The sequence below is a fragment of the Amphiura filiformis genome, chromosome 5 (assembly GCF_039555335.1).
Source record: "Amphiura filiformis chromosome 5, Afil_fr2py, whole genome shotgun sequence".
Classification (NCBI taxonomy): domain Eukaryota; kingdom Metazoa; phylum Echinodermata; class Ophiuroidea; order Amphilepidida; family Amphiuridae; genus Amphiura; species Amphiura filiformis.
The window spans coordinates 44,834,501-44,978,679 of record NC_092632.1 but is presented as its reverse complement, the minus strand read 5'-3'; the positions used below and the strand labels follow the sequence as shown (position 1 = coordinate 44,978,679).

Genomic DNA, 144,179 nt, shown 5'->3' with positions numbered 1-144,179 from the left:
TTCATCCCGACGATCGTAAAATTCATCAAAATTCAGATTTTGGATACTAGACTGCGGAACTCGGTCTTCAATGATAGTCAGTAATTTTTATATTTTGGACATTACTATGACTATCATTTGAGGACTGAGTTCTTATGATCCGAGGAGCAGTTTCAGACAATTGCTTGGGATTATTGGGGCAGAGGTTATCTTTTGAATTCTTTCATGACCACTGAAGCATAGTCAAACCTGTCAAGGACACTCGGCGTGAATTGAAAGACCATGTCACTCGCCACAAAAGAATGTCAAGGTCATAAAACACCAATTTGGTCATTTGGTGTCTTCTGCTATCTAAAGGCCTTATATGGCTGATTTTGTACCTTTCGTCATTGTCATAGATGTGCTAACAAAGCTTGCTAGTGCAGTGGTTCAGCCGAAAGCCGTGTGTCTAAGGCAAAAAAATAATGAATTTACGTGAGTCTGTAATTTATATACCGGTACTGACAGTATATAAATTAGCTACATGTATTTGAATGGGGCTTCAACTTCGTCAATACTGTCGTTTTCCTGTTTTTTTGCCATTTGTTTTCATTAAAAAATTTATAAACGTAACAATTTGATTTGTTTTCCACTTTCGCTGGGATCACTGAATGGGACTTTGTAGCGCGGATTATTCAAAACTTGTTTTTACCTACTGCTATATATATATAGTATTAATCCGATTATTACATAACTTTGCCAGCGTATTCAAGACATAGGTTATGTAAGGGATAAACTGTACATGGGTATAGAGGCCCTGCATGCTTTTATTGATTGATTGGCTCCAAACAAAGGATTTGAAAAGTGTCCTTCACCGTAATCACGGCGCAGTAGCCTACAGTCCATTCAATCAAATGTTGTCAGTGTGCGAGACGAACGATGTATAAATCTGGAGGTCACATCATCACTTATCATGCTTATTGTAAAAAGTTTGTCCAATGCATATACTGTGTGTAGGCCTATTGTTCCCGGGTATTGTCAATGCAATCAAGCAAACAGGTATTATATTTTGAAAAGGCCGCTATAGTATATTCACATGGATGTCTTGACCCAGCAAACATTATACAATCGGCCCGATACTGGCTCTATAAAAGCTGCTATAAAGGACCAAGAATGGCAGCCTGTATTGGTCCGACACGGTCGTGCACATGGGCATTCGACTGGCCCAATAGATATTGCCAGCACTGGGCCAAAATGGGTTGAAATTGGCCCAGTAGAGGTCCAATTTATTCAATACTGTACTGGGCCAATATAATATTGCCAATATATTCCCATTATGCAACCGTAAGCAAACGGTAATGGTCCAATTTTGGTCCTTTTTATTTTATTTCATTTTGGTCCACGTCTAGCTGTGGAATATTCTTCTATTCATTCCTCGATTATCCGGTTGGTTCAGGCATTATTGGTCAGTTTCACTTGTTGAACCAGATCTCCTTCTTTAGAAAGGAGACCTACAGGTTACTTGCACTCAGCACAATTGAATTTGTGTTAACTGATGTGCAAAGTATTAAAGGTCGATAACAAACCAAGCTCACAAAACTGAGCCATTGATAAATGAAATATATATTCTATGGTGTCATCAGATAATAATTATGCCTTGCTCACGTAGATTTTTTACAAGAAATGAAATATTCGGAACAAGCGCAAACTCACTGCCTCTTCTTTATAATAATAATAACATGTGGCCCTTCAAAATGAAGATGATAATGATCAAATATTGTATTTTGATAGTAGAAAATGTCAGGGTTTCAAAACCACGCCCACATTAATGCACCATTGGGCCAATACAGGGCCGGCACTCGGGGGCCTACAAGCCCGGCCCTCGGGGGCCTACAAGCCCGGCCTACAAGTGTCTGCCGCAACTGGACCAGTATGTATGTGCCGGCTCGATGCCATATTCGGTTAGTCTTCAATTGGCCCAATAATGGACCAAGTACGGCACAGCTTATCCTGGTAAGAAAACGGCGGCCAAACATTGACCAGTATCGGATTTGTACTGGGGTTATACCGTCAGCCGTGTCCGGTATTGCCAGAAGTAGACCGGTTTAAGCCATTACTGGGCCAATATTATAATGTTTGCTGGGGAATGGCCAATCATATGGGACATAATCAAATTGCAGTGACTGCTTCCTTTGTTACCACATGTCAGTCATCTTGTGATTATTGGACCATGTAAACCTGCAAAAAACGAGCCAAAGTGCAGGCCCTATGATTAATTTTTGATACAAAAAAATAACAAAATTACTAAATTGCATATAATGCCGCCAACAAGCTCAAAAATTAAATTAATACTGAAAACGCCTATTGAATGACTTGATTATTGATTTTGTGTCTGAAAATCGCAAATCGTGGGTGTTTTTTTTGGGTTTGTCACGTAGTGATTAGACTTCACCATACCGGCCAGTGAACAAAAGCAGGGTGTCCTGGAACCTGTACTATTTCTTGTTTTCTTTGGTTGGAAACAGAGTTCACAAGTGTGAAGGGCGCAAGAAAGGTGTCTTGTATGTACATTTTTATACGGCCACTGGACAAGCGGAGAAGGAAAACTCTGTTAACAAAGCTAGCTGTAGGAGTTGCGACCACAGCTATAACAGCAATCAAAAAACTATGATGGCGAACCAAGGGTTCAAAGTCCCTAATTCAATCTTAACATCTCCTGGTGCAGACATCAATTTGCAAAGATCACACGACGCCTTGCCTCGAAATCCTGATGGAAGGGACTGTCAAGTATGGGAAGATACCCGTTGATCTCGGATATCATTCATACAAGTAAATAAAACACATTAATCATAAGATTTGGTAGCGTGTTAACATGTTTAATATTTTATTTCTCTTCAGCTTGATGTTAACTAGCCCATGGCTAGAATAAGAGTGTTGATCCTGTGTGTGTGTGTGGGCCTAACTCTCCTCTTTTGCCTATGTGGCACTACGAATATATGCATATTCATATGTGATGCATGGTTAGGCCTACACATCACAACAGGCATCCTCACATGCCCCCTCTTATAAAAATGAAGCTGTGTCTTCATTGAAAATTTTAAATTTGGAAGCCAAACAATAGGGGTAAAAGAATTTGGTCTGAACAAAATAAATTTAATGTTGAATATCAGCTGTTCAGGCATTTGCATAATCTGAACATAAAAACAAAATGTCCGTCAATTCAGCCAAGTCTCCATCACCACACAAGATGTTAGTAGTCTCATCCTCTTGGATAATGTTAGTGTCCAGCTGATCTTCTTAAAATACTCTTCTGCTCCATTAGATAGAATAACATATGCTCATGCATAAATTAGTACTGGTGATCCATCCATTCTGCACCATAACCAAGTAGTAACCATGGAAGTCAGCAATAATCATGATAATGGAAGTCCATGTTGTGTTAGTAGTAACAATAATAGGCTTATCCTATTCAAAATCATATAGTTGTTAATCCATTCATGGTCCATTCAGCCAGTCTTCTCAACTCAGCATAAATGATAAAGGAAAGTTCTTCCAGATGAACAGTTCTGCATATTGTTAGTAGACATAAATAGAACTACTTAAGTATGAAGCAACTGTAAGTAGTTTCAAGTAGCTTCAAATAATTTAAGCCCCAGCTTAAACATGTTAGATGGACAGTTATATAGCAAACTCCTCTGGTAGCATATTATTGTAAAATTATGTACAGTCACAGTCACACTCCACTGGTTCCAGTTCAAAACAATATACATGAAGAAGGTGAAGAAACGCTGTTTTCTCAGCAATCATCAGTTGAAAAATGCCTCAAACCTAGCATTTGAAGTATGTTCATGTTTTCTCAGCAACTTGAGAGTTCACTAATTCATGTGCATTTGTAAAACAGGATCATCCAATATGTGTGCAAGAACACAGTATGCTTGAAGGCATGCTGAATCTATATAGCTACACAACTATTCCACATCGGGATTCGTCCATCCTCTAATACAATTAGTAACCAACCACAACTAGATTACTAAAATGAAATAAAATAAATAATCAAACTAATGTCATTTTCCCGACATATACGATATTTTGACAATATGCCCACTTATTGGCAAGTATTTATACCTAAATTTTGATCAACACATCCGAAATAATAAGAAAATGTGCTGCCATATTTAAACATGACAACTATGTCGTATGTAGGCACTCTCATATAACACTACACACTTCTCTACTCACATAAATACAGGTCATGTCAAAGTCTACTTTATCAACGTCTGTCACATTTGTCAGTAAAATTTATACACGTGATAGACAGTCAGCATTTGTATTTTCTGATCCCTTCTTATATCTTATTTTGAAACTATATGGCTGAAGTGCCAAACTCCATCTGGTCAGTTTGCTATTTGTGGTTTTTGCCTTTTTCAGCCATTGCAAAGACCGGTGGTCTGTCTCCAGTAAAAATGGCTTACCATACAGATATGGGTATAGTTTCTTGGTAACTGCCCAAAACACTGCAAGACATTCCTTTTCAGTAACTGCATAGTTCTCTTCATGTGGTTTTAATTTTCTACTCAGATACTTGATTGGAAACTCATCGCCATTTTTGTCGACTTGGCACAATACTGCACCAAGTCCGCGGTCTGATGCATCAGTTTGAAGAATAAAATCCTTCTCAAAGTCAGGACTACGGAGTACTGGGTATGTGGTCAGATGTCGCTTCAACGACTGGAATGCATTTTCAGCTTCCTCTGTCCATTCCAGTATATTTGGCTGTTTCTTACGGATGAGGTCTGTCAATGGAAGAGCTAACTTAGCATAGTCAGGGATAAATTTAGCATAATATCCGCTCAGACCAATGAAAGCTCGGAGGTCCTTCTTTGTGATAGGGCGTGGAAATTCAGCCACAGCCTTCACCTTGTCAGGATCAGGTGCGATATTCCCACTCCCAATCACATGACCTAAATAACAGACACTTGAGTTTGCCAAAGTACATTTAACTGGTTTTGCTGTTAGTCCAGCTTTCAACAACTTCTCGAGCACAATTTGAACATGTTTAACATGATCTTCCCATGTGTCACTAAATATGACCAAATCATCGATATAACCTCTGGCGAATTCTTCACACCCAGTAAGAACCATATCGATGAGTCTCTGAAAAGAGGACCCACTGTTTACCATACCAAATGGCATCACTGTGTATTGAAATAAGCCAAATGGGGTGACTATCGCTGATTTCTCTTTCCCTTCCTCAGTTAAAGGGACTTGGTAATATCCACGGGTGAGATCAAGAGTAGAGATATACTTCCCGTGTGAAACTTCATCAGTTATTTCTTCAACCCGGGGCATAGGATAATTGTCCACCCTGGAAAATTCATTAATTTTCCGGAAATCTCCACAAACCCTCACTTCTCCATTCTTCTTCGGCACAACTACAATTGGAGATGCATAGGCACTCATAGATGGTTCAAGTATACCCATTTCTAACAGCTTATCAATTTCTTCCTTTACTGCAGCCTTCTTAGCATAAGGTAACCGGTATGGTTTCTGTCTAATGGGTAACTCGTTAGTAGTTTTAACATCATGTTTGATCAAATTTGTCTTCCGGGGACATCAGAAAATACTTTAGAATACTTCTGAAGTATTTCTGTCATTTGACCCTGTTGGGAGTCTGTGATATCTTTCGAGACATCAACATCTTCCCAGTTCTGTGTTTGTGATACCGTCACAACACCAACTTCTGTATCACTTTCTTCTTCTACATCATCTTGTTGATCATCTAAGTCATTGAGTACATATTCATAACTATAAAGATCTTCTTCATGTCCTGGATCGGGTCCCTCATAGCTTGTCACCTTGTAACATGCTGCTTTACGCTCATGGTATGGAGCTAGAAGGTTAACATGTAAGATCTTGTTCTTTTTACCCATGGTAATTTCATAGTTATGATCGCTAATTTTCTTTGTAACAACATACGGTCCTTGCCACTCAGCAGCTACTTTGCTAGCTTCTGATGGTAATAATACAAGTACTTGTTGACCTGACTCAAATGTCCTAAGTCTTGCCTTTTGGTCGTACCAAGTCTTTTGTTTTACCTGAGCATCATTCATATTGGAATGGACAGATAACATCATATCGGCAAGTCTGCTCCTCATGTCAGCCACATATTTGACTATTCCCATCTCGTCAGGATCTTGATTTGTCCATGCTTGTTTGACAATCTCAAGAGGTCCACGGACAGGATAGGGATATAGAAGTTCGAATGGAGAGAATCCAGTCGAACTCTGTGGCACTTCACGATATGCAAAGCAGAAATAAGGGACATATTTATCCCAAGTCTTGAACTGGTCAGGAGTCAAAGTTTTCAACATTGACTTGAGCGTGCCGTTGAATCGCTCAACTAATCCATTTGTCTCTGGATGGTAAGGAGTTGAGAAAAGGTGGGTAATACTCATAAGTTCACACACCTGTTCTATTAACTTTGACTTGAAATCAGATGCCTGATCCGATATCAGTTCATCTGGAATTCCTACAAAACAAAAGAGATTTGATAACTCTTCTGCAATGGTACTTGATCGTATGTTAGACAGTGGTACTGCTACTGGGAAGCGAGTAGCATAGTCAACAATGACTAAAATATACCTCTTTTTACTTGTTGTCATTTGTAATGGACCAAGAATGTCCATACCAATGCGTTTGAAAGGTTTTGTAATTATCGGCATTGGTTGCAGAGGTGCTTTGTTCGTAGGCCTGATCTGTGCAGTTTTCTGGCAAATATTGCAAGTTTTGCAGTAATCTGCAATATCTTTGAAAACACCAGGCCAGAAAAAGGAAGCCAGAATTCTCTCTCTGGTCTTATTGATCCCCATATGTCCCGCAATCGGAACATCATGCCCTAACTGCATGATATCTTTTCTACATTGTTTGGGAACTAGTACTTGGTGAAACTCAGAAGCATTTTTCTGAGATGTCCATTTTCTGTACATAATATTTTTCTTCATATAATAACATGTACTTTCAGTAGCTACATTTTTCTCTGAGACCAATCTGTCTTTAATACCAGCTAAGCTGGGATCAGCTTGCTGTAATTGTGCTAGTTTCTCAGGGTCTATGTTCAGCCATCCTGAAAATCTAGCTTGGGTCCCAGGTTGGTCATTACCATAATTAGGTATGCTTGATTTAGGCCTAGCCCCATTTGTTGCATCCTGATTGGCCAACTCAGCGTCATCCAATTTCTTTTGTGCTCTAGTTGTTACCAGGGAAGGTATAGGAATAGGTTTGGCAGGGCTATGTAAAGCATCCTGCTTAGTTGGCTCTAGTTCCTCAGCTATTGTTTGATCTTTACTTGTTACCATAGCTGGAGAACTGGGTGGCAGGGCTACCTTGCATCTCTATGTTAGGTAGATCAATCAGGGGCCAACCAAGTCTTTTAATGTCATTGCCTAAAAGTACATCCTGTTCATGACCCTCAAAATCAAGTACAGCGACTGTAAACTGAGCTTCGCCATACTTACCATTGCTCTGAATTGTGGCTAGGGGCAAAATCAGCTCACCTTTTAATTGCTGTAAGGATGTAGTACCCCCTGTATAGGCAGCAGGGCTGACAAATTTCTTGTCCACTATTGTTTTATCACAACCGCTGTCTCGCCAAATTGTGACATCTATGCCATTGATTTGTCCAGGCATGAGGAACATACTATGGTCCACATGTTGGAATTTAGCAGCAGTGTTATGCTGTCCCATTTTTGCCGGTACAAATTCCCGTACCTTGTTTGGGCATTTTGTGGCAAAATGCCCAAACTGATGGCAAACATAGCATTTAATCATGCTTACATCTTTGTCTCTTCTGGACCCTCTGTCTTTTTCTTTTCTCTTGTCTGTGTCTCGGTCTGGGACATATTTAGGTTTATTGGAGGATGCTGTCTTCTTTGCAATGGCACCTAAGTACCATCGTTTGCCGCCCATTCTTTCAATGTAGGCATCCGCCCATTTACCAAAATCTCCCGTAGTTTTAGGTTCTTTTTCCTTAAGATAAATTACTAATTCTCGCGGCAGTTTCCCATAGGCCTGATCTATGATCATCTGATCACGTACTGCCTTTGCTTCTTTAGCCTGCAGAGGCACACCCGTCAGCTCCATCCACTTTGAAAAATTATATGATAATTTTGAGAGCCACTCCTTAACTGATTGGTTTTCACCCTTCTCAGAATTTCGGAATTTTCGGCGGTATGCCTCCGCATTTAACTCATACTTATGGAGGAGAGCCTCCTTCAGGCGATCGTAGTTCGCCTCATACCCAGGCTCCAGCTGGTTGTACGCATCACGGGCCAATCCAGTGAGTTTTGGAGCGAGCCGCAAAACCCAGGATTCTTTGTCCCATTTGCACAATCGTGCAATTTTCTCAAATTGTTCAAGGTACGTGTCAATTTTATCCCCTTCTGAAAACGTAGGAACTTTTACCTTTGCGTCTTGAACCTTAGGCTTAGAGGGCACGCCTTGCGCAAACATAAAAGGTGACCCCTGAATCTGTGCCATCTTTTCTTCATGGGCACGTCTCTGGGCTGCCTCTTCTCTGTCCCTCTCCCTGTCCAAAGCCATTTGTTCAATACGTAGTTTCTCTAATTGAATTTCCTCGAGCTTGATCTGGTATGCCTGTTCAGCCGTCATACGCTTACTTGAAAGCGTACGACGCTGTCTAGGCCTAAGAAAACTAACTTCGTCGTCATTTGAACTACTAGGGGGGTTAGACTCATCGTTGTTATTTACCTGAGGTCTATGGTCCTTGTCATCATGGTCATGGTCACTTTTAAGTTCCAAGTCTACCTTACTCACAATTTCTTGCTCAGCACTCTCCTCATGTCCCTCACTCACACGCTCGTTTTCTCTTTCTTCATCCGACATATTTGCTATCTTCAAATATGGCAGCCCAATTCACTCATTGAATATTTTCTCAGAAAGCTAAACAAAACTCTAGTGTGGTGGCTACTAATGCATCATTAGACAGACTTACCGAGCTTCATAGAGTATAACTTGTCAAAACAGCATGCCCATTAATGTCCATAGTCCTCACAACAAATAGCAACTTTCATGGCGTGTTAAAAGTAAATCCCGGCGTATGCCACCATGTCAAGTATGGGAAGATACCCGTTGATCTCGGATATCATTCATACAAGTAAATAAAACACATTAATCATAAGATTTGGTAGCGTGTTAACATGTTTAATATTTTATTTCTCTTCAGCTTGATGTTAACTAGCCCATGGCTAGAATAAGAGTGTTGATCCTGTGTGTGTGTGGGCCTAACTCTCCTCTTTTGCCTATGTGGCACTACGAATATATGCATATTCATATGTGATGCATGGTTAGGCCTACACATCACAACAGGCATCCTCACAGGGACAAGTCTGATGAAGGTGCCTGCAGGAGGAGAAACCTTGTAAATTGCAAGAAAGTCATTTCAATCTCCACCATGAATGTACGGACAATAAGAGAACAGCAGTGTAGAGAGGAGCTAGTTTCTAATCTCATTGAGTACAATGTGGACGTATTGGGAATACAAGAGCATCGTATTATTCACGATGAACCAATTAAATGCGAAAACATACTGGGCAGGACATTGATTACAACATCAGCAACTAAGAACGATGCGGGAGCTGCACAACAACAGAATTCTTACTGCAAACTTCCATGGTAACCCAGTAACAACTGTCATCGTTACATATTGCCCAACCAACGTAGCTGATGAAGACATAGTAGAAAATCACTACGATAGTATGAGGAGAGCCATTGAATCCATCCCAGCTCGTAACTACCTCTTGATAGTAATGGGTGATTTCAATGCTAGAGTTGGACTGGAAGACACTAAATTTACATACCATGACACCACTAACAGAAATGGAAAGTACCTTGTGGAACTAGCAACAGAGAAGAATCTCATCATTGCGAACACACAGTTCCGCAATAAAGCTGAAAATTATGGACATTTACAAACCCAGGAGGGAATAAATACCAACTAGACTATATACTCATACGAAGAAAATGGAGGAACAGTCTGCAGAACGCTGAGGCATACAACACCTTTGCTAGTGTGGGCTCCGATCACAGAATAGTGTCGGCAAGAATAAGACTAAGCCTCAGAAAGAGCAAGACTTTACCAAGGAAGAACCAGTTCGATTGGAAATCCCTGAGCACTGATAGAAATATCCAAAAGATGTACACCATAGAAGTGCACAACAGGTTTGAAATCCTTGAAGACATGGAGGAAACAGCTACGGCTAAGTACAGCCGATTTATCGCTGCCAACAAAGAAGCAGCTGAGAAGATCATCCCTGCAAAGAAGCGATCTCGAAGGGCAAACTTTTCTCGTGATCCAAGAGTCGTAAAAGCAAGAGACCACAATGGAGACGTATATGAGGTGTATCAACTGGACACTACTGATTGTAAAAGAGAGGAGTACAAGAAGGCGAAGAAACACCTTGATGATGCATACAACGAAGTTCTCGAGGCAGATCTAAATGGCAAGTTCCCAGGGGGGGCACTCAACACAAATGACCATACGGGTATGCTCCCCCCGAAAGACCCCCCTTTTTGGGTTTCGCAGCTCCGAAAGACCCCCTATATTTGACCAAAATAAAGCTCCGAAAGACCCTTGATTTTGATAATTTCAGCTCTAAAAGACCCAAAAATTGCTCATTCCTCATATTTCTTGTTTTTTCAGGTGATTTTCAACCAAAAAGCCATGAAAGACCCTTGATTTTGACTTTTCGCAGCTCCAAAAGACCCCATTTTACTTGCTCACAGCCCGGTTCGCAGCTCCGAAAGACCCTCTTTTACCGGTACGCCGTCAGCTCCCAAAGACCCACCACCTCAAAATTCCGGGGGAGCATACCCACCAAAAATTTTCGATGTGCCCCCCCCGGGGGCAAGTTGCAAGAGGTTGAAAGATCGCATGTCAACTCCAAACATGGTGAAAGTTGGAAACTGATCAACGACATCACTGGTAGAAAGGCATGCAGTACAGGTCAGTTGAAGGGAAACACACAAAGTGAAAGGGTGACCAATTGGTACAACCACTTCAAAGGCCTTCTTGGAAGCCCTCCTGACATTGATGATGAGGAAGAAGAAATAACACTAATTTTAGACGAGCTTGATATTAAAGTGGGACCATTTGACAAAGAAGAATATCAAGAAGCTAAAGCATCTTTGGTTGAGGGAAAGAGCTGTGGAGAGGACAACATACCTCCAGAAGTGCTGAAGAGATGCAACCTAGATGACATTATGCATTGTGTTAGGGTTCTGCACTTAAAGAAGAATCCGTGGAGATTTAATTGAGACATTCAAAATCCTCACAGGTCTAGAAAATACAGACAAGGATAGATTCTTTCAAGTTGTAGATGAGAGCAACACAAGAGGGCACAGTATGAAAATATTCAAGCCAAGATTAACCAAATCACTCGAGTGTAGACGTAAGACAGGACTTTTTCTCCCAGAGAACTGTAAACGGATGGAACAATCTCCCACAGCAAGTCATAAGTGCAGATATGTGAACTCCTTCAAAAATGCACTTGATAGTCATTGGAAGAGATATGGGGTTATAAAGGCACTTTAGCCTATCCACCTCCCATTAAACCGTAAGTGTAAGTGTAAAGGGAAGAAACCGGATCAATGGTCCATACTCAATATTGTTCCTATCCCTAAAACAGGAGATCTTAGTTCCGGAAACAACTATCGCGGTATCAGTTTAAGCTCCATCGTAGCCAAAACCTACAACAGAATGATACTTAAATTATAGGATTAGACCTGAAATTGACAAGCATCTGAGAACAAATCAAAATGGATTTAGAGTTGGTAGAACGACTGTTGGACACATCCTGGCACTACGTAAGCTGATTGCAGAGGTAAAGGCGCATAACCTGCCAGCGATAATAACATTCATCGACTTCAAGAAAGCTTTCGACACCATCCATAGAGACAAGATGTTGAAGATATGCCTACGGTATTCCGGAACTCATTCTTGAAGCTATTGGCAAAATGTACCAAAACACAAAAGCCAAAGTAATATCACCAGATGGCGAGACAGAATTGATGTTGCTGACGACATTGCACTGTTGTCTGAGGAAATACACCAAGCACAAGAACTGCTTCATAGAGTTGAGACTTCAGCTGCTAAAGTGGGCCTGAAGATGAATGGAAGTAAAACAAAGTATGATGTCCTACAATAACAGGAGACAAAGCATCACAACAAATGAGGGTGTAGAACTATTTACTAGATGAGAGGTAGATGACTTCAAATACCTAGACGCTTGGATGAGGGATATAAAGTTACGTAAAGCAGCAGCATGGATGGAGGGCGCGCAGTAAACTAAAGAAAATCTGGAGGTCAACTCTTACCAGGAGTTTCAAACTTCGAATTTTTGCTGCAACAGTGGAGTCGGTGCTGCTTTACGGATGCGAAGCATGGACCATCACCCCTAAACTTGCAAAGGGTCTGGATGGCTGTTACACCGCGCGCATGCTAAGAACTGTTCTAAATGTGCATTGGAAGGAACATATGTCAAATGCAGACCTATATGGAGATCTTCCCAAATTTATAGCCACAAGATCAGGGAAAGAAGAACCCGGTTTGCTGGCCACTGTTCCAGAAGTGATGAGCCCGCATCAAAAATGGTTCATTGGACACCCAAGCATGGGAGGCGGAAACCTGGAAGACCTGCTCTGACCTATATACATTGACATTCTGAAAGATGACACTGGACTGCATGGAGGCAGCAGACTTCAAGACAGCAATGGAGGACAGGAAGTTGTGGAAAGCCATCACAGTTCGAGGACACGTACCACTCGAATTAAGCAGTGGCGTAACTTTGTGCCAGGGTGCCCGGGGGCGAAAGTAGATTGGGTGCCCATGACCAAGGGTGTGCATAATCGTGTATATAGGACAGTGGCGTAGCTAGGGGTTGTGCCGCCCCGTCCAGGGCTAAGGATACATAATGGCACCCTCCCCAATCCTTGAAACAAGTGCGCGCGGAGTGAAAATTTGCACAAATATGACCAATCAAGCATTAATTTTGGTCATAATGAAGTTGAATATCGGTCTTAAATTGATCTTTCAAATGATTTTGTGCTGAAATGCTTAAAAATTTGACTTTCATCGCTGGAGGGGGCGCAGAATCGACACTGAATTGGTTATTTCGGCGCCCCCTAAAGGTGGCGCCCAGGGCACGTTCCCCCTTCTGCCCCCCTCCGGTCGCTACGCCACTGGTGTAGGACCTATTTTCTAATAGTTAATAATCTTTCTTGAGCGATCAGAGTCTTGAGTATATAGTTGCCAACTAAGAAAAAAACAGGTCGGGCCCTACTCGTTGGACTATGTGTGCATGATACAGAGCAGAGCTAATCAATTTTGGTATTGAAAGCCATTATAGACCTACTGTATAACTTACAAATAGTCTCTCAGATCAATTTATTTCATGTTTCAATGAACTTCATGTTAATAAAAAAAAAGTTTTCATCTTCTCCAATGTCTTTACTTTTGAGGATTCTTCACTAGCTGTAGTGACGTAGCTATGGGTTGTGGCGCCCAGAGGAAAGAATACACAATACCAGTGCATGGTGTGGGCGCGCAAAAATGTGCATACAAACTTGGTATACTAGTAATCAAGTTGAGTTTTGGTCTTTCAAATCTTAATTTATATGCAATGCGCGCGAAGCGCGGGAAAATTTTGTGTTGAAGGGGGCACCCAAATGAAAAGTATAATTCTATGCATGGTGGGTTAAGGTTTCCACTTCTTTCCTATAACAAAGTATTATCGTGTCGAAAGGGTATCCAGGTCTGATGGGTGCCCCTTAGCCCGGGTGCCCGGGGGCGCGGCCCCCAGAGCCCATAGGAGTTACGCCACTGGAATTAAGCAAGTAAGCAAGTCACCAAAAACCAAGAAAAATATCTGCCTCATGTATTCAGATGAAATTAATAAACATAAATATGATAGTAGCCTATAGTATAGTATTACTATTTTTTGGTTTTGGTATAATTATGTTAATTATGCCCAAATGCTCCAATATAAATATGTAGGCCTATTGCTGTAAAATATGTTCTTTTAATGTAATAATATCATAAATATATTATGTCAAATTTACCCCTACCCTAATATGTGTCCCACTTTATAGTGGGCGGACAGAGTCATTCCCGACATTAATTGGAGTACGGTGCCCCAAAACTAAGACCAGACATTGTCCTACTCGTAGGATTGTACTTGAATTATAAAAACATAAGTCCAATCTTTATGATTCACTTACCCCATCTTATACCCTAGGCCTATAATAACATCATAGGGGCACGTACCCCGCGGCCCGGCCTCCCAGTCTTATTAAAATCAGTTAGAATCAAAAAATGGCTCCTTCCCCCACCCCCAATCAGGCCCGGTCCCCCCCCCCCCACACCCATCATGGTCGGTGCCCCCAATCCCGGGGGAGGATGATCTGAAATGGCAGAGATCATGCCTTGGCCATGTTAAAAGTAGGGGGCATTCAGGTCAAATGTACAATATTACAAAAATATGGGGTAATTCAGTACACAACCTGAATAAAAATGGGGTCATTCGGTATGAAACTTTGAAAAAAGGATGGTCATTGGGGTAACAAAAAGTAAAAAGGGGGAGTCATTAAGTACAGGATTGCCAATCATAGGGCCTGCACTTTGGCTCGACATTTGAAAGGGGCGTGAATTCATTTTTGGATACGCCCCTATTATAATTAGGTAATACTCGACTCGCACATATTCCCTATACGGTTATACATGTACCACATGTAGTAAATCTGTCTGCTTTATCTGTATTGTGCCGTTCTTAAGCAAATAGTTAAACACGATTTCATCAAACATTATAACAATAGCTCTTTTACAGTGTGCAATCATCCCGGGCAATAATTGGGCAATAATAGAGGATGTGCGTGAAATTATTGATTGGCTCCATACAAAGGATTTGAACCGGTGTCCTTCACCGTAATCATGGCGCAATGCAGTGCATTCAATCAAACGTTGTCGTCAACCTATTTGATCGTATAATAGTGCATTTGTTATGTGTGTGAGACGAGCTGTCGCGGTAGATTGCAATAGCTTCTAATCATGCTTTTGTTGAATGAATTTGAGTACTCCGCCATATTTACGGTATGCTACGTCATAATCTAGGTGATTATTTGCATTGGATGTCTTGAATACGCTGGTGAAGTTGTGTAATAATCGGATTAATGCTATAACAGTAGGTGAATACAAGTTTTGAATATATCGCGTTACAAAGCCCCATTCAGTAATACGTCATAATCTATGGTGATTATTTGCATTGGATGTCTTGAATACGCTGGCGAAGTTGTGTAATAATCGGACTAATGCTATAACAGTAGGTGAATACAAGTTTTGAATATATCGCGTTGCAAAGCCCCATTCAGTGATCCCAGCGAAAGTGAAAAAAAAATCAAATTGTTACTTTTATAAATTTTTTTTAATGAAAAAAATTGGCAAAAAACCCAAGAAAACGGCAGTATCGACGAAGTTGAAGCCCCATTCAAATAGGCCTACAAGTAGCTAATTTATATATACTGTCAGTATATAAATTACAGATACACGTAAATGCATTATTTTTGTCTTAAATAGGCCTACACGGCTTTCGGCTGAACCACTAACAGAAGACACCAAATTGATGTTTTATGACCTTTGACATTCTTTTGTGGCGAGTGACATGGTCAGTTCAATTCACGCCGAGTGTCCTTGACAGGTTTGACTCTGCTTCAGTGGTCATGAAAGAATTCAAAAGATAACCTCTGCCCCAACAATCCCAAGCAATTGTCTGAAACTGCTCTTCGGATGATGTATCATAAGAACTCAGTCGTCAAATGATAATTACTGACTATATGTGACGTGTCATGTCAAAAGGAGACACTTTTGGGCAGGTTATCAATTTCGAGGTTTTTAAATATCTTAAATATACAGATATTTTGCTCCACAACGCCCTTTTTCCCAATGAAATCGGACATTCAAAAGCGAAGATATTGAGTTCGTAAGTTATGGTATTATAAAATTCAAAATTGAAATATCGGCCTTTAAAGATATTATTGATCATGGTGAGAATAGGAATTACCTTGAAAAATGCCTCCAAAAATACAAGATGCCAGTTATATTCCGGTCTGAAACTATCAGACAATATTTCTAACATTAATAATATCACAAATTCGCAACAAACCCAAATTGTGAAAAAATCATCCCCGGGCAGATTTTTGGCTATTTCTCCATTCATGATCCTGCCCAAAAGTGTCTCCTTTTGACATGACACGTCACATATCATTGAAGACTGAGTTCCGCAGTCTAGTACACAATCTGAATTTTGATGATTTTTACGATCGTCCGGATGAAAAAATCACTGAATGGGCCGTTAGTTCCCTCCTCTCCTTACCCTGGCAATATGAATCAAAGAAAAATAAAGAAAAAATTAAATAAAACAAGAAAAAAACAAAAACAAAAAAAGAAACAACAAAAGAAAAACAAATATGAAAAGTTCGAACAATATTTGGTTTATAAAATTAATGTGACCGTGATGAGGCTCGAACTCACCACCTTCCGATTTAAAGTTCGAAGCGCTCGTGTACCAAATTCCGATGCCTTACCAAGTGAGCTATGCTCCTGAAATACGAAATAAAAATAAAATAATACACTGTATACCTGCTTGTGTCGGTAATTGATTTGCTCATATTCCATAATGGTACAGTGCAACAGAGCAAAAATGCCCATAATTTAAAAGCTATATAATTTATGAACAATATACACTACACATAAAAATACTAATAGGCCTACAAGGGCATTTCAACATAAGAATCCAAACAATTAAGTACCAACATGCACAGCTTTGTCCTTATATCACATTTGGGTTTTAACAAAATGTTATCAAACCTCTACTGTGATTGGCAGCTGCACAAGGCATCTCTTTGATAGCTGATAATGGCCATCCATTCAGCAAGTGGCTACTAACTGACCTTGACAGGCTTGAATGAGCACTGTCATCTGCTACAAAACTACACCACATTTCGCCATACTGCATTTTAGAAACGCTTGCTGTTAGAATAAGAAAAATTTTAATTGTAATTATTGCACAGGTCACGGCAATCCTGTGACCTTTCCGGAAAAAGCCGAGTGGCAGGTTTTTCAAATAAATATTTTCTGTGTAAAAACTGTACCATCAGATAGGTAATGGAATATATGAATATTAACTGTACATCTATCATAACAATTTTTGATAACAATTTGCGTCACAGTTGATCTAGTATAGAAGGTAGAGAATTTATTTCAATCATATATACGCCATTTTTTTTTTTGGAATTAAGTGAAAATTAATTCTGTAAAAACTGTAATTTTTTATGTAATTTCACATTAGACCCAACAAAAGATTACCGTTTTGTTGTTATGATAATCTAATCTTTTGATTTCGTAAATAAAATTATGCGTCTAATATGGATTTAGGATGCAAACTGGAACAATCCAATGCCTTGTCAAAAGCATTTGCTTCAAAATGGAGTTCGGATGCACTTCGTAATACAACTTCCGCTATTTGCGGGAAACCACATGCACAGCAGAGCACGTGGCCGCCATATCAAAATCGATTTTATGTATTGTATATGTAGGCCTATTCATAGGACCGTCTATGCGCTTGAGAATTCAACAATATAAATAATGGTAGCTTTATTATAATACACATTAATGTTTTAAGCAGATAAAATTCCAAAATATGATGTAGTAATGAAGTTGCGATCTATTAATATTATATATGTTTCAATTTTCACGATGAGACTATCAAGTCCTTCGTGGTCGAGCGGTCTAAGGCGCTGGTTATATGGTATACGTGATAGTGGCGCAGTGCAGCGTGGGTTCGAGCCCCGCCTCTGCCTAATTAAATTTCATTCTTTTTTTAAATGTCATATTATGTTAGGGAAATGTGTCACACTCTAGGTTTGACAATGGAGTGAAAGACTATTATTATTGATTAGGCGCGGATTTTAAAAGTACAGCTCCTGTGCGTGTATAGCAAAAAATTGGAATAGAATGTTTGGAGTCATGTAACTAAAATACTAAATGCATTCTGCAAAATGTGCTCTATCTGACCAATTTATAAAGCATTTCATTAGCTTTAATTTGACACATTGTTTGACATGTTTGGAATTATGGTAAATCATTAAATAAAATATTTATTAATTAATCAATTATGTCAATTAATTAAAAGTTTAATGCAAATATGCATATTTTCTCTGACAGAATTGTAGGATTTGACAAGAGCCATTTTTCTTGTAAGTTTGATTCTTATAACATACCGGTATCGTATTGCGTCCCATTATAGTTACAGAAAAAAATACGCGTGCAGGACACACATACGTACACCTACACACACACACACCCAAAGGATCGTACCGTTTTACAATCGTATAACATTCTTTGGCGCTAGTAGTAGTAGTAGTAGTAGTAAGTTCCAATTTTCTTTGCTTTACCTCACTTGTTCTGCTCAAAATTAAAAGGGGACATATCTTACAGTAAAAGCTTACATTTTATGGAAATTATGTTTAACTATTTGTTTAAACAGCACAAAACAGATAAAGCAAAATTACTATACATAGGACTATACATGTATGGTATGCCAGAGACTGTTTAAGAATATATCATTAGATTTATGATATTTACTTCGAGGACTGTTATATATCAAAAATGTGAAAAATATCAAATTTTAATAATTTGTCATAAAATTTGTATTATATCATAAACTTCTTTGATATCAGAAAGACATTCTTCGTATTCAGAATGCAATTCGATATGTCTGATGTGCTCTCATGTCCCACAAAAAATACTATCGAAACGCTCAAAACGCTCATTCCAGATCCTTTAAAGTTATAATGTACGATCTTATAATATGAATTTGGTTAATTTTTTTCAAACCTGATTTTTTAGCATATTTGTAATGTTTACAACTTGCACCTAAATGGAATCAGCCAAATTGCTTGTGTTTGTAGGTAAATAGAGCAAAGTTCGACATAAAGTCATAATGTCCTCCCATAGAACTGCGTGTTAAACGGCCAAAATAACAAGCAGTGTTTCTTTCACTTTACCTTATTATTTCAGCTCAAAATTAACAGAAACCATTCCCGATAATTATTACTAGTATTATTTCAGCATTTTGAGTATATAATGACAAATTTAAAATTTGAAGGAAATCGTACATTAAGTCTTTAATTTGGTTAATTTTCTTTTTCTTTTTTTTTCTTTTCTTGTTTTATTTATTTTTCTTTGATTTATATTGCCAGGGTAAGGAGAGGAGGGAACTAAAGGAATATTCAGTGATTTTTTGATTTTTTTTCATCCCGACGATCGTAAAAATCATCAAAATTCAGATTTTGAATACTACACTGCGGAACTCGGTCTTCAATGATAGTCAGTAATTTTTATATTTTGGACATTACTATGACTATCATTTGAGGACGTCCTGCGTTCTTATGATCCGAGGAGCAGTTTCAGACAATTGCTTGGGATTATTGGGGCAGAGGTTATCTTTTGAATTCTTTCATGACCACTGAAGCATAGTCAAACCTGTCAAGGACACTCGGCGTGAATTGAAAGACCATGTCACTCGCCACAAAAGAATGTCAAACTGAGGTCATAAAACACCAATTTGGTCATTTGGTGTCTTCTGCTATCTAAAGGCCTTATATGGCTTCAATTAGGTCTTCATTTTGCATAAGTTTCTTACTTCTCAGGGGGGCACAACCCCCCTCAGACACCCCCCCCCCCTCTGCGTAGTGCATAAACAAAGTAGCCATAATAGCTTCTGCTTTCAACATTTGCCAATTTATGTTTAAAACAATTTTCAGGCCTACAACAATTACAGGGAAAACTTGTCCACGAAAAGGCTTCATGCCCCGTCATTTCACAAATTTCGGCTTTTTCAAACTAATATTTTACACACTAATAGTGACAAAATGGTCCACCAAATCGCTTCAATTAGGTCTTCATTTTGCATAAGTTTCTTACTTCTCAGGGGGGCACATCCCCCTCAGACACCCCCCTCTGCGTAGTGCATAAACAAAGTAGCCATAATAGCTTCTGCTTTCAACATTTGCCAATTTATGTTTAAAACAATAAGGCCTACAACAATTACAGGGAAAACTTGTCCACGAAAAGGCTTCATGCCCCGTCATTTCACAAATTTCGGCTTTTTCAAACTAAAATTTTACACACTAATAGTGACAAAATGGTCCACCAAATCGCTTCAAGTAGGTCTTCATTTTGCAAAGGTTTCTTACTTCTGAGGGGGCCACATCCCCCCTCAGACACCCCCCTGCGTCGCGCAAGCGCGACGCGATGCCCGCTTCGCGCACATTTTTTACATTTCAGATTTTTTAGAGCACCCCGGGGGGAAGCAGTCCTGGATCCGCCCTTGTTTTTACCTACTGCTATATAGTATTAATCCGATTATTACATAACTTTGCCAGCGTATTCAAGACATAGGTTATGTAAGGGATAAACTGTACATGGGTATACGCTGTAGAAGTGACGTCATAATCGGATTAACTACCATAGCAATAGATGAATACAATTTTTGAATATACCGCGCTGCGCTGCAGCAGGTTGCACTCATCACCTGTCTTCAATCAAATAATAGATTGAATACAATACCGCTCTTTTCAAAGAGACTAATCTTACAGGTGCAAGTGATTAGCATTTCTTTGAAATCTATGGTTCAATGCATCGGTACCGCATGAACGTTGTAGTGCAGGGCGATATTGCCAAAATTGTATTCATCTATTGCTATGGTAGTTAATCCGATTAACTACGTCACTTCTACGGCGTATAGACAACGCACTGAATGGTCTATTGTTCTATTGTGTCCGATTTGAGCGCTGACATATTGGAAAATGTTGCCAATCAATATTCATGAGAGTGTACATTCAACGTCCAATTTTCGAAATTGGGTGACTTGTACTTGGCAGGTGTAAAATACATCTGACTGGGCGTTTTAAATACGTAACGCATAAAGGCATTGACAACATCGAATGGCTGCCTATAGTGCTGTTAGCGTTAGATAGGCCTATGTGGGGGGGGGGGGCTGTGTTTAGTTTCTACAATAATTATTATAATGCCTACATTTTGTCATTTCTTTTTCTTTTCTCTGTACTTATTCTTTCCTTGAAGTATCACTCCCTCTTCTTATCTCCCTTCCTTCTCCATCCCCTCTTACTTTTTGTCCCCTCTCATTCCTATCATTTTTCTTACCTTACCTTTCTATTTATTTACTTCTATTTATTTATTTCTCTTCATTTCTTCCTCTTTCTCTCTTTCTCCAACCCCCCTCTCGTTCTTCATATCCCCTCTTTCACCTCTTCCTCCCTCATCCCTTCCCAAGACCTCTCACAGAAGAGCTGCCCCCCTTCAGTACGCCACTGTTTATGACATTCTCCTTCTTAAGGGGGTACTACACCCATTGATTTTTTTTTGCATTTTTTGCATTTTGTGAAGAAATTACAAAAAAAATTGGACAAAGTGGTATGCAAAATGAAGGGGCAAATCTTCTCGTTTTATTGGTGGTATCGGTATCAATGTAGCTTACATGCTTTTACAGATAGAAGCCAAAAGGAGGTACATCACTGATGATTTAAATTCACTTCATTTTGGAAAGCTTACTATCAACGGATTTCGTTAAAATTTTGGATATGTGTTGCTAACACATTAGGGAAATAAAGTTGATATGTAAAATGGGAATAAGTGGTTCCTGATTTCTTTTATGACTTCATGAACTTGGTGCTCCACAACTATCAAAAAGGAACTGGTTAAAATGCTTCTATTTTCAATGTTGAGCTATATTTTGCATTTTTAACTTGCGACATTATTGCACTGAAACTTAATTAAGCCATAGGTAACAGGTTACAACAACCATACTACAGCAATGATGAAAAAATTGTATTTCTTGTCACCTATACAACCATATTGGGTAGTTTTCCGTAAGCTTAAGTTTTGTGATTTTGGTAACTATTTTATATTTATTTGTGAAATCCGTCTCAACTAGGCATTCTAAATTGTACTCACCATTTACATCCCAAGGTATATTAGTATATCCACCATGCACTTCTCGATATATATCCAGTTAAAGACAGAATATCAAAATTATGCCTCATATGATATCACAGACTCTCACATGTGTATTCAAAATTGATGCTTAAATTTGACCTGAACCAATTGACCTATAACCTGACATACGGTGACCTAATAGCCTTTTCTTCTCCTAACAACTAATGACTATACATCCATTGTATAAGTGTTTATTTAATTTATTCAGTGTTATATCATGGTAGGTATTTTGCATGCACCACTATAGATTTTCTATAGAGAGTATAACAAAGGATTTAATGTATTCTATCCATGTACCCTACTTGAACATTTTCAAAAGAATAAATTATGGTTTGTTATGAAACACAGATCTGAGTTACTAGGTTACAGTAAACAAAAAAATATATAGGGCTAAAATGATTTTCTAAAATTGTTGAAATTCACTTTATATGTAGATATATTTTATAAGTTCAGGACATGAGGTGATAAACATATATATGTACTTAATAAATTTGCAAGAAAAAAAGAAGAGGGTACTGATGAAAATCGGGGTATTATATCGCCTTAAATAAAATAAAATGTCAATTTGTGAAACAACTTTTATATAGGCCTATACCGGTATACTTATTATTTGTTACATGTATACGTATAGCTATTACCATTAATCCATTATACAGTTACTATAGACATAAATGGCAGCCTTGAATGCTTGATGTGTAATCATTCAGCAAGCGCATTCAATTTATTTAAATGAAGCACCTGAAGTCAGTGGGGTGATCACGAACTGTACTCAGCGGCTAATGTGTGCTTTTTGTGCTTACGGCTACTCAATGACATCCTTGTGTGTTATTATAACAAAAGGTACTTTTCGTTCCAGACGTCGCTTTCACGCGCCTTTCGTTTGATCACTTATTGACAGTAGCCTGCTAGGTAAAGCGTTAATACACTGTCGGGTCAGCTTACCGATTTAATGGCGGAAGCCCTTTGTCCCAAACAAAAGGTACCTTTCGATGAAAAGCTTGTCAGATTTCAAATCGGCACACGGTTTCAATGCGTTACGTAATCTATTTCTTCTCCATCTATTTAATAGCTCCATGGGTATAGAGGCCCTGCATGCTTTTATTGATTGGCTCCAAACAAAGGATTTGAAAAGTGTCCTTCACCGTAATCACCTACAGTCCATTCAATCAAATGTTGTCAGTGTGCGAGACGAACGATGTATAAATCTGGAGGTCACGTCATCACTTATCATGCTTATTGTAAAAAGTTTGTCCAATGCATATACTGTGTGTAGGCCTATTGTTCCCGGTCATTGTCAATGCAATCAAGCAAACAGGTATTATATTTTGAAAAGGCCGCTATAGTATATTCACATGGGTGTCTTGAATGGCCAATCATATGGGACATAATCAAATTGCAGTGACTGCTTCCTTTGTTACCACATGTCAGTCATCTTGTGATTATTGGACCATGTAAACCTGCAAAAAAACGAGCCAAAGTGCAGGCCCTATGCATAGAGTATCATTAAGTACACCCCCGCAAGTGCCAAACTGCGTAAAAACAACTTGGCCACCTTGGAAATGTGAAAAATCTCATTAATTCTGGAGGCCAGAACACAAATACCACCTAAATTTGGGAATTAAAAGGGGGTCATTGGGTATAGCAGGAAATAGAAAAAGGGGGTCTTTCAGTGAGTACATGAATTTTTTTAAAGTGGGTCATTGGGTAATAGGTAGGACCATAACACAAAAAAGGGGGTCTGGGGGTCATTGGGTACAAGCCGGTTTGAAAAAGGGGGTCTATCCCGAGGCACATGATGCATATCTGTCATGGAAGTGCCTCCCGGGCCCCCAATACGAAAAAAATATTGCCAGTCGCCCCGGAATCTCGCCGCGAAGTCTGACAGCCATTATGGCTTGCTGGTGCAGTGGTGCTGCACGTTTAAAAGGAAATCATCCATAATTGCCGTACACGATTTCATGGTAGAATACACAGCCGTAGAAATTTCTACAAGTCTGTGTAAACGTCGTGATTTAAACCTAACGTTTATAGCTATTGTGGGTCCACAAGTATTTTATAATTGCTAAGATTGTATTTGAAAGGTGAGTTGTATAAATAAATACATATTCTTACATTTAAACCACTAAAACGGTGAAATATTTCGCACATAAAACAAGGTAGTCGAATTTGGAACCCTTTCCATGTTTGTCCATGGACTGTAGAAATTTTCTACAGTCCATGGTTTGTCCATGGTATTTTAGCTACGAGCTAAGATAAGGGGCTGCCCGGCTGTGCAATAATTATTAGCCCTAGTGGGAGGGTAAAATTGTGGGGGGGGGGTAGTCTAGACCTTAAACATCATATTCCGAGGAGCGGAAAGACACCAAATTGGTGTTTTATGACCTTTGACATTCTTTTGTGGCGAGTGACATGGTCTTTCAATTCACACCAAGTGTCCTTGACAGGCATGACTGCTTCAATGCAATGCCAATGGTCATGAAAGAATTCAAAAGATAACCTCGCCTAGCTCTGCCCCAATAATCCCGAGCTATTGTCTGAAACTGCTCCTCGGAAGATGTATCATAAGAACTCTTCAAATGATAGTCATATAACGACCAATAGATAAATGACTGACTATCATTGAAGACTGAGTCCCGCAGTCTGGGGGGAGGGGGGGCAAGAAATTGGTGAGTCCAAAGCAAAGCCTAAGTTAAGGCCAGAGTACATGAGTAATGGAAGACATATTCGTCCATGCCCGAATTTGAGATTTCTTGATATATCATATCAACACTAAGATGTATTCTTTCACTTGAAACTGATAAAATACAACTTGTAAATATTTACACATATTTTTGCTTGATTTATTTCACTCTTTTCAACTCTAAAAAGTCACATGGCTCAAGACAGCTTAGTAAATTGGCGGAAATAATGAGTCAGAAATGCGCGAATGCGAAATATTGTGATTACAAGACACGATTCAAGCGTCGGCGTGATTTAAGCGTTAACTCTCTGGCGTATGTCCAACGCAGTCAAAGCGATTCGGTATGTTTTTAACACCGCCAATGCGGTGTAAACAAAACACAAATTTGCAGTCAAAATGGCGCACTAAAAGCAGACATAAATTCATTGTTGCAAAAAGATGCATATTAAGACCATGCACCAGGTACAGCTTTTACAAGCGTGAAAGTCTTGCCGTTTTAAAATATAAGGACATTTTGTGCATAATTTTGACATTTTTTTACTAAAACATCGATTTCTCCTAGTTCACTTTTGACAATATTGCACGATTTTTGTGACAAGATAACTCGAAAAATATGCAAGCAAAAGGTAAACTTTTTGCACTTATCGTTTAGAGTACATCAAAGTCTAGGGAAGGTTTTCTCATTTTTTCAAAATATTTGTTTTAAACAAAAATATACACCATTATGTGCAATTTTAGCTGAATAGAATGACAAAATTGCTTTTTTCACATGTTTTTTCAATATTTGAAAAAAGAGGCAATTTCAAAAAATAAAAAACCTTCCCTAAGTTCATGTCTAAAAGCTAACTGATTTTTTTTTTACTCCGAACTGATTTTTTTTTAAGTTGTCACAAAAATATTGGGGTAAAAAAGTGATTTTTTGTGATTTTATCAAAAACTCGAGATTTTTGAAAAAATCTGACATCACCATGGGATTCCTTGACTCATTTCCTTTCCAAAAATGTATAGTTTTATATACTTTGGAGATACAATTCAGAAATAATGATGCTCGAAAAGGTCCATGTTCTCTCCCATTAAGCCCGATCCTGACTCCACTTCGCGGCGCGATGCGATGCTGCGATGCTATAAAAACTGTAATCTGAGCCAGGTTTTTACGAGGTCAGCAGTGAAAATTCTCATCTCGCGGTGGAAATTTGGGTCCGCGAAAAAGTTGAACAATGTTCAACTTTTTCGCTTCGCGCTGCGATATCGCAGCCGTGCACGTTTGTGATTGGCTGCTGGAAAATCAAGGTTGGTAGAATGACCTTAAAAGGAGATGCAGACCCCACGTGCTTTTAAAATATCGCAACATCGCGCGATGAAATTAAAATGTACATTTTAATTTCATCGCGCGATACTGAGATGTTTGAAAAGCATCGCAGCATCGCATCGCGCTGCGAAGTGGAGTCAGGATCGGGCTTTACTCTGCCCTTAACTAAGCTAAGGCAAGCTTGCAACTGGTTGTGGAACCACGTTTAAATTCATGTTTATTTTATTCAAAAATAGTTTCACATTTTAAATATTACCATCGGCTAAAAGATACATGTACAAAGGTGAGTTACCATACCGAATCAGTATTTTTGGTTGTCCGGCGACTTTTTTAGTTGTCCCGGCCCAGGTACGGACAACCAAAATTTTCTAACGCTGCTCGCAACATATATGTCTTGATGATTGATCATTTAAAATATTGCAAACTGGAATCCAAAAATTGTTACTAGTGCAAGGGGGGCAACTCAAGTTTTTTAGCAGGCCAAGGGGGGGCAGAGGATTTTTGGCAGGCTGGGGGAAGGAAGCAATTTTTGGCATGCCATTTGGACATTACACCCCCCCCTCCTCCTGTTCAAACCTGGCTTACCACTTTTGAGGTGATTAAATATTGGTCGCATGTCATAAGCTGGGTACCCAAAAAACTCAAAGGTGGAGCGATTACATTTTCCCAAAAGTTACCGTATAATTTTGATTCCCGCTAGCCTTCAAAAACTCTGCGTCCGATCGGACGCACAACTGTAACCAGGTCGTGAAATGTGCGTCCCACAAAATTTGTGTGCGTCCGTACATGTATGTTAATGTGTTGGGCAACAGGGAATACAATTTTACAAAGCCCCCGATTGCCGGTATTACATCGCAGTTTGATGCAAATATTTGACTATTTCCTTTCAGATTCCTGATGAGATTTTAAAGATTTATGTAAATATTATTGTCAATAACAAATTCATGCAAACTTGCTGACAATGTACGATAGTTTAGAAAGTTGTATTTTTGCTCTTGTGTGAGCAAAAGCTTATCACGTCTCGCTGCCGTAAGAATTTTCATTCATTGACTGATGACCCGGAAGTGTTGCAAAATGGGAGTGGTTAAATGTGAAAGGTCAATAACTTGTTTACTGATTGGTCCATTGGTTATGAATAAAGCTTTATTAATAGGAGAATTAGCAGTGATCAGTCAACGTAATTTTCGCGATTTTTATGATGATGAAGTTGGTAAGCTTATAATCACTCATTTTTGGGCTGAATCAACTTGCGTCCGACTGGACGCAAAGGGTTGATGAAATTTGTTGAACATTGTGTCCAGCAATACAAAAATGCGTCTGGACGCAAGAATTCACGTCCAGCGGGAGCCTTGATTTTGATTGGCATTTCGCACCCCTTATCCTGCTGGACTGGTTGATGCCTCATTTTAAGCCTAATTTTATATTCTTTCAGTGTACTAAAACTTAGAACAATGGAGTTTTCAATATAAAAACAGCATGATTGTTTGTGAAAAATGCCAGGGGTGGAGGAGCAGGCGGATGCGGTAATGATGCTTTTTGCAAAATTTTTCAGCGTATCTTCATAACTATATGGCATTTGGCTCAGTGTTTGATTTACCACCTGCACGCCTGCACATATGCAGGTAATTTTGATTCTGTGCTGGTAACTTTTCAAATGTACCTGCACAAGTGCATGTAGAATTTTAGTCATAAATTACACATCCCTTACGAAATGACACCAATTTCTACTTTTCATCTGTAAAAAAGATGATTAGTTTCACAGCACAAACTTCTTATTTTATATGGTTAAATTGTGTGCAAGGCTGCAAGTTACTTTCACTTTGTGCAGGTAGATTTTCTATCATTACCTGCACAAATGCAAGTAACCTTTTTCGAACACTGATTGGGCTGGTTTATGTATAATATTGTCAATATTATGCCTGGGTATAATTTGAGAACAAATAAACTATTTCCAACATGGTATGGTCATGTCTTTTGGCACCGGTTGTACCACTCTTTCTTACACAATGTATGTATCTTATTATAATATTTTGAGTCAAAGTTACAGTATACCGTGAAACATTAAATAATGATCCTACCACAAGAAAAGTATACATTTTCTGAATCTGAATATTGCATTCACAAAGTCTGGTACATACATAACAAATATTTGGCTTTGACTCCAATTACAATTTACATAGCAAGTTGGAAAATGTGCAAACATGACACCAAAAATTTTGGTTTACAAAAATCAAAGGAATTTGAACTTGGCACAATGAAGTTGTTCTTAAATTAAAATGCAATTTATTTAATATTTCATTTGGTTCTTATTGTTAATATTAAGCTTGACTCTCCATTTTATTTCATGACAGGTTGTAGTCTCCAAGATAGCAGAGTGTTACCAACAGCAACTGGACAATGTCAAAGGCCACAGTGTGCCCCAATTGTGGGGGCAGTGATATTGATAATGATCAAGCTAGAGGAAATGCTGTGTGTGTCAATTGTGGATCAGTTATTGAAGACAACTTTATTGTCTCAGAGGTCAACTTTGCTGAGAATAGTTTAGGAGGAACATCAGTTATTGGACAGTTTGTCCCTTCTGAAGGTAAGATGTTGTGCAATGTATTGTTTGTTACTCTGTTTGCTTGTTACTGTTATGTCGTCATATTTGAGACCAAGTTGCAATATATGCATGTAAATCAATGTTTTTTCCAATGAGAAATGGTATGTTGACAATGGCCAAGTATAGAGGGTATTCATTACTACGTCATTGGTGTGATTGCTCATGCATAAAATTCCTCCATGTAGGCTGTTTAGCTTAATCAGGAAAGTGACCTCTTGAAATGATATCACAGTGATCTTTATGTTATTAATGTGAGGCCCACATACAATGTTCATTGTTCAACACAAAGTGAACGATGCTGTAACTTGGAGGGTAAACAAATGAAATCAACACCGCCAAATTCGACTGACGTGTGTACAAGGTGGGAAGCTACGGGGAAATTGAACGCTCTTTGTCTGATCATGCCTGTGTTTATGGTTCGGGTAGCAGTTACTTAGCAACTCCCGTTCCGCTTGGGTTTATTGAATGTACACTCTATATGAGCTACACATATCCAGTGTGAGTAATGTACTAGTTTATTTTACATATGTGAGTGTACATGTATGTTGCATTCAACAGTTGCACCAAGTTGTTATCAATATTATATCTCACACAGTTTCAAGGTCTCTGGTGGCCGTCTGAGGGGTCAGATCCGGGGGTCATATTAGCCAAGATTGTTTTCCACTTTCTAATATTTTATTATGCATAATTGCAGTATAAAAGGCCATTTCAAAGTCATCTAGGGTTAAATTTTATTTGTTAGATTTTCAATAGTCCTAGATCCTTTTATGCTAAAATATGAGCTGAATATGCCAGTTATGCCTCACACAATATGAAGGTCATTTGACGATCATACGTGGGTCATCAGAGGTCACATAAATATTGAACAGATTTTAATCTTTCCACAGAGCAGCCAGTGTACATGCCACATACAATGTAAACGTTGATAGAAAGTGCATCATCCGGATTTAAACTGGTAACCTTTGTGTTACTAGCACAACACTGTAGCCAACTGAGCCACAGTGCAGAGGCATATTGTAGGAGAATGGAAAATTCAAATCTATAGGCCTACTGTAGAAGAAAATGGCCTTTAAATGGTGTGAAGTTGCATACTAATATATTTTTGTTAATGTAACAACCAGTGATAGGTATATATTCAGAATCCGCTGGATGCCAAGAAGGCACCTTTTTTGCAAATTGAGTTATTGAGGTCAAAGCACTCAAAGGTCACACATTAAATTTTAGAATGAAATATCACAAGTTCTTTCTTTAGTCCTAGAGATTAAAAAAGTCAATGTTCTTATCTCTAGAATACCTAATTAATGAGGTATAGGTCAAAATAGGTCAAAGGGTAAAATCAAAATTGTATTATTAGGGGTCAAATTTTCAAAATGCTCCAATTGCAAAAGGAGCCTCAAATTATTCATCTTGACAAAGGTAAACAAAAATAGTTTACTATGTCTATGGAGTTTAGATTTTAATGTTATGACATGTGACCCGATCCAGTCCACTCAGGCAAAAGTCTTTTTTTTTTAATGGAGTAATTTAATATCAGGTTTATATGAAGTAAACATTCTCTTTCTACCTTGACCTATTTCTGGCTGAAGTATGTTGAAATTTTCCCTCTAAGGCCCAAAAAAAAGGTTTGTCTCAAAGCTCGCACGCGCATTTGTAAAGTTGTGCAATTTGAAAAAAAAAAAAAAGAAATGCGGATTTCTTTTTATATTAAAAAATTTAATTTTTTGAAAAATATTTTCTGAAAAATTCGGCGAAAATCTCGAAATACCATAAAAATACCAAGTCGGGAATAAAAAACAATCGCATTTCGCATTTGTTTTCAAGCCACTCTGTTTGTTGGGGCAATTTGACCATTTATTGAGATTTTTGGGCCCCCGCCCAAATCTCAATAAATGGACAAATTGGTCTGAAAACCTCTTTCCCCCTTTTTTCTGCCTGAAGTGAAAGGCTGTGTGCCTTAGTGTAGGCCTGCCAAAAATACACAATTTAATTTTGGAAGCCAAAATATGCACCTCGATTTTTCAAAACACACAAAAATGATTTCTGGTCAAATATGCACAAAAAAATTTAAAAAGAAAAGAAAGAAAGCCAACGTAAAAGCTAAACAAAATCCAAAAAACTGAAAGCCAATCTTGGTTGATTTTAAACACAATTGGTAAAAACCAAAAATTACCAAAAAATTAAAATTTTGTATCCAAAAGGGTCAGATTTGTAACTTGAGTTCACTTCATAATCTAGTAACAGGGATGTAAGTTTTAAGATTAATCCTGAATTCCAGATTTTTTTTGTGTCCAAATGTCTGCACTTTTATTTATTATCAGCCTGTTTTGGGTTTTTTAGCCCAAATTCACACATTTTTCCAGATTTTCAGGATTTTTTCTTCGGGCTTACTTACATCCCTGTATTAAAGATCTAAAAATGTATTGGTTTTGTACATATTTCTATATCTCTAATAGAATCTGAAGTGATTACAAGATAAAAATCTGCCCCTTTTGGATACAAAGTTGTAATTTTGGGGTTCATTTTTTCTATTTAAAAAAAAATCAACAACAAATAATTGCAGCACTTGGCTCAAGGTCAAGTAGGTTAAGGGACTATTTAAATCTAAAAAAAAGTACACTGTAATCATTCATGGTTCAATTTTAAACACAATTGGGAAAAAATCACCAAGAAATTAAAAGTTTTGTATCCAAAAGGGTCAGATTTGTAACTTGTGTTCACTTCATAATCTAGTAACAGGGATGTAAGTTTTTAAGATTAATCCTGAATTCCAGATTTTTTTTGTGTCCAAATTTCCGCACTTTTATTTATTTTCAGCCTGTTTTGGGGCTTTTTAGCCCAAATTCACACAGTTTTTCAGGATTTTTTCTTCAGGTTTACTTACATCCCTGTATTAAAGATCTAAAAATGTATTGGTTTTGTACAGATTTCTGTATCTCTAATAGAATCTGAAGTGATTACAAGATACAAATCTGCCCCTTTTGGATACAAAGTTGTAATTTTGGGGTTAATTTTTTCTATTTAAAAAAAAATCTGAAACTTATGATCATATATATGAATTTTAGGTTTTATTTTTGCCTTTTTGTTAAAAAAAAATAAAAAGACATAAAAAAATTTCTTGATTTTCAAAGAGGACTACGCGCACGATTTAAATAATGCGCGCGGCAGCTTTGAGACATAGGATTTACCGGGTAATTAAGATGGCCTTAAGTAGGTTTGACTGTTTAAATCTAGTTAAACTAGTTAAAAAGTTAAACCACAAAAAGAAAAAAAAGAGAAAAAAAAGAATGCATTATACCCAGCACTATTATAATAGAACATTGAAAGTGGAATTTATTGGCCCCTATTTTCAAGTTGATTCAAAGGTAGATTTTTATATGCAAATAACAGTCTTGTTAAATTAAGAACTATAATTTAAATCAATCACATTTTCTTGGTTGCCTCTATTTCAAGAGCAATATTGAACATTGGGCGTCTCTCGTGTATCAGGAATAAGCCCTATTAACCTAATAATCTCATAACTTCATTATCGATTTTCCATATTAGATAAAATATTGAGTTGGTGCCAAGATTTTCAGTTTTTAATCACAGGGGTTTTCCCCAGTTTACAATTACTATTACTATGGCCTCATCCCAATGGCATAGTTCAATAACCTCAATTAAACAATCATAGTGCAAATTTTGACCTCAAGTTATAGAGTATGAGTTTTTTTACTCACATTTTCAAAGGTCATTCAATGAACATACAAATGTATTGGGATTAAAGAACTGTGCCCTGATAGATGAACATGATGTGGATCCTAGTGTATTTGTGAAAATGGGAGCATGATTAGGATTTTGTGTTTGTGTTTAATATCCACGTATCAAACAATTTCCTAGTGGGAGGGGGACTGGGGAACGTTGATGGTGACAACTTAATGAATCTGTGGCACTTAACAATTTTCCCCATGATGATTTCCTCCCCCTTTCACAGATTGGTTATGTGTACCTAAACATTGAAACCAATTTTTTGTGTCCCGGTTAAAAGATAATTGGTCAACATGATCACTTGATCATTGTGTGTTGGCTTGCTTCCTTGACAATCCTTAATTGATTGAAGTTCCCATTTTGGGCAGGGTGACTTCCTAAATGTGCACCTTTTTCTGGACTTTTTGTTCTTTTTTGATTATTTTCACTCAAAATAGTGCAGCAAATGTTTAAATTTATCTTTCAAATTGAGAATATTTTAAGGCACATGTATTCTAATGATTCTCATGTACATGTACAAAAAAAGTGGACCTTCTGTTTGATTTGGGTGAGTCCAATCCCTGCACCTCCTGGACATGGGCCTGCTTACACCTGTATGTCAATTTTAAAGGATAGGTCTGACTTTGTAGTCTGTATTTGACCCTTTGCACAATCATCTCATTAGGTTCTACCCAAAAGGTGTGTGTTGCCTATCAAACACAATTACTAAAGCCTTTTTGTACAAATGTACATTGCTAAAAATGTTCGATATAAAACAAAAATGTATTCTTTGCACATGGTGTTTGCAGGGAGGACCTCAATGTAGCAAGATGGTGAATCCGTGCAAAGGGTCAATGAAGTTGTGATCCTTGTCAATAAATTCTTTTTCATTACACTTTTTTTTTCTCTGTTGTCTAGGTGGTAAGACCCATTCGCTAGGCAGTAGTTTCCGCCATGGATTTGGCAAGGAATCTAGAGCAATTACCCTACAAACTGGTAAGTATATTATTACTAATCCACAAGCATTTAATAACTGTGTTATGCCAAATGGGATTCTGCTTTAAATGTTCAATATGAATACTATGAGGTTTGACATCATTAAATTCTGGAGTTGGTTTATAAAAATGGCTGCCACTATGGATGCCAGGTTGGATTGAATTGCAATGAATGTTCAATAAATGCAATAAATGTTCAAATCCCAGGGGGGTTTTGATTTTGGATTGTGTGGAGATATATACAGAGCTGGGTTTTAGAGAATCCCCCCCCCAAAAAAAAAGAAATGCCAAACTCAATGAAAAATATACCAATTTTCTCAAATTTCAGATTAAAAAGTAAATTTCACAAGTATTTTTACAAATTGTGCTAAAAAGTTAAAAATAAGTGCCTTTTCCAGATTTTTGGATCCCTTAACATTTTACAAAAACACCCCTTCTCTAACTAGTTTTCTGAAATTTGCAACTCAAATATAAACTTAAAAGCCAATTGACACATCTTGTTGGTCGTACTCCAAATATTCAAACATTACCAAAATGGCAGCTATTGACACATGTTTGGTGCTCCAATTCAAATGTACCATGTAGGTTATTTAGAGCATACTATGCCAGTTGGGGTTTGACAGATTTTATGAGAATTGAACTTCCATGATAATTGTCACAAACTTCAGCTGGAATGTGTAACATTTACCTGAACTTGAGCAGGGCTTCATTCTTCATGATGTAGAGGAAATGAACTTGAACCTGTCTTCAGCACATTTCATAAGACAGACCACAACAATGCCTGAAGCAATACTCCCACACAATGATCTAACGCTTTGTATTTAAAAACATCGGCGAGTTAAACCGACTTGCTGCAGAGGTTATAAACTATGCTGTTCCTTTCTAGATAACAATGGGAATCTCAAGAATATTGAGTGAGCATGTTTGGACTTATATGCATTATCATTCAAATTTTTAAATATGTGTCATAACAAGTTCATAGAATTGTGTGAAACATTGTAAAAATTGCGATGTAATCAGCAGATGATGTTTTTGTGAGAAGGGTTAAGTTGGATGGATGTGGTTTGTCTAGGTACACAGTCCAAAATAGATTGAAGTGAGGGGATATGAAAGCATCTATATAAAAGCATTTTTACATTGAAATTTTGATAGATGGTAAGTTTTACCTTTCATAAAACACCCCTATGGGTATTACTATCATACAAAAACAGGAGTAGAGTTAATTTCGGAGTTTGGTCGATGGATAGACGTCATTTCTGACTTCGCTGATCAACACCTGAAAAGGTTTGGTCTGCCGGACTATTTTGATTTGATTTCTTTTTACGGAAGTACAAATATAATGTTTCAATTTTGTAAACATTGGAATTTTGACAGGTGGTAAGTTTAACCTTAAAATGTTTCAAACCCTTTGGCTGTTATTACCACACAAACTAAGATTGAAGAGAAGTCTCATTATTGGAAAACAATGTTTCAAGTTTCCAGCGTGGGTGTGGCATTTTGTATTTTCTATGTGTGTTGTCTATTCACTGTCGTAGTGCATGTTAGATCGTAGAGCATGTTAGAATATGACCGTTGCTAGGTCAACTGGATCACGCTTGCTTTGTTACGAACCACTGATTGAAATGATCACAACACAAAGCCTATGGCATATCAAAATTCGGAACAGGTTTATGAGCCCAGATTTGAAGCAGTAACCATTGGTTACTAATGTGCACTACGACAGCGAATTACTCTTTTTCAAACTATATTTTTGAAATTGGTGTCCAGGTTTGAGGGCAGGTCCTATATTGCAAAAAAATGTGTTTGTCACGTATGGTCCAGAGTCCAGACAAAGTACATGTAATGTACTTGCTCTGAAAATGAATTGTAAATTTTGACTAAATACATGTACATATGTACGAGGGTCAGTCAGTAATCAGTATCAAGGATTCGCGAGGAGTAATATACTATTAAGGATAAGCCACACACTCGCACAAATGAAGTCAGTCACATACTCAATGTACAATCAAGCGTGTGGTGGTACAGTGGAAACTCGTTAATACGAGATCGCTTAATGCGAGGAACCGCTTACTACGAACAGAAACTCGTGGTCCCGATTTCCCCTATTATTTACTGTACAAAATAAACTGTTTAATACGAGGTAAATAATACGAAATCCGCATAATACGAGCACTTGCTGTCAGTCACAGCTTTTGTTTTCTATTGTTTTTATGATGGATAAAACAAGCTAATATCCCAAGGTAAATTTATGATTTAAATCATGTGAGAAGTTGAAAAAATACTCGCTCGAGACATCACTTTAGCGGCAAATGAGGATTCCCTTTCCTATTTTTAGATGTTATAAATCAAGTCATGACGAAATTTGCCATATAAGGCCAATTATTGCTGACGACATATCAAACTAGCTAATCGCAAACGCGAAGTCCGCCCTTGGATCGAAAGTGGGAAACCCTTCAAGGCATGTTTACTAGCTGCTGGAAGTAGGGAAATCGATATCGCCGTGAGGTAATTGTTTTATTTGTTTACGATAATCAGCTTGAGAAAAATCATCTGAATTTCATCAGAAAGCTGTGAGAAAAATGCCTCTTACCGAAAAATCAAAAACAATTATTAGCCTATCATACCGATTGAGGGAATTTTGAACTGTGACATTGCTCGGAGGCTGCAAATCTAATATAAAATAATGAAGACGGCTATGCAGACTCGACCAGTGCAGTGAAGTTTTGCTTGTACAGCCCATCGCCCACTGAGCCGACTTTAATAGGCTTTCATGCAGTCTTTCGACACATATTTTGTACCTGACTTTTAAAACGAACTCCGCTTAATACGAGCTAAACATGCCGACCCTGGCGATCTCGTATTAACGAGTTTCCACTGTATATAATATCTTATGTAAGATTAAAACAAATAAAAGTACTTTCAAATTGTCTTACAATCGTAACTTTACTTGCATCAAAATATGGATATGTCAATCAAATATGGGATAGTCCATTTCATGAATGAAGCATTATGAGCATCATAGCATTGATTTATTGACCATTGATGTTATACTAATAATACTATTATTTAATCATGTTGCCAGCATATTGTTGGTTTATCAAAGTACATGTCCTTTTTAAAAACGATTGAAAGGGAAAATATGATTTAGAGTGGAGACAGGGCAGGTGAGAAGCAAACCTGTAATGTTTGCATAGTCCAGAGAAGTATTTTTTCTGTGTCTTCCAATAAACCCTTTGAGACCTTCCGGAATTACTGGAAATACACAAATTGTGGTTTGTGATTAGTCCCTTACTGTGCAGCCAGCAATCAAACCTTGGACTGGAGATGGGATGGCCGATGGTCTAGAATTAACGTTAGAAATTTGTGTTTATACACCGGTTCACTGAACTGATACTAGGCTGGAAATGATTACACAGATCCCAATGGCATGTAGGCATTGAAATTGTGAATGAATGGTCTTGAAGATGCATTTTCCTGTTTGTGTCTGGCTTTGGTTCTCTCCATGGACGACACAATCTAGTTGACCAATGTCCATTGGGAAAATCATTACACAGATCCCAATGGCAGAGACATTGAAATTGTGAATGAATAGCTGGTCTTGAAGATGCATTTTCCTGTTTGTGTCATTACAATAAGTTGCCATAGACCGAGTGACAAACTCTAATGAGCTGTGACATCATCACTCAATTTACATCTCGCCGTCCATAGCCAATTCAATTGGAGCACCAATGGCCTGTTTCCCAAATATGGGCATTATATTCATGCAGCGGTCACGCGGTGACCTAATTTGACCTCTCAATACACTGCCACGAGGGGATGATCATATGTAAATGAGAATGTACACAATGACCTGGCATATTTATGAATATTGCATGGTACATCAAGGGAAAAATATCTGGATGGTGTCCAAATGGGGCTCAAATATACCTTATGGTCGATACTACCGTGTTAGTTTGATATTTTTATGAATGAACTGTAGTATGAATGGTAGCTCGTTGCCATCCACAGCTTTCTGTACATGTCAGTGCTGCCTGCGTGGTACATGTATTGTTAATGGCATTATCGGGCCTTGATTCACTATGAAACAGTGAAATGCTTGTTGAAATTACATCGGTACCTGAGGCGTATTTTTTTTAGTTAAAAAATTTTTTTTTGCATGAAATAAAAAAGAATATGCCCTTTATATTCCACCACATGGGAAGAGGAAACCAGGACTGCCACGTACACTGTACTTACAGTATGTCCAGCACCTCCTGGGAGATACTATGAAGGGATGCTGCAGCCAAACAAAATTGTTTCGCTTGTCCAAGATTGCAATAGTTGGAGAAAGCTTGTAGTCGCCTGCTCCGCAACCGACTGATGATGATGATGATTATTACGTAGTCAATTCACCACACACGGGTGAATGGGAGATGTCCTCCAACTTTTTCTAATGTCTGGCTTTGGTTCTCTCGATGGACAACACAATCTAAACATCATTACACAGACCCCAATGGCATAGACATTGAAATTGTGAATGAATAGCTGATCTTGAAGATGCATTTTCCTGTTTGTGTCTGCCTTTTGTTCTCTCCATGGACGACGCAATCTAGTTGGTCAGTGTCCATTGGGAATGTATTCCTGGAATGAATGAATGAATAAGACTACGATAACAAAGTAATTTAGCCCTGCATATATATTAGCCATTTCATAGTGGGGTTTGATTCTTCAATGATTAGTTGATTTCCGATCACAGTTTTTTTTATATCGTCGTTGGGCAGGAAAAACCTCTTATGTGTCATTGGCCCCTGAACATGTTTAAAGCAAAACATCCCATGTAACCTGTTGGCAGTTTTGTTTTAAACATGTTCAGGGGCCATAAGCACATAGGAGATTTTTTCTTGCCCATTGACGATATATCAAGGCACCCTTTACACTGGAGCTTGTCATTACACACTCTTTTTGGAAATAATATCGATCATGCGTTATCTTGGTCGACCACACACAAATTGTAATCAAGTATGCCGAATTCTGCTACTAATTGGATTCCTTGCATCATTTCCTTTGTGAAAATGTATATGTTTAGATACTTATCATTATTACGTTTAGAGATACAATGAAAAACAATATCTGAAATTACTGCCTCGAGGAAGACATACATTCATACAGTCTATAAATAATAAAAATTTTAATTTATAACTGTTCTTATTTGGCATACAAATTTTGTTTTTGTCATGCAATATCTCAACCAGTCATTTCAAAATGTAACCGACTCAAGGCAAAAATATTGGCATTACTTGTTGTTGATTTGCAGATCTATCTGAAATCAAAGAAAGTGTCATAAAAGTGGACCAGTCTGACATTGAAATCTAAAATTTAAATGTTGCTCTGCTACACCTGGTAAATTAAACGCTAGCTAAGATATCACTTGCCAATGAATTTGGTGGTATGTTCCTTCATTTGATTCATTCTCCGACAGTCCTGTATGTTTCGCTCACATACCTTGCTGCAATCACTGGTAAACAATGCTCCAATTGTCTTAAACTCCGAGTTTGTTTGTAGGTGCAATAAGCATGTGCTGAAGAGTTTGATGTGGTTTAAGTCTGAGGAGATGCTATAATTACTAAACACATTCATTAATGTATCATTGTTTTTATGGCAGCTGAAACTTAGTTTGGTAACTTTGTCATGACTTATTGGACTTTAAAATGTAACCTACCTATAAAGCAAACACCAAAAGTTGCAAGCAGCCCCATAATAAGATGACACCATTCCTGACACACTTTTACACTGATTGCAACCTATATTTAATGTCAATGCGCTGTTTGATATCTACTCTAAGCCTGACAAAGTTTGTTATTTGAGAACACTAAAATGAGCACTAGTAATAACATGTATGCCTACGATGTTCAGACGAAATAATAGCTAAAAGTCAGTCAACATTTTGCTTTTCTTTTGCATTGCTTTTACTGCCATGTTTAGATAGAATGTTGTAAGAAATTTGTTTCCTGACTACTAGCGAATTGGATGATTGCCTGTGGATGTAGTAATACTAATCAATGTGGGATCAAATAATGAGGAACGAGTGCTGGTATCTATGTCAGCGTCTATGTCATCTTTATGTGATGCGATAAAGCAAAAACTAGTCACCAAAATCAATTTTGAGATGAAAGGCAAAACGAGCATGCACATTTCTGTTGTTTCCTACTGTTTAGCAATAATATTATAGGCTTTAAAAATATTCAGGTCTCAGAAACACATGGTGCAATTGAAAAGATATTTGATCAGTAGATTTATTAGTTATAATGTGTAATTTATCAGTATATTGTAGGCAAAGTCAAAATTGGATATGGCCGACATGTGTCTTGTATTGAAGACACGTAAAGCTTGATTTTTCATTACTGATATCTCATTGAAATTTAGAGAAATGAGGCTTGACAGATTTAGAATGAGATAGCTTGTCATGGATACAAATGATGCTGCTCAATATGAGTATGCTCACAATAAATGACTAGCTCTAGTTCCTAAAGTATTAATATCACTAATAGTGGGACAACGGAGGAATGATTGGAAATAATATGTTGTAACTAATCTAGTTTGAGAAGTTGCAGATACCCTGATTTCAGGATTATTTGTTTGTAGTCTTACTTGTGCGATTTTTTTAAAGCTCTGTGTAACATTTTTGTGGATATACTTTGAGGGTTAAAAATACAATTTATACTTGTAAAGTAAGATTGTTCCATCTGTTTGTTGCTTAAAATGTACACTCTAGATTCTTGTGAAAATAATTTCATCTAAATCAATATTGGCTTGCAGAAAGACTGGAAGGTACATACTGGCAATGTTGTTTAAACCTTTATTTAGGTTATAGGGGTACAGATTTGGAACATTAGCACATAAATATATAGGTTGACGACTTCAAGTGTGTCCATAAAGTCATCAGTAATTGTGAGTCATTTAACATTATCGAAGACAGGCCTATTGATCTGAAGATATTTTTGGCCATAAAGTGTAGTATGTCTTGAAAGCTTAAATTGTGAATTTAGCGTAAATATGATTCAGTGTATGTGCAATTTATAAAGAAAAGATGATGCTCAAGACAGGCTGATATTGGTCATTTGGTACACAATGTTTTAAAAGATCTTTAGGTGTGGTAACAAAAACCAAAACAGAATCATATCAAATTCAAATTTAATTATTGCTTTTTGTGCACAACATAGAGGTAATTATTTTGTAAAAAAAGCCCTAGAAGCATTTGTATGGTTTTTTTTCCACATTGGAATAATGCCTTAGTAATAGTATTTCGTTTATTTGAAGCTATTATGCCTGTGGGGATTAAAGGTATTTTGATATGTCTTGGTTTCACTATGGATTTGATTCAATTTTGCTTATAAACCAACCTAATTAGATCCCCTTAAATTGATTATAAATGAGATGAATCATAACATGTGCCAATTTGCTGCAAAAACACAATCTTTTGAGACTGAAATCCTCTTTGTGTGTGAAATAAAATTCACAAGAGGATAAATGAAAGATTAGTAGGCAAATAGGGAAATGTGCAACAAATGTGTTGCACTATACTTCATTTATTTATTATTTAAAGTCCATCCCAGCTTTAAAGTAAAAAAAACTCACAATTTAATATTTCCAAGTTCCGACTGATTTTGCTTGATCGCATCACATATTTGAAACTCATACTCCCACCCCACCGTGGAAGACTTTTAGCTAAATCTTCCACATGAGTAGTGTGGATTTTAAATGGAATATGATGATGATTCCCTTGTTCATTATACAAACTTAGTAGTAGAACTAATGATTCTTGTACATAGTATCCTTGAATTTGTAAATGAGAGAAACAGGGACAATGTGACATTGAACTTACACACCTGAAGATCCATTATGTCGAAACCAAATTTAGCATCAATTCAAGTAAGTAATCTTTGTGTGAATAATTCAGTGCGACACATGGTTAAGGGATAGGGTAGTAATTTGTTTGCATGCTAGTCGTGAATATCAATTATCAGCTGCATCACTAGTCTCTTCCGCAGCGGCCAGCCGGTTTAGTTTGGCTCGGATAATGCCGTTCATGATTGGCTATGAGATATGACATGAGAGATGCATCTAGGAATTTGAGTTTGATACTAAAGAATAGCATGAATAGGGCTCTATGGCAGATCACTCCATGTGACTATGGTCACAACTCATGAATTTAGGCAGCGGAAGGGGGGGGGGACTTAATAAAGCAATAATTGCCCTGTGCATCTTCCTTCAAGCACAAAAGCACCATGTTTTTGGCCCAAATAAGGTAAAATTGCACAATTTTGTCCGCTTTCAGTTTCACACATGCACTGGCCCAACAAATAGCAAAACACACCAATATTTGGGTAAAATAGTCTGAAATTGAAATTTTTTACATGCCTCATGCACACAAAACAAGTGCCAGTAACACCGGAACAAAATATGCTCGTCCCCCGACCCTCCCTAAATTTTAATGCTTCCGCCACCATTTCTCATGAATATTAAAGAGCCGATTAACATATTGAGAGCCTTGTTTCAAGTCGTATGAGTTGTGAGAAAAAAATCAGCCTATCAAAAAGTGGTTGTGGTGTCATCTTAGGCAGATGGTTTGTATGACGTATCAAACTGGCAGTGGAGGAGACTACTGCATCACTGGCCTCCACAGTTTATACCATCAGATGAATTGTCCATCTGATGGATGGTTCCGATTTGATGTACTATTAACCCTGTGTCCTATAGTCATTCCAATTTAATAGGTTATATTACATGATCTAGATTGCAGTCATCCTTCTCACTTATAGTCTCATTTCTCATTTTACAAGTACATTTGGGGTCAAAGAACTTGTCCTCACTGTCCTGACAAAGTGGGTTGTTCAAGGGGGGGGGGACTCACATACTTGTGTTGTCATCCTCAAGTAGGCCCTCAAATTTCACACCCTAAATGGTGATCTGGAGCATGTGAAAATACCAACCCTAATCACTGACCTTCTTGTAAAAAAGGACCGCTTTTCACTAACCAATAATATTTAGGCACCCTTTTCACTGACCCCCATAAAAAAGGTACCCTTTTCACTGACCAACCATAAATAAAAATTCTTTTAAAAAAGGAATGGGACGTCCAATGGGAGCTTTGATGTGATATGCTGAAATGTAACAGTTTGGATAATTTTAATTTTTTTCCTTAAAACAATAATGTAACATTAGCATAGTAAGCAAAGAAAGATTAGGAAATGTAAAATGCACTGACCTACATTTTGTATCACCCATTAATTGCCATAACTAACACAATTACATTTTAACATTGATAAATCTATGATAGGCAGCTATAGGCCTACATTCTCTTGGTCGGGCTGACGTCACAAAGGGACTTGCTACATGAAGACATGGATGTATGACAGTTTGTTGTCCTCTAAATCCATACCCTAATTGCCGATCTCATGTCCGTCAAATCCATACCTTTATAATGCTGATGTGTTCTGTAATGTATAGGGCCTACCCTTTTCCCAAAATAGCATGAAATTACTACTTTAAACGCGGTCCGGGCGGACTTCGGTGATGTGTAAATAAAGCACCCTTTCCCACAGATTTCTGCTTGAGGATGACAACACATTTATTCTGAGTGTCCCCCACCCATTCAGCATGTTGAGGAAGCGGTAATTTTGGTTTTGATTCTCCCTGGTTAGTGGGACAGGTGGGTTATTTATCTGATGTAAAGATACTAGTGTAATTTGGTGTACCACATGTACTATCCTAGTGTCCTGGACAAATCATTTCTGGTTAGTGTTAGTTGTATTGACACAGACCATGGATGTCTAATATCTACTCAACTTGTGCTTGTTGTAGATTTGTGATGCATTTAACATGGTTGTTCCTCCCTGTTCAGTTTCATTGATGATCAATCCATCTGATAGTTGGTTTAGGTTAATGTACTATCATGGAAGATAGAAATTATCTTCCATAGAAATTATCTTCCCTCATGGGTATTATGATAGAAAACAATTTTCTGGTTACAGGGATATGTTGCTTTGTTTTATCCTTTCCAGGATCATTATCATGATTAGTTTTTGTTCCATTTAATTTTTTGATTTCAACATAGACCTGCAAACAGATATATGTAACTAACCTTTGCATTTCCGCAGTGAAAAAAGCTGGTCAATTGGAGGGGAAAACAGAATGTAAAAAGGGCTTATAAAAACAATTACTTTTTCATTCATTGCCCGGATTTGAACGGGATTTCACTCAATTTTTTTTTTCTGAGGGGGCAGTGTGTCTCCCTGCCACCTCCTACACCCTTGCCTTTGATTGATGTTTTACATTCTGAATGAGCGTTAACTTGCGTCACTTTTTCTTACGAACATTCTTGCATAGCCAGGTACACCTGCATGTAATATGTTACCACAATACCTGAGCCAGCGCAGTGGCCAATCCCAAATAACGAGATGACACATTGAAATGTAGCAATCACTGGACTGGCCAGCTATTATGTATGCCAGGCAAGATCAGGTAGACGCCAGGCTCAGCTTAAGGTCACTTTAGCCCTGCGGTGTTAATTTCTTGGGTTCCCTAGCATGCTTTACCTCTTTATTATCCAACCTATTTGATGTAATCAATTTAGGTTGAAAACAATATCACTGGTAGTACACAGAATAATATATTGTTTTTTGTGCATGTATTTTGTTTAGCATATCATGCAAGTGAAATGTATTAAGCTTAGAAGAAAACTGGAATTGTATAATCAATTCGGGTTGTAATTGAAAATAAAATTGCACAACAGAATTTCCACATAGCTTACTAACAGATAAAGCTAGAAATGTAAGGCCCTATGTTTTTGTATAAGTGGCTTGGTATATGTTTTTGCGACTTTATGGTCACACATGATACCCCCCCCCCCTGTCAATGACCATTTATCCCTCCTTGGTACATCCTAGAATTGATGGTATAGAATCAAAAGGTCATAATTATTCAGAATTTGGAACTTTGGAAGGAAATTTTTGGCAAGCTTCACATGCATTTCAATAAAAATTTTATTATGAGACCATTTAAGACCAAAACTTACTTTGATTAGGACCAAATTGTTAATATTTGTACACATTTTGCGCACTCGCACTTAATGTGCAATTTGTACAGGAAGAGTCATTATGGGAGCAGGCTGTTTTCCCCATTGTCTTCTAAGCCGGGGGTGGGGGGACCTGAAACTTTTTAGCTTATAAGGAGATTTTACCTTTTTTGTTACTCAAATTTACATGTTTTCTTTTATTTTCAGCCCAATTTGAGCTATTTTAGTTACCTTCAATTTCATGATGTTTTCAGCTTCTTCACTGTTAAAGGTCGTAACTTTCAGATCTGTGTCTTACCTAGGGTGCCAAAAGCAAAAATCCCTCAAACTGACCTTACATGCAAGAAATACATAGGAAATTATGGGCAAGTTTATTATCTTGCAGTGAAATTTGGCTTATCTTCCCAGGAAATAAAAAAACTATTTCCATCTCTGTAATAACTAAATGATATCACATATTTTTGTGTTTGTTTCAGGTAAGCGACGGATCCAGGCTCTTGGTGCACAGCTCAAATTAAACCAGCACTGCATTGACACAGCATACAATTTCTTCAAGATGGCTGTGTCCAAAAGACTTACAAGAGGAAGAAAAACAACACATATAGTTGCTGCATGCCTCTATCTTATGTGTCGTCTAGAAGGCACACCTCGTATCCTTTTTGTTAATATCACATATAGTTGCTGCATGCCTCTATCTTATGTGTCGCCTAGAAGGCACACCTCGTATCCTTTTGTTAATATCACATATAGTTGCTGCATGCCTCTATCTTATGTGTCGTCTAGAAGACACACCTCGTATCCTTTTTGGTAATATCACAAAATTTATGAATGTTATGTATCTAGACAATCATACAAAGTTCTCATTATGATTATGTTGTTCATATTGTCAGAACCGCTCATTCATAAAGGCAATTGTCAATGTTAAGCGGATTGAGCGCTCTAAATAAGGTATTAATTAAAAGTGCTGTAACTTTATAATGTATGTAAATGTATACATTTTTGGAAAGGAATTTTGGTGTAAAAACATCAATATTGGAGAAAAAGGAATTTTTTGGATTTAAATTTTGGTAAACACACTATAGAAAAAGTATACACTATAGAAAAAGTAAAAAGTCAACATTTGGCTTATTTTGTGTTTTTTGTAAGCTAGGTTTTTTATTTTTTGGATTTTGGCTTATTTGTTTAATTATTGACTAAATAAGGCCAAAAATATGACCTTTTACCATTTGTAGTCCACAATTGGCCTTATTTGATCAATAATTCAGGCATTATGTTATAAATGTTATAATATGGCTTTAACTTTAGGCAATGGTGTAATCCACTTGAGATAAAATAGATGTCTTTCCCCCGTTCTCATATATTTACCAGCCTGTATTCCTCACACACACACCCCCCCACCCCCACACACCCACCCCAAGGAGGAGTGGGTGGAGTACCAGAATCAGTTTAATGTTGATCAAATATTTTTGTTTATTTGGTTGGTTATCCCTATATACGTTGAAATAAACAACATAATTCTATTTTGCTCCATTCTGATCACATTTTTACTTTTCTTCCCCCTTATTTTGAAAGAATTCAATTCCCACCTATCCTCATTTCCCCCAGGATATAAAGATGACCGGTTCTTCAGAAATAGGACACTGAACTCTTGCCCCCTTTTTTTTAAAAAGCAATTGCTGTAATACCATACTCCATCATAATGTTAATACCAGGACATTGGACTTGCCAAGTTGCTGTCAGTATTCTCAAATTAATGAAGCTTTGAGACCTAATTTCATTAACCTGGTTAAGCACTGGTGCATTGTTATTGTTGACATGGAGTAAACATATGAATGAAGTACTATATTGTAGACATGAATACCCCAGCGGGAGTCGGGAGTATTACTAGTCAGTGATTACATGCTCTGGATAATTCCTATTTAAAAGACTACCCACTAATTTATCTAGAACACAGGAAAAAATGGAGTTGAAATGGGAGACCAGGGTATGTAATTACAATATATTTAGGATTAAGATTTTGATCTAGACTTGTCAGTTGTAATTTACATGTTAAAGTTACGAAAACCAGATGATAGAATGCTTGTTTCTTTGTGCGAGTGCCAATGAAGTTAAAAACAAAAAGTATATTGAGTATTTTTTTCCAAAAAAGGAAAGTTACAGTAAAATAAATTAATAATCAATCAATCAATTGATTGAACAATTGAGCGATCCATCCATTCATTGATGCATTTTAAGTGAACTCATCCATGTAGTCAATGCCTTATGGACCATACAAGACACATGTCTAATTCAGTGGTGTATCCAACCTCCCTCTTGTCTTGGCACCCACCACCGGTGTGTCCAGGATCTTTTCCTGCGGGGGGCTCAGAGGGGCTTTCAGATTTATGCGGGGGGGGGCCTAATGGCTATAATCGCCAAAAACAGCGTATTTTACATGTTTTTAACAAAGTGCGGGGGCTTCATCACCCAAAGCCCCCCTGGACACGCCACTGCCCACTGCTGTGTTTAGTCTGAAAGGAAACGCTAGCGCCACCGGGTAAACGTGGTGGGAAAAAAGACAGCCTAACCTTCCCAAAAATGTTACCTCTCAATTACCAACAGTATTTATGACTAACGCTCAATCTATAGTTAATAAGATGGATGAAGTTGATATTATCTGGCGCCAAGAACAGATTGATATTGGTATCATTAGTGAATCCTGGTTCACCCCTGAACTATCCCCATGTCAAGTAAACATCTCGGGTTACTCCTTGTACTCCCAAAGTAGAGAAGCTTGCCGGGGTGGTGGTGTGGCCATCTATGTTAAGAACGAGATCCCTCAAAAATGCTTGACATTCAGGTACCGGACGAGCTGGAATGTTTGTGGGTTGAAGTTAGGCCTCACCGATTACCAAGAGGAATATCTGCTATAACTTTCTGTTGCGTTTACATAGTAACTGATTCCCTTTCCAACCTGTTCTCGAGAAGCACCTTATTGAAACGACTGACCATCTTCGCACTCGTTATCCTGAAATGGGGTTCTGTATTTCTGGTGATTTCAACCGAATGAACATTAATGCTATAACTCGTGGCAATGATCTTAATCAGATAATTACATTTCCTACTCGAGGCCAGGCAACCCTGGATCTCATTCTAACTAATATCCAAACCCATTATTTACCACCATCTGCTCTCTCATCAATTGGTAAAGTGACCATGCATGTGTTCTATGGAAGCCTAAAAACACCACTGCTAAGAACACAGTTAAGTCCAGGATTACACGGCCTTTTCGTGATGATAATATCAGAGCATTTGGTAGATGGATTCAGGATCAGAGTTGGAGTGAGGTCCACTAATGCAATGGTACTCAAAATAAAATGGATGCTATGTATTCTGTGTTAAACAAGGGTATGGAACTTTACTTTCCTACTAAATTACTCAAAATTCATCAGACTGATAAACCGTGGATCACTCCACGATAAAGAAACTCATATCAAAACGCCAAGCAGCATTTGAAGCTCATGAAACCTCAAAATGGCGCCAGTTGCGTAATGAGGTGAAGAGAGAAATTGAGAAAGCTAAAGTGAATTATAATGCAAACAGAGTGAGAAAGTTGCAAAAGACTGAACCTCGTAAATGGTATCAACAAATCAAGTGTATGCTTAATTCCAGCAATTCTGATCTTGACATGCACATCCCAGGAGTGGATAGGGCTAACCACAAGGCAATGGCTAATGCCATTAATTCCAAGTTTGTGAGCGTGTCCTCCCATGTTAATCCCTTGGATCATTCTGAGCTTCCAATCTTCTTGCCCGCTGTGAAACCTGCCCTCGTTCTTTATCCATGGGATGTGTATAGCGAGCTTAAGAGAGTTAAAACTTCTAAATCAAGTGGCCCGGATGGAATTCCTCCCAAAATCATAAAGGAATTTGCTTATGAACTGAGTGGCCCTTTAACAGATGTGTTGAATTGTTCTTTTGAGGAGGGAATTGTGCCACACCAGTGGAAATCTGCCATTGTTGTCCCCATTCCAAAGCAGCACCCGCCCAGCATTGATAAAATGAGGCCTATATCACTTACTGATATTTTTGCCAAGGTTGCCGAAGGGTTTGTGGCAAAATGGATTGTGTATGATATTGAACCATACATAGATATTAATCAATTTGGGAATGTCAGTGGTATATCAACATCCCATTACCTGATCAATCTTGTGCACACACTTTTCCAAGGTTCAGACAAACGCAACAATGTAGGAACGGTAGTCCTCACGGACTTCTCCAAGGCATTTGACCTGGTAAACCACAATATAGCTGTTGAAAAGTTGATTGCTTTGGGGGTCCGGGGCTATCGCTCCTTGGGTTTGCAGTTTCTCAATAATCGCACTCAGTGTGTGAGATATAACCAAACCTTATCTGAGTATGCCCCCTTGTGTGCTGGTGTCCCGCAAGGTACCAAACTTGGTCCCATCATTTTCCAGGCTGTCATCAACGACGCTGCTGAAGGTTGCAGTTCTCACTACTGAAATATGTCGACGATCTCACATTCGTTGAGAACCGTATGCGTGTAGTGAGAAAGGCAACCTTCAGTCTGATCTTGATGACTTCCTGGACTGGTCTGTAAGTAACCACCTGAAACTCAACCCTGACAAATGTCAAGCCATTCAAATCTGTTTCATGAGAAACCCACCTTCTCATCCCATTCTGAAGATAGGCCATTCATTGCTTTCTTTTGTTTCATCTGCCAAAGTCCTGGGCATCTTCATACAGCAAGATCTTAAATGGGATGCCCAGGTGGATCACATGTGCAAGTGTGCTAACAAACGCCTCTTCATGATCCGTTCTCTGAAACGCTTTGGTTTCAACGTTTCGGAGCTGACCACAGTTTACGTTGGTTACATACGTCCCCTGTTGGAATACTCTGATGCCATTTGGCATTCATCGCTCACTGTGAAACAATCAAATACACTTGAGCGAGTCCAAAAAAAGGGCATGTAGAATAATTTTGGGTGTTAATTATATTTCAGTATGATAATGCAGTTAGTGTATGTAAGCTAGACTCTCTCTCTGCCAGGAGGGAACAACACTCGCTTAAGTTCGCAAGTAATCGCTGCTAAATCAGAGCGCATCAACATGTTGCTCCCTCCTAGTAGAAGTGAAGTCCATGGAAGACAGCTGAGAAATGCAGCCCATATCTCCAAATTGCGTGCACGCACAAGCAGATTTGCTGAAAGCCCCATTCCCTACTACATTAATCTGTTGAATAAGCAGTAGTAGCTTGTGTGCTGGTGGCTTCCCATTGTGCCCTTTTGCATCTCTCTGCTGTTTTTCCATGCCAAGTTGCTTTTTTTTTGCTTTATAATTATGTGTATTTGATTTCTTTCATAATATTTGTTTATTGTCTCTTGTATAATGCAATTTGGCCGTTTGGCCGCGATGTTGTGCAGGTTAATAAAATCATATCATATCATATCATAGATACTGTACTTTTACACATCAGTGTGTGCCAAGACAAGAGGGAGAGTGGCATTTGGGCGCTTCAGCCCAGGGCTGCATTTTCTGCAAAATCAACCTAGTTTTGGGCTTTTGGCACATCATCTACTCCCCCCACACACACCAGCTGACACTTACGATTGAAAGTAAAGTTTCTGATCACACCGCTGCACAGGTTTATAATGTTGTCACTATGTGTGAGAATCAATATTAATTCTTACAAAGATATTTTGCAGGAATCATTTGATTCTTGTGTAAACTTTAAACATGTATGCGAATCAACTTTGATTCAGGCACATTTTTTTACAAGAATATTTGTAAAATCCATTCATGGATTCTTGCTGAGCAGCATGTCAGTCCAGATGGTTAAATGTTGGATTGCCCTTGAAGTACCAATCATAAGAATCTTGGCAAGAATCAATAATGGATTCTGAGTGATACAGATGGCCACATTGATTTGCTGTTGAAGTGACCCAAAAAGTATCACTGTTTGATAAAAGGAATTGCGGGTTTGTAAGTTGTGAGGAGTAGTGTGACGCATTAGTAGATTGGGACAGAATTGTAACAAATCCCCATGTTTTGCTCACAATCTCAAGTTGTTTTTCTGTTTTGAAGTTTGATACCATCGAGATATTGGTATAGAATCGACTTAATTACAACGAGTTTGTACTGGATTGAGTAGGAAATGGTTTAAGACCTGTTACAAACATCTTAGACACGATGCTGGAATTAAAGGGTAGAAATTGAATCAAAGTCAAATTTGTCTCATCTGCTTACGTAGGCTGTGCAGGCAAAAGCAAGTCCTCTTGCTGTTTGTTCTATGCCAAGTGAGGTCATCTGTGGATAAAGAAGAGGAAGAATATGTGTGCACTTATTAGCAAAATGTGTCTTCTTGTCAAGTACAATATGTTGACCAAACATGCAGCAAGAGTAGTTACAGGAAATGAGGGATTTGGATAATATAGCATAGAGATTTGCAAAAACGTAATTTGCAAAAAGTTCACCAATTAGAAGTTACTTCTGTCAAGATAGTTGAACAAAGTTATTGGTCCAGTGCAGTAGTTATTAGATAAATTATGCTTGCAGGCATGTGGCCTCATTACATGTTGCATGCGATTCATGACAAGTTGGCGTCATGTTAAAAGCAACGTCATTCCTTGTGGCAATACACGGACGGACCCTTTTTAACCTTCAGAATTAAAAGCAAATCGAATACCTGGAGGATGCCAATGAAATTAGCGTAGACTGTAAATGAAATACGGTCAACAAACATAGAAATTAATTATGTTGCTGTGAATTGTTTCATCTGCCGGATGGATTTGTACGGAAATGCACATGACATGAATAGAATACGGCCCAAAGACGTTTGGCAACTTGTACGGCTAGTAGTTATACAACAGCATGCCTGATTGCCTTGGTTACAACCATTGAACCATCTTGCGTCTTTGCTCCCTCCCTAATGCTGACCTTCCTTGAGGTTGTTAGGCAGAAGAACTTTGTTGTTGCGCCTTTATTTTGAGTTAATGTTAAAGACATTCTTGAGCATGAGTGAACAAAGTGATGCCGCTAAGTCGTTTACATGGATGTCCAATGTTGAATCAATATTAAAGCCCTGGCTCTGTCACCTGCTCACCTACACTAATGTTCTATGCCAAGTCTCCCCATTGGCTATAATTATTCTTACTAATTGAAAAGGAAATGTGCCATGAACAATGTAGGCATCCAGTGAAAGCATGATCAAAGCGGCTCAATTGGCTCTATGTAGCTACTGAAAATGTTGGGTTGGTTTCTTTCAAGATGTGTAATAATGCTTTTGGCACTAGACTCCATTTGAAGATGTCATTGAAGAGTTTGGCTTACACATACATTATGGTTAAAACTCATTTTCGGTGCTCTCCAGTGAGTCTTCAAAAATCAGAAAAACTTTGTTTTAATCATATGCCAATGTGCTACATCAGCGATGAATTAATACATTAAATAGCAATTCAGATTACAACAAATAATATGCATAAGAAAAATTAAGTTAAGATTAGATTAGTACAATTAGATCTAATTTTAAAATAAGTTTATAAAATTAAACATTAATTTTAGGGTTTCTATGTCCGGTGTTTCAATGCGTATTGTGTATCCTAAATAACAAATCCCAGAGTGTATGGAACTGGCAAGCATAACTTATATTTCATTTGACAGAGTTTATTGTTGTTCTCTACTGTTTCCTAACAATAGAGTACACAACAAAGTAGGTTATTTATAAGGGGCTGTGCAATAATCATGGGAACCCGGGGTGGTCAATTCTCAAAATGGTCTGCCAAAATCACCCCCCCCATTTGGCTGTGCCAATAAACCTCTGCCAACCCTTTTGACATGCCAAAAAATCTTTGCCCCCCCCCTAAGTGCATGTGCAGGAAATGTTGCAAATTTGAACATGTTCCTAACAGTTTCATACACCTTTTTAGGGCGTAATATAGAAACGGTGCCCAAAACATATGTGTCAGAAATTGCTTCCCCCCCCCCCCTTTGACCTGCCAAAAATCTTTGCCCCCCTCCCCCTATAATTGACCACCCAGGGGTACAAAAGATTATTGCACCACCCATAAATTGGAGCAGCAACAAGGGTCAATGTATGTTTGGATGTCAGACGTCCATTGAACTCAATTCCCAGTCCGACATCAACATTTTAATTACCAAAGGGTAAAATTGTGTACTGGCAATTTGGCCAGGGCTTTGTTTGACATTTTTGGTAGTTAGAGCATTGTCAAAATGTTTGGTTAGAGTGGTTACTGTTTGTGGAATTGCATTGGTGAAGTTTCATTAAAAAAAGTGTTAAGGTTTGGTGGATTTGAGCAGAGCAATGCAAAATATTTGAGCCAAATAAAAAATGGAGCGTGTCCAGCCTCAGGCAGGTCCTGTCATGGTACAGTGTAAATACCAAAGAATCATTGTGTTGAATTCTGCTTGCCATGCCAAACTTTGGCTTGAAGAACAGTATCAATGAATTGCTTAAAAAAATAGTTGAGAGAATGATTATTAAGTGCAACCCTTTAATAAGGAATTAATGTGGCGTAAAATGGAGGTCGGTCTGTTTCACTTATTCCATATGATGAAGTCTTTTTTGTTCGGATATCATTATATTGTTAGGATTTGACAAACCTAAAATCTACTATTTAACATGTAACAATAACAAAAGTAGGTCTCTAACTTGCCAAATTGATGTTGAATTTTATCACTCCATCAATTTTGTAATTAGTTCTGCATGAATTGTTGAGTTAGCATAGTTGTAGTCATTTAATTACACTTTTGATATTTTAACCCTGCAGTTATTTTGTTACCATTTTCATATTCTATACCTTATTTTGTCAATTTACCTTAAATGACACTGACATAATAGCACAAAGTTTCTCTTTTATCAAATTGGAATTTGCAAATATTTCCTTCATTGTATTCATACAAAAGTTGAATAAATAGTTCCACAAACACACACCCTAAGCACCGGGAAACACAATCACGGTTTTTGTGGCCGCAATTGCGTTTTTTGGGTGCAATTCCGTTTTTATCGGAAAAAAAAGAAGAAGATATAGACCCTAAATTACCTGTTATTGAAGGTTGGAACCAGAGAAATACTGCTACTTAAAAATTCTGAGATTTTTTTTCAAAGTTGGATAAAGTTGTACATTTTAATTACTGTTGCTTCTATTGAACAGCCAGGGACATATTGAATTAACATGCATTGCTAGCTGTTCAATAGAAGCAAAAGTAATTAAAATGTACAACTTTATCCAGCTTTGAAAAAAAAAAAATCTCAGAACATTTTTTTTCTTTTTTAAGTAGCAGTATTTCTCAGGTTCCAACCTGAAAAAAGAAAGAAAATCATGCGTTTTTTGGCTTCCAAAATCATGTTTTTATCCGGTGCCTACATACACCCCCTCGTCAAAGAAAATGCAACCTGGGGTTCTTAGTGGAAAGTTTGTACCATATGGATCTGCAACAGATTTGTCATGCTTTTTAAGAATAATTATTAGTTTCAGGGTGTAAATTTCAAAAAGGATGGCTTAGAGATACACGTAGGGGTGCTTTTGCAAAATTTTCTCCCCAAATCTTGAAAAGGTGCGAATTTTCCATTGTTTTTTGTCTTCTTCTCTCATCCTCGTCTGCATGTGCTGTGTCACAATTTTGACCTACAGTTTGGACCTGACCCTTTGTGTTGTATTAAAAGTTAAATATTAATTTGTAAATAAATTATGCGAGGGAATGTTTTCTTTTCAATAGTTAAGTAATATTAGATACAAGAAGGTGTGCCTCAAGCTACAAGTGACATGATTAGCCAATCTGATTGTCTGTAATTGTTGTAATAAGTAGTTTGGTATCAATGACCAGATGGTGGTATCAAATAGCATAATTTTCCTCAAGTTCAAAGTTGGACTAAACCTAGCTATCATATTCTCTCCAATTAATGCCACAGGCATTGCATTTTTAGGGCGTCCGAAGGAAAACACCTTACGGCATCACAAGTTGGGTGTTCGTCCGTCCTTCCGTCAGTCAGCCAGTCAGTGCAGTGTGTCCGTCAACAATTACTTTTGGTCTCATGAACAATTTAAATCCTATTGTAACCCAACTTGGGTCATAGCCGCACTACCGGAACCCTCATCTATTTGTGGTGTTCAAGGTCATATACTGAGGTCAAAGGTCATTTGAGGTCAACTTGTAAATAGGCTAAAAATACAAAATCTGGTCTCACATGAACAGTTTGGAGCGATTGCTGAATACCGGTGCAACTCTACTAGTCTTATTACAAGACTGCCCTACCCCACCCCAACCATAACCCTAAACTCCGTAAACGAGGACTGGACACAAGTCTAGCATGTTGCACCCTATTTGGTAATCATACCAAACAGTTTACTAGTACATCCAATTGCAACCAAAGTTAAGCCAAAGCTGCATTATAGGAGCTTCCATGTAATGGTGGTGTTCAAGGTTACATACTGAGGTCAAAGGTCATCTGAGGTCAACTTGAAAATAGGCTGAAAATACAAAATCTGGTCTCACACAAACAGTTCACATCCAATTGCAACCAAAGTTAAGCCAAAGCTGCATTATAGGAGCTTCCATGGTGGTGTTCAAGGTCATAAACTGAGGTCAAAGGTCATTTGAGGTCAACTTGTCAAATTGGCTGAAAATGAAAAAGGGTTTTACAAAAATGCAAAAATAATATTTCACATTATTTACTATGTGTAGTGTTCACTACCCATATATTTGGATGACCTATATTAGACCGCTGTCCCAGTCTATTTTTCAAAAGTGGGTGTTAATTAAAGGGCTTTGTTTACAGTGATAATTCCCATTTAAAACATTGCTAGTACTGTCTGGCAGTACTCCACAAACAATAAGGAATCTGAAAGTTTATACTTCTTAACACCTTTTTGTTCTCAGATATGCTCTTAGATTTGAGTGATCTTCTACAGGTAAGTCTACAGGCTTTAATTTATTATATTCAAAATCATGGTTTTTACGATTTTCTAATTTCACTACCAAGCGTACAAAACCATGTAACACCTAGATCAAATGTCATTTTGATTCTACATGTATAAACAAAATCAAAATTATAATTTATTACATTGATATTCGGCACATCCTTATTTGAGTAAAATGCAAACAAGTCATCTTGTATAAGAGAAAATGTCTTACTTTAGGATGCTGTACATCTGCATCATAATTGAATCAATTTCAGAAAACATTATGAATATATAGTGATTTGAGAAATTGAGACCTGAAGGGATAAAAAACCGTGGAAGTATTTTGTCATAATTTGTTAGTGAAATAAAAATCCCTTGTTCGTTAAAATACAGATAACAGATGTTATCTAGTGCTGAGAGACACAAGCTGCAAGGAATTAATCTACTTGAAAAAAGTAGAATTTTAACCAGTAACCACCATATTATTATTATTCCAACAAAAGCTTGAAAGTGTTATTCCCTCTATGCTTGACTTTCAGGTGTAAAGTTTAGATCAAATTCAAATTCCTCACATAATTTTAGTGTTACTTTTCTTTCCCTGTTTGTTCTTTTTCTTGATCATTCAGTGATTGTCAACCCAAATGGTACCTCCTGAGGTGACTTTGGAGCTGCTGTCATGACATGACAAGCTCCCTTTGATCCTGAAAACTGGGACATGTCCTGCGGGTGTACAAATGGTGTAAACCTTTCTCAAAATAATGTTAGGAACATGTTCAATGTGATGTGGGCCCTACCTATTTTAAAGTTGTATAAGGGCTCATATTGAAATACCCTACCACGTTTTCACACAGAAAGAAGGCAGGATTCCCCTCGCTAAGCGCGCGCCTCAGGAAAGCTCGGTCTTAAAACGGATGGATTATATGCATCAGTGATACACCCTGCCCAGGATTTTAACAAAAGAAAGCTAGCACAGGAAAGCTGCAGGATGGCGCACACCTTCCTGTGTAAGGGAATTTCAATATGAGCCCTAAAGCTTGCTGCTTGGATAGCCCAAAGTTTTTGAAGATAGGAAGTGAAGAAAAGTTTAATATTGTAGAACACTGTATGCATGTGTGTGATGTTGTGTAGAGTTATAAATGAATGTTCAACATTTTGTATTTTCAACATTTACGAGGTAACTCAGATTTTTGATCACATCAAGTGTGACCTAATTCATAACGAGGCTGACAATGCAATTTACTCAATTCAGTTGCCATAAAGCTCAAGTCTCTCCGTCAGTCCTAAACACTGTCAATCCGAACCTGTCAGTCTGAAAATCTGTTAGGGTTACCCTAACCCTAACATGTTTTCGGACTGATGGGGATTCGGATTGACGGTGTTTCGGACTGATGGGGTTTCCCCAAAAGCTAGTACCACAGATAAAAAATATTAAGGTAAAAAAAACCCAAACAAACACATTCCGCATCAGGTTTTTAACTTGGGAAGGGCTTTTAGACAACTGAAGAGCTTAGTTGCAAAACCCCTTACATCCACTTGAGCAATTTTGAGAACATATCAAAAAATCATCAAAAAAATTACTGATATAAGGGGTTTTCAACAAAAGCAGTTTTTAGCGGGATGCTCATCCTACCCAAGCATCCCGCCAAAAACTGCTTTTGTTGAAAACCCCCTTATATCAGTGATTTTTTTGATGATTTTTTGATGTGTTCTTAAAATTGCTAAAGTGGATGTAAGGGGTTTTGAAACTAAGCTCTTCAACTGTCAAATTTTAAGATTGCCTTAAGAATAATACAAGTTTTTCTTTCTATCACAGGTGAATGTGTACACTCTGGGCAAGACATACCTAAAACTATCGCAGGAACTCCATATTAATGTACCAGCTATAGGTGAGGAACAACAAGATGAAAATTGTATTATATCCAGGTGGAGGGATGTCATGTTTTGAAAAGATCCTAGCTTTTCTTTTTCCCACTTCTTTAGTTTTCTTTCATTCCATTTTTATCAAGGATTCAGTTTTGAGGTGCTAAAATGTGATCTGATGCAATGTCACACCCCTCAAAGCCATGTGTGATTTGCTCACAGTGACGCCCTCAATATTTTTGGAATTTTACTTAAGTACCCTGTGAAACGCTATAAATCTGAAATGCTTTAGGGCTGTGCAATAATTATGAGCCCTGGGGGAGGGTAAAATTGGGGGCAAATTTTTTTTGGCAAGCCGAAAGGGGGGGGGCAAGCAATTTTTGGCCACCAGAGACAGGGGGGGGCAAGCGATTTTTGGCACACATTCATGGGGCACCTTTTAAATAAAACGCTCTAAAAAGGCGTAGGAAAACAGTACGGAAACGTTTTAATATGCAAATTTTCCTGCTCGCTGCGCTCGCAACATATATCTAGACCATTTAAGGTTTGCAAATTGGGATACCAAAAATTTGGCATGTGTAAGGGGAGGGGGCAAAGAATTTTTGGCAGGCCGAGGGGCAAGCAATTTTTGGCAGGCCGAGAGGGGGGAAGCGATTTTTGGCGAGCCGTTCGAAAATTTTAACCCCCCCCGGGCTCATAATTATTGCACAGCCCCTTAAGGTGGGATACAAGGCATTATCTGGAAACTAGAAAATACTCTAAGCATGTTTTAAACAAATTAACAGAGTAGGGCAAAGTATATCTCCAAGGGGCCCTGAATATGTATTGGATGATGTAGGTACCGTACTGGAAATAGCAACTTCATATGTTACCTCATTTGAGCACATATCTGACAGTAAGTCCAAGTCAAGTCACAAATCATTTGGTCCATGGAAGTACTTGGAGAGCCCCGGTAGAGAGTACTTCCATGTTTGGTCCAAGTCAAGTCATTTAGTCCAGTCACAAGTCATATTTGGTCACAAGTCAAATTACAAGTCATTTGGTCCCAGCACAAGTCAAGTCACAAGTCTCTTTGTCCAAGTTTAAGGTCAAAGGTCATTTGAGTGCAACTTGCAAAATAAGTTGAAAATGAAAAAGAAAATTGTCCCTAATGAATATGTACTTTGCATGTTGTTCACTTCCAATGTCTTTGACTTTCTGTACCCATCCCGTACTCCGTTCCCACCCCATAGCTAGGGTTGCTAGTCAAAGGGTCCAACTGAATTCACTTTTCTTACAAGTGTTTTAGTTGTGCTCCAAGCCCATTTCCAGTAAATTTTAGAGACAAAAACTTTTTTGCTCCCTGTGTATTGTACTCATCTAACACATGGCAACTATTTCATCTTACCCACTTCTGGCACTATTAAAGCAGTAGAAGAAGTGGGCAAGTGCAAATAGCTGCCCTGTGAACATTCGGCAATTTCCCCTGGTGTATTGTTAACTAAATAACTAACATGGCAGCTATTTTACTTACCCACTTCTGGTACTAAGCAGACCTCAGTTATTTGATTCTTCCCAATGTAGCAAATATAGGGTCAACTTCAAAATGGGTCATCTTTATTGTAAACACCCACACATTCTAAATGCTTTTCATGTAATCATCATTTTAATGTTTGGGAACTGAAGCTGTGGGTGTCAACCAGGGGTGTTGTATTTATTTTTATGGCCTATATAGCTTAAATATTGCACTTCCATATGGGAATAACATTGTGGAAAAGGTGTTGAACCTATAAACCTAACACTGGTATGAGGAAGTTCACTGAGAGCCAACCTGCTTTTCTACCATCCAGTGATTAAAGGAACATGTTCCAAATGCCAGACTGATCCTTACTCTTTCCCCAAGTATTTTCTTTTTTATTATTTGAAAAATTGTCACTTGAGATAAGTTTCCTTTTCATTTTGAGAGCAGAAATCCTGGGAGGACGTGCTGCAAATATTCTTTGATTTGGTCGGAGTTTTTCATATTTTATATCGGGGACATGCTGCAAATATGGGTAGCATTTTCAGCCTTTTGGTATATCAATGACCCCCTTTTTAAAGCCTATTTTGGTATATGAATGGGTCCTTTTTTCAAAATTTTCTCAATTTTTTTGGAAAATAGCCCAATTTTCCCCTAATCTAGGCAAAATTTTGGGAAAATTTGTAAAAACTAAGGCAATTTGGGTTAAATTCGGCCGAAAATTTTGACTTTTGGTATATCAATGGGTCCAAATTTCTTGAAAAATTTGGATATTTATGGGTCCACTTTCAAATTCTCAGCGGCACGTCCCTACCAAAACCAAACTTGAGTACCCCCGGGGCAGAAATACACAACCCAAGATTAAATGTACTGCAAATTATAAATAATTCTAATGAAGAGGCGGTAACTAATCGGCATCAAATTCCATCGGTTGGAAGGGTAGCTGTGTTGTATGAAAGTAGACCAACCCATCTTTGAACTTGAATGACCAGCCAGTGTGTTGCTCCATCATGTGTGGGTGGCCAAAGTACTTGATTGCAAAAATATTACATATTACCACAACAATTTCCTCTTTGGAATTCTGCACGCAACAATCCACCTATCGATTCCTTCCTGTTATCATTGGGCAGAATTCTGAAATGCAGATAGTGTCATAAATAGACCAGGAAATACAATGACACACCAGTTGCTGTACCAGGGTAATTAAATGGTTCTTCTTGCAAACTACTCCTTGCATTGTCAAGAAACCAAGGCTATTCAAACTATTGCTTTACATTAATCTGTAATTTGAAACATTGTAGATCAAAATAAAACAAGAATTACGTAACCACTGGTGATACCATAATAATATTATAATCAACATCCAATAATATAAGCATAGGGAAAAGTCGCTGTTTTAGAGCGTAAAATATGCGGATTGCGCGCACCATTTTTAGAAAATGCGTGATTTTTCTCCCCAAAAAGTTCAAAATATGCAATGTTAAATTTTTTTTTACTGATTCTTCTATATTTTCTTGCAAATTTTTGCGACGGCCTATTTTCTATACTTTTTTAAAACACGGATTACGTTGCAGATCATTATGGATTCTTTGATTTTAGTGAAAACTTCGGTTTTTGTAAAATGAGTACTTGAAAAATGGTTATTTTGGGCAAATCTTAACATTTGCGGTCAGACCGTAAATGCGCAATAATATTTACAATAATAGCATACATACTTTCAGTTTCCTGTTGTGTAATGGAAGTCGCCAAACTGTACTTTCATTTGGGTATGAAAGAAGACACAGCACAAAAAGTTAATGATAAAATCTGTACATTATTTGTTTTATTAAGGATATGATGTCAAGAAAAAAAATCTATATTGTATTTGATTACCAGTATACACTGGCAATTCACAAGATTTGAAAATTTCACATCTGTCATGGTATTAATACCTTTATACATAGCGGCCACCACTTTGCATGGAAGCCAAGAATTTATTTGAACATGTACATGTATGGTGATGGTGTCACATGATGTTTAAGTTCAACAGCAGGTAACTAGTTGCCAAACTTGTGACAATTTACAATACATTGTTTTCCTTATATTTTCATACTCCCTCGTGATAACCCATATTATTTCATGTACATGTATAGGGTGGCCCAAAATTATTCATTTTGTTGCCGATTATGTGAATGTGATACAAATTTTATTTTGGTTTTAAATGAAATCTAAATTTGTAATGCTTGGGTTGGGAATTTTGTTCCATGCCACATTTGTTGCAATTCAATCTCTCCAATCACACTTTGGAATAAACTGTCAGTGACCTAAGTTAGTGTTATTGAAATGCAACGGTGGAGCAGTGGCGTGCGCAGCACATTGAAAGTGGGGAGGGGGCAGGTTGTTCAGTTCCCCCGAATGGAGTCTGATTAGGAGTGTAAACGAGCGGAATGACTGATTTCCCCCGAATTACCAACAAAAGTGCCCCCCTGCCCCCCCCCCTTTGCGCACGCCACTGCGGTGGAGTATCTTTTCCATACTTCAAAAATATTATTAAGCTTTATTCAAGACTAAAAATTAAGTTTGAGCCACATCTACCGGTACATCAAATATCATCAAAAATGTCAAAGATGTGGACCCCTTTCCCTATAATAAATTGTATGGCTTCACTATCATCAAAATTATCTCACCAAGAAAAAAAAAAGCCCACAATGTGTAGTGTACATACAATATAATGTATTCATGCATGAATCAAATTCTCTCCAAAAATGCCCCGGGGGCATTCAGAGACAGTAGAGAGAGACTCTACTGAGTCTACTCTATTGCTAATTAAAGGTCTACAATGTACATGTATGGTTTAAGGTCTTTTTTTTTTTTTAATTCAAAGGTCTTTTTTGTAATACGTCCCATTAAAAACATTGTTAGTACCATATGCAGAGGTGTAAGTGAGGTACATATAATGATCCACTCCCTGAAAAACATGCGAGCCTAAGGCGAGCACCTCGCCAAATTTCAGAAATTCCGGGGGTGCAAGGGGGCTTGTCCGGGCAACAGGAAATAGGCTGCAGGGTACCGTATCACCCTGCTCTTTTATGACATTTGTTTTTTCTTCTGCATATGGAACACCCTGGTTGAAGAAAATGGCAGGGGGCATTTTATATATTAGGCTTTAATAAGAGAATATAGTATATTATGTTCATTCAAAGTACTATATAATATTCACTTTGAGTTGTATCCCTTTTTCCTGGTACACACTTTTACATAATTTGGGCATGCTTATTTATTGTTCAATGGAAAAAATATGCATATATTTTACAAACTTGCATGCATTTTCTTCCTCATTGTCAAGAAAATCATGGGTATGTAGCCTACTGTATTACCCATAGGGAGATAAACTACTGGGAACCATACACTCTTAAAACCATAGTGGACACACACTCGCTGCTCGCTATTCATAGGGCATCGCGGTTTACGACTCGTGGCTTGTGTCCCCCTATATCACAAGTGGTCTTTGACAAAGACTAAAAGACTAGGGTATGTATGAATTATGGGTATCAAAGTGTGCCCTTTCCAGATTATGAAGAATTATGAGATCATGATGTTTTAACAGTTTGAGACCTATTCTCTCAAAATGAGCAGAAAGTTGCCAGGGAAAAAAAGTGTTCATTGAACATGTCAGAAAATTACTGAAAACAAAAGAATTCGTCATTGAAATGCTGACTTTCGAGTTTAAGTTTTAAAGACCCAAGTGAAGGAGTACTAACCCTAACAAATTATTATGTTAACGTACATGTATATGATCCAGAAAATATGACATAACTCAAATTCCAACTGTCCAACTCATTTTGTGGGAACAGGTCTCATTTGTTGTCACCAATCAAATCAAAATAAATCTTATTTACCTCTTGACCATCGTTTGTACGGTACATTTTTAGTAAACAATGGCGGAGGCAAGATTGTAGATCATAAATTAGAGTTTAACCTTTTTTTTCTCCCAAGGTTTAAAAAAAACTAGAGCGGTTCTCGACTTGCGCGGTTCTCGACGCAAAGCGTCGGCCACAATGCCTCCACCTTGACGCGTATCATTTTAACTGGTGCAATTTCACTAGGAACTGGCCATCTCTAGATGATAGTGTAGGTTTTTAGAAAAAGTGTAACGAATGAAAGATCCTTGACCCATTTTGTCTTCATCAAAATGGTTTGATTTTGATTTTTACCTGAAGCAAGGAAGTATTTTGACTATTATCCGAGTGGAATGTAAGGCCAAAAATGACCTTCCAAAAATGTAACTTTATATGTTGACTGTACCCACCAAGTTTCATGCCCATACAACAGTTTTAAGTTATTTGACCTCAGATGACCCCTGGGTGACCCCAAAATAACCGACAAAACATTTGACGCAAAATGTTGATTGTATCCACCCAGTTCCATGCCCATACAACAGTTTTAAGTTATTTAACCTCAGATGACCCCTGGGTGACCCCTGATGACCCATGTTGATTGTATTCACCCAGTTCCATGCCCATACAACAGTTTTAAGTTATTTAACCTCAGATGACCCCTGGGTGACCCCTGATGACCCAAAAAAGCCTGTCCAAAAATTTGTCTCTAAATGTTGACTGTACCCACCAAGTTTCATGCCCATATGACAGTTTTAAGTTATTTGACCTCAGATGACCCCTGAGTGACCCCGGATGACCCCCAAAAGACTGTCCAAAAATTTGACTCTAAATGTTGACTGTACCCACCAAGTTTCATGCCCATACGACAGTTTTAAGTTATTTGACCCGGATGACCCCGAAATGACCCTCAAAAATTTGGTTCTAAATGTTTACAGTACCCACCAAGGTTCATGCCCATACAACGTTTTTGCTAATTTGACCTCAGATGACCCCTAGATGACCTTGGGTGACCTTGACCCACTAACCAAACCTACTGGAATTTGAAGACCGCCAATGACCATCCCTCCACCAAATTGTATCACTGTACATCCTATCAGTTCCGAGATATTGCACCCGCAATCTCGGACGGACGGACAGATGGACGGATGGACGGACAACCAGGAAACATAATACCTCCGGTGGAGGCATAAAAAGAAGTGGGCCAATTTTTCACCATTTTCTTCTAAGACAAAGCTTTTGAATTTAACAATGCAACAGAGCATATTGTTGTTGCATTCATTCATTCAGCCAATGAATTATGTACAATATGTTGTAATATCTATCTGTGTACACAAACCCATATGATTCTCTGAAATTATTCTACAAATTTACACTACATTGTACAGTGTACTAACATTTCACAATCTAAAGCACCATAAAACTGATCACTTGTGGTGTATTTCACATTAGGGAGCAACTGAGGAGGTACAATGTTGGATGTTTGTCTTATCTAATATTTTAACTACACAATGTATGTGGTCATAAAAGAGGTTCTTTTCATTTTTTTTTTTTTTTTCAGGCGTACACTGTAGCCCTTTTTGTTGTTGCAGTAGAATTGGGAAGACAACATAAGTTACAATAGGTTTATATCCATTTAAACATCTTATTGCTTCACATATCAATACCATCTTTACTGTACATTTGATGCAAACTGTCCAAATTAAATTATAATTACAATATTTTATTTCAAATGCTGTTAAACAGCCTTAAGCCTGTTTGTGCTTTTTATATTCACTGTTTTAAATAACTTCCATTCCATCAATCAAAAATCCTGTGATTTGTAATATTTGAAAGGGTGTAAAAAGATCATTAAAAATTGATTGACGTATCATCATGTACGGGCATGATGTACCGTATACAAAAATAATTGGAAAGTAGACAATTTTTCAGGGCAAAATTTAGAATCTTAATTAGTTCAGAAAAGTTCAGCTGTAAGTGATAATAATATTAGTATTGTTATAGAACTTGGTAGATTAAGTATTTTTTATAATGGAATGCTGCGATGATTTTATAAAAATCATGCATAAAATATAAGTTCTGGTATCTGCCCACCTTGTACACCTGTCCCATTGGTACTCTCAGGTGAACATTGAAACTGAAATGTGATACCACTGTTAGTGATTTCAGTCACACCTTCCTGACCGAAATAGCTTAGTTCACTACCACACAATACGACACTGGCTGTGTAGTACACACGTGGTTCAACTTGGACTGGATGACTGAACATTACTGGGAACGTGCTACTAGAACCATCAGAAAAGAACTTGGTTTGAGCGTCCCCAAGAACTTTGCCATTTCGCTTGAGCTCAATCTTCGCAGCATAATCAGCAGCTCCTGAACTAGACCCATAGAGCCCAAAGCCAGCAATGAAAACACGCCTATCAACAGCAAACTGAATACTGTCACAACGCCCTCGGTATCGCCACTGATTACTTCTATATGCTGACGATTGGAAACGATGTACTCTACAAGTCCGTAATCCTTTTCTGGGCGTTACAGAGAAGTCAAGTTTGGGTTTGTCATCTGCTGTGAAATAAAGAAAAACATCAGTTGTTTCATGGAGAGTTAGAATACCAGATGTGGCTACCGAGTTGGCAAACTCTTTGACAGGCATGGTAGGGACTCGAATCATATACAATGCCTTGCCAAGTACCGAGCGTTTCTTATCTGGAGTCGGAACAAGATCCCTCCGTGCACATTCAGCTTCGGCCCATTTCGATGCAGCCTGAAAAAGAACAAGTTCTTTAACATTCAGAGTCTCTCTCTTCAAGATGTTCTCAAGTGTTTTGTAATCAACATCAACAAAGCTGTCAGATGCAAGAGCCTCTTCTGCTTGGGCATCAATAACTTCCCAACATCGTTGCATCAGGTCTGGCTCTTCAAAAAGATGGCTTTGACTGAGCAGAACACATGCATTCCTTGCACTCAAGCTCCTCTCCAGAAAGTCCACACAGGAGCGAGCTAGATGTGGCACAATATACTTCTTGGCAGCATACAGTGTTGCAAGCACATTGTCTGGAGTTAGGTCTATTTCATCACAGTAGAGGTATCTGTTGTAAAAGAAACATGGAAAAAATGTAAAAAACATTGAATCACTGTAATAATTGTGCATTGAGAAATATCAATGGAAATATCTGTAATGAATGATCATATCGCTCATTCTACAAAATCCGGTGCCAATCCACTAAAAAAATTGAAAAAATAAAAGTTGTTCAAAAAGACCTGCTTTTTGTGTTTTTTAAAAGTAAATGTATCACTACTTTCAGATGTAAAAAATTGCCAACACCACTTGCATATTTTTCTTTCAGGAAGTCATATGTTTTTTAACACTAAAACTCAATGTAATGTGAGCTACGTTACCGACTATAAAATGGGCTGTTTTTACTCAATCCAAGGTCATAAAAAGCAAATTAAAGATCACTTGAGTGAAATGTAAAACAAATTTCACCATTTCATAGACGTTTTGAAGATGCGTAAATGAGTGTGTAACGTAGCTCACAGTAACGTAGTTCACTGGTTTTTAATGTTTTTAATGTGATTTGCGAACGTTAGAACGTTATGTCGTTTAATTCTAATATAAATGGGGTTCGACCACTGGTAGCTTTCACATATTATTAGGAAGTACATGTAAAACAAGTGCATACTATAGAATCCTGGTAACGTAGCTCACCAATCTTAACATGGTCGGTCGAAATTTCAATGTTTACAACATTTCTATGCCAAAAATGTTACAGCATCACGATTTTTACTGTGATTTTTAAAAACCTATGAGTGTTTCCTTTCAAAAACCGCAAATTACATTGATACCTCTGTTTTACTTCTTTCCAATAACGTGTGTTAAAAAGGGTAACGTAGCTCACAGCGCTGGCGTTTTGGTGGAAAGTGCAATTTATTTTAGAATTACACAAAGACATTTTAATCACTAAAAATAATGTTGATAAACAATATGATGGTGCGTTATCTAATTAAAAAACAACAAATATGTAAAGAAATCGCATTTATTCAAAGAAAATATTTAGGGTTAGATGTGACACTTGAGCTGTGGAAACGCATTTTTAGCGATTTTGAGCCTTTGCAAGGGTTAATCAGGCTGAAGAAAGCATTTAAAGTATGGAAAACTATATATGTCCGTGTAGATCTCGTTGAGTTCTACCAGAAAAACAACATATTTGATGCCCTAAATGCTCGACAAAGTTTTTGTGGACCAAAGAATGGAAAAAAGGCTATTGGCACCGGATTTTGTAGAATGAGCGATATCATCCTGCATGTAATTTCTTCCTGTTTCTTTTTCTATCAGTTTGCATCATATGTACATTTTGTACTCGTAATCTCAGGTGAAAAGTAGGCATATTTGGGCAGTGGAAGCCAAAGTAAACAGAAGCAGTCAAAATGAGAAAAGTTCAAATAAAGTACAAATGTAGTCACATATTTGGTGGTTGTACAATGTACAATGAAAGCTGAAGAGAATAACATCCGAATTGAGTGGTCAAACTGTAATATTAAAATACCGCTACCTGGTACCAATATTCTCTAATTAATGCCCCCTGCAATAAACTCCCTGGTGGTTTGTGTGATGAAAAGAACCCTTGATAAACGCCACCCTGACAAATTTTATTGAAATTTCTACGGCCAAAATTCAATACACTTCTTGTTCAGCCTACATGTATTGTAAGGTTAAGAACATGAACATTCTGAAACAATGAGGGTCAAGAAAATTGATAATGCCCCCCCCCCCCGGCTTTGCCACAACCCCAAGTTTGCCACCAAATTCTGTTTTCATCATTTTGTTTACCTTAAGAGTGTCAGAAATGCAGCTGGCTCAACATCAGGAATTACAATTTCTTCAGCATTCTCTGCCAGATCACCAAAGAACATTGCATAGAATACTGAACTTCCAGTAGCTAGGACATACTTATGGGCAGGTATCGTTGTAGCGCTGTTTTTGGGCCCACCAGAAAAGTCACATCACTCATTAGGTCATTATTGTACATAAGTGCATTTCGTTCTCGTACCGTCGCACCATGTGACTGCCAACCATGTTCTGTACTAAGTTGTGCAGGAACAACAGGGCTGCTTGGTTGAATAACTTCATGGAATGATTCTGACAAAAGCGGAATATTATTCACATGTGGAGTGTTTACCGCTGCTGCGGCAGCTGCCATATTTGTGCTAGAAATCGACTGTTTAATAATACGTTGTTGCTGGTCCACTTCCCTGTTGACAGGACCTCCGACTCCAATTCCATTTCCAACAATTGGGTTTTGTAAGTTTGTCTCAGTTTCCATTGTGAAATTCAGTTCGGTAAGCTTATTTTCCAGCTGCGATAGTAAAATAATATACTCAAATTATTGCTCAATTTTGATGTCTTATGAAATCCGTGATTGACCCTTACGTACAATTCAGAGTGATGGACCTGGTTGAACAGCTATTGTCATCACTGATTATTGTCAACAATGGTCAATAATCAATATTGGTTTATGTTATTGTTCTGAACTGAACTTGGACCGCGACCTTGTACACGTATAAATTCTCGATAAGATCCTACCTAGCCCCGGATCCAAACCAGGAATAAACGTCGATATTAGTGCAAATTTGGTTTATATTTAACACCGCAGTCAAAATGTTTGAATGAACAATATGTAGCTCCACCAAATGCGACCTGAAATATACACAGGAAATAATTATACGATGGAGAAATTCGCCGATGAAATCCGATACTAAAATCAAAACAACGACATTAAATTCGACAGTCGGAAAATCAGTCGACGATAGAAGTACAACGCATATTTACTGAAAACTTCGGCATGTAAGTAAGCCAAAATTGGTTGCTGAGATGACCCGATTGTTAAATATCACAGTCAAAGGCAAACAAGGCGAATTTAATCATCGGTTAAGTTAAAAACTCCGATAATTTTCCACTGAAATTTAGCCTTTTTGTCCGAAAGTCGGCGGCCATCTTTAACTCCCAGAATGCTTTGCGTCCTGTAGGAATGTTCTATTTATTGAACAGGTGAAATTTTTATCATAACTCCAATCACAGAATCTGAGAATCATGATCTTGTGGCAAATGAACCAAATAGAAATCTCGTATAGGTTCGGGTCCCGGGGGGGGCACTCAAAACATTTTTTGGTAGGGGTGTGCCACCGCCAGTTTCGAACTTGAGGTCTAAGGAACTGATCGGCCGGCCAAAAAGGAGGGTCTAGGGAACTGATCGGCCGGTCAAAAAGGGGGGTCTTGGGAACTGATTGACCGGCCAAAAGGGGGGTCTTGGGAACTGATCGGCCGCCAAAATCTGAAAAATCTCGGAAACTAAACCCGCAGGCCAAACCAGGTTTCAATGTTGTTGCGTTTTTGCCACAGATTTTTGAAGGAATCGATTTCACTTTGAATTGTGCATTAAATTATTAATCAGGAAAATCATTAATGCAAAATAGGTCTGGTTTGACCCATTACGATGGAAACCTCAACAAAGCAAAACAGCATTCAAATCAAAATTACTAGACCCTGTAGACCTACAATCTATGCTATTAGCCTACTGATAATTATAGCAGCATTACAAAAGCCTACCATAAAAACAAACCCACAAGAATTATTTTTTTCAGTGCCGAAAAGAAAAAAATTTAGACTACATTGAACTGCCATGCTTATACATGAGATGATTGAGTGAAGTGTGCAGAATTTGACAGCCATTCCACTCCCGATTTCACTAGACCAGTAGATCGTAAATTACCTTTTAATTCATTGTTTATGGAGAGCTGCAAGGATGTGTACATAATTATTTAAGGTACTTTTCAATGGGGAAGAAATTAATGGAAAATTCCCTTTGAAGTTTTTGGGCTCGCAAAAGTAGCTTTTGGGTCTGCTTTTGGGCTTGAAATAGTAGGACAGAAAACACGCCTCTCAAGATGCCGATGAGAGCGGAAATCGATCATCTGAGGGTCTATGGAACGGCTAGAAAAATTTTGGGGCTTCAGAGCGGGCAAACAATGAATTCAGAGGGTCTAAGGAACGGCCAGTGGCTCTGAAAAAGGGGGTCAATGCCTTGGCACATACCCGTGATAGCTGGGAATGGGAGTGCCCCCGGGGTTGGTGGGCGGTGGGTGGGTAGGAGTGATGAGGGTATGAGAAGGGCAAGGGGGTTGGGTTAGGGTTGGAACCTGGGATGGGGTAGGGGCAGGGTGTGATGATGAGGGTAGGCAGGGAGGGTACCGTATACCGGTAGGTTATTGTTCAGTGAGGTGTGGGATATGCTTGGGGAAGGGTTAAGGGTAAGGGTGTGGTGGAAGGTTTGACCAGGTTGTGTAAGGTTAGGGATGGGTGGGTATAGGCGTGTTAGGGTAGAGATGGATGGGTCAAAGGGTTGGTATATGGCGAGGGGTAGGAGAAGGGCAAGGGGGCAGGGTTGGAACCTGGGATAGGGTAGACCCTGGGTAAGGGGCATGGTGTGATGATGAGGGTAGGTTATTGTTCAGTGAGGTGTGGGATGCATGGGGAGGGGGAGGGTTAAGGGTAAGGGTGTGGTTGAAGGTTTGAGGTTGTGTAAGGTTAGGGATGTGTGGGTAGGGCATATTATAGGTGTGTTAGGGTAGAGATGGGTGGGTCAAAGGGTTGGTATATATTGCGAGGGGTTGGGTTGGGGTGCAGTAGAAGGTCAAGAGGTGGATTGGTAGGGTAGGTGTGTGGTTAGGGTTTGGTATTGAAGTTATGGATGGGAAAGGAGTGTTGGGGGTAGCGGAGGTAGGGAGGGGAGAGTTATGGGGGGGGTACTGGTGGGGTAGGTTAGAGAGGGAGGATAGGGGTGAAGTTGAGGATTGATGACATGAGTAGGGTTGGGTGGGGTAGGGGTGTGGTGGGAGGGAAGGTATAGGGGTTGGATATGAGGGGTAAGTATGAGTATGGGTCACGTTCGGTATTGGTGGGGTAAGGGGGTTAGGATATGAGTAGGGTGGGTCGATTTGAGTGTTGGGTGGGATGGGACAGGGTGTGGAGAGGTTTGGTGGGTGGGTTGGGGTGTGATGGGAGGTTTGAGGGATGGGGGGGTACGGATAAGAATTAAGTTGGGGATGGGTAGGGTAAGGGGTAGGAGTGTTGGGGGGGATAGAATGATAGTAGAGTGGGGTAAGGGTTGGGTGGGTACAGGCAGGGTTGGGGTAGGGTGGGTGTGGTGGAAGAGTAGGGTTATGTGGAGTACATGTTGGGATTTAAGGGATGGGTTGTGGTTTAAGGGCTCAGGTTGGAGTAAAGGTTTAATGGTATCACTTGTGATTTAAGGGCATGAGACAGGGTTCAAGAGTAGGTCCTATAGGTTGGGGTTTAAAGAAACATGTTGGGGTTTAAGGGTAGGGTTGGGGTTTAAGGTTAGGTTGGGGTTTAAGGGCAGGGTTGGGGTTTAGGGTATGGGTTGGGGTTTAAGGGTAGGGTTGGGGGTTAAGGTATGGGTTGGGGTTTAAGGGTAGGATTTGGGTTTAAGGGTTTGGGGTTTAAGGGTAGGGTTGGGGGTTAAGTGTATGGGTTGGGTTTTAAGGGTATGGGTTGGGGTTTATGGTTAGGGTTTGGGTTTAAGGGTATGGGTTGGGGTTGGGGTTGGGGTTTAAGGGTATGGGTTGGGGTTTAAGGTATAGATTAGGGTTTAAGTGTAGGGTTGGGGTTTAAGGGTAGGGTTGGGGTTTAAGGGTATGGTTTGGGGTTTAAGGTATAGGTTAGGGTTTAAGGGTAGGGTTGGGGTTTAAGGTTAGGGTTGGGTTTAAGGGTATGGGTTTGGGTTTAAGGGTATGGGTTGGGGTTTAAGGGTATGGGTTGGGGTTTAAGGTATAGGGGGGTTACGGTTTAAAGGTAGGGTTGGGGTTTAAGGGTAGGGTTGGGGTTTAAGTGTATGGGTTGGGGTTTAAGGGTTTGGGGTTTAAGGGTAGGGTTGGGGGTTAAGTGTATGGGTTGGGGTTTAAGGGTATGGGTTGGGGTTTATGGTTAGGGTTTGGGTTTAAGGGTATGGGTTGGGGTTGGGGTTTAAGGGTATGGGTTGGGGTTTAAGGTATAGATTAGGGTTTAAGGGTAGGGTTGGGGTTTAAGGGTAGGGTTGGGGTTTAAGGGTATGGTTTGGGGTTTAAGGTATAGGTTAGGGTTTAAGGGTAGGGTTGGGGTTTAAGGTTAGGGTTGGGTTTAAGGGTATGGGTTTGGGTTTAAGGGTATGGGTTGGGGTTTAAGGGTATGGGTTGGGGTTTAAGGGTAGGGTTGGGGTTTAAAGGGGTTGGGGTTTAAGGGTAGGGTTGGGGTTTAAGGGTATGGTTGGGGTTTAAGGTACAGGTTAGGGTTTAAGGTGGGGTTGGGGTTGGGGTTTAAGGGTAGGGTTGGGGTTTAAGGGTATGGTTGGGATTTAAGGTATAGGTTAGGGTTTAAGGGTAGGGTTGGGGTTTAAGGGTAGGGTTGGGGTTTAAGGGTATGGTTGGGGTTTAAGGTATAGGTTAGGGTTTAAGGTGTAGGGTTGGGGTTTAGGGGTAGGGTTGGGGTTTAAGGGTATGGGTTGGGGTTTAAGGTATAGGTTAGGGTTTAAGGGTAGGGTTGGGGTTTAAGGGTATGGTTGGGGTTTAAGGTATAGGTTAGGGTTTAAGGGTAGGGGTAGGGTTGGGGTTTAAGGGTATGGGTTGGGGTTTAAGGTATAGGTTAGGGTTTAAAGGTAGGGTTGGGGTTTAAGGGTAGGGTTGGGGTTTAAGGGTATGGTTGGGGTTTAAGGGTAGGGTTGGGATTTAAGGGTATGGTTTGGGGTTTAAGGTATAGGTTAGGGTTTAAGGGTAGGGTTGGGGTTTAGGGGTAGGGTTGGGGTTTAAGGGTAGGGTTGGGTTTAAGGTATAGGTTAGGGTTTAAGGGTAGGGTTGGGGTTTAAGGGTAGGGTTGGGTTTAAGGGTAGGGTTGAGGTTTAATTGTAGGGTTGGGGTTTAAGGGGAGGGTTGGGGTTTAATTGTAGGGTTGGGGTTTAAGGTTGGGGTTTAAGGGTATAGGTTGGGGTTTAATTAAGGGTAGGGTTGGGGTTTAAGGGTAGGGTTGGGGTTTAAAGGTATGGGTTGGGGTTTGAATATTACAGGTACATGTTGGGTTGATGTTTAAGGGTACGGTGTAGGTTTAAAGGTACATATTGGGTTTTAAGGGAAATTTATTTATAAATTTTATGGGAATTTAATTGTATGAGTTGGGATACATGTTGGGTTTTAAGTCCACTGGTTGAGGGTCAGGTTTATTATGTGTTGGGATTTAAGGGCACATGTTTGGAGTTTTACGGATTGTGGTTTTTGGTTATGGGGGTTTATCGGTACGAGTTGGGGTTTAATGGTATGAGTTGGGGTTTAAAGGTATGAGTTGAGGTTTAAAGGTATATGTTGGTGGTTTAAGATTTCAGGTTAGGTTTGGGGTTTAAGGGTATGTGATGAGGTTTACTGGTAAGGGTAGGGTTTAAGAATATGGGTTGGAGTTTTAAGAGTACATGTTGGGGTTGGGTGGTAAGGGTGTGGTTTGGGGTTTGTTAAAGTTTAAGGGTATAGGTTGGTGATTAACGGAACAGGTTCAGGTTTACGGATATATGTTGGTGTTAAAGGGTATGGGTGGTTTAAGGTTACAAGTTGGAGTTTAAGAGTTAGTTTAAGGTAAGGGAACTGGTTGGGGTTTACGGGTATGTGTTGGGATTTAGAGGTTTGTGTTGGGGTTTGAGGGTACGGTTTGTGATTTGATGTAGATGTGGCACAAGATGAAAGCAAATTGCAACTAGACATGTGGTATAAAGACCATATACACTGTTGTGCTGTTTTTGTGACCCTTTGACACAAAATACCAAACACAGATAACATTTGACCCCATATCAGTGAACATAACTGAGACAAAGGCTATTGTCCGTTCATATGTGCAAGTGGCGTCACTCTGCCAAGTTATTTTTGCCAGAAGAGGCATTTTGAAGATATTTCGTCTTAGACTAGAAGTGACTCCTTATGACCTTTGACCCTAAATGGGTAAATACCCCATAGAGCTCCATAGACACTGGCTAATGTTAATGCATGTTTGCAAGTGCATCATTGTGCTATTGGGAGAAGCAGCATTTCGAGCTGAAAATCATATTGAATTCTAAGGCACCTGTATGTCCTTTCACCAATGAGAACATTGTGTTCATGGTGACCAAGTATGATATAAAATTGGATCTATTGAGCCCATATTTATTGGTCGAGCTATGAGCTTTAAAACATTGGACGAGACGTAGTCGAGTCCAATATTTTAAAACTCATAGCGAGACAAATAAATATTGGGCGTAAAGCATCCAATTTTATCATTATTATGTGTTGGATCCAATATTATCACAACTTGGATCCATCAAAACATAATAATGATAAAAACAGGTCAAAGTATGTCAGAGCTAGGTCAAGTTTTCTGATTGACAGAAGAAAAAAGAAAGAAAGAAAGAAAGAGAGAAAGAAGAAATTGGAAAAAACAATAGATAATTGTCGACAACGACTGTCTCAAAATCAGTAAGATTCAAAACAGCTGTAGCAAACGGCTGTATAAAAAAAAGAAATTTTAAAGAAAAAAAGAGACAATTCGTCAGCTGTATTCCATAGTGGCATATCGTGGGGCACCGGAAATAAACAACTTTTCAAGGAAATCAGCTTTGAAGAAATGCCAATATAAAACCAAGTTGTGTAAATCGGACATCTATACTGGTAGTCTGTGCCTCTGTCTTTGCCTCTGTGACTCTGTCTGTCTGTCCGGCGATTTTCTCAGAGACTAGGGGTCGCACATTCCTCAAACTTGGTGGGTGGGTGCATCTGAACCCCAGACAGAACAAGTTTGTTTCGGTTAGTGGGCCAAGGTCATTCAGGGGTCATCTGAGGTCAAATTAGTAAAAACTGTCGTATGGGCATGAAACTTGGTGGGTACAGTCAACTTTTAGAGTCACATTTTTGGAAGGTCATTTTGGGGTCATCCGGGGTCACCCAGGGGTCATCTGAGGTCAAATTAGTAAAAAATGTTGTATGCGCAGAAAACTTGGTGGGTACAGTCAACTTTTAATGTCAATTTTTGGAAGGTCATTTTGGGGTCACCCAGGGGTCATCTGAGGTCATATTAGTAAAAAATGTTGCATGGGCATAAAACTTGGTGGGTACAGTCAACTTTTAGAGTCAATTTTTTGGAAGGTCATTTTGGATCATCCGGGGTCACCCAGGGGTCATCTGAGGTCAAATAACTAAAAACTCTCATATGGGCATGAAACTTGATGGGTACAGTCAACATTTACAGCCAAATTTTTGGAAGGTCATTTCGAGGTCACAAGGGGTCATCTGAGGTCAAATTAATAAAAACTATCCTTTGGGCATAAAACTTGGCGAGTAAAGTCGCCATCAGCCAGGTAATCGCGACAGCCGAGAACCGCCAAATACGGGTAACCGCCTAGTCCTACTATAATTCACAGGAATTTGTCATTTTGTCTGTCTGTCCGCCTATTTTCTCAGAGACTAGGGGTCGCACAATCCTCAAACTTGATCCCACACTGAGAAGTTTGTATTGGTTAGTGGGTCAAGGTCATCATGGCCATCTGAGGTCATCCAGGGGTCATCTGAGGTCAAAGTACCACAAACTGTCGTATGGGCATGAAACTTGGTGAGTACAGTCAACATTTAGAGCCAAATTTTTGGAAGGTCATTTCAGGGTCACCTGGGGTCATCTGAGGTCAAATTAGTCAAAACTGTCGGATGAGCATGAAATTTGACGGGTACAGTCACCATTTAGAGCCAAATTTTGGGACGGTTATTTTGGGGTCACCAGGAGCCATCTGAAGTCAAATTGTCATGAAACGTGGTGGGTACAGTCAACATTTAGAGCCAAATTTTCGAAGGTCATTTTGGGGTCACCATGGGTCATCTGAGGTCAAATTAATAAAACCTTTCATATGGGCATGAAACTTGGTGGGTACAGTCAACATTTAGAGCCAAATTTTTGGACGGTCATTTTGGGGTCACCAGGCCTGCCAGGGGTCATCTGAGGTCAAATTAGTATAAACTGTTGTATGGGCATGAAACTTGGTATGTACAGTCACAATTTAGAGCCAAATTTTGGGGTCATTTCGAGGTCATCTGAGGTCAAATTAGTATAAACTGTGATATTTCATTAATTGCAACAGCCAGGTAATCGCGACAGCCAAGAACCGCCAAATATGGGTGACCGCCAAGTTGAAATCATGATTGTTGTTGAGACTTACACATGAAAGGGGCATATTGTAATCCACAGCCTCATCCCCCCACTTTTTTAAAAACAGGTTGAGATTTTTATACCAAAAAAAAATTACCATCAGAAACCTGGGTAAATAATATTTGTGTGCTAAAAGTTCGTGTAGATTTATTTGTTTGACAAAAATATTGTCAAATTTATATTCTTAACGGAACAAAATTAGAACATGGTAGTCTGTGCAGCCTATGTAATGGGCCAGGCCAAAATTCGGAGGCCCCCAAACGCACCGTGAGGAAGGCATGTGCACTCAAGTGGCAAGGTTTTGGTTTAGATAAAAGATCGACAGTGTCGGTGGGAGCATCACAATTTAGAGGGAAACCAGCATAGATTTTACTAGGACATTTGTGCGCGAAAAAATTTCAAATTTAGACTATTGTAGCCCAAATTGAAGCTGAATTTTGTTAGATAACAGGCCAGTGCGCGCGAAGCGCACACAAATTTGCAATTTTGTACCCTATTTTGGCCCAAAACATGGTGTTTTTCGGCTAAAATGGAAGATGCACAGGGCAATTTTGGGGCCCTGGTCCCTGGCCCATCTGGCCCAATGAGAAATACGGCCCTGGTAATACACATTGTGCTTCACTTGCAAACACAGAATTGGAATCAACTGAAATTTTAAGAATAACCGTTTTTCATGGATATCTACTGAAACATACCATTTAATTTAGCGATGCTAGATCATGAAATACTCCTTTAACAGGCAATGACCACTTGCTCAGCACCCTTGCAAGGATGACAGGATGACCAGACCTAATGACTGCAAATATGTCATCAAAATTCCGGTGTTTCTCTCCAAATTGACTTGTAATTTCTGTCCTCTCATTTTTTGATTATATGCTTAGGTAACCACAACATACTAAAACTAGAGCTGCTGTGGCTGAAGAGCCATGAATATCATGTGTGGTGGCTTCTGAATTTGATAACCTTTGACCTCAACCATTATAAACTATTTATTACTTTCAATTAAGTAGTTTTCTTGACCAATTATGGTAACCAAAGTTGATAATTTGTCCTGAGACCTCTGACCACGTTTGGTCATCATAGCATGTAATTTTAGATTAGGGGTGACATTTAGATGATTTTAACAAAATTACCCCTAATAACCACTACCTGAGTGCAGTGGTGCAACTGTTATGAAGCTTGGGTCAGCTGTTCTTATGGCCAAGTTTGGTGATCATGGCATGTAATTTAGAGTAGAAGTAGTATTTTAAAGATTTTCACAAAATGACCCCTAGTATAGTACATATCGTTTTAAAATGTGGGCTTGACAAAAGAATTAGAAGAAGCAGAAGCTTTGGTAACTCAACAGTATATCCGTCAACTTAAAAGTTGCCTCATACAGCAACCATCCGAGGAAAGTAACACAAAAATGAGAAATGCGCTGAGGCAACCACAACACATTTACAAGCATCCAAGGAAAAAAACACAAACATGAGAAATGTGCTAATAACCATCTAAGGAAAGTAACACAAACATGAGAAATGTTCTGGGGTAACCACAACATATTAAAACAGCCATCCAAGGAAAAAAACACAAACATGAGAAATGTGCTGAGGTAACCACAACACATTAAAACAACCATCCAAAGGAAAAAGACACAAACATGAGAAAAACCAGAAATTGACATTATTATAAACAAAGAATGTTTGTATATAGATCATCAGGATGTTGCCCGTATTAATTAGGATTAGGATAATATGAATACCTACTAGAAAGTAAACCACCAAATCATTTTTATGTAACTCAAATGAGTTTCGGCTAAAAGCAAAGGCTTTTGCAGCTATTTTTGGTTCTTCTGAGAGCTAATGATTAAAGTGACTCTGTGGTATGGCTCAAATTACTATGCATTACTATGAACTGAACAGTCAACATATTAAGAAAATGGCCCTAAATAGGGTTGGAAACTTGTGAACAGGCTGAAAACGATCATTCAATGATCATATTTTGGCAAGAAGATCTACATGTATAATAATGATGAATCAAAGTGATACCATTTGGAGTTAATCATATAATGCCAATTTATTTGAAGATATGCAAGGTTTTGTTGTTTATTTTTGCCTGATTTTTTACGTGTTGGTTAACTTGGTTTTATATCTGCCCATTCTGTGCCATCGTGATTTTGCCATTACTCATGTTAAAACTGGTTTCACTTTAAAGAGGAAGCTCCACCAAAGCAGTTCTTCTGAGGTGAACCAAACCTGCCTGGTTATCAAATTAATCAGTGACAATGTTATCTCTGAATTTGACAGGTGCTAATTGATGTTTTAATGTCATTGCATCAATTAGCACCTGTCAAAATCAGAGATAACCTTGTCACTGATTAATTTGATAACCAGGCAGGTTTGGTTAACCTCAGAAGAACTGCTCTGGTGGGGCTTCCTCTTTAAGTTAAAAAAAAATGAGGTAAATAGGTGTACAAATCCACATACCTGAATACTGACAGGTTAACAAAAAACATCAAAACACTTTACAACATGAGGAGTAGTACAATTTTGTTACCTAGATATTTGATGGCCTCATGATGGTCAAGTTTGATGAATCCTCATGGTCAAGTTCAGCTATGGTCATTGGGCTAAATACTTGACTTTGCTAGGTGGTGTTCACTGCTTATGACAATATACAAATTTCTTTTACAATAATAAATGGCAATGGTGTGTCTAGACACACTCCTTAAGGTAGAATTGACCACTTCAACACAAGAGCTTAGCCACTGACCAGTCCACCCATCATAAACTTGATGATGGTCAAGTTTGATGAATCCTCATGGTCAAGTTCTGCCATGGTCATTGGGTAAATACTTGAATTGACTTGGTGGTGTTCCTAACTGCCTAACAAGAGCGTAGCCACTGACCAGTCCACCCATCATAAACTTGATGATGATGGTCAAGTTTGATGAATCCTCATGGTCAAGTTCTGCCATGGTCATTGGGCTAAATACTTGACTTGGCTAGGTGGTGTTCACTGCTTATGACATACAAATACCCATACATGTATTCGCTGTCATAGTGCTTGTTAGTAACCATTGGTTACTGGTTCAAGCCCCAGCCTGGGCTCATAAACCTGTTCCGAATTATGCTATGCCATAGGATTTGTGTTGTGGTCATTTCGATCAGTGGTTCGTAACAAAGAAAGCGTGAGCCAGTTGACCTAGCAATGTTCATAATTATTCTAACATGCACTACTCCAGCAAATATACATTATGTATACGTTGCAAATGCTTGTACACAAGACTGAATTGTTTATTCCTGCTTCAGAAACTAATTTTGCGGCCCAATTTCACTTCGAACAACACTAAAATATTAAGAAGAAACATTCTTAATTACAATTTGACCAAACAATGAATTTTTTTCGGATTCTTGGTTCACAAACACCGGCGAAATCTCATAATGTGTGCGGGTGACGGGAAACAGGAAATCGAGTTTAAAGGGCCTTAGGCAGAGGTTTTGCAGATTTACATGAGATTTAAGAGCATCTGCTACAGTGTTTTCTTTGCGCTTAAAAGTGGTTTTTTTTATCCCTTCAGCTACCAACTTTACGCCCTCAAATGCTCTTTACATATACGTTAAATATTTAAACATCATAAAAGGGTAAGAAAAATAGATATGGTTTTTTACCCCTTCAGCAAAAAGCTTATAGAAAACCCTGATCTGCTACCTCCATGGTCAGTGAAACTAACCACATTTCTAGGTGGTGTTGGTAACTACAGGAATGTTGTTATAGTTGATACTTTTTACAAGAATTTGTCTATTTTAAGGGAAATGTCCAGAAACTTGTCCAGGGTAGTTGCAATGGCTAGCAATACCTTAACATAGCATTCACGTAATTGTCACACAGGTGGCATGTAACAGGAAAGAGTTTTGTATTTCAGAATATTAGTACATTCTTTCATCTAAATTTTGCGACAATCTAGTTGCTGTGGGAAAGGAACATTCATGTCACAACATGACAACAATTTGATACTTTGTTGCTGTTTGCATGGATTCCCAGGGATGTACGCATCAATACTATACTTCATTCAAGTCGTAGTAGGTGAAAATTATTTGGTTTTTGTTACAACGTACATCAATTTATTCCCTTCACTTACTGAAAACGGTTGGTGCCCCTATGAATGATCTAGCACTTCACGTAAATGCTGTGCCAACTGTGTGTACCATTCTATATCAATCCATGATGTTATGAACCAAGTATAAGTGTGTTTTTTCTGTCCCATTTTCTTATGGGATGCCAGCTAAGATTCAGAACTTGGAAATAGTTTAGTAGGGGTATTTTCTTAATATTAATAGAATGATTATGTTTCAATGTTTCAGAGTTAGTTTTAATACAGGACATATACCAAAATGTATTCCTGCATAGAATTGATATGTATACGATGACGAAGTGATGTAATAAATCGGATTAACTACCATACCAATAGGCGAAAACAATTTTGAATATATCACGCTGCACTACAAACAGGTTGCACTCATTACCTGTGGATGTCTGCAATCATAGTATTGAATACAATGCCGTTCTTTTCAAGATATTAATCTTACAGGTGCAAGTGATCAGCATGATATGGTTCAATGCAGAGGTACCGTGTGAACGTAGTGCAGCTGGTATAATCAAAATTGTTTTCACCTATTGCTATGGTAGTTTATCTGATTATTACATCACTTCGCCAGCGTATACAACATACTATTGTGTCACCGGAGACGGCGGAGAGTGATGTCACAGTCCTATTAGGCCCCAAGCGTGGAGTGACTATTTAAACAAACAATAATTAGATTTATTTTTATCCCCCTTAATTGTAAAGATCGATCAACTTCAAATTTGGTATGGGGATTAGATATGGTGGCATGATGTGCTGTATAGTTTTGTGTCATCTTATTTGCATATTTATGAATATTAATAGCTTATTTGCATATTTTGTCTACATTTTCATTAATCCACTCTGCAGCTTAAACGCAATAACCGATCAACTTCTAACATGGTATTGTGATAGTCTATGTGCTGTATAGTTTTGTGTCATGTTATTTGCATATATATGAATATTAATAAGCTTATTTGCATATTGCATATTCTTTGTATTTACAAACCTTTATTAACACACCTTTGTGTGGGGGCCACCTTAATTGCAAACCTCAAAATTGAGTTTTTCATGAGTAAAAAGAGTCCAAGTTGGGGACAATTTATTTGTTATTTTGTAAGAAAGGTTAACAATTTAAAGTTTTATTAAAAGTGAATTGTGTTTTACTCATTTCAGATCCGTGTCTTTACATTCAACGATTTGCTCACAAGTTGGATTTCACAGAGAAAACTCATGAAGTTTCCATGACGGCACTAAGACTGGTATCGAGGATGAAGAGAGATTGGATGCACATGGGAAGACGACCATCAGGATTATGTGGGGCAGGTATGTGTTACAGTAATTGATACATCTGATTAGGGTTCCCAGAACATAATATATTACTTCCTATGGCAAAAGGTGTTGATGATTTACAAAAACACATTTTTGACTTTTGAGAGCACTAACTTAATTTCCTCTCAAATGTTCCTCCGGATATTGGTGTGTAGTTCAAACTTCCTCAGGAGATTGATGTGTAGCTCAAACTTACTCAAACAATTTATGTGTAGCTCAAACTTCCTCAGGAGATTGATGTGTAGCTCAAACTTCCTCAGGAGATTGATGTGTAGCTCAAACTTCCTCAGGAGATTGACGTGTAGCTCAAACTTCCTCAGGAGATTGACGTGTAGCTCAAACGTCCTCAAGAGATTGATGTGTAGCTCAAACTTCCTCAGGAGATTGATGTGTAGCTCAAACTTACTCAGGATATTGGTGTGTAGCTCAAACTTCTTCTGGATATTGATGTGTAGCTCAAACTTCCTCAGGATATTGGTGTGTAGTTCAAACTTCCTCAGGAGATTGATGTGTAGTTCAAACTTCTTCAGGAGATTGATGTGTAGCTGAAACTTACTCAGGATATTGATGTGTAGTTCAAACTTCCTCAGTATATTGATGTGTAGCTCAAACTTCCTCAGGATATTGGTGTGTAGTTCAAACTTCCTCAGGAGATTGATGTGTAGCTGAAACTTACTCAGGATATTGATGTGTAGCTGAAACTTACTCAGGAGATTGATGCGTAGTTCAAACATCCTCAGGATATTGGTGTGTAGTTCAAACTTCCTCAGGAGATTGATGTGTAGCTGAAACTTACTCAGGATATTGATGTGTAGTTCAAACTTACTCAGGATATTGGTGTGTAGCTCAAACTTCTTCTGGATATTGATGTGTAGCTCAAACTTCCTCAGTATATTGATGTGTAGCTCAAACTTCCTCAGGATATTGGTGTGTAGTTCAAACTTCCTCAGGAGATTGATGTGTAGCTGAAACTTACTCAGGATATTGATGTGTAGTTCAAACTTCCTCAGTATATTGATGTGTAGCTCAAACTTCCTCAGGAGATTGATGCGTAGTTCAAACTTCTTCTGGATATTGATGTGTAGCTCAAACATCCTCAAGAGATTTATGTGTAGCTCAAACTTCCTCAGGATATTAGTGTGTAGTTCAAACTTCCTCAGGAGATTGATGTGTAGCTGAAACTTACTCAGGATATTGATGTGTAGCTGAAACTTACTCAGGAGATTGATGCGTAGTTCAAACATCCTCAGGATATTGGTGTGTAGTTCAAACTTCCTCAGGAGATTGATGTGTAGCTGAAACTTACTCAGGATATTGATGTGTAGTTCAAACTTACTCAGGATATTGGTGTGTAGCTCAAACTTCTTCTGGATATTGATGTGTAGCTCAAACTTACTCAGGATATTGATGTGTAGCTCAAACTTACTCAGGATATTGATGTGTAGCTCAAACTTCCTCAGGAGATTGATGTGTAGCTCAAACTTCCTCAGGAGATTGACGTGTAGCTCAAACTTCCTCAGGAGATTGAGGAGTAGCTCAAAAACGTCATCAGGAGGTTGATGTGTAGCTCAAACTTCCTCAGGGGATTGATGTGTGATTAATTGCTACAGCTTCAGAGGTTTCTTAAAATCATTGTAAATATTGTTAGAATGACTCTTATGACATCAGGTTTTAGCCAAAAATTATTATTGGCCTCATTTGGTCAATAATTTTTTTTAAATGAAGGCAATGTCCAACAAATTAGATTTCTGAATTGTAGTGTCTGGATGACAGAAAGACACATAAAAGCCTTATTTTGGATTTGTTGTTGCAGTTTTTGTGTATGATTTTCTCCAATTCCATGACTAATTTCCTTTCCAAAAATGAATACTTTTAATCTTCATGAATAATTATAAGTTAGGCAAAAAAAAACATGTTTGTTTCCTGTAGCAGGTCTAAAAAGTCAAATGCGAAATATGAGCAATTAAAGTTTTCCAAAACAACAGGAAACAAAAGGAAATATTTCCTTTGTTTGGCTATATCTCTAAATCAATATTTCTGAGTCCCAACTGATTTAGCTTGATCGCATCGCATATGATAATTTGTACAAAGCTGTCAATTGTGCCACCATCTATCTGTAAATATTTCAAACAGGGAAGGTAACCCCACATTCAATCAATATTGAAACAGCCACCTTGAAACACATTGTTCAATTGATTTCTTAGACATAGCCATATAATATTGCAGTTACTAGAGACTAAATGCGAGCAAGATATTGCTCTTAAACGACATTGAAGAGTTCTCTTCATTTTAACACATTCACTGCTAGATACGAGCAATGTAGGGAATGGTAATGTGTGTTGAGTATGTGGTTCAAGTGCACTTTAACCCTAACCCAATCCATGGTGGTCTGGTTATCGGAAGGGAAAGAAGAAATGAAAAACTAGAGTCAATAGAATCTGGGTACACAGCGAATAGCTATCTGGCAACCATATTTTGACCTTTTGACCCCAAAGTAAACATTGACCTTGAGGTCATAAATATTTTTAACATGTTTAGAATGTTGTAAGAATCGTTCCTGTTGAATTTGAGCTCGATTGGACCAATTTTAACATTTGACCTTTGACGTATGACCCCTATAACTTGACCCCCTGGGTCAAAAATGTCATTAAATGCATTTTTCTCATGTTTAGAGTGTCACAATGGTTATTACTATCGAGTTTGAGCCCAATCCAAGCATGTCGCTGATTTAACCTTTGACCTCTATAACGTGTCACGGATGGGGTCAACTGTATTTGTTTTGTGTTTAGGATGTCACAAGGACATTACACAGACCTTACACAAATTTTTGCAAATTCGCTGTGTAAGGAGAAAAGATTAACAAAGAAGTCACTTGGTAACCCCAGAATTAGAACCTCTGACCCCTCGCATGCCACGCAGAAGATAACCGACTTGTAGCCACAGGGGTTACGCTGGCCCAGTCAGCGATTCCCTGGGTGACTTAGGCTCATTGCATCATGGCATCACATGAAAAGCATTCATGCACAGTGCTTTTCGTAGTGAACTTTAGTGAGTTTCAGTCAGGTTAGGGTTAAATCAAGTAAGTTTACATACATACAGCAACGTTAACAAAAGCCTTTTTTTTTTTAATCTAAAGCATTTAAATTGTATGTAACAAACTTACGGGATATAAAAGTTTGTACCCCTGGTTTTTACTTTCTGGTATCAGCTGGAAATTGAATACATATAATAGGCCTAAATATTTACAGCATTGTCGGCAATATTTACATGCATGTGTTCGAAGTGAATCATTTTTCTGATCCAAAAGTCATTTACAGTCTTCTGTAAGAGCAACACATTTGATTCATTACTATTAGGTATGTCACAGTGGCTGCACAATAATTCTGCTACACTGTGCATGCAAGCATACCAGTGAATTGAAAAGGGCGCGCTTCAAATTTGGCCAATTTTAGAAAACATCCATGTCATTAAATGAATTTCTTCATATGCTTCATTTATCCAAATTGTTTAAATTTTTAATATATGGTGTGTGAAGCCTTTCCGAGGCTAACATCGGGTCCTCAAAAATTAAAAATTGTTTTGTTTAAGAGCTACTGACTGTTTTTATGGATTTTTGAAGATCGCTCATAAATCAGTAAATATAGGCCTATTGAAGTAAAGGAAGTACCACCATTTAGCTGAAATACTAATCTTTCTTAGCATGTAAATTAATTCCGTCGACAACAAATGAAACACTTCCCTAAAACCAGTTGAAGCAAAACATTAATCAATGATATTTTTAGGGAGTAATTTTCCAAACCACAATAGCACTAAGCCATTGTGTGTGTCCAAGGCCATACTATTTTTTTTTATGCGGTACAGTAAAATGGCTATTGCTTTTACTGATTGTCCTCCCATGTTAATCCAGATGACAAAATGTTAATTTAAAGTCTCATTGCAACTGAATTTTAATTTGTACTTTTCTGACTTGGCTTTGAGTAATGGTGACACATACCATGTTTACAGTAAAAATTAAAATTATATTCCAGACACCGTCAAAATGTCAAACTTTTTATTTTTTTGTATTGTTTTTAAATAATTAACTGCAGTTCATTTATTCAACCTCATAACAGGATCATACTTTAAAAATTTATGATGAATGAACAGACGTTCATTAAATATTGAAAAAAAACCCTAAAATTACTCATGCCTAATTTGCATAATAAAATCATAAATACATAATTAGCTGCAATTACCTAATTTGCATAATTAATTACTTTTTGTGTATTTTTTGTTATCAATTGAAAGAACTTTGCATACATATGTGTGCAAAAAAACCCGCACCTTTATATCATGTACGGTTTTCTATTGGCATCAATTTTGCATATTAATTAAGCTGAACTTAGTCATTTTTGAGATTTAATTTGTCTGCAGATTGGCGAAATTGCTAAAATAGTATATTTGGTTAATTTATTATAATTATTCAATGACAGATTTTTTAATTTTGTTTTCTGTAACGAAGTCAGGAAAGATAGGCATTTAACATGTGATATTTATATTAACGCTGCTTTTTCAAGCAAGCGTCCAAATATACCTTCAAAATCTCGAAATGTGCCAATTTTGTCATTACAGCCATTTGTGGCAGGATTTCATTCCATCTACGAGCATCTTTAAATTGACACTACGTCACAAAGCATTGACCGATTTCAATTCTGTTTTTTGATTTTTGATGCTTTAATAAAGCTCAATAATGTAGGAACATTAAATAACGTGTTTCTGCTGCGATTATTTTTGAGGTGATATGCCTATTACTATGCTGCAGGGATGCAAGTTTCCTGCTTTTGCCGGAATTCCTGCTTTCATGAAGTCCAAATTCCCGCACTTTTCTTTATTTTCAGCCCATTTTGGAGGCTTTTGGTCCAGATTCACACACTTTTCAGGCTTTTCTCTTCAGGTCAGCTTGCACCACTGATGCTGAAAAGGCAATTAATTAAAATTCCTGAAGGATACCGCCCACTCCGGGTATTCAATACACATGTGAATATCAAAAGTGTACAATATTCCAAAAGATAGCCTAGAATAATATCTTGAAAGGGATTTCACTTACTTTCAGACACAATTCTATGGTATTTATTTTAAATCTCAATTTACCAGATATATTCCACATGCTGCATTACAGAATTATTGAATAACGGGAGACAAAACTATTTGAAGATACTAGCTATTAAGCCTACCACAAAGTGCTACAAAGTCTCTTTATATTTATGCTGTGGTTTTCTAAGTGAATCTCAAAGACATAAGTACCATTTAGAAGAACCACTTACACCCAGTCTGTTGCATATATGCAAGACGGAGAGCAGTAGAGGTAGTTCAGAATTAACCGCAGGTTATACAAATGGTCTAGAATATCACCAGACGCCATAAGTTAGTGGATGCACACGCCTACTTGAGACAAGATAGCGGTGATTTACACATTTGACATTTCACAGGCTGGATATTTGGGACAATTTAGCATGCAACATGACCTTGGAAGTAAAAAAGTAGAGCTTCAAGGTGAATGTTAATACAGGAATCCTTGACTTGGAAATGGCTAAAGATCAACAAAAGGTCAACGGTCATAGATATCATCGTTGGCGTAGTTGTAACACCTGCGATATTGACCATAAGTGGTTTTATTTTGGCACTCGATAAACATCGCATTAATTTGATGAAATGAAATTGTATCATCTGCTATCTTGTCTGCACCTAAGCCTGGACTGGACAGCTCATTTGCATAAATATGAGGAAGGCTTGATGGTCAAGTATGGTGTGAGGCGCCATATTTCTTTAGGGTTCTGGTCTTATGATTGAATTGATTTCCTCAACCTCATTTCATAATTGATTTCTTTTGACAATGACCTATATAGTAAAATTCAGGAAGTGCATTTGATATAAAATCATATGCCTAATTTTAAAATCCAATGCCTATTTCCTGTTCCAGAAAAATACAGCACTAATTTTTTGGAATTAAAAAAATATTATCCTATTTTGCCAAATGAAACATAGCTAAATCATATCCTTTAGTCGGTTCTAACTGGCAATAAAAGTTTTTTTTTGCAATTTGCAATTTGAGGGGAAATGGGCCAAAAACATGCAATTTTGCCTGTTTTTTGCAATTGTAGTCACAAAATTCTAAGACTTGGCACAAGTCTAAACATTCAAAATTTTGAGTTTAGGCTAAGAGCAGAGAGAGAGTTGACTCATAATTTTCAAATTTAATGTTATTTTTGATAATTTTTTATTAAAAAGATTAGAAAATGTGTTTAACAAAATTTAGAATGCAGAACTTAAAATTAGTCATTGGGCTTGATTGTCACAACATATGAAAAAATGCAGTAAAAATGCATGTTTTTTGCCCCTATTTCCCAAAATTGACCAAATAATAAAATTTGTCTTTCATTGACAGTTAGAACTAATAAAAGGATTAGGATTTAGCTATGTTTCATTTGACAAAACAGGGTAATAGTTTTTTAATCCAAACAAATTGGAACTGTATTTTTCTGGAATAGGGAGTATTATGTGTCTCTCCCCCTCCACAACTCAAACTGGTATTGCTTCTCAACATAGCTGTTGCCATTACAGATTGTTTAACTTAAGGGGTGGGGTATGAGCGTTTGGGTAGTATTTTTGTGGGACATGAGAGCACATCAGACATATCAGTGCATTCTGAATCGAAGAATGTCATTCTGATATCAAATAATTTTGATTTTTTGAAATTAGCGATATAATACATATTTTTATGGCAAATGATTAAAATTGATGTTTTTGATATTTAACAGTCCTCGAAGTAAAATTTATAAATCTAATGATGTGTACTTAAATTGTATGTAGCTGGGATGAAAAGCCGACGATCAATTGAAAATTTTGACCTTTCGTATTGAAGATATGGATTTTTTCCCCCCAAACACCAACAAAATTGAGGTCTTTTGGGGGGAAAAATGTATATCTTCAAAATGAAACGTCAAAATTTTCAATTGATCGTCGGCTTTTCATCCCAGCTACATACACTTTAAGTACATATCATTAGGTTTATAAAGTTTACTTCGATGACTGTTATAAAATTTAGAAAATATCAATTTTAATAATTTGCCATAAAATTTGTATTACATCGCTAATTTCAAAAAATCAAAAATTTGATATCAGAAGGACATTCTCAGATTCAGAATGCAATTCGATATGTCTGGTGTACTCTCAGCTCCCACAAAAAATATGTGAAAACATTGATAAGCGTTAATATCAGATCCCTTAATTCAATTTACCACAACAGTCATATTTTGCAACATCCCGTGATCTAAGGTGAAATTGGACAACTTACAAATAACTTTGTTCTTTTGTTCTTTTCAGCTCTGCTTGTTGCTGCACGTTTGCATAATTTTAGTAGGACCCAAAAAGATGTTATCCGGGTTGTTAAAGTGTGTGATGCTACACTCAGGAAAAGGTGAGTAACAATAACATACACACAAAATAGATCATAAAAAATAGTCAGAAATAAAAACGAATTTGCTTATATAGAGGCATTTGACATTATTAAGAAAAAACTGGCAACCACTCTATGTGCTATTCCATTTCAAATCCACACTACCCCTGTGGGAGAAATTGGAAATATCTTCCACAGGAGTATGAATTTCAAATGGAATGTGCACATTAGGCAGCTCCATTTGAAACTCGCCCTCCCTGTGTGGTAGATTCATGTTGAATCTTTCTCAGAGGGTGTATGAAATTCAAATGGAGCTGCCTAATGTGTTCATTCCATCTGAAATTTATACTCCCCTGTGGAAGATATTTCCAAAATCTTCCACAGGGTTAGAAATGAATTTGAAATGGACTAGTTAATTTGAGGATGTTGGGTTTGAATATTTTGTCCACCACCCATCACTCTACTGAATTAGTGTTAGGTCTGGAATTTACTAATTGGTGTCATTATAGGTTGAATGCTATCAATCTTGGTTTGGTTTATAGACATTATGGGTGAAAAAATAGATGGGAGAAGAAGAATAATGGCTGTGCAGGGAGCTACTTGGCAATTTCAATGCAATACCTGAAAGGTTTGTCAACTTTACTCCTCAAGGTTGTAAAATGCATTTAATGAACTGAAATGGCCAATACAATTTATACACACATTACACTGGGTCGATGTGTTTGCCATGATTCCGTAGATTGTAAAAAACATTGAGGCCCATAGTGCAATTTGCTTAACCAACCAATGAGATGGCAGTACTTCAACCAGCCAATCAGAACTCTGCTTCTGATAAGCTTACATACCCTTATAAGGTACCTTGCTGATAATAATAATACTGATTAAAAAAAATTTCAGGGGCTCTATATACACCAATTCATGTGATGAAATGTGTTGCACTGGCACACATAGCTTGAAAACTTGTTTACTTCTTGTATATGAAGAGGGGAAAGAGGGTTTTCTTACTACTAAACTAGTTCTGGAAATTTCTATACCAAGACAGGGAAATCTCAACTCATTCAAATACATCAACAAAGCAGCAAGTTTTTTCGGAAGAGAAATTTGAGTCTTAGCCCCACAGCATTTTCTCTTTCTAAGCTTTCATTGCAGTAAAAAGCTAGTCGGATTAAATTTCACCAGTGCCTGGTTTTCTGATTCTATTAAGAGCAGATGCTGGAATGTCACATAAATGTTTTCATGTTTTATGTGCTGACATGTCTTTATGTAGAACTAGATCATCTATGGATATATCTGTGCTCACTGAGTCAGCTGCTTGGGTGAGGAAGAACATTGACTGATAAAATAGTGGTGTTATTTTCCAACCGGACACTTTTAGTTGGTTCCATGTTTTCAATTTTATGAGGCTACTGTAAAATATGCTGTAATAATGTAATTATGTTAGGCTTCCTATATATTTTCTACTGTACTGATCCTGTGCTTATTTTCTTTCAAATACATTAATATTTTTGTCAATTTTATGAGATTTGGGTGGTGCCGAGTGGGAGGATGAAATGAATGGTAATGAGATAGCGAAAAGTGAGATTGTGATTGATGTAAGTAAGTTGTGATTGATTGATTTATTGAGTGATTTATTTATTGAGTAAGTGAGTGAGTGAATGAGTGTTTGTGGAAGTAAGGCACGTTCAGACCTGAATAATTACTCGAGTTAAATTTTTTACAACCCGTGATAAAATACCACAAATATTTTCATTAACTCGACTGATTGTCCACACTTACTTTACCCGACCTTTTAGCTCGACCGGCGACGTAAATTTACCCGACCATTTTGTACCTGGGTATAATTTCCGGAAGTTGTACTGCCACTTACGTTGACCCGATGGGCTAATTCGTGCGGATTCTAAAAATAAATCTGAATCCGATTGTAAACAAATGTCGTGCGAGTATTAAAATGGATGTAAAATTGCTATTGTTTTTCCTGTTGCTTCATCGGCAAATTGGTGTTGCAAATGATACACAGCAAAAGCTTATCGCAATAATCATGATGCTTGAACTGGTTAGGATGTGACGGGAGCAAGAAGGGAGGTCAAATCTGGCGAAAAGGTCATTGTTTACCTCGACTGTTACCTCTGGTGCGATCCAAACGTGCATCTACCTCGACTGCTCAGGTCAGGTTAAGGATTTACCTCTATCTTTTTTCAGAGGTAAATCGGTCGGGTAAGGTCGGGATAAACTGCCCGGCTCCTGTCCAGACGTGCACAAACTCGACCTTTATCACGAGCTTGCCCCGACTGGGCACTTTACTCGAGGTAAATACCCCTTTTCTCGAGTTAACTACCCTACGTCTGAACACGGCTATTGTCAGTGAACAAACAAGGTAGCAAGCAAGTGAATCCTTGATAAAAAAAAACATAAGAATTTTCCCACTTCCCACTTCATTATCTACTTTGACAATGTCTTGAATGCGAATATTATCATTTTGATGAAGTATGCCATGAATGAAGCAGTTTTTAGTTTTACAATACCCTCTCAAAATGTAAACATAATACCTATGGGGGCACGGTGGCACAGCGGTACTGGCTCTACCGCGCAATCGGAGGGTTGCGATTTCGAGCCCCGGCGGTGCCATCATGTTTTGCACTTGGGCAAGGCGATTTACCTCACTTGCCTCTCTCTACCCAGGGGTGAAATGGGAGCTGTTAGGAATATTGTCCATTGTGCACTGCCCAAAGGTATGAGCATACCTTGGGCATTGTATGGCAGGTGACATATTTTAATAACATTTTTACCTTCACATCAGATAGCGTAATGATGTTGCATATTTTATACGCCTGAATTCTTTTGCATAATATTGATCATTACGACTAAGTTTTTTTAAATACTTCAGTGTGCACACTTTCTGGTTTATGGCATTGCATATTGAAAACAAATGCTCACAACAAGCTACCTGCCTATCTGGGTGTTCTTCAAATGTGACATGATCTGGTCCATGGGGGCCAAAGGCGGCAAATTTGAAACTGAGATAAAGGTAAAAATATGGAGTAAAAAACAATAAAAAACATAAGAAAATAGACATCAATAAACTTCATAACTTTAGAACCAAGTATGCTAGACCTTTGGTGTTTTCAGTAAATGATAGCATATGGTATGTATAATGTAATAATTACAGTAACTCAATTTTCAAAAATGCCTCCTTTGGCCCCCATGGACCAGATCATGTCACAAATGTTCTTATTCAATGAGCACTCATGGTTGAAATCTCGCGTTCTGTCATGATAAATCTTACGATCACTCGCTATGAAATCTTATTAGTTTTCCAGAACATTCCTCACTCTTGCTTGATCATTATGCTCCCTGCTCATGTATAAGTTGTCAAGCTCTTCCCCTTCCCACCCCTTCTTCATTTTGGGTTTCAATCCCATTTCATCAAACACATTACATAATACATGAACTGTCTGAGTGAGAAAAGATACTAGCTGACAGTGTTGCCCAACAGTGACAGCATTGCCAAGGCATAGGAAATCAGCCTGAACCAGGGACGGCTATATTCAGGCAGTTGCCTCATTGTTTGCTGAGGACTAAATAACAATAAAGGAAAGAGAAAACAAAGTAAAGAGATTAGAAAAAAAATGAAATCTCTTATTGTTGAACTCACCTCCTAAGTTCTCTAACAAGTACCCAAAAATCTAGATTTTTATCAATTTAGCAAAGCAGTCACCCAATTGATTGAAGAGTAGTTTGTTGCACTTGTTTAGTGGTCAATAAACGAAGAGCACATTTAAGAACAAGTGGGCGCTGATGATGCTAAAAAAAACCTTTCAAACAAACACAAAATAGAGCTTTTATTCATAAAGCGGCTTGACACTTGCAAAATAATCCCATTTTAGACAAAGAACGGGACAGTTTTTAAGCAAATGATCTTCAATTAGGCCAATTTAGTGGGTCAACTGGAGCACTGACATCCCAGATAACTGACAATCTTCTTAGGCTTTCTCACTATGGACCACAATGGCCTCATCCCAATGCCATAGTTCAATAACCTCAATTAAACAATCATAGAGCAAAATTTGACCTCAAGTTGCGGAGTATGAGTTTGTGTACCCAAATTTTCAAAGGTCATTCAATGCATGTGCAACTGTATTGGGGTTAAAGAAATGTGCCCTGATAGATGAGTATGTTGTGGATCCTGGTATCTGGTTAAATACAAAGCACCTGCAATTCATTACCAGTTCATACACTTCTAGTGCCCGTTTCTATTCATCGTTATGTATTCTTCTCCCGTGCATTATTTTCGCGAACTATCCTTCACAGCCCAAATTATATAAACCTGCACGCTAAACAATGCATTATCTAAAACCTGCACGCTAAACAATAGATTCTAGATAATACGTGCACGCTCAAATACTAGAAATACTACTTTCACATAACCATATAGTAGAGTTAGGTGGCGCTTTCGACACAGAGGTCACATAACTATATAATTGTCTGTTCGATATATATACCATCAAAAAAATACGAATATACATTCTGTGGTGTTAAAATGGTATAGTTACAAGCGTGTTCTATAATAGGGTACAATTGCGAATAGGGTGCAACTTCGCTAGACTTGAGTCCAGTCCTCGTTCACGGAGTTTAGGGTTAGGGTTTATCATTGTCATAAATTATGATTAATGACCTCATATAAATCAAACATCAAATGAGAATAATCGAGCTTCTATTAATTAAAAAGGGCCAAAAACAGGTGGATCATAATTATACAAGATGACACCATTGCAAAATATTCAGCATTTTACAAATGAAATACATGTAGGCCTATATCTAAAATAACATAGCGGGCCGGGGAAACACACACAGCGCATAATATCATGATCATGCTTTATAATACCATAGGCCTTCAAACACATGTGTTTGAAGACCTATGATAATACTGAACAAATTGTTAAATCCCAATGTCGTGTGTTTTAATATAAGTAGATTTTAAAGTTCAAATTATAGAGCTATAAAGTCCAGTTGATATTCACCGTAGTACTAGTCGGACATCTAAATCGATCGTTTCAGGTGAACTGGTTCAGTGCTCTAAATGATCACAACATAAAAGTCAATTGGTTACAAACCATGCGTGAATAAGTTACTAAAGTATGGCGTATGGCATAAATCGATACCATTTATAGCAAACTTATACAGGGATTGATTTTCTTTACCAGTTAAATGCTACGTAGCTGGTCAATGTCCTGACGGTGTTTTTAAAATGTAAGATATTTTCCTAATATTAAAACTAATATAATGAATGCAGCAATTAATATTGCCTATTGTTTTAATAGGCCTACACTCAAAGTGTATGACGGATAATGTACTCGTGCAAATGCATTCGTCAAGATAATTGCACTTGCCATGGAGTTATTGCATTTAGCTCTTGAGCCTATCGGCTCTCGAGCTAAATGCAATAACTCTCAGCGTATCTTATCTTGACGAATACATGCACTCAGTTCATTATCCTTATCTTAATCATGAATGCACCATTGGGCATGTGTATACATATGTGATGGGCAATGTGCAGAATCAATTACCACCCTATTACTTTCTCATTTGCGAAATGTTACAAGCTTGTTTTTTCCTGGAACAGGGGGGAGTAAAGTGTCTACATGATTATGTTGCACTGATGGCATTTTAACAAGGTTCTATTTATAAATGAGTAAGTTGATTACCTTTTATTGGGAGCAGTAACCTTGGTTTAATGATGCAACCACCTATGTTTGTTTTGAATCTGCTGTCAGCTAAAGGACAAGTCATTACTACCCATAATGCACCCAGAACTAACATGAAGCTAGGATATAAAAGTAGAAACTAGGTTTCTGTTGTCTACCGGCCTGATTGTAAAGCTACTGGCCCAGAAATACTTCTACTGGTCCATCTTTCTCAATATTTTAATATTTTCTACTGTAAATTTTTGATGTCAACCTTTTTAATGTCAAACAAGTAAATTCCATTTAGCAAAATATTCCTGCAAGCGCGATCTAACATTTTCCTCATGATCATAATGTGGTTGGTAACATTATTCTTCACTGCAGGTGGGATGTGACTTCATGAATATCTTTCTTTGCCAAACTTGCAATCTTTTCAGGGAATAATGAATAGCCACCTGATGTCAGCTATCTTCAGTAGATAGCAACATTCACATGATCTGCTATGAACAGATATCCTGCTATCTTCAGAAGATAGCAGGACTTGCTTGATTCTTTTGGGTTTCTCATAAAATTATATTTAACAGTACATGTAGGCCTATACCAACTGTCAGATCCCTCTGTATTTTGAGCTAAAACAGTGAGCTAAATTTACGAATGGAGGTGCAATATTCAAATTCTCAATTGTTATAAAATATTAAATTTAAGTGGATATGACTGGTATGTTAAGGGCGGTCTTAACCCAGGAATTATGGAAACTTTTGGGTGTCAACTGCTAAATTGTTGGTCTAAAGGATATAATTTTTTAGAATGGCAAAGACTTGATGAATTCATCATTTTTGGAGAAAATCCCCCCAGAAACAATTTTTTTGGCCCAAATTTTTTGATAACAAAAAAATTCTTGGGCCAACAAATTTGTATTCATTTTTAAAAACTAGATAAAAATATCTTGGAACTGTTTTTTTTAAATAATTTTGTCCAAATTTGAGAAATTTGCACCAAAAATGGCCAAAAAATGCCAAGCTTTCAAAATATCATAAAAAAGCCTGATTTTTGCCCAAATTTCAAATATTTTTGATGAAGTTGGTGATCATGATTTTCAAACAGTTACCAGGATAATCTGCAAATTTTGTGTTATTTGTGGGAAATCTTGTCCCCCATGTAGGCCTGTTTTTTGTACTTTTTAGCCCATTTTAAACCATTGTCATCAAACTTCCTCCTTGAAAGTTTTTTGCCCACATTTTCTCCTGAAAAAGTCTTGGCTACGCTATAGTTAAGACTTGAAAATAAAGTAATCATATATTTCTATTAATTCATTGCACACTTGTAGGTTAACAGAGTTTGAGGAGACCCCATCTGGTCAACTGACTATAGATGAATTTCACAAGATTGATCTGGAAGCGGAACAGGACCCTCCGTCTTTTACGCAAGCTAGACGGAAAGCCAAGATGGCACAGGTAAACACACATATTTCTTTTCTATTTTTCTTAATAAGCCAGCCAGTTGAAGATAGACTAAACAAACTTGATGTGTTTTATGAGCATCTCCGGTGGTTGTTTAGTAAACTGGTGTCATGAAAGAGATTGGTGCATAAATTTGAGCTATCATGAAGCAGTGTTGTATTAAATGTGTCACTACCATTTTTCACCCTGATGTGTCAGTGACGTCAACACGTTGAAGCAGCTATTTCTCTCTCACATCTATGCAGCGTCTTTAAGCGTGTGTACACCAGCACTTTGAGCAAACGCTGGTGATTTGAGGTTGCGTCCAATGAAATGCTCACTGACGTCACTGCCACATCATGGTGAAATTGATTGATAAGTTGAGTTGAGTTGATCTCTGAGTTGAGTAACATAGTTGATTCAAACTCTGTCTCTAGTCAGTTCCAGTCATTATACAGTGCCTAGTGCCAGAATTTCACAACTCAATATTGGTATGAGGTGGGATGAGAGAAGGAAATTATATAAGATAACTTCAAAAAGTGTTCCAACAATATTGATCCCAATTATATATCTTTCTCAAACATACCAGGAATGGATTGCAATAATGAACATGTTACTGTGATAACATGTTTATATCAAAAATAAAAAATGGTAAAATGTAGGTCAAACATCAAGCTGCAATGTTTTGTCTTTATGTCATTGGCAAGTAGGCATCTCAGCTCCTCCCTGTATCAGTTACCACCAGAGCAGATGTGATGCAATAATATGCAAAGTTTCTCTCATCTTCTTATGTTGAAATGAAGGGTGAATTGGAACTAGGTCATTTGAAGCTGACAATTAAGGCATATTTTTACTAGCTCCAACTCCAACAGAATGAGCCGACATAGAAGCATTGTGCAAAGGATTGCCCAAAGGATGTTTAAGAAAACAGGTTATGATTTATTCCCTCAATGCTTTCGTAATAGAGGTAATTGGAGTTCTCTCGCTAACATGATCAGTCTCTAAAACCTTAAGGGGTGTTACTCATGTTTTTAGAAGCCACTGGGACCAGGAATTTAACCCGTTCTGGATTGCATACAGACAAGCAGCTGCTGTAATGTTTGTACACTTTCTTTAAAAAAAAGACATTTGAACATTTTGTTGATATTGCGTTTGGAGTAAGCATTGTAATGGGTTGACTGTTAAGTATTAACATGCATAGTATTGTTTTTGACGTTAACTTTGCAATATAGTGTCAAAATGGTAGTGTTTGGTTGTTGTTGTAATTGGTTTATATCGTTCACATGCAAAGCGTTAATAAAGTTTCATTCCAGAACATCTTCTATAGATGATTTTGTTTTTAAATGAAATAGGACATTTGATATTTGTTTCTTGAGCTGTAACATGCAAGAAATGGCTTTTAAAATTCCCCACATGCCCCTCCAAAATGTAGTTTGTTTTCTCCATAAATGTTTTAGTACGATATTGACTTAGTCGGAGTATGATTTTTTGCCCTATCAAATCAATATAGGAATGTGCTGTGTTCCAATTTGGGTCGATGGAAACAGGTTACAGTTGCTAAAGGAACATACATCTTGGTATTGATGCTGCCATGTAGGTGCACATCCTTAAGCAGTAATAAAGTGATCCCTCAAGAATAATAGTTATAGTTTAGTTGAGCTCTGTAAAAACATATCTTATTCAGTTTAATGAAACAACAGCGTAATTAAAACTCCAGACATAACCTAAATATTACCCGGCCGTCAGCCTGCCCTACGGATAATCTTCATTGCTTAAAGATAAATAATCCCGATGGGCTCGCTTTCTGCTGGAATAGACTTTTGCTTTTATTAATTTGTGTCAGGGATGTAAATGTAGGTAGGGGAAACTGGGGTGAGAGCATAAGTGAATGACCTAGTACAATCACCCCCAGCTCTGACAGCTTGCTAACTTCTATGACTGCAGATGAGTATGTAACTAGAGAAGCAGATACCAGTACCAACTTGGAAACTATGCCATTCATGAGCATTTGCAGTGAGACAGCTTGCATTGCTGTCACACACACACCTTCAATAGACACTATCTAAGATGAGCATATGTTAGAGCCATATTTTTTTCATTTTTGCCTGAGAAAACCCATTTTCTCTTTCTGTTTTCTAGTAAATATACATAGAGCAACAACATTTTGTGTTTTGATAGGGGGTTCTAATTGAAATGGTAGGTACGGATAAATCTGCCCAATATTTTGATAAGGGGGATGGTCCATACAATCATCCCTCCTAATGTTGACACCTGTATGTAGGTTTCTGACCAAATTTACCTCATTTGGCCATTTTACACTAAAATGTGCCAATGTTTGCACTCTTTACATGAATATGTTCCACTTTTGCACCATATTTCACCATTTTAGCTTCAATATGTGACACGATCTGGTCCATGGGGGCAAAGGAGGCATTTTCGAAAATTGAGTTACTATGATTATTACCTTATAAAACCATTAGGCTATCATATACTGAAAACACCAAAGTTCTAGCATACTTGGTTCTAAAGTTATGAAGTTTTGTGATGTTTATTTTCTTGTTTTTTACCCCATTTACACCATTACCTTATTTTGTCACCAAAAGGCGATAGATTCACTATACTTCCAAGAAATTTTTTCCAACCCCATCCCCCAATGTCAAAACGATATCTATGCCACTGGCTCTCTTTTTGTCAAATGCTGTTTATTCTCAGAGTAACTTTTATTCTCAGAGTCTCAACCACACATCTCCACTTAATCCAAACTTGAGAACCACCCTCTTTGATATACCTAGTATTGTATTTTTTGTGGCGATCAAATAAAATATCAAAAAGATAATCAGATATATGTTTTTACCTAGGCTGGCCTAGGTTTTAATTACAAGATGGAGGCAAATAAAATCACAAAAATGCACTTTTTTTGCAAAAATGTTATTTGAACCGTGCATAAAGGAGAAATTATGGTTGCTGAATATACTACCAAAGTTGGTACCAGTAATGCAAGTTTGAGCAAGTTTGAAAATGAATTTTTAGGGGAAAGGAAAAGATTTTAGAACAGATGTTCCCAACCCTTTTTGGACAACAGTATAGTCTAGAACAGATGTTCCTAACCCTTTTTGGACAACAGTATAGCCTGGAACAGATGTTCCTAACCCTTTTGGACAACAGTATAGTCTAGAACAGCTTTTTGGACAACAGTATAGTCTAGAACAGCTTTTTGGACAACAGTATAGTCTAGAACAGATGTTCCTAACCCTTTTGGACAGCAGTATAGTCTAGAACAGCTTTTTGGGACAGTAGTATAGTCTAGAACACATGTTCCCAACCATTTTTAGACAAAAGTATAGTCTAGAACAGATGTTCCCAACCCTTTTTAGTCAACAGTATAATCTAGAACATATATAATCTAGAATTTACCTTTGGATGATTTCAACCATCTTGGATTGTATATCTTGGATTTATCTATTTAATCTAGAACATATATTTCCAGCCCTTTTGGACAACAGTATAGTCTAGAACAGATATTCCCAACCCTTTTTGACAACAGTATAGTCTAGAACCAGAGGATGATTTAAGGAAGCCCCATCATGCACTGCAAAAGTGTTATCAACTGCCACTTTACTTTTCAAATCCCATTGAATTCTGTGCAAAAGTTGCTGTTTTAGAATTGTGTGTGTGTCATTATTACTTGGTTGATTTCAGAACAAAAGTGATGTGTGTTTAAAGGATAATTCACACCTTCTGTAGATAACATAGAAAGTTCACATTGTTTTTAATGTAAATATAACTGTACAAATTCAAATTTAACCATGCACTTCTATGCAGTATAGCAGAACAGTGGTGTCATGTTACTCACACTGCTCACCCGCTGCACATTTAACCCAGTAGGGTGTTGGGTAGTACTTAAATCATCCTCTGGTCTAGAACACATGTTCCCATCCCTTTTTGGACACCAGTATAGTCTAAAACAGATATTCCCAACCTTTTTAGAAACAGTATAGTCTAGAACATATGTTCCCAACCCTTTTTGAACATCAGTATAGTCTGGAACTTATGTTCCCAACCCTTTTTACACAAGTGGTAATTTACAGAAATAGGAATGTAAAGAAGAAAATAAGACATTTTGTGAGTGCAGCGTTGAGCTGATCTGCTGTTGAACAACATTGGGGAAATAAATAAGAGTGTATGTTTCATGAAATCTTGCTATGCCCTTCAATTGTAAAATACATTTAGTCTGTAAATGACCGAATAACCAACATCGCTATGTAAATCCTGTTAATGTTGTACAGTACAGTGACGGTGTTACGGGGACAAGGGGGGCATTTTCCCCCCTAAATATGTTTCTTGCCCCACCAGTTTGCCTCCCCCCCCCACTTTTTGAGGAAAAAAGCCAAAATTTACGTAAATTTACTTTTTTTGCTGATTTTGCCCCCCCTGAAATTCACTTTGCCCCCCCGCATAAAAATACCTGGTGCCACCACTGATGGTGTATAATGTTTTGCATCTCCTGCAAAATGACAAAATCGTTATATGTGAGGTTATGTAACTGCGGCCCACTTTTTACACTTGAGGTTTGAAAGGTTTCTCTAGCCCAGCTACGATATGTTGGATATGTGACACCATCAACCAAATCTGAACAGAGTACCATAACATACAATTATTTTTATGTTATTGATTTTTTTTAAAAGAAAATTGAACACTGCTTTGAACCTTTCCATATCTCAAAATATGCATTTTGCTTGATCGTGTCGCATCGAGGCTTAGCAATGCTTAGAGGAAACACCGTCCCATTTGAATGAAACTCATGAGTCAGATTTGGAATTTGGAGCATCAAGCTATCTTTACAGAGGCATAAAATGCAATTACAACTTCCCAAGGGTTTCAATCAGGGCTTGGGAGCCGTCATCAGCATCTCACAGTAAAGATGAGACGCATCAGAATGTAAATGACCATAATGTGTGACAACTGACTGTCATTCCTCACAATAATTATGCACATATGTTAAAATTATGTGGTCATTGTCCTTCCGTTTGTCAGCTAAAAGTCTCATTAAAGGTGATGAATAGGTTTAGAGTGCATACTACACAGATGATGTTCATGACCGCCCTAGTACTTCGCACGTCATTGGGCTGTTCCAGTTGAGATACAAATGCGGTTACCTGAATGAGTGGCTCCATGTACAACCTCTTTGTAGGAGATTAAGGTCATGTGTTCCATAGCGGGTGTATGGATTTCAACTGGAATAACCCATTTGCATAAGACCAAATATGTGATGCGATCAAGCAAAATCAGTCAGAAGATGCAAATATTGATTTTGAGATACAGCCAAACAAAGGAAGTATTTCCGTTTGTTTCCTATAGTTTTGGAAACTCTTTAACTGCTCATATCTTTTGAACTGGTTGTCCAAATTCAATGCAGTTTTCGGCATAATGTACCTTTACAAACGCTGTTTACAATCCTATAAGAAACTGAAAATTGAATATGTCTGACGTCAGACTGATTTTGCTTGATCACGCCACATTTACAAAAGACACTTAAATACAATCATTGGTATGCACGGCTCCTGCTTTTCTTATGCAACGATTTCACGGACACCTCATGTTTGGATTGCAATCTACCACTTGGGCGTCTTCACACGTCAAACTCAGCTCCGATGGAAGAAGCCATATTATTTTCCTTCTTTCCACAAATAAAACATTAATGGAGAGGACAATGTTCGCAGTGCCATGACGATCATTCTGGGTCATCAACTAACATTTATGATCGTATATAGGCCATGATTTGTAAAAATCGAAGTGAACGCGATTGGCGGAGAGTTTTTTAATGTTTCCGATGTTGCACATGATTTCCTTGACAAAGTGGAGTCTGGCTCCATGTGTCTAGACAACATTTTGGAAGATCTTCGCCAAGAAAAACACTTGAGTTGGTTAAATTAAAGAAAGGAGTGGAGAAACTGTCTGATCTTTCTGGGTTAATTGCATTATCAGTTTTGAATTTTATAAGGATATTGTCTTTAGATTGGTGATTATTTGAAATTATGCAATATTCATGCGCAGGGAATTGCATTCGTCACTGGTGGGGTAACATTTAAAAAAAACGAGAAAGGACAAAAAGGTTCTTACATGGGTGTTTTGTTTTTATATCTGGTTTCAAGTGTTCATCAAATGTTCAATGTGACTGGGGACTTGCATTTTAAATGTTGTAGAGTATATGGATTGTTAAAGGGCATTTCGTGATCCACAGCCTCATCCCCCACTTTTCTCAAAAAAAAGTTGAGATTTTTATATCACTGGAAACCTCTGGCTACATAATGTTTATGCACAAAATATTTCTTGCAGATTAATTCGTTTTGCAAAGATATCGTGAAATTTGAATTTCGTTCTGGTGCACCAGAACGAAATTACAACGCATTGTCTATGGAGCAGTGTAATACACATAATCATGCATAACTCGCAAACGCAAAATCGGAATCAACTGAAATTTTGGGAATAGGCTTTTTCGTGGATATGTACTGAAAAATGTCATAAAAGAGGATGCTAGGATCACGAAATACTCCTTTAAGATAAATACATAAGCAAGTTCAATGTTCATAAATGGATAGCTTATTCATGTTAGTGGACGAGAGGAAAGGTTGAAAACTTTTGATAGATATCCATATTTCAGTCATTGTTCATATTTTGGATTAGGCGAACATATAAATTTGAAAAAAGTTGTAAAGAACTTGAAAGTCTCATTAATATGAAATACTGTATTCATTTCATTACCCTCCCATGATGCTTTACAAAGTAATTTTGGGTGGACACTTATTTTTATATTGTTTACGTAATTGCAAGAATATTTATAAAAATGGCCGAAAGTATGGATTTATGTGTAGATGGTTGTGTATTTGATGTGTAATTGGATCCTGCACAAGTCACTGGGTGGGCACTTATAGGGGCATGGGCAGTTAATGGAATGAATACGGTATTTATTATTATAATTGTAAATAAGTCGGTGAGTCGCTTTAAAACTTGGCTTTAAAAATGCTGAAGTAAGTAAAAATATATTGATTTCAAATGTCCTTCAATAGCTGCGATAACTCTGATAACATGATGTGAAGGTTAGCTAGATTTCATTAATAGTCGTCAGGTTTGCAATTGATGTGATACGTCATACAGCTGAAATACCAAAAACGCCAACGTGCCTCTTTTATGATTGACACATAGTGCTGGCGATGTGTCACTACACCGCATAAAATTTCAGCCCAACTAGTTAGAAGATCAATATTTCATGTTCATACTAACACAATCATGCAGTATGAACATTTATTGCGGAGATAAAAAAATGTGGAATTTGTTTGATGTCCGCCGCTTCTGTAAGGCTGTTATGTGCTGAGTTTTATGTGCCACATTCTTGCCTTATGATGCTCCAAAGATATGTTCCACTTCAAACTTGAAGAAATTGCACGATCTTTAAGGTAATATTTAAAGAGAGATGGGGTAATGAGGATTCCACATTGTGGTGTTGTCTCCTGTTAAATGGAGGGAAAGTGGGCAGCAGACACCATATCTCCCCTGACTTGTCTGCTTATGTCAATGACCAATTGACATGATAGACATGAAATTAAAAGCCAAAAAATGCAATTCAAAAAATAAATTGTATAGCACATAGGTTTTTGACCAAATGTCCCTGATATAATATTGTGCTTGTGGGAGTAGGGGCGTGTTTGTGGGTGGGTGTTCGTAAGTCTTGTCTTGCAAATGAGGATGCACACCCAAAAATAGCAGAGTAACAGTGGAAACCCAGTGAATGAGAATGTCCACAGTTGCCTATTTCTACCAGCATATTGCAAACAATGTAAAAATGCATGTAAGACCATGTCTTGTTTGGCGGTGTTAAAGTCTTGTAACAGTTGGATAGTATAAAGTCAAGTGGGCCCACAATTTGCTGTGGGTGTGGAAGGTCCTCAGTTATTAGGAATAAGCTGCAGGTCTTCAGCCCGTCCTTGTTTGCAGGTTTTTATAATATAAGTAGAGGTGGGTGTGTGTCTTGAAGGGGGTGTGAATGTGGGTTTGTTAAGACCTGGAAACAAGAATACAATAGTATTGTATTCTTGTTTCCAGGTCAATACATGTGAAAATAACAGAGCAACTACTTTTTCTAAATACAACAACATATGATAGAAGGAATAGAATAGTATTTGAAATTTTAATATTCATGATATGGAACTGGCCAAAAAATAAATCTCAACATTAAAGACTATGATTCAAAATCCAAATTTTCAAGCAGATCCAATTTTTTTCTAAAATCTGCTTCATTTTAATATTTTCCCACAGTTAGAAGATTTGAGCAAGCAGGATGTCCAGGATGCTTTAGGAGAAATATGTACTGTGCAAGAAGAAATAGAGAAGGCTCTTCAAAGGAAATCAAAAGCTGCAGGAGATGGTGAGTGCCAATAAAATAAGTTCATATAGGCAGCAGTAGCCTATGATATTGGTTATTTCTATGGAAGTCAGACCTACCAATTGAAATATTTGGAAGGGAGGGGGCAAAGTCAATTGTTTGGGTGATGGGTGATACAATGATTTGTATGTCTTGACTGGGAGGGGTAATAAGGGGTAAGAACCCAAAGTTTGAGGGAATCCCCCCTTCCCTTTGGTGCTGCCATTAATTTTTGAATTGCTTGCCTTGGTTTTCTTATGTGACACATTGTTTAATTTCAATGGCACTTTAATTATTTTGTTCATACTCAATGATCAACATTCTTGTAGGGACTTAACATTCACAAATCCAGATGTTTATTGTCACATAAACTTGTTGTAAATTGTAATGCAAATTTTCTGAATTCATGATATTTTATCATTTCAAATAGATCTGGGCTTGTCATAAAATTCACAAAAATTGGTGTGGTTTGACAATCATGTATGCCACCCACCCATGAATTACATTATTCCATGTATGATACATACGTAGCGTCGCTGGTCAGGCAAACCCTCCTATGTGCTTTTGGCCACTGAACATGTTTAAAACAAAACTGCCAACAGGTTACATAGGAGGTTTTGCTTTAAACATGTTCAGGGGCCAATGACACATGGGATGTTTTTCCTGCCCAACGACGGTAAGGTAAATGACTTGAGAGGGTGTTGGTCAGGAGTGGCGTACCATATAGAACAAGTGCTCCCAAAATTAAATGCCAGATGAAAGAAGCTGAGTTATTGTGTGTGGATATTCACCCAGGTTTTCTCGGTACGATTATCTGTTCTGGGTAAAGCCAACAGAGAACAGCTGATGTGTAATGTGTTGAAAAAATTGGGGGGTCTTGGGTGATAGATAGCTGGTTAAAAATAAACTGTTGTATAGGTTACAAAAAAGAGGTAAAGATGAAAATATTGGGTGAACTAAAACATGTAAATATAAATGTGAATGTGTATTTTGTTGCTCTAATTATTGTTGTTGTTCTTGTTCGATTATCTGTATAATATGCAACTGCAATTTGTTACATTGTTTTGAAATGTATGGAGAACTTGTGTGGAATCTTTAGATAGTAAAAATAATTTTACTTTGATTTTTTTTCCCTAGCCCAAATCACTTGACCATGCATGCAACATTCTCCTTTTCAACATGACATTTATATGCATAAAATGAAAGGCCCAAGAAAGATATGATGGGTTGCAATGCAAAGTATGATAATACCGATGTTAATTGGCTCCCCATAGATTTACTAGTACTATTTGCATCTGCACTTCATCACTTTTAATGACATTGGTTAATGGGTATAATAGAGCAGCTTAACAAGTTGGTATCTGTTGGTGAAGCTTTATAATAGCTGTGTTCACATTGTCGGACGTACGCCCGGCTGAACTTGCTCGGCGAAGTTGCTAGGAGTAGCGCTAGGCGTTGCTAGGAGTAGTGGCAGTGTGAACGATGGTCAGCATATTAGTTTTGCAAGGGGTATGTGTGACAATTCACTCCTGACAAAAGTCAGGAGTAGCGAGCTAGGTGTAATCCCCACCAGGCGTATGTTGTAATGTGAACGTTACTACGCCTGGCACCCAGTCTACATTTGACCTTTTTTGGTTGAACTAAGAAAATTACATTTCGCGTGGTTGAAAAAGGTCACGGAAACACCAGAAGTGGTACCTGATGTTTACGCCAACCAGAAGTGAATGTGTGGTGGAACTGGTTGGCGTAGTGCTAGGAGTAGGCTAGTGTGGACACGCGGTAGAAGTAGAGAATATATTTGTAACAATATTACCGTAAGCTTACGCCGAGTGTAACTCTAAATGTGAACACGACTAACATTGTATGTAAGCTCTGTGGTTTGTATTAATTTTTGCTGGCACATTTTTGGTTACTGGAAACAGTGGAACCTGTCATATTATAACTATTAAAGCATGTAGGAGTTAAATAGAGTACAGGACATGGAACCCATACTCATTTCTCTTATTTGTCAGCTTATTTTGTCTCATGGCTTGGCCATCTGAAAGTGATTTTAAGGGAAAATCTGAAAATTTGCCCCAAATTTTAGCATCTTTTATAAATTTTTCGTGGGGGGTAAATTGGAACTTAAAGGTCCGTAACCAGATCGACAACATCATCCCCCCGATTTTTGATCACAAAATAGATCGTATTTTTCTTATTCCTATTCTGAAATTTGACGCTCCAAGTCGATGTATTTCCGGAGAAATCAGAGAATTCATGCCAATATACCTCCCTTGGTGGCTACCAATTTCTGGAATTCTGGACAGGCTTATCGTAGATAATTATAGTCTCCTCAACAGCTAGTTTGGTTTCGCGTCATTCACATTGTATGAAAAGAGCGAACCGCAATAACTGCTGAAGAGACTTCAGATCGACGACGTTACTATAAAGCTTTAAAAATTCCTTCCGAAATTAGAAGCTGCCCGTGTGGCGCAGTTGGTTAGAGCGTCGTATTTTTGTACCAGAGGGCCCCCGGTTCAAATCCCGGTAGTGATAGTTTTTTTTTCTGCTCCATTTTTTAAACCCAAACTTATTTACATTCATTTGAAATGTACATATGGCAAGGGGAAATATATTTGGTTTCTTTTTTTTTCTGAATCAAAACGAAAAAGAGTTTTTAAAAATCGAAATTTTCTGTTCAATACGGGCATTTCCAGCATTGTCGTCGGGGCATTTCTGTTTTGCTTTGTTATTGAGCTCTATTGCCATTATGCCATAATTTATATACAAAAATCATCATGAACGATATACAGACGAACACGAAAAAACTGGTTGTGGGGGAAATGTCACCGTAGTATTGGAATGTGTACCTAGTACAGTGGAGCTTGGTTAATGTCAGTGCAACCACGCACGCATGGCACATGATGACGGGAATTACGGCACATGTTATTGCTTGCCTTCCCAGAATGCAATTCACGCATACCAAGTATTGGGTTGCAAATTTTACTATTTATTCACATTTACGCAGGAAATGCTCTCGTTTTTTTCACAAAGCTGCATAAAGGGGACAATATTTGATATTATATGTAATTTTAAAGACAATCCATATCCAAAACCAATAGGGTTACCCCCCCTTTAATTGACTTGAGCATTAATGTAACTAAAAATATTCTATTAGGCCATCTTAATTAAATCCTGTGTCTCAAAGCTTGTGAGAAATTGAAAACCTAATGTGGAATGCTGTGTTTTTTACTGTATTTTTTTTTTAATTTTAATTTTTTTATGTGTCAGTACAGGATTTCGGACAAGCATTTTGTGCAAAAATATCCAATGTTGCAAATGTTGGAATAGCAGACAAAAAAGTCACTGCTACAAACTATTATTTTTCTCTTTTATTATTTTTGTGTCCAAAGAATAAAAAAAAATCAAAAACTTGAAATCAAATACGAAAAAAAAATAAAAAGATATAAAAATTTTTTTTTTGATTTTCAAAGAGGATTACGCGCACAATTTTACTAACGCGCGCGGCAGTTTTGAGACACAGAATTTAATTAAGATGGCCTTACAAGTTTACCAAGTATAGAACTTGCGACCTAAGAATTAATATTGATGTTGACTTGGATATGTTGGGCTATAAATATATTTCTTTTATGAACTGTTTCAGATCATTCATCATGTCTTGAGACAGTATCTTTTGATTAAGTGCATTCATATCATTCCTAGTATTATTTGGTGCCCCTTGGCAATGTTTACGTGTGTTAATGCATGTAGTTCTTTCATCTCCTCCTAACTGAACTGTTTGCTGATATGTTGTGACATACCCTGAGATAAAGTCAAACTACATGTTGTGTTATAAGAGTGCTTTAATGCCTCAATAACATTCATCACACATGCAACTAGATGTTCTTCTTCCTTTTTAGGACAAGTAAGAGGACAAGCCAAGGTTGGGAAAGGGGGAAAATAGGGGTTCTTCCTTCATAGCAGGACATGTAAGGGGGCAAGCCAAGGTTGAGAAGGGGGCACTAGGGGTTCTTCATCCATAGCAGGACAAGTCAAGGTTGAGAATGGGGGCACTTGGGGTTCTTCTTCCATAGCAAGACAAGTAAAGGACAAGCCAAGGTTGGGAAAGGGGGAAACTAGGGACTTCTTCTTTAATAGCGGGACAAATAAGGGACAAGCCAAGGTTAAGAAAGAGGGAAACTAGGGAAGAATCTGTATGCTGACATGAAAAAGGCAATCTGTTTGTCTGAAATAGAATAGATTGTTTCTTCAATACTCTGCTGCTTGTGCCACTTAAACCAGAAACATTGTGTCTTCAAGTTCAATTTGGAAAAAAATAATAACAAGAGTTGACAAGCAAGATCTTGGCATGATAGAAGCGATAAAACTAATTAGAGTTTGAATTCCTAATGTGACAGTTGCAAAGCAACTTCTGCAAAAACCATTAAAACTGAACTTGTAGAGGCCTCTGCATGTAACATTCAAAGTGCAGCTATTTATGTGGCTATCACATTTTCTACAACAGAATTTGAAGAGGTAATTTTGCATCAATCAAAATTTGAAGCTAGTTGGGAAAATGTAATATAAATCTCATGAGTACATTATGTCTATCTGTTGTTGGTGCATCTATTTGTCTGTGTGTCTGTCTGTGAGTTTCTATTCTTGGTGTTTCATGTGTGCATTTCTCATGTGTAATATATTACAGTGAGGTAGCTAGTGAAGCTGAACTAGTCCATTGACCCCATTCTTGTAGTTGATATGAAAGTCCCACATTCCTCACTCACTCTCAAATGGATTAACCAGAGTGTTTTTTTTGTGAATTGAACTAATTAATTTAGAATATAGTGTAATCCTGAATTGACTTCTAGCTCCACATTACACAGTGGTACAATTAATTATCCTCTCTTTGAGTTTGATAAGTGAGTGCATATAGTATGTATGTCTATCCAAGCATGATCGTAGCGTGGAGTGTAAAGCTATCTACAGTAGACAGCACGCTTTTGTGGCGCCTACATAAGCTGATCAGACTGGTTACAGTTGTGACCCAGTTTGCTTTGCACACTGACCCACTATGAAATATCGGCGTAATCAAATTGGACTGTCGTCTGCTTTTCCGAAAACTTTTTATATCCGTTTTAAGAGTCACATGACCAGTTTTAGACATGTGTACTTATATGTTTTTCCCTTTAGGAATGATAAATTTTTTTCATTTTTGACAACTTGAACAAAATGGGGACTTAAAGGAATATTATCAGATAAAGGGTTAGTGGTGCTCAGTCAGTCAATGTGAATACCTCATGCTTGCCTGGATCATTGATTGACTGACTGACTACAGATGCTTTTATATATGCTTTTGGGTCTTGGATCAGAGAAGTGGTTTATGTTCCATAGTTGCTCTTTGTATTTTATTGTTTTGTTCTACTTACTTTTCTGTGTTAAAGAAAGAAATTCAGTTCTTTCTTCAAAGCAAATGACGCTGAAATGGCATTATTTATGATAACATTTTGGGAAAGAGTCACGCAAATGATTTCTGAAAAATCGTGTGCTTTAGGGGGTTATATATCTCCATTTGCAGGCATAACCCTAGTGTATCGGGATGGGACATAAATGTGTCCCCATTTGAAATGTCTTACAAACACACTTCTACTCGAATTCACCATAACCCAGGGGCGGATTTAGAGGGGGGCGCACCCGGCTCGCGCCCCCTCTATTTCTTGCAGATCGGCGCCTGACTCTGTGTATTTTTGCAGCGCGGCGCATGACTTTGTGTGGGCGCCGAGCCGCGGCGGTTGCTCGGCGCCCCCTCTATTGAAAATTCCTGGATCCGCCCCTGTAACCCATGGACCCTTGGATTTTACATCAACCGAAGATGTGAAAATTTTGACATTTCACATTGAAATGATGGACTTTTATACACAAGCCACAAATCTGACCATTAGTCGCCAAACTGTGGACCTGATATTAGACCCATAATGGAGGACCTCTAAGCTAGTTTTTTTTTCTAAAGATGTGTAGTGCCTTCTGCAATAGGTCTTGTAACTGAGGATGTCCACAGTATTAGTGTAATGAATGTAAGCTCATAAATGTGGACCTAAAGTCCACTGTTCACGGTGAAAATATAATGTGCACGTATTCACACACGTGCACCCCAATCCCCCACAAAGACAGACACACTCACAATCCTAATACAAGCCATAATTTCAATTATTTTCACCCATTTGTAAACAATTGTAACCAACAGACAACAGCAGCTACTCCATCTTGTCATGTATGCGTCAGTCTGACCACAATTTATACCAAGCACTGATTGGTACTTACTATCGCTGCTCCGTATGGATTTAATTTAGGTCAGTCTTTTAACACATCTTCACAATCTAGTTAATCCATAGTTGATATGTTTAAGTTGAAGAGTTAGTTACAAAATACCGTAATAAGCTTTGTGATATTAGGACCACTTACTGACAGAAATGCTGGCGCTCCTTCCAATGTTGCCTGGTTAACGTTTAATGAGCAGTTGGTTGATACGTGAAAGTACAGTAGGAAAATGGCAAATGACGTACTGTTGATTGGAACTTAGATTGGAGAGTTTAAAGTTTTCTCTACATGATTGTGAAGATATTGATGGAGTCACTAGTGCACCTGCTTAATGGGGGAATGTCCCCTTTTTCTGTCATTCGGGGGCGGGGGAATCATGCCCGGTCGACATTCATAAATACATAGTTAAACATTAATACAGTTGCATTAAAGAAGGCAAATTGACACAAAGACATACAAGTCGAGCTTAAATTCATAGTGACCCAATTCAGGCCTACTAATTTTATAATAAAATATGCTTTGTTAAATAACAGTGATATCAAGGGGAATCAAAAAGATTGAGCCATCCGTCCACAAAACCTTTTCACAACTATAGCATTATGTTTAGATTATCTAAACCGTTGGGAGTGAATTATTTGGATGATATTGTAAACGGCTTGTGCGTGGGTATTGAATATACAGTGATGACATTTCAATAGTTTATATAATTTTTCTAATGCTTCATTGAGCACTTGAAGATTGGCAATAAAATATGAATTATTGCACATTTGAAGAAAAAAAAAAGAAGATAAGAATGTGTATGTTTGTATTAATTTACTCTTTCTCTCTTTGAATGTCTCAGCTTTTGTCTGTTTCCCATTATGTCTGTCTGTCTGTCTGTCTGACTGCCTCTCATTTCTCATTTTTTCACCATCACCCTTGCTCCCCCTACCTCTCTTTTGCTCTCTCTTGCTCTCACATGCACGTCACCCATGTTCGGTCCTCTCCCTCATCCATTTCTTGCATATGCTCTTTTCCCTAGCCATGATGAGATAAATAAGGCTTCATATTTATTTTATTAACTTACTTTCAATTTGTACTGTAGATATTAATAAATGCTGACATTTGCACAACAAAACCACCTTTACGTAATTGACTCATATAAGGCAATATGAATCCAACATGATAGTTATCCTTGCACCGAAGGCCAGTGGACTAATTCTGTTCAGAGAAATTATCATTGCTCGGCAGCGCCAGGGAAATGAAGAGCGCAAAATACAGAGCAGATGACCTTGGCATTTTAAAGCTATTTGGATTCAGTTAAGACATGGCAAGGTGGTATCTTGAGGTTTAAGTGACAGGCCTTCCTCAAAGGAACATATCAAGAACACACAAAAACAAACAACAATATCATTATCACAAGGAAGCAAACAAATAATAACGAACAAAACAAACAAATTAACTAACTAACATCAACAACAACAAAAATCATTGGTTGTCTTTGACCAACTGACCCAGATTGGGGAAATATTGTTATTATATTCTTTACTTTTTCCTCTTTAATTTGACACCACTCTGGGGGGTCATACCTTCGTGGCATTTCGAAATATGTCCATTCAGACAAAGGGTTAGTCATTAAGTAAGCTAGTAACATACACCAGTCAATATTAATAGGTAAATTTTCACGGGAAATTTTTCTGGACACATGACCAATGCGTATCAATGTGAGTGTAACCTAGAGCCTGATCTCGCTATTCAAGTCTTAGTAATTTTGAATTGGAATAGTATTTTTGGCCGCAATTTTGATAGAAATTTGTGCATTGAAAATTTATTGAATATCATGTTATCTTAATTTTTTCACAATATCATCAAAACGTAATTTCAAAAATATCTATCTACGGAAAAAAATATTTATCTACGGAAACTCTTACCATAACATTATTAACTTGCGACAAGTAACTTATTTTGCATCAAAGAAGGATTCCTTCCTATTCAAATACATTGGAAGAACACCCACTGTGCTCGGGGTCAAATTCCATAATGCTAATACGTCTGCGCCAATGGGTGTCACGTGTCCAGAAAATTTTCCCGTGAAAATTTACCTATTAATTCTGACTGTACACTGGCTGATACCATTTCAAGGTTCAGGTTCAGGAAAAATATGAGCTTGTTTCTGATGCCAAATGTAAAATCTGTATTTTGATAGGATTGGGAATGGTTGATGAGGATGTCAATCTGGTCACAGATTCAACAAATACTTCAGAGTATCACCTTAAAATTGCAGGTAGACTTACCGTATTTTGATAATTTGTTAAAAAAATTAGATGATTGCAAAACCAAAGTAAAGTTTGGTACACAGGAAAACATTAAAATCTAGAAGTTTCACAGAAAGTCATTTGTCCGCTGCTCTTCGTTGAAAATCTGTGATGCTTGATAAAGCAATATTGTAAATTTTGCTGAACTCAAAATTCAGATTTTTGCACATTGTAATTTATTTTAAACCCTAACTGAACCAGGTTTCACTAAATCTTACTATTAAAACTACTGCTCATGCATGCATTGCACGTGATGTGATAACACAAACAGCCTAAGTCATATATACCCAGGGAATCGCTGGCCAGGCCAGCATCACCCGTATGGCTTCAGGTCAGTGATCTTCTGCATGGTATGCGAGGGGTCCGAGGTTCGAATCCTGGGGGTGCCAAGTGACTTCTTTGTTCATGTTCTCTCCTTTTTCGTTTCTTCTTTCCATTCCGATAGCAAATAAACCTTGTGTTCAATTAGGGTTAATTATTTGTAATAGGTCCTGTTATTTGTAACAAAATTGAGAACAATTAATCAAATCTCGGGAACTGATTCAAAATATAGCATTGTAAAGCAATCCTCTTTAAAGCCCCAGCCATATGGAGAAAACGCCATCCATGAACACTAATGCACAGGTAGGAAATTAGGATTGTCAGAACAATGTCACTATGGTTGATGGAGATGAATAATGTAACACGCTATTTGATCTCATGTACTCTGTTATTAATGTCATCACATCCATCAGAAAGACTGACTTTCTCATATGTTTGTGAGCTAAAATGTATAACCTGTTCAGTGTGTAATTTGATATCAAAGATTTGGGTTAATGAAATAAGCATAATAGAAATAAGCGTACTAGATATATTCGCTGTCGTAGTGCACGTTAGAATATGACCGTTGCTAGGTCAACTGGATCACGCTTTCTTTGTTACGAACCACTGATCAAAATGATCACAACACAAAGCCTATGGCATATCAAAATTCGGAACAGGGGTATGAGCCCATGTTTGGAGCAGTAACCAATGGTTACTAACGTGCACTACAACAGTGAATTAAAAATATGCAATATACATGCAAGTTAACCTCCTCCAAAGTTCTTAGTTTGGAAGGTCTGCACCCCTCCCTATAATCCTGGCTATGGACATGTGTTTCTCTGTCAAAGATTGTAATGATTCTTGATCTGACTAAATCATTTAAGTCAGGAGTATGATGAAGTTGGCAATTTCCAATTTTTTGGTGTGGAAAAAAAGCAAGCACTTTTAGAAGTTATGGAAGAAAAAGGCTTTTTAACCTATGTCATCAAGGTCATGGAAATATAAAATAAAATTATGGAAAAAAATAACATTCCTGTTAAAATATGTCCTCTGGATAAAAAGTATGGACATGACATTCGAATGACAGTGATTTCTGATCAATAGAACTTTCCTAGATTGCACTAAGTGGTCTTCTTATCCAGTTGAAATCCACACTACACCTGTGGAAGATTTTGTAAATATCTTCCACAAGGGGAGTATTTTGTTCAAATGTAATTGGTCAGGATTAATCATTTTGAAACCCATACTCCCCCTGTATAAATGGCTTTACCTATATCTTCCACAACTTGAGTGAGAATTTCAAATAGAAGTTACCCAACTATCTATTCTATTTGAAACTCATACACCCTCTGTGGAAGACTTGAGCTAAATCTTCCACAGGGGTAGTGTGGATTTCAACTGGAAAAGTCCAATGCAATGATGCAATGTGAAATAGATGCATCTCTTTATATCCACCTGTAGAGGAAACAAGTGTTTGTTTTGCTTGAGAGCAAATAAACTCACAACAGAAAAGTTGAAGACAAAAATCAACTTCGTTCAAGGTTACGTTCCAGTTTTGGCCATTTATCTCATGAGGCTCAGCTATCCAGTTCCAAGGTCATTACATTGTCAGTGTCCTTGTCAAAGAAAATATCAATCGCATCAATCGAAATGTCACATAGAATAGGAACATTTCAAAGTGAATTTGTAAGCTAGATAGGGTAGGGGTACTGAAGCATATTTGTAAAGAACACCTGCTTAACCTAGAACATTACTACATCCCAGTAATTTGTTACGAAAGTAAAAAGTTAGCTCTTGGCAAAATGAGTTTCTAATTGTGTTGCCTATCAGGTGACTGCATCCTTACCAAAGTTGTGTAAGTGGAGCATTATACAAATAGAGTCAAGGCTGGTACATACTTTTTTTTGTCAAATATTTGATACAATAAGTATTTGTTATTTGAGCCATTTTTATCTCCTTACAAAAAGTTTGTTAAGTTAAAAAGTATGCAACATCAGGAATTTTGGTGGTGGTAATATACCATGGCAAATACTTTTTTTTTCTTCATCAACAAACATTTGTTACTGTTAGAAGATAAAATAACTTGAAACATTAAATGACGAATACTTGTTAAAATTTTTCGATATTGAATAAATTGATTATTGAACTATGGACCACAATGGCCTCATCACAATGACAAAGTTCAATAACCTCAATGAAACAATCATAGTGCAAAATTTGACCTCAAGTTGCAGAGTATGAGTTTTTGTACCCAATTTTTCAAAGGTCATTCAATGAATGTACAAATGTATTGGGGTTATAGAACTGTGCCCTGATAATATGAGTATGTTGTGAATCCTAGTGACTGTTGAGTATTTCCTTGCTAATAAAGTACTATAGCCTGAGCATGTCAGAATGGTCCACTAATGGGTGACGGGAACAGTGTTATATAAGTCAACACAGTAAAGTCCCGGTTGAAGACTTGCAAACCCCTCGTATCTTATCACTTCAAAGATATATGCTAGAAAATGTCTTTGTCTTTAATATTCATTTGGTTGTGTTGAAGCAGCACATACAATGTACAAACTTTATTCTGAAGTGTATGTTTGTTAAGTAGAGTATCGCTTCCCCTAGATATACTACAGGCTAGAGTTTCCATATCCCTTAGCACTGATATTTAGAGCAGACTCTTGTTACAGGCAGATTTGCACTCCTTCTGCACAAGAAATCTATTTATTGACTCAGTATATGCTGGTACCCTTTTCACACAGTAAGAGATAGAGAGGAAGAAAATGGAAATGAAACAAATACCCGAGTATGTATTCTGACCACAAACTGCCCAAATTGTGAAGATGAATTTAGAGCCCAAACTGTATCATAGCTTTTTTACATGTTGTGTAACTGTAACTTGGTTCAGGCAAGCAAATTCATGCATGTACTTCTTTCTTACGCAACCCCTACTTATTGTTCCAAGGTCCGTGAAATATTTTGTGTTAAATATGTACGCTGTCGGCCATTTCCTATTTACGCATTGATCAGCACATACTCAACACTTCACTGCAAATTGCATATTTGCTGTGTGGTTACAACATCTGACAAACTAACCCAGAGGGCAGTTTAAGGAGCCACCCCCAACAAATTAATTTGTCACCGTAAAATGTTCTAGAATGCCACCATAAAATGTTCTAGAAACCAAGTTACACAAAATGGTGGTAAGACAAGTGATGGTTATTATGTATGATAAAAGTGTTCAGCTTACTGCATACAATCTTTTCTGATACAATGTACTCTGATGCTATCTACAGTAGATAGCATTATGTAGGCTTAGTGTACTTTCTGTGTCGTTGTGCATATCCATAATGTATTGGACCATTTTGAATTTAAAGTTAAAAGCTATATTTTGATCAAATTTCATTCATTCATTAATCGGGTGTGACCGGGATATGACACCTGAGGCTGAGTGGTGTCAAAAGAAAGGGAAAGAGTAAAGAATATAATGAAAATAATTTCCCCACGAGGGGTGACACTTATCATAAGACCCAGGTCAATATTCGTATTTTGGGTCCATTTCATATACAGGGTGTATCAAAATGATTGGTACCCATCAATTTTGATGTTTATTGAAAAGCATACCTCTTCCAAATTCACTTTTGGATACATTTGAAATATCCGGAATGTATAGTTTATGACTTGTTTTTGCAATTAATTTACAAATTATTTGGATCTTATGTTGAATTTTGATGTGTCAGGCTCATCCATTATCGATGAAAACTGACGGGTACCAATCATTTTGATACAGCTTGTATGTGACACGATCAAGGGAAATGAGTCGGATGTCGCTAATATTGATTTTGAGATATTGGCAAAGAAAGTGTTAAAATTGTTTTGTTTTATATTGTTTTCAGCGATTGATAAATTGACATAACTTCACAATGAAAAGTCATATCAACATGGGGTTTTCAGTTTCTGAAAGCTCTAACTGCCCTCTTTAGAGGCATGTGTAAAACTCATTTTCGACCAGGGCCGACATGTGACTCATTCCCCTTGATCATGTCACATATAATGAAGGTATGATCCACCCTGAGTGGTGTCGAATCAAAGAGAGAAAAGTAAAGAATAGAATGAACATATTTTCGGAGGCACTACTCATGTCCAAAACGTGTGACAATGCATGGCATATCACAATATACTGCCAGAGCCCTGTGGTTCAGCTATGGTACGGTAATCACCCTGATAGCTTAACTCTTTTCCATACCAGGCTGAACATGTAAATTACATCAGCTAACCAAACCAGATCTGAAGTAGATGAACTTGAAATGTTGCCAAGTTGGCCCATATCATGACAACCATGTTTATATGTTAGAAAATAAAATGGTTTATAAAATGGTTCACTTATTTCTCACACCTGCTCAGATTTTATGTGCTTCTCATGGGTATTGTACACATTTTCCTATCATCCAAAATTGGGTTATTGCATCTTTATTGTTTTGTTGGAATAACTGTGGGAAAGTGTGTCCAAAAATACAAACATAGAATGTTGCCATGCTAAAGTTAGTGTAACATACATATTTCAGTTCAAAAGACTTTGTAGTATGGTTTGAATTCTGGCCAAGAGAAAGTTCAGCTTACAACTTGTATTGGATACCGTAAGTATCAACTTTTGTGGAGCATGATGGAAAAGTAATGGTGTGCACTGTAACATCAGTTTTATTGTATGGAAGAAAGCAGTATTTGAGAAACCCCCAGGAAACTGGGGATATCCCCTGTCAGGTCCTAGAATAAAATGAATTCTCAATTTCAGTGGGAATTAGAACAGCATACCAAACAATATTGTTCAATGGTGAAGTTGAATGCTCTTATTTTGGGAGTTCACTGCCCCATCACTGTCATTCTTTAAGTTAATGGTACCTACTGGTCACTTGGATCAAAGACCCTCTGGGTTTGTGTTTGGATTCAGAGAAAAATGTGGGACCTTTGAATGAATATTTAGGCTATCACAATATCATGAAGAATGGAAGGGTACCCTGCGGTTATTTGAGGGCATAATATGTGTTACCAACAGGTAGGTTAGTGCAACCGAACTGGTAACAAAGAGAAAGACCAAAAAGGATTGATTTCAATGCGATTAATACATTTAAGTAAATCTTAAGTCTGGTCCATAATTAAGTAATCAATTTTAGTCAACATGATCACAGCACCAACACACGCTATCTCAACAACACAACACGCAGCCACCGTACTGGCTCACTGGAGATTCTATAAACAAGTAAAATAACAAACAATGAGGATGACGAATAACCTTAGGAAATATCTACAAATAAACCTGTATATATTCCGAATTTGTTTTGGGGGAAAGAAAAAGGTCAAAAAGTAAGCTTACAATATGCATTGGTTAGGCCCAGTGGCTAGGTAAGCTTAAATTTTTGTTTTACTGCATAGCGAAAGCCTGATATAAATAATATGATAATAATAATATGATAATAATAATATTGAATGAATGGCTTATTATTGCACTCAATAGAAATATATTGTACTCGTCTTCAACTTATGCAATATTTTTGCATCATGTGCAATTTATTCATGTATCACACTCAAAGCCATTCAATGTTATATAAATACCTAGCCGGCTGGCCATGAAAAGATGCTATAGGATAGGGATAGTTATGGAGAACTGTGTTATTTGGTCAGTTGGGGATATGCAGTTCCAATCTAGCACTACTTTCGGGCTCTGTTGCAATCTCGCGCCGCGCTGATGTGCTCGATTGAACACCTCGCGCTATGCGCTCGGTTCCTCGCGCTATAAGTCCATGAGGGCCACAGACTGTGGCTATTCCAATCCTCTGAAAGCAAGCATCTGGCCAACAAAATGCCCAAATTGATAACTTTGTATCCAGTTATCGGGGCTCAGCTGGTTCAAATGTAGCTCAAAGCTATACAGTAAAGTAGAACTAGTTAAATTGGGGTATGTTGCAAAGGTTATGTGCCATTTCAGCAAAGATGAACTTTTATAGTAACATTCTTCATACTATCATAAGCAAACAACCAAACAAGGAAAATCAAAATTTCTGATTCATATGATTTATCATCACAAAAATCTACAGTTAGTGATGATAGAAGTAATACCAAATATGTCGCTGCAACATGGGGGCGTGCATTAATCATAACACTTGCTATTGATCATGATCATCAATCATAATCGGAAGATATGAGATAACATTGTAGCTGTGTATGGCTGACTTCATAAGGATGAGACTGGGAGATAGAAAGTGGGTCATGGACGTGGTGGGTTTACCAGACATGGCATGAACTTATCTTTTCCTGGTGTGCATTTAGGAGACATTTTAATAGGCCTATAACATGGAATTGCAGGAAGAGGAACTAGGTCTTTAAGCATTATGTTGATTGTCACGCTAATGAACGTGATATTGAGACACCGGTGCTTAGAGACTTTTATGTATGACCTTGAAATTCAATATCTACTGTGAAACAAAAACGTTGAACTTGTAATTGACTCTTCATTATATTGATATGAAACACCTTCATGAAGATTTTATCGGCTTGGTAATGACCCTGATAAACAAAAATACCAACATGTACATGATTTTGGCAAACTTTTAGGCATAAATATTCTTCCTTGACAAGTTTCCTGTTTTACTGGTGCCTAGACATTCATGCCAGGTAAAGTTCAACATTTTCTGTGAGTATTCCTGGGGAGCAAGTTAATGTAGCAATAGGCTATTCCATTTAAAATCCACACTGCCCCTGTGGAAGATTTAGCTAAAGTCTTCCACAGAGGGAGTATGAGTTTCAATAGAACAGACAATTGAGTGAGCTTCCATTCCATCACTTCAGTTGTGGAAGATATAGGTAAAGCCATAAATACAGGGGGAGTATGGGTTTCAAAATGATTAATCCTGACCAACTTGAAAACAAGCTCCCCCTATGGAAGATATTTCCAAAATCTTCCACAGGGGTAGTATGGATTTCAACTGGAATAGCCCAATGCTGTTCCCGCTTTGCACCACTGAGGTCCTGGGTTCAAGCCCCGGCATTTCACAGACAACTTAATGTGTGCATTTGTTTCTAGTCCAAACTCACTGCCTTTAGGTTTTCTCTAGGTTCTCCTGTTTCTAAAACTGGACTGTCTTCCATGATTGTTAAAGTTTTAAGACCAATTTCCATATTGGATATGTTTGAAGGTACAATGGGCTGGTATAGATAAGGCCACTAACAGTCAATTTTGAGTTTCCCGTCACATAATTTCTGAAAACAAGTGAGGTAACTTTTTCATTATTCATTATTTTTCTGCCTTTCATTATATGACCAACACGCATGTAAAATGTGTTGTTATTTGCTGCTCACTCACTTAAATATGGATGTTTAGCCCAAATGAAATTCAAAAGTATATTAAAAAGAGTCTGCAAGGTTGACAGCAAAATATATGTTTTGATTTTGATTTTTCCACAAAAAATAAATGGATATTCCTCATTTTTTTGGCAAATATAACCAGTTTTTATCGGTATTTTTTGGAAAATCACAATAATGAATTCAAGTGCACTTGAGGGTCAGAAAATGAAGTGAGGGCGGTTGATGGGAAACTCAAAATCGACTTTCAAGGGCCTAATGGAGCGAATAGTAGCTGAAGTGCCAACAAAACCAAGCAAACAAAACAGAAAGATTTTTAATGGCCAAGTACCAGCCTTTGCCTCCTTTATTGAGGCTATTTGAATGATTTTGCAGTACGTTTCACATTGCTGATGGTTTGCCACTGTCACTGTCATGCTGAATAAATAACACTTGGATTTGATTAGATTTTATATGTAGATCAACACATGACTAGCGATGAGAATATGGAATGGGACCACATAATCTTATTAAATGGTCTGAATCATTTCATATGAAATAGTTTAATGGAGAGAGGCTAGTATAGGGTGTTCTACATAAAACAGGTAGCAGACCCAAAATGTGGACATTATATCTGAAAAACCTTTATGGTGTTAGCTTTAACTGTGCAGAAATGCTGCATTTTGGCCCAATCCCTGGCAACCTGATGGGTTATCATCATGGCCAAATTCCATTAGTTACATCTACTGATTAAAATTCAGACATCCACTTTTCCCATGGTACATTGGGCTATTCCGTTTAATATCCACACTACCCCTGTGGAAGATTTTGGAAATATCTTCCACCATTGTCCACAGGGAGAATATGAATTTCAAATAGAATGACCACATTAGGCATCTCCATTTGAATTTCATACACCCTCTGATCAAGATTCAACCTGAATATCCCACTGATGGAGGGTGAGTTTCAAATGGAGCTGCTAATGTGTTATTATTTCAAAATTTCATTTAAAATTTCATTTGAAATTCACACACCTCCGTGGCAGATATTTCCAAAATCTTCCACAGGGGTAGTGTGGATTTTAAATGGAATAGTCCAAAGCCTTAAAGAGTATTCCATCCTTTAGAAGAGATGTTATGTTGTTAGTCTCATGCACAAAGCCTGTAAATATTAATGCAGTCAGTTTTGAAAAGAGTAGGGTTAAACCCCTGGTTGTCCACCATTTTGTGGTGTTTCGAACTCCATTAATTAAATTAGACCTCCACTTCCTGGCAATTGCCTAATTCAAATAGATAAGTAAATAAATAAAAAAAATTAATATAAAAGTGGATCTTGATTTATATTTCTCTAAATAAGAAGATTTTCAGGGGTTGCATAGTGCACACCTACTAAGACTGGTGGATGATGGCATGATGCACCAGCCAAAAAACACTGTCACTGTAAGATCTCAGAAAATCTAACAAATCAAGTTAGAGGAATGACAAAAACCACCTGAGTGTCGCTTAGTTAAAAAAATACTTTCAGAAACTCAGTGTAATACAGGTTAACTTTGCCTTAGTTTGATCGTCACAAATGGAATAAAATGATAGATGGCGCTATGTCAGACTATAACAAAGGTGTTTATGATGATGACATTGATACTACATGTTGCAGCATGGCATTCAAGTGGTTAAAAGTAGAGAGGATGTCTTACACTTCCCACAATGCATTTCTTCCCTGTACTGATTTGCTATTCAGTGTAACAGGGGGGGGGGCATTAGTGACGAATACCTTGATTGCAAGATCTGGATGAACTCTGTTAATGAGGTATATTTTTGTTGTCACTATCAACCCATGTTGCACTGACTATCAGATCAGTACAGGGAAGAGAATGCATTGTGGGAAGTGTAAGATACCTGCTCTAGGTAGGAAAGGATCCGGGGGTACTCAAGTTTGGTTTTGGTAGGGACGTGCCGCTGAGAATTTGAAAGTGGACCCATAAATATACCAATTTTTCAAGAAATTTGGACCCATTGATATACCAAAAGTCAAAATTTTCGGCCGAATTTAACCCAAATTGTCTTAGTTTTTACAAATTTAGGGAAAATTTTGGGAAAATTTTGAAAATTTTGGCTAGATGAAGGAAAAATAGGGCCATTTTCGAAAAAATTGAGAAAATTTTGAAAAAGGACCCATTCATATACCAAAATAGGCTTTGAAAAAGGGGTCATTGATATACCAAGAGGCTGAAAATGCTACCCATATTTGCGGCATGTCCCGTATGGTCATTTGTACTGAGTACCCCGGGAAAGGATAATAGTAGGAAGTTCGATCATGGACGGGTTTCATAGTTATTTCACAAACAATCACATATTATCTAGTTGTTTCAAAATCATTGTGATAATCAAATACACAGTACAATGTAGTTACTAACCATGTAATGCAATAATATAATTTCATCTGCATGAAGATTTTATGTGAATGAAATCGATTGCCTCATCAGTCACATCACCAAACACAAGATGACAGGAAACTCAATGTAGACTTGGCTTGCAAGGCCTAATAAACTTGACCACTCAGTCACAGTTGATCATATCATTGTATTATTCATAGCATCTTTTGAGTCATTTCTTTCTCTTATCACCTGCCACTTGTATCAATTATTTACAAGTCCAAGTTGGCAAATAGTAGTTCTCATAGGGACCATTGATGTCCAATATTAAATAATTTGTAGTTATTTATGTTGAATTTCATGTGCTCTTTTGGGAACAACAAATTGTAGGTTTTCTTTGGATGTTTTAATAATAGTATCAGTGCCAGGTGTCTACGATATAAATCTTATTTGATGTGCTGAAGCAATCACACAAATTCTCACCTGATATTTTGTCCCCATCAAAAATGTTCAGTGGAACATAATGCCCTATAAACCAAACCACAAAACCAATCATTATAAAAGGAAAGGCTTGGGAGATGGCTGAGGCAGGTGTATCTAAAATTAGCAAAGAGTAATGTGGTCAAGTTTACATTTGGTTGGAGTTACTTAAAGGGACAAGGGTTGTCCGTACTGCAGACCACATTGCCTTTCCCTCCACCAATAAATTATCAGTATTTTTCCCAACTTAAAATGGTTACATTTATGATAACGCATCTTTGCAATGATTGTCTGAATATTATTTTGTAAATTAAATCTAATACTGGAACTAAAATTTGCAACTCCTTTGCTACGTTGCGTCTGAAAACTTCGGACTTCTTCAGGCATCTGATTGATGATGTTGTGATGACCTCAGGTGTTGTGACGTCAGATGGTAAGGAATGTCTCATTAAGAGAGTTAATTTTAGTTCCAGTATTAGATTTAATTTACAAAATAATATTTTGAACTACTGTATGGATAATCTACACCAAGATATTATCTGAATATATTTGGTTTTGTGGTATTTTAATGTTTGACTTATTGTCCATAGTAAAAGCAAGTGTGGTGTAAATCAGTTTTAAATTCTGAAGGCATAGTTCATGCTTGAACATACAGGTCTGTGGTAGATGGACACTATACAGTTAATTATAGAAGAAGGTATTAAATGGAAATTTGTTGAACTACTTTAACTCTCTCCAAGCGGGGTGTTGACTGCAGATGACAAGTTTCAATTTTTTTAAATTCAAAAATGTTGGAATTGTACATTTTCATGACCATATTTGGAATCAACATGAAAAATGCATTAAAATGAGTACAAAAAAAGCCTAGTATTGATTCAAAGGCTCTAGTGCTAGCTCACGATATTTTGAGAAAATATTTCAGAACTTGGACTTTTTATGTTGAAGGCTATGGCTAGCATGCACAATGGTCAATCTGACCAATCTTGGATCAGTTATGGAGTATTGGGACCAGGATTGGGACATAACAGGAAAATATCATGTTACTTAAAATGTGTTTGTTTGTTTTGTCCTTTCTCTTTGCACAGATGTATCCAGCACAACATCATCCATTATTGATGAGGAAGAATTGGAAGAATTTGAAAGAACTGGTCAATTACGAATGCCCCCACCAATGCATATATCTGAAGCAGAGCTTTCTTCGCAACCTAGCCCTGCATCATCATCATCAATCTCAGGGACACCCGATACAAAAATAAAGCAGGATGAAATTAGCAAAACACCCAGTGACTCCTCAGAGCCAAGAACTCCTATAAACCCTGCTAATAATTCAAAACAATGCAATAAAGGCGATAATGATACTACCTCTGACGAAGTGCTGGATAGCCTTGTAATGCCACCACCGGATTCTTGGTCAGGGGAGGAAAATTCTGATGGTTCAGGGTTAAGACCCACAGCTTTATCCCTTGGACTTAAGGAGACTATAGAAGAATGTATGACACCATCAACTGCAACCTTGGATAAAAGTGAGTATTTTTGCTATGAAAAACAGAAGATTTTTTTAGGAGTTCTTAAACATGTGAGAATGTTCTTGCAATCTTATTGGTTCTTACCGGTGTGATATGACACAATATCACACACTTTAGCGCATGCGTTTCGACGCGATACTAGTATGCGCTATTTGAACCAATCAGAGATGCATAGCAACAACGGGACTGATCGATTCTAAGCCCTAGGTAATTCTTTGTAAAATGTAGGATTTAATTTGATTAAAATTTGGTATACTTATGATTAATATATTTATGTGAATGAGAATAAAGGTATTGTTTTTAGCCGCTGTAGTGCATATATCGTCTCATATAACACGTGACATCATTATTCTTAGCGTAAAACAACTCGGCTTCAACTTGGCTTCGCCTCGTTGTTTTACTTAAAATAATGTGTTGCATTTGGTATGAGACGATAGATGCACTTCCAGTGGCTAAAAGCAATACCTTTATTCTCTAAATGCAAAATGTCCACATACCTCACCTTGGAAAGACTGGCACCTCCTGCGCCCCTCCCGGATAAATATATTTATTTAATTTTAATTTTTCTTCATCCCTTTTTTTTAGTACGGGTCATGTTTTATTTGGGGAACCATTTTCATCTATTAAAAATAAAATGCTTCAAAATTGAAATTTCAGTTCCTTTTCATTTCATTTGTTGAAACCAATAAGAAAGTTACATTATCTTTTTAATAATCCCTCAATTCAATCATAGACATGTGACTCATGATCACTTGTAAACAAACCTTTGCATGTTTTAAAAATGCACCTTTTGTTGTATTTCTGAACAGCAAACATTTGTCGAAGGTGGAAGATGACATTGCAAAATGCCGATACAAATTGAATTATTACCTGTATGCATTGAAATGATACTTTTATTCATAGTTAATGGAAGTACATTAGTAGCACTGTATGCAACGAGAAAGTATGCTTGTGCATGCTTTCTGCATGCGAAGTTGCCTCCCATCTACTCATTGTAGCTTCACTCTAAATTAATTCAGCTCAAATGTCATTAAACACAACATTTATTCTAAGCATGTGTTGTGTCTTTTTGTTTGGGCCATGTATATACTGTTTTGTTGTCAGAAGAATGGGAGAGAGAAAAGATGTTTCAAACCACAGATGACTCAGGTATCGCTAGGAGGCACTGCCGTTTCAGCTGTTCATTTGATAAGATAGCGAGCGCACGAATCACTCCTTGTTTACTCACATTATCGGCCAGTTTGATGTATAATCACCAAGGGCATGTTGCAATTGAAAAGGGTTTTCAAAAAGCCCTTGCCAAGTCATATCAGGTAAAAAGCATCCACTTAACATGTTCTTCTTGTCGTGAATGGCGCTCGCGGCAATTTGAACCGTTCTGCAAGGACAGTGATACATATTTTGCGGTTTAAAGGAATGCTTTTTGTTATTGTTACAATCCAGGGTGTGTTTATATAGCAGTGTGTAACATTGGTAATATGACTGATGTTTGCTTTGGTAATGTGGAGATGAAGAAGCAACACAGCAAAATAGAAAAATACATCAAAGAGTGTTACTGTTAGTGGTGGCACTATGGGGTAAAAGGTGGGCATTTTCCCCCAAATATATTTTTCTGGCACCTCCCCCCCCCCCCTACTTTTAAGGCCATGGCAACCTTAAAAACCCCAAATTACGAAAAGTTTAACTTTGTGTGGCAATATTATGCATAATTTGTTGATTTTGCCCCCCTCCCTAAAAAATGTCTACACAGTGTAGAATTTCACTTGTAGAATATGATATCTTTTGCCATCTTTATTGAAAAGAGTTGTTATAGAGTGGAAATCTAGCATTGATAACGCAACAAATGTGCAATGCCATTCATGCCCAAGTTGTTCGTAACCAAAAATATTTATATATCCATGCAAAAAGTAGGGTTATCAAATTATTTGATTTTACTCAATTGCTGATTAAAAAAACCAAACCAAACATTATATTTATCATAAAAATACTTTTAAAAAAACTTGCAATGTACTGCATATCGATGAAGCCATGGAATTAACATGTGAAACTGAATAGAATGAATGCCTGAACTCATTTAATTTTCTACAACTCTGGGCTTGTTCTTTCTGATGTTTTAGACAACATTTACCTCACTCGCTCCAGGCATATTGGTTGCATTCAGCTTGAGTAAAGTCCCAGTTTATGAAATGATATAGATGTGGATTGATGTAGATTATGTTTTGACCCACTTGCATTAGCAGCAGTGTTGAAAAGATGCTATTGACTGATCCGAGTTAATCACCAATGACTCTGAACTTGGTTATTGCATTCGGTATGAACATGCCCGTAGAAAATTGGAAATGAGCTCAGGAAAGGCATTCATACAATGTGAACTTAATCAAAAAAAATTTGAAAAGCTCTTTCTAATGATACACATCAATTTGGAGCAAGTATGCAAGGGAAATTAGTTCTAGTTTTTCACCCTTGATTTACTTGTATACATATTGCACCTGCCTCTGATATCTTATGTTAATATTACAGCAAAGGAACATTTTAGGCCGCAGGGTGATGAGGGAAGTAAGTAGGCCGAACTGGCAGATTTATGAGTATAACAGACACTTAGGAATCATATTATAATGTGCTTGACATAAACTACTATGTCCACTTTAAAAATGCTTGACTTAATGACAATAACAAACCTGGCAAGTTTTTTTTTCTCTTTACATACGCATGAAACATGCCTTCACCTTGTCATTTAAATTTAAACCTCTTTGCTTTATTTTTATTTAGAAAACATATGCAATGGTAAAATTTGGTAAAGTAAATTGAGGACAACATTGAGAATTTCAATGTCTAAATATTTATAGCACAGAGATAATGCAGAGAAAATATTTTAATGGCTGCATGTTGCTTTATTAACTTCCATTAAAAGGTGACTTACATTGGCTGGGTGTATATTACAAAATGATGGTAGTTCAAACAATATATACAAAACAAATTAGAATGTTAAAGCCATATTGTAACATTTGCTGAGGAGGAAAACCAAAATTGTGTTTTACACGATTGTAATGTACTTTATTAAACTAACATACCCTGCAATAAAAATCAAGACTTAGTTATAGTGCTATAGTTTTGTCAAAATCCAAGATTTTGAATAAAACCCGGGAATAAAACGCAGTAACCATCGTTTAAATATGATAACTATCATTTAAAGGACTGTGCCGTAGCACAACCGACAGAGTGATACGCATTGGCGACATCAGCGCTGGTAGTAAATTTCAATTTTCTTTGCTTTACCTCAGTTGTTTGGCTCATATTAAAAGGGGACATATCTGACAGTAAAAGCTAACATTTTATAGAAAAGAAATACCAATTTATTTTTATGAAAATGTTACAATACATGGAGCTATTATTTTTCATTTTGATGATGAGGTTACAATATCTAATCAAGATAATTATGAAGTAAATGCTTTAAAGTCATAATGTACGATCTTATAATATGAATTTGGTTAATTTTTTTCAAACCTGATTTTTTGGCATATTTGTAATGTTTACACATGTCACAACTTGCACCTAAATGGAATCAGCCAAATTTCTTGTGTTTGTAAGTAAACAGAGCAAAGTTCGACATAAAGTCATAATTCAAAGAATTATGACTTTATGTCCTCCCATAGAACTGCGTGTTAAACGGCCAAAATAACAAGCAGTGTTTCTTTCACTTTACCTCGTTATTTCAGCTCAAAATTAACAGAAACCATTCCCGATAATTATTACTAGTATTATTTCAGCATTTTGAGTATATAATGACAAATTTAAAATTTGAAGGAAATCGTACATTAAGCCTTTAAAGTATAATTCATATCAGGGGCCTAGCCGAAGTGTTTCAGGGAGAAAATGGGGATGGCAAAGAGTAAAGTGTCCTTAAAATGACTAAAAAATGGGACAAAAATTGTCAAATGGGGACAAAAATATAGCTACTGATTCATATGAAAGGAACACTTGATTTACATCAAATTTGCCAGATTTTACTTGCTAAAACATTATTTGTGTTGGCTGTTATCTCAAGCTGAACTTCCCAAGTTCATATTATGTGTGTAAAAGGATTCCTAGAATGGAACTATTGTAAATGACCATAATTGTATGAGAAGTAACATTGAATTTGCCCCAGGCAGAAAAATCACTCATGGTATTTGCAGAACTACGATAGAGAATTAGCGCCAATCACCAGTCAATGTGAAGGCCCAAGAGCAACATTTGAGCAGAGAAATAGATGAGCTAAAAAAAACCATTTTACCCTGGAGTCATGTATGCTATTTATAAAGATGTAAACATTCTCAAGTAGCGATGTACAAAATAAATAAGGTTCAAGTTTACCCTTGAATTCAGAGAAATGTTAAATGGTACAAAACATGACTTGCCTGAAGCTAGCGCTGCATGTAAACTAAGCTTCTGTGGCACAAACACTAGGATCAACAACATGCTCATCTATCAGGGAACAGTTCTTTAACTCCAATACATTTGTACATTCATTGAATGTCCTTTGAAAATTTGGGTACTAAAACTCATACTCTGCAACTTGAGGTCAAATTTTGCACTATGATTGTTTTATTGAACTTTGCATTGGGATGAGGCCATTGTGGTCCATATTGAAAGTTGCTGTAACTTGAGGTGCAAAACATCTTTCAGTTGCAATAATGTATCAATCAAAATACAATTTATTTTTGTAAAATGGAAAGAGTTGTTGTTTTTGGTGACATTCAACTTTGATTAAATTGTTGCGCTTCAGGAAAGAAGGACAAACTTCCTCAAAGATGCAATTCAAAGTTTGAGTGAGAAACTTTTGGCTAGCTATAGTTGCCCTCCGGGGAAGAAGGACAAACTTCCTTAGAGATGCAGTTCAGAGTTTGAAGGAGAAACTTTTGGCTAGCTATAGTTTCGCTTCGGGGAAGAAGGACAAACTTCCTCAAAGATGCAGTTCAAAGTTTGATGGAGAAACTTTTGGTTAGCTATAGTTGCCCTCCGGGGAAGTAGGACAAACTTCCTCAAAGATGCAATTCAAAGTTTGAGTGAGAGACTTTTGGCTAGCTATAGTTGCTCTCCGGGAAAGAAGGATAAACTTCCTGAGAGATGCAGTTCAAAGTTTGAAGGAGAAACTTTTGGCTAGCTATAGTTGCCCTCCGGGGAAGAAGGACAAACTTCATCAAAGATGCAATTCAAAGTTTGAGTGAGGAACCTTTGTCTAGCTATAGTTTCGCCGGGAAGAAGGACAAACTTCCTCAAAGATGCAGTTCAAAGTTTGAGGGAGAAACTTTGACTAGCTACCAGGCATGAGAATTCCCAGTCTTGTTTGGTGTCAAAATTCCGCAGTTTTATTTATTTTCAGCCCATTTTCAGGTGTTTTTGTCCAATTTTACGCTTTTCCAGCTTTTTCATGAATGCGTATTCCCATGCCTGAGCTATAGTTGCACTTCCGGGAAGAAGGACAAACTTCCTCAAAGATGCAGTTCAAAGTTTGATGAAGAAACTTTTGGCTAGCTATAGTTGTCCCTGGGGAAGCAGGACAAACTTCCTCAAAGATGCAGTTCAAAGTTTGAGTGAGAAACTTTTGGCTAGCTATATTCTAAGCACTTTTATTCAAACTTTGACCAAGTTTTTAGTTTTTTCATCCTATAAATGATAATCACTTTTGTAAGTTTACTAATACACCTTTTTGATTTCTACCTTTTTCATGTACAGAGGACAATGGAGAATTAGATCTAACAGGAATCGATGACAAGGAAATAGATAGGGTAGGTCTGTCTTCCATTGATTATTAAATCACTATTTCTTGTTTTTTATTTTTATTTTTGACATTTTATTGAATTTGGAATGGCTTGTAGTTAAATTCCTCAATAGAGAGTGATGTGGCCCGATAGGTAGCATATGTGCTTACTATCGATCGCTTTTGAAAACATGAAATTGTACCAGAGTCCGGCGCTTTACCAACTGAGCTAATGGGGTTGAGACACAAATTTGCAGGTTTACTGAGTTATGTACGTCATCCACCAGTGGAGCTCCTGCGCCCCTCCGCAGAACTTCCGGTAGTGGATGTTCCGGGCGCAGAGAATCCACTGTCGGAAGCAAAATAATAGATTTTCGTATTATAATAACGGTGGATCATTTCTGCGCTCTGGCGCAGAACATCCACTGTCGGAGTTGATGCGCCGGGCGCAGTCCCTTATATGTAACGGTGGATCATTGCTGCGCTCGGGCGCAGAACATCCACTGTTGGAGTAACTGCGCTCGGAAGCAATATAATACATTTTCTTATTATAATGCTGGTGGATCATTTCAGCGCTCGGGGAGCGCAGAACATCCACTGTCGGAGTTGATGCTTTCGGACGGCAAAATAATACATTTTCTTATTAGGCCTATATTTATAAATATACATGCGTATAATAACTAGTATTAGGCCTATTATAACTCCAAATTGAAAGCAAAATAATACATTTTGTTATTGAAATTACGGCGGATCATTGCTGCGCTCGGGCGCAGAAAATCCACTGTCGGAGCTTCTGCGCTCGAGCGTTATTATAATAAGACCGTTATTAATAAATAAGAAAATCTATTATTTTACTTCCGAGCGCAGTTACTCCAACAGTGGATGTTCTGCGCCCGAGCGCAGAAATAATCCACCGTTATTATGATAAGAAAATCTATTATTTGCTGTCAATTCGGTTATACTAATAGCAATTAAGAGAGCGTGGCGCAATGGTTAGGGAGAGAGTGTGGCGCAATGGTTAGGGTACTTGCCTTTGATGGATGTTCTGCGCCCTCACGCAGAAATGATCCACCGTTATTATAATACGAAAATCTATTATTTTACTACCGAGCGCAGCAACTCCGACAGTGGATTCTGTGCGCCGAGCGCAGCAATGATCCACCGTTACATATAAGGGACTGCGCCCGGGCGCATCAACTCCGACAGTGGATTCTCTACGCCCCCGAGTGCAGAACATCCACTACCGGAAGTTCTGCGGAGGGGCGCAGGAGCTCCACTGGTGGATGACGTACATACATGGTTTACTTGTTCATATTATAGCTACATGATGATGATTTGCTCAAAACCCTTTACACTTTTGTGGATGGGGCTCTTCATGTTTGCATGTTTTAAAAGCGCTTGATAGTAAGCACATATGCTAACTATTGAGTTTTTACGGTATCCAATTATCTGCTCTCTAGTCTCTCCATTACTGCATTTGACTTGTGGGGAGGTGCAAATGATGACAAAGATCTTGCAGCCAGTTCCGATTAGGGCAACACAACGAAAGCCTGGCTGTTCGTACACTCTAACGTGGCCCCTGGGCATCATGGGAGAGCAGTATTTCAACACGGAATGATTTACTCATGTTAACACTATTTGACTGTTTTTAACCCTAACACCGGACACTGCTTTTTGGTATTGGAAGTTAAAGAAGGAACGAAAAAGACGAAAAGATGAACAAATGAGTCACTTGGTACCCCTGCGATTCGAACCTTAGACCCCTCGCATGCCAAGCACACGATCACCGGCCGGTAGCCACATGGGTTGTGCTGCGATTCCCTGATGGCTAGCGATTCCCTGAGCATATAGCACTTCGGCTGATTGCGTCATCTTGGAAATCGTGGAAAGTTAAAAATAAAATGGTAGCTGCAAATTTAAATGTCACATCAGTGTAAGTACTGACAACCAAAAGAAGCTAATTAAATATTTGGTTACGGTTGTGAGTTGCATCCTTCCAAAGAGCAACTGCATGTGTTTTGGTAGCGTCGCTGGATTATGCTTCTTTCAGCATCTGTACTTTTGTTGTAACACGCCCTCTCATCGGTTTGTGAATCTAATCTAATCTTTACGATTGTCAATGTGAGACCTTTTCCTACCAAATGAGAGGAAAGTTGTAAATTTTTATATTGAGTTTATATCCAGATTCATATTCTCTGGATCATAAGCTTTTAAAATGATATGTAACTTGTCAAGTTGCACCCTTACTTAGTCTTCCAAAAGTCAATATCTCAATCAAGAATTCTTTTGTTTTCTGACATGTGCAATTATGAAACATATCTCCTTTTCTTCCCTAGCAACTTTCCACTCATTTTGTGAGAACAGGATTTGATTAGATATTTGAACAAAGTATTCAGTCTAGTCTGCTCATACAAACCTACTTCCTGATACAAAGAAAACGAGCGCATCATTATTCGTGCAAAAAGACACCTGAACTAGGTGCATTAAGCACAGTAACCCAAACTGCTTAGTTTCAGAAAAAGTTCAATTATCATTGGAAGGTAATATTATTACACTGGTGTCATGTAAGACTTACTGTCATAAATTTGATGATGTCTAATCCAGGGAATTTAACTCGCTGTCACAGTTTGAGCTACATCATTTCATTAGTACAACCAAGCTCACATACTGGTAGAACGTGAGCAGTGACAAGTTGCTAACCTGATGACCCACTTATGGATCCAGACAGTTTGCTAATATGTCTACTTAGATGGTACTGAGTGAAAGAAGTCATCAAGTCATGTTAAGTCTGTGTGTAGATGTGTGCATTCGTAAAGACCTGCAAACGAGGTTGAATGCGGATTCAGACATCCGCGTTTGCATAGTCCTAAACTTTGTCCACGTTTGGAGGTGTACACCTGTGGGGGTGTGTGTTTGTTTTCACCTACAAACCACACATTACGAAACATGGATGTCCACGGTCGTAAGACAGTGGCAGAGGGTGTACATTACCGTGTTATACCGCCTAACTTTGCATATGTGGTAGGGTCTTCTATCGTAGGTGTAATACCAGGTCCACGGTTAGTGGTGAAATATCACAGAAGTCCACATTTGGATTATGATATGTCTGTGTGTGTGGGTCCACGGTTTCACCGTTAACAACCACACACACAAGACGGGTCCATGGTTGTCGGTAAAAACATGTAGGGAGTGTGTGTGTGCCGGGGTGCTTTTGTATCAGGGACACACACACATGAAAAATACTGACTGCATCTGGGGACACTCAGGAACTGTGAACTTATGTAGGGATGTGCATGTTTGTATGAAACTTTTATGTTTGTTGGTTCTGAAGACAACTGTACTTCGACTGCTCAGTGCTAGAAGAGGGCAAGTGCAATAGCTGTATTGTGAACTTCGGCAATTTACACAGTTTATTGTACTCATCTACACATGGCAGCAATTGTACTTAACCACTTCTGGCACTGAGTAGTCAACTTTTGAATTAGTTGCTGAAGAACTTTTAACACAAAGCTGAATTGGATTGAAAAGAGTAAAACGGTTTATCCGTTAGTTTAGTGATAATTTAGTCAGTTACTGGATGCTCATTCAGTAATAAATTCTTTTTTATGTGAGAAAAAGTTGTATATGTAACATGAAATGAATGTGGACATTAATCAGATTATTGGTTCTTAACCTTTTTAAAGTTTTCTCAAAGGGTGAGGATTTTATCGATTAATTAAAACTTCCAATGTAACAGACAGCGCTATATCCAACAATAAATCCTTTTACGAGAACATGTTGTAATTACAACATGAAACAAATGCTGTTGTAAATCACATTATCTAGTAATAAAAAGCCATGTCATGAATTTGGTGTGCTCCATTTGCTTCGCAGGCCTATGTTGCAGTCAGGTGCGACATGTCACATTGTGCCTAATTAAGAACATTACTATCAGTCATTGTAAATCATGTGGCACAGTTATGAGTCTATATTATTAGTTGCAATGTGCTGCTTAAGTTAAAACATTCCGCACCCATGGAGAGGCGTATTACAATTAAAAGTAAAGTTGTAGTGCAAATAAAATTTTAGTCTAATTGGCAGGAGCAATTGAAAACATCTACAATTTAACTGAATTCCTCCTGTAAAATAATCAATTTCATCAGAAACATTAATTCTCTAATTATCCTATTAGGCTTTCTCAATTTCAGAAAATATATTTTATGAGTTTGAGTTAGAGAAAGGCGTATTAAGAGTTTGGAACCCTGAGGGATTCTCCCCGGGGGTTCTCCGTTCTCCCTGTTTGATGGTATGTGGGTATGTGCCATGATTTTGGGGTGCATTTTCAATTTGATACAGTGATGCCTCCTCGCATGCCAATTTTTTGGTTGATTTCACCAGAGACAAATGTACTGACGTACACAAATTGGGCAGATTTTGCTAATTTTACTAAATTTGTTGTGCTTTTTGTTGAAAGCGGTATATTGATGAATCATAAAATTGACCTGTGAATAGGTATAGAGAAAGTCCTATTTCTAGCCCGGGATTTCTAGGGACCATGTGGCTCATCAACATACACATTTTTTGGGTTTGGAACTTCTGATTGGTAAATATTGAAAACAATGCAAATTCTAGGTGTAAGTTTCACAGGGTTTTATTTATGATTGCTAAATTAAACATGTCTGCTCATTTGCAAATTTCATCTGTCAGTTAAACTTCCATCCGTCAAGAAAAGGAGATATACAATTGCAGAACGTATTGGAATCAAAGTTAGCAATACACAGGTGTGCTGTGCCTTGCCGTACCTGGCATTGTCAATGTTACTTTGACATTATTTTGAATCTTGACAGAGCAAATGAAGGAATAGGAACAGTAGCTGGAGGGAGCATGTGATGTTATTCAGCTTTACTTTATGTCACTTGTTTTACTGTGAAATGTGATTATAGAGTATACAAGATTTCTTGTACAAGTATTTCTTGTGTACTTTGCTTCTTGATTTGTTGTGGTGATATGTTGATGTTTGTGTGGGTATATTGAGTATGTTATAACAGGGTGTAGGTCTCAAGAAAAAAAAACATTTTCAAGAATCTTTCAGACTCAATCTTAACTTTAACTCCAACACTACTAGACAATACAAAACAATACAGCATAAAGCGACCGCAGGATCCCACATGATCCGATTGCTTAATTGTGCCAAACTACATATATCCACAGAAACATTGTCCGGGAAGCTTTCACATGCGTGGCATGATATGCGTTCAGCTGGTTGGCACCTGAGGGGTCGGTGGGTTGACTTCAGGGTGGAGGAAACAACTTTTCTTCTTTATTTATCTTCTTTATTCCTCTCTTTCTTCTTTCCTTCCACTTAGGCAAAAGTAGAGAGGGAGTCAGGGTTAACTGACTCCTGGAATTTTGTGGTGTGTACTCTGCCATAAATAAGTGATCACTCTACAAATTATCAGCATGAAATGGATATATATAATAATATTTCATGGGGTACATTCTATAACGAAATAATCTGCTGTTGAAGTTCAGGAAAAAATTGAAGGTGTCTAAAAGTATTACCAGCGGTGTAGGTTGAATGCAAGCAAGTTTTCACATTTTCACACCAAGGAAGTTGACATTTGTATCAACAATAGAGATATATCATAGCACATGAACTTGTTTGGCCGCCCTTGATGTTTAGGCCTAGTTTCCTGACCTAACTTGTATGACATTTTGTCCAGCAGCAGTATGAGGCACATGATGAGCGTAAATGTAGGAAAGGTGTGGAAGGTTATAGCTCCCATATTGTATTCAGTGGTGGATCCAAGCCATGTAAAATCCTCACATCAAATAAGGCCCTTTGAGATTCACATCTGGAACTTCATTGGCTTTAATTGTAGTGGTCCATTACTTCAAGAAATTTTTGATGGCTGTTTATTGTTTGCATTACATTATTGTTTAATAATTGAAGGCTTTTTCAGTGATCCCAGTGAAGGTGTAAACAAATTTGTTTATAAATTGCCTAAGAGTGAAGGATAAATCATTAAAATTGTAGGTATTTTTGCTACAAAACATTTGGCAAAAAACAAGGAAAACAGAAGTATTGACAAAGTTGAAGCCCCATTCAAATACATGTAGTTAATTACAAATTCATGTAAAATGTCTCATTTTGTCTTTAATACATAGCTTTCAGCTTAACCACTAGCAGGCTATGTTAGGACATCTATTACAATAACAGATTCCTGTAATGTTATCGCACATTCCCATTGAGACATTATGACACTAACAAAGGTGCCAAAATCTGAATTTTGATGATTTTTACAATCCGGAGAATGAGCAATCTCTGAATGGACCTTTAAAACTGATTATATAGTTTTTAAATCAAAGTTAGGGAACTTGTTAACATTGCCCTCTAAGATGGGATGATCTGGGATTGATGGCTTAACATCCCTTCCAAAGGACAAGAGTACTCTCATGGTTCATTTCCCAATTCTAAATGAGGAATACGTTTACATCAGATGATGTAGAAATCACCTTATTCATTTCTCATAATTATTTCCTATGGCAGTGGTTATGTGAGCTCGTCATTGATGTGCTGAATGTTCAAGCATATATACCGTATTTTGTCAAATAAACGGCCCCAAGCATTACATTTTCCCAAGGGGAGCCTTTATTCAAGGTCAATTTTAGAACGATAATTCCCATTAAAATCATTAGGTTAACTTAAAACTCACGCTAAAATGACGAACTATGAACTAGAAACACTGACTTCTGGTTCACTTCCGGTTTCCAATCCAGATTTTGGCCAATTATTGACGCTATTATCGAACATGTGGGCAACTTGGAAAGCTTACTACACAAGATAGCATGGAAATATCGGCATTTTTGAAACATCTTGATTGAAAAAAGTGGTGGGAGCGTTTATTTGAGGGGGCGACTATTTGACGAAATACGGTAGTTTGTTTATTACAACAGAAGAATGCTTGAATTATCAGCTGTGTTTGAGACAAATCTGAATTTTCTCAATTGAAATACCACGTGGCAGCTTTTGCAGTTGAGATGTTATAGCATGAATGACATGTTATATAAGTAGAGAGGTTTACGTCAACCCAACATGATTGCGTCCTATTTTCCTATCAGATATCCAAGCTATTAATGGTCTCTTCACTTGATATCATCACCTGGCTCAAAATTCACACCACGGCATTATATTTATAAAGGAAAGGACATAACCACTCATCAGACATACTGTCTGTTATCATGTCCTCACGGTGTGGGGTGCATCACATTGAAAGTTTTATACTGGTGTACCTACACACCAGTACTCTGAATCAGTGTCATTATATGCAGTGGCGGTTCCAGGAATTTTTTTCCAGGGGGCATTGGGGGATTGAATTTCGGGGGCAAAATCAACAAAATTTTTGCATAAAATTACTGTAAAAAGTGAAATTTTGTGTAATTTTGGCTTTTTCTAGGGGCAACAGGGGAGGGGGGGGCAAGAGTTCAGTTAGGGGGAATTTGCCCCCCCCATGCTGCCACTGATTATATGTTATCATTCAGTGACACTGACAGGACTTTTCAAAAGAGATGGCCTTTTTGTAATAGTGTGAAAAATGGGTAATATTTTAATATCTTATCACAAGTTATCAGATTTCTTGAAGGCAATTTATGCATTCATGTCAAGTTTTTGACAGTGTTTAAATGGTCAAAAACTTAATATATGGCAACAAAAAGAATGACACCACCCTGTTGTATGGACCCGACTAACACAGATTTTCCATTTTGGGATTATTTGTTTATTTTGCTCTATGCATGTAAAACCAGCTGTTTGGGGCAAAAAGTAGACTTATTTTGACTGAGTTTTAGCATCAGTTTGTTAAAAATAAAAAGGCTGGCCGACTAATCCTATTTGAAAGGTTCATCTGCCCATAGAACTGTGTGTTGATTTTTTGCCGACTAATAGGCAATTGAAATTAAATTCTGATATTCAGGGGAAAAAAATGTATGTATATGCATCTTGACAAAATTGACCTACAAAATTGCAACAGTTATTTCATCTCTTTAAATTGTGACAGCAAGTGTCTTTAAGATGCTCTATAATAATGACATGTAATGGAGCCACTTATAAAGATGTCCATCTTAATGTTCTCTACACTTGCCACCAATATATATATATGTCATAATGTGGAGTTAATAGAAAGTCATCTTATATGTCAGTATCTCTTTGCAATAGATAGGATACACACATTACATGGCACACATACCATGGTCATATTACATGGATAATGCATTCTTGTTTCACATGATGACATGCTGCTAAGTGAAATATGCTAATTCCATGGTTGTTACAAGTACAGGTTTTATCTGTGCTTTGAGCGTTTCAAAAATTTACGTATGTACCTTGTATAGAGGGTTTCTTTTTCTGTGGGATTGGAATTTTAAGCTTACTTTTAAGACAACATCTGGAATTGCTTCAAAGACCTAAAAACTTCAACAATTCTGTCAAATGTATTTTTGGAAAGAAAACAAATTTTAACTGATACTAATTGTGTTTTGTTGTTAAATTCCCCTTTTGTATCATAAGCCTTTTGAAATGGAAAACCATCAACATATTAACCAATGATTAACTATGATGGCAATGATGTATTTAAGTAACTATTTCTTATTATCATAATGAGTTATCATTATTTTGACTTTCGTATTTTATTTTTTTAAATCTTTTTTCCCTATTTTATCAATTCAATAGTTTCTGCTGACACCACAAGAAGTTAGAATAAAAACAGAGATCTGGATGAAGGAGAATGGGGAATATCTGGACCAATTAAGAGGTGAGTAGTCTTGCTCAGATAATTTGGCTTAGTGAACAAAAAAAAATTAATATAAATAAAAAAATTAATAACAATAAATTAAAAAATTAAAATTTGGCAACATCTTCAATAGTTGTTTAGAGAGCGTATGTTTATGAAGCTAATTGCAGTTAAATTTCTCAAAGCAGTTCTATACCTTTCCAAGTTCTGAAAAAATCTGATTTGATTTGAACTCTCCTGGGTGAGAGAGAGACACAGAAACTCCTGAAGGACAGGCTATAGTGCGCCATCTTTACAGGCGATATCTCCGCAGCGACTTTCCGTTCTCAGCATTTATTTTCCGCTCAAGTGTTAACTGTGTTCAGGGTTTTGTTCTCCTCAATGTTTTCTGCAGCAGAAGACATGGTTTTTAGCTGCTGTGGAAGATGAAGTGTAATTTTATTTTAACTGTTCTTATTATGTGTTTGACACAGAGAAAGAAGAAAAGGAAGCTAAAGAGAAGGAACAGGCTGGGAAGTCGGACCAACCAAAGAAGGTACAATGGCAATTACATTACTCATTGATATATACTGCACACAAAAAGTTTGCAAATTCGCAATATAATACAAATTTTATGGCAAATTATTGAAATTTGATATTTAACAGTCCTCAAAGTTAACTGTATAAATGTGATGATATGTACTTAAAGTGTATATAGCTGGGATGAAAAGCCAACCATCAATTGAAAATTTTGACCTTTCATATTGAAGATATACATTTTTTTCCCAAGAGACCTAATTTTTTTGGGTGTTTTGGGGAAAAATCTATATCTTCAATACGAAAGGTCAAAATTTTCATATGATGGACGGCTTTTCATCCCAGCTACATCTATATCATTAGATTTATACAATTTACTTTCGAGGACTGTTAAATTTAAAAATATAAATTTTAATCATTTGCCATAAAATGTATTATATCCCAATTTCAAACAAGGACATTCCTTGTTTTCAAAATGCAATTCTATATGTTTGATGCGCTCCCAGGTCCTGCAAAAAATATGTGAAAACATCGCTATTCAAGCCCTCAAGTGTTCTGATACTTTTTGTGCACAGTGTATGTTGAGGTTGCAATGTCTAGATATTGTTACTTATCAATGTTGAGCTACCCTAAACTTAAAAATTACTTGTTACTTTCAACAACTTTGTCAACAGAAAAAGAAACAGAGAAAGCCACAGACGCCAGCCAGCTCAGCTGGGGAAGCTATAGAGAAATTGCTGGTAGAGAAGAAGATCTCCAGTAAAATCAACTACGATGTACTTCGCGATCTAAACAAATCATCAGAGATGAAGCCGCCACCCACCCCACCGGTCATGGAGAGTCCTCTTAAGAAGATTGCCCCTGTGAGACCATCTCCTATGGCTGCTAAGAGAGTGTTGCAATTGGATGATCCCAACAAAGATGTAAGATGGTTGTTGTGTTGTTGTCACATTGTATCTCTGATTATAATTGGTTAGATTTGTAAGCTGATGGCAATGGTGAAATTAGACCAACCATCGTAAGTGCACATCATTATTGCACATGGTGAATTTCGCTGTAACAATGTGCACAGTGGTGTAACGTGTGTAGGGTTCAATTGAAAAGTCTTTCTGGATTTCCCAAATGTGACATGATCTGGTCCACGGAGGCCAAAGATGGTACATTTGAAATTGAGAGAAAGGCAAAAATGTGGAGTAAGAAAACAATAAAATACATAAAAGAATAGACATCACAAAACGTCATAACTTTAGAACCAAGTATGTTAGGCCTTTGGTGTTTTCAGTACTAGTATATGATAGCTTAAGGTTTGTATAAGGTAATAATTGCCTCCCTTTGGTCTCCATGGGCCAGATTGGGTCTCAAATGGTCTATTGAGATATGGGTGGATATATGGAGCAAAAAAACAATAAAATACATAAGAACATTGTTTAAAAAGTGCATATGTTTGCATGTAATCTTGGGATTTAAGGATTTCAGCAAACATAAGCTTGTTTACTAAGTACAAGTTGATGATAATGATGATGATAACTCAGTTCTTCGGACTGGTTAGAGCAGATCATATCACATATAGTTTTCCTTGCATTATCAATGGTCACTTAACCTCTGCCAAATATGTGAGAAGTCGGAGAGATAAGAGCGAGAAAGAAACAGAACACATTTTTATTATATTTATTTTATAATAATGAAATGCCATCATGACTCTGTTTGAACAGGGACCATCGCCCAAGGTTATCAAGAAAGCAGAACCCAAGATCATTCCAAAAGAACACGGTATACCTATCATGGAACCAGAAGTCATTGAAGCTGAGGATGTGATCGTCGAGTCTGGACCGGTAGTATACGCAGGTGGCGAGGAGGAGGTGGTGACTCACAAAGATGCGGAGGTTGAGGAGATAGAGGAAGATGCTGGTGATTATTACGAAGATGAAGAGGAGGAGGAACAACTGGAGAGTGCTGCACAACTCATGGGTCGCCATGCAGGTGAGGACTTCATGATAATTTGACATTTTATGAAGATAAATTTCGGGATAAAAGGTTCTTAGGCATGTACCAAAGATGCTATCCTGAAAGGTGGTGTAATAGTTTGAGAGTATCAAGTGACTTAACTCACTCCACGTGGGTGTCGACTGCAGATGACAAGTTTGAAAAAAAAAATTAAAATTTATAAAATGTCAGAATTGTACATTTGCATGACCATATGACCAGCATGAAAAATGCATTAAAATGAGTACAAACAAGCCTAGTATTGGATCAGTGGTTCTTAAGACAGCTTTTGATATTTTGAGAAAATATGTGAACATTTTTTTTATGTTGAAGCCTTGAGCTAGGACCTTTAGAACAGGACATAAGCAACACAACTAGTAATATACCTTGTTGTCTTTATTAATCTGCCTGGTTTTATATAAGGCCATAAATACATTTTTAGTCCCCAAATGATGAAATAATGGGAATCATAGTTTGGATTTTAAACAAAAAGGTATATTTTCATGAAGGCAAAGTTTTCTTTAGCATTTTAGTGAAATGTTAAACTATTTAAAATTAATGAAATAATAGTTTTGCCAATTAAGTAAAGCAATCTATGCTTGTATTCATCAATTTAGACAGATTTTAGTTAGCAGATGAAAAGCAAATAAACAAATAAAGCTATTGCACTTTTGAAGCTGTCTTGTTGACTTCCCGTGCTTGATAATAAGGATGCTAATTTGTAATTAAAATAATAAATTACTGTCCTCATTCAAAATGACATAAAATTTTCTTCAAACAATTTTATTTAAAACAATGCAACATCACAGAAATGGGAAGTTACGGGATATATTAAAAATCATGTGAACGCTATGTATAGTAATCGTAAAATTTTATTAGTGTTGCCCATTTTGATAAAATAAGTAATTTTTCCTTGCTACTCTGCAGTTTGATTGGGATATGTGGTATCGTTTATAAGTAGGACTATGACCTGGCCTGAGTATCACTTACAACATAGTAATACCACTCCTGACAGGATTAACTGCAATGTAATAACTATTAATTTAGCCATATGTTCAACTCGGTTAATAGTAGTTATATACAAAACATATAGTGTAGTTGACAACAGGTTACCATGTATGTGTATTGCGTGGGAGAGTTTACGTCTATGTTATGGACAGCAATAGTGTTATCGACAACAGATTGCATGTGTGGGGGAGATTTTATGGCCATGTTATGGACAGCACATGTCACAAGAAGAATTACTGTCCATTCTGTGTGGGCTTTGATGATTAACAAGAAATATAATAGGAAGAAAGTACATTAGGAGTGGTAAATAAAGCTGGCTTGAAATTCCCATGGAAGAGGATATTTACCATTGTTTTTTACCAGTTTACCTTCATGAAATTTTGCTGATAAGTGTTTGCAATTGATGATCATAATTGAAATTACTATCCTGTACAAAATCATCATTTGAAAAATGTAAACTGTGTCCATATTAAGTAAGTAGGTAATAGAGCTACGAATCCTGAACCATTTGCACCAAGTTACTTGTTGTACATATACTGTGTACCCCAACTGCCTTAAATTAGCTACTGGTTTCAGTCCTGTTTAGCAGAGAGTTGATAGACATGTGTTGGTGTTTTTTTGTATTTAGACTAGTCATACTCTTAGCATCAGACATTTCTTGATACCAACCAATATTTTCAAATTTTGTTTATGTTTCTTTGTTTTTTCAGGGCTTGACGATTATCAAGAAAGCTACGATATAGATGACATGGATTAGTGAAATAGAAGACAGATCCTCAGATTACAGGGGTGGTTTTTTTGGATTTTTTATGTGTGCTGAAGTTTTTGTTAAAAAGAACATTGAACTTGACAACATCAGTTTACTCTACTCTTCAGATGATGATACACTTTGTAACTGAATTTATCACCTTGTCCGCATATTCTATGCTGTTATTTATGGTTGTATGTTTTGCTGTTTTGGTTTTTTTGAGGGGAGGGGGTGTTTTGTCACAGTGGCGTGCGCAGCACATTGAAAGTGGGGGGGCAGGTTGTTCAGTTCCCCCGAACGGAGTCTGATTTTGACGTTTTTAACGTTTTTCCCCCTAATCCCCCAAATGACCTACAAAAGTGGGGGGCAGGGGGCAGCCCCCCCCCCCTTTGCATACGCCACTGTTTTGTCACCATTCAAGTAAATTCTTGTACCCAATTCTTTTGTGGTAGTGGGTTTTGTGGGTAGTGGGTTTGTTTTCTTATTCTAGTTCATCTCTGGGTACCTGTTGATACAAAAATCAAATTACTGAACATTC

General features: G+C 37.6%; 3 protein-coding genes across 3 annotated transcripts; 1 reads left to right on the top strand and 2 right to left on the bottom strand.

Annotated features, from left to right (window-relative positions):
- Nucleotides 1-5,549: 5,549 nt before the first annotated feature.
- On the bottom strand, nt 5,550-8,859 carry LOC140152227 (uncharacterized). The gene is made up of 2 exons (XM_072174528.1): nt 7,411-8,859; nt 5,550-7,349 (listed from the first exon to the last, which is right to left on the bottom strand). Exons 1-2 carry the CDS (start codon nt 8,857-8,859, stop codon nt 5,550-5,552), a joined length of 3,249 nt encoding a protein of 1,082 aa, XP_072030629.1.
- A 15,191-nt stretch (nt 8,860-24,050) lies between these two features.
- LOC140153209 (transcription factor IIIB 90 kDa subunit-like) lies at nt 24,051-143,660 on the top strand. The gene is made up of 17 exons (XM_072175892.1): nt 24,051-24,183; nt 28,443-28,675; nt 33,335-33,412; nt 44,941-45,114; nt 55,360-55,391; nt 57,196-57,268; nt 81,158-81,307; nt 88,676-88,769; nt 95,757-95,883; nt 104,182-104,290; nt 124,438-124,875; nt 130,594-130,646; nt 139,326-139,407; nt 139,860-139,921; nt 140,577-140,825; nt 141,615-141,882; nt 143,604-143,660. The coding sequence occupies exons 2-17, from the start codon at nt 28,489-28,491 to the stop codon at nt 143,648-143,650; spliced, it is 2,223 nt and encodes a 740-aa protein (XP_072031993.1). The 5' UTR covers nt 24,051-24,183; nt 28,443-28,488; the 3' UTR covers nt 143,651-143,660.
- LOC140153208 (BTB/POZ domain-containing protein 6-B-like) lies at nt 64,648-68,618 on the bottom strand. Its single transcript, XM_072175891.1, is given in 3 exon segments — nt 64,648-65,707; nt 67,450-67,609; nt 67,612-68,618. Coding segments are annotated over 3 exon segments (1,524 nt in total). The 5' UTR covers nt 67,943-68,618; the 3' UTR covers nt 64,648-64,674.
- Nucleotides 143,661-144,179: the final 519 nt, after the last annotated feature.

Excerpts from the sequence above, each read along its gene's own strand:
- LOC140152227 (XM_072174528.1), bottom strand. The coding sequence starts at position 8,859 with ATGTCGGATGAAGAAAGAGAAAACGAGCGTGTGAGTGAGGGACATGAG. Across the intron at positions 7,350-7,410 it reads TTGAGGGTCATGAACAGGAT|AGATGCAAGGTAGCCCTGCC; the intron begins GTACTTTTAGGC and ends TACCTAACATAG.
- LOC140153209 (XM_072175892.1), top strand. The coding sequence starts at position 28,489 with ATGTCAAAGGCCACAGTGTGCCCCAATTGTGGGGGCAGTGATATTGAT. Across the intron at positions 28,676-33,334 it reads ACAGTTTGTCCCTTCTGAAG|GTGGTAAGACCCATTCGCTA; the intron begins GTAAGATGTTGT and ends TCTGTTGTCTAG. Across the intron at positions 124,876-130,593 it reads AACTGCAACCTTGGATAAAA|AGGACAATGGAGAATTAGAT; the intron begins GTGAGTATTTTT and ends TTTCATGTACAG.